This window comes from Manis javanica, chromosome 6 (assembly GCF_040802235.1).
Source record: "Manis javanica isolate MJ-LG chromosome 6, MJ_LKY, whole genome shotgun sequence".
NCBI lineage: Eukaryota > Metazoa > Chordata > Mammalia > Pholidota > Manidae > Manis > Manis javanica.
Window position 1 is genome coordinate 132,021,410 of NC_133161.1, and position 115,674 is coordinate 132,137,083.

General features: G+C 48.3%; 1 protein-coding gene and 1 long non-coding RNA gene across 5 annotated transcripts; one reads left to right on the forward strand and one right to left on the reverse strand.

Annotated features, from left to right (window-relative positions):
* Positions 1 to 18,642: 18,642 nt before the first annotated feature.
* On the forward strand, positions 18,643 to 75,353 carry IGSF9B (immunoglobulin superfamily member 9B). 4 transcript variants are annotated; one of them, XR_005056655.2, is made up of 22 exons: positions 18,643 to 19,129; positions 29,446 to 29,643; positions 31,475 to 31,621; positions 36,673 to 36,824; positions 37,047 to 37,164; positions 38,484 to 38,625; positions 38,935 to 39,080; positions 41,553 to 41,695; positions 42,032 to 42,172; positions 42,255 to 42,371; positions 42,652 to 42,802; positions 43,803 to 43,926; positions 45,718 to 45,893; positions 46,968 to 47,194; positions 48,038 to 48,122; positions 50,180 to 50,341; positions 50,680 to 50,725; positions 51,326 to 52,975; positions 53,381 to 53,453; positions 53,575 to 53,667; positions 54,376 to 54,421; positions 60,123 to 60,244. XR_005056655.2 is itself a non-coding variant. In XM_017666775.3 (20 exons), the coding sequence occupies exons 1-20, from the start codon at positions 19,066 to 19,068 to the stop codon at positions 63,303 to 63,305; spliced, it is 4,320 nt and encodes a 1,439-aa protein (XP_017522264.3). In that variant the 5' UTR covers positions 18,643 to 19,065; the 3' UTR covers positions 63,306 to 75,353. The 4 variants fall into 4 exon arrangements, 2 of the variants coding, with proteins under 2 accessions (XP_017522264.3, XP_017522265.3); XR_001854064.3 differs by lacking the exon at positions 53,381 to 53,453; XM_017666775.3 differs by lacking the exons at positions 53,381 to 53,453; positions 53,575 to 53,667; positions 54,376 to 54,421 and adding an exon at positions 63,097 to 75,353.
* Positions 20,489 to 24,694, reverse strand: LOC118968805 (uncharacterized). The gene is made up of 3 exons (XR_005056656.2): positions 24,507 to 24,694; positions 23,737 to 23,846; positions 20,489 to 20,726 (listed from the first exon to the last, which is right to left on the reverse strand). It is a non-coding gene; the product is annotated as an uncharacterized lncRNA (long non-coding RNA).
* Positions 75,354 to 115,674: the final 40,321 nt, after the last annotated feature.

Consider the following 115,674-nt stretch of genomic DNA (forward strand, 5'->3'; position numbering starts at 1 on the left):
AGTCCTGGAAAAAGGTACAGGCAAGGGCAAAATATAAATCACAGGCATGAGGGGTGACCCTGAAACAGGGCAGGACTCTCAGTAACTTCTTCCCTGGCAGCCCCTGCAGGCCCATCTCAGTGGCACCTTCCCTTGGCTCTTTGGTGCGTCCGCAGTTTTGCAGTGTGTTCATTTGTACCCCTTTCCTGACAGACTCTATCTTCCTTGAAATCAAGGAGTGTGTCTTTTCACTCTGGGCTGTCTTCCTCCCTTTTCTCGGGCAGTACACCAGAGGGACCCGGCCATACCCTGAAATGTCTGGTTAGACTGTCCTCAGGAGGTAGTCATGGACTAAGAGCTGTTGCTGTTGTCTCCCTGAGGCCTGACATGGAACCTCCTTCAGGAATGAAATTCTGTGAGGGTAAGAACTTTATCTGTCTTGTTCACTTTGCCTACGAGTGCACTTGCCAAGTAAAGGATTAGCAGATTCTTATTAAGTTAATGAATGAATGCTGGCACAGAGTAGTGCTACACCAGAATTTGGATGAGTTAAGTCCCAAATCACCATAGCTCTAGCCTCTTCCTCCATATTCTGGATCCCAGCAAACCATCAAAACTATCTTTCATCTCTTCTGACCTTATTTTGCCTCTTAGATCTTTTCCTACCTGAGGTAGGAAAGAGGGGCTAACAGGTAACAAAAACTGGTGGGCCCCACACTTAGACTCTGGACAGTGTTTACTTGGGACATGGACACAAGAATATCATTCTCTCTGCTGCTCCCTGTGAGAGCCCCAAGACCAACCCCTGGAGGGGTGGGGGTGCAGATCCAGGTAGAGCAGGTGGTGCATTGGGTTTAGGTGAGATCTTGCCACAGGCAGGGAGAGAAGTGGGGTGAGTGTGCATCATTATCCTATGATTAATATAGAATAATACAGTAATCACCAGGCAGAGCTATGTTAATATAACATTAAACTGGAAATAATACCCACAAGAAACACCATTGGAAACCTCCCACAGCATCAGTAATTTGGCTTCTCATCCTGTCAGCTCAGGTGAGCATAAAAGGACCCCAAAGATGCTGAAAATACAGTTGTATCACACACACACACACACACACACACACACACACACACACACACACACACACACACACACACACGGCAGAGTGCTTGCTGTGTGACCTGGGGACCTGGTTTGCCCAAGACGCGGGCTCCAGGGGAAGCCTCGGGGTTTCTCTGCTCCCCTCGCCCTCCCTCATTTCACACATGAGTGGAAAGAAGATGGTTTTCATGAGCGAAGGGGTAAGGTGGTTTGGGGCCAAGATACTATGGGCAGGGTCTCTCTCTCCCCCAGGATCTGGGGCGCAGAACATCCTTTCCTCTCTCACCAGTGAACCATCCTGACCTGGAGATTCCTGGCAGGCCCTGAAGAACAAACCCTCTGTTTTCATGATGTGCTTTGCTCTGGGCTCCTCTCCTCTCCATTCATGGGGTGTAGACTTATCAAGAGGGAGTAAGAACACCTGCCTCTTGTCCTGGCCAAGGAGACATCTGTGTAGGTAGCCTGTGTCCTAGAGGCTGTTCGGGGTTTGCAGCACAAATCTCTGGAACATTCCCTGGTGTGGCTATGTCCTCCACACATGCATCTGTCTCTCGGCAGGGCTGGGAGGGAGCTGATAGTGGCTGTGGCAGGCCAGGATTTAGGCTCTGGGTCCCTGGCCAAGCATTATCCTCACCTTAATATGACTTATGCAGAGTAACAAGTGAACACCTCACCTTCTAGGAGGTTTAAGTTTCTAGAGGATGGATGGATTGACTTTTGCATCCCCAAAATTTAACAACTCTTTTGCATTTCCAGTTTTCAGCATTTACTTAATAAGATAACTCAAGTGAGAAGGAATGGAGCCAGTGCTGTGTTTGCCAGGCAGAAGTGGTGTCCCAGAGGTTGAGATGAGTGGGCAATGCTTGCTGGAGGACATGGGAATGTGGAAGGTCATAAGGGCATGTTTCAGCCTGAGAGATTGACCAGGGCCAACCAGGTGATCCACGCAGATGGCATGCTCTGTCCCTCATCATCCACATCTCCCTTAATTCCCTGGAGTTTGTGTCTTATCTTCTTGGCTAAATCTTCATTTCCAGCACTTTCTCATCATATGAAAAATGATCCTAACTATTGCAAAATGTGACCCCTCCTTCCATTCTCTGGCTCAGCACTCACCCTGTAAATGAGAGCTGACTGGATTGTGATTCATACAATGCCAGCATAATGAGCAGGGAGCCACCATTTGTCTTGTCTCCTTAGGAACAGGAGTGGGGGCACCCTGCCAGGGACTCGAGGCTGGCAGGGCCCAATGCAGGCTTCACTGCTTTGGCATCCAACATCTCCAGACGAACAGAACCTCTCGGACTTGTTGCTGTCACTTGATCTCACTTGGCCAGAGGAGACATTCCCATGGGCCAGAGCCATTCTGAGAGGAAGCACCCACAGGCTCTGTTAGGATAGGAAAAGGCAGAGGGGCGGGGAGGAGGGAGGGAAGTGAAACTGAAGGCAGAGGCAACAGACCAGGTTGGAACAGCCTTCCGCAGAGTCCCCCAGAGCGCTTCTTTCTGGCTTGCTGACTCTGGCCTCCCATACGTCTGTTGTAAGGGTGTAGGATGTGGGATTCCTGGCTTAGAAGTGAACAATCAAACAAGATTGGAGATTTATGTTTTGGCAGGTAGCACATGGCACTGACATCAGTCCCTGGGAAGGGAATTAGGTCACTGTGGCATGGTCTCTCTTTGCCATCATGCAAGGATCCAGGGCATCCTGCAGGCTCTTGGTCTGCATCTCTTCTTTGCAGGGCCAAGGGAATACTAAGGACTTTCTCAGGCAATACATTTGCTGCGTGGTGTGTCTTGACAGGGCCCCCTGCACTCCTGACACAACCTGTTCTTGTCCATCCCTGGCTTCTGGATGGAACAGCACTGCCTTGAAGCTAGGGAGGAAGGAGACCTTCCTGCAGGCTGGTCAAAAAGAGGGTGGCCAGACACTCTGTTGTTTCCTGGGAAGATGCTAAGATGATGTGGCTTCGAAAAGCATTTCAGGCAGAGTGGCATGCCCCCGCCCAGAGCACAGTTCCAGCTGTCTTCCACCTGCTACACCCTTTGGTGGCTCACTGGTCAGAATTCACCACAGCTCTGCTTGTGGCATATAATAAAAAACACACTCTGTGGCTTCATGTTGCTTAATTAATAAGCTTGTTATTAATCCCCAAACACCTGCAAGCATAACCACTTCGTTATGACCATGCTGCTCTCTTGTTGGGTATCTGCTTAGCCGAGCTCTGGCTCAGCTGATGTGGGAGAAAGGCAACTTGATTAGGAAACTGCTGTCTTTCCTTTGGCCCCATCTGCCTGATTCTTATCTTCTGGGAATCTTGTAGTGCATTTGTGATTTTTAAACCTTTTTGTAAGTGGTGCTTTTCCAGACCCCTTTGCTGGGCTGCTGTGCCCACCCCCAGCTGCTCTGTGAGTGTTGGCCACTATTGGCTCATAGCTGCACCTTCCCTGGCACGTTATGCCTCCCACCTGGGGTCCCTGAGAGCAAAGCCTGACTGGAACAGGTGCAGAGTACAAAAGGCCCACCCCTTTCCTGAAGGGAGACAGCTACATGGTGCCCATGGAGTGCCCACTTCAGAACTCCAGGGGGAGAGCAAGCAGAAACCAGACTCCAGTGAAACGCAACCTTCCTAAGCTTCTCTGCCAACCCGGCTTCCCTCTCTTCCCCTACATTCCTCCTGAAGTACCCACCCCCTCAAGAAGTCCCTTGCACAAGAACCCCCATTTCTATTCCTGCATCTAGGAAATCTGACCTAAGACAGTTTACTCCAGTGTGTGTGTGTGTGTGTGTGTGTGTGTGTGTGTGTGTGTGTGTGTGTGTGTGAAAGAAGTGTTGTAATGGGAACCAGGTTAATTCAGTCTACTGGATCCTTTCTATGAAAAGGGTTATGGGAAAGGCTAGCACAGAACAGAGGCATGAGGGAGGATGTGTGGGAAGACCTCAGGAGAGGACATTTGCCCTGCGTCTTGCAGGATGAATGATGAAAGCATAAAGGAAGGGAGGAGCAGCAGCAGGAAAGCACAGGAACTGAGCCTGGGTGAGCATAGGCAACTTGCCCGAGCTCATTCAGTGGTGAGAACTGGAGCCAGGGTCCAGCCCTGTCCATCTGCCTCCAAGAGCCCCCTGTCTTCTGCACACCTCTCTCCTTTAGCTTGGCTGGCTGGCTGGCTGTACGCTGATCTTCTGCTGTCCCTGGCCCTTCCTATCCCCACCAGGTCAGGACCTTGCTTATATGTTTACGTGTTGAGGGACCTCAGTTGTCTCCACAGGCACAGTGCCAAGGTCAGTGGTTTGTGCTCATGAAACATGGCAAAGTTGATGAAGGAAGAAGTCTCCACTTTAGAGATGTCCAACAGGAAGGGACTTCATACAGAAGCTTAGAGGCTTACACAGCTGTTGGAAGGGCAGAAGACGCAGATTCAGAGTGCAGACTATTAGAACACCTCCCACAACAAGCAGAATTAGGGGTGCTGTAGTTCTGAGGCTGCTGAGGAGGCTGAGCCCATTGAGGTTGGAGGGGCCACTAGCCCCAGAGAAACCTCTGGAGACCAGGGGATGGGAAGAGGGTGGGTACAATCTAGGGATTGGACAGTCAGATGAAAAGGCTGTTTCCAACTTATAAAATGAAGCATGAACACTGGAAACTCCTGCAGTACTGTTACTATTACAATTACAATCTTGATGGCCATCAGCAGCCAGGCCAAGGACGAATCCCCATCTCCTATTTGTCTTCCACATCGTGTGCAAGTACACATAGTGGGTGGGGCCTAATGCACACCCAGACCTATAGCTGCAAAGTGGCCTGGGGCACACTTCTCAGCCTTTCCCCATAGACGGTGGGATGGCAGGGAATGACATGGTGGTGACAGAGCCAGCACAGGGCTCTCCCAAGGCTGAGCTTTTCATCATGTGACCCTTTATTGTTTTGGCCTGTAAGTGACTGATGATTGGCAGGAAATCCCCCCCAGTCCAAGCAGTTATAGCTGGTGGGGTGGGACATCCCAAGAGGGCATAACTGATGGCCTTTGAGCTCTTAAGGTAGGAAAAGTGTAAGTGAGGACTGGCTATACACTCCACAGAGGAAATCCAAGCTGTGCACAAGGAAAACATGAATTCAGAGACTTGCACTTCCTATGCTAAGGTTCAGGTTCTAGAGCTGTAGCCAAGGCTTGGGTGTTGGTGTACAGGCATGCGCAGCGCTGACAATGCTCTCAGACCTCAGACATAGCATCACCAGTTGTAATCCTATTAGCTCATTTTATTCTGGGGCAGGCTGAACCCGGAGGAGCACAGGAAAGAATTGCTCTACTGTCACAAAGGAAAATTAATGGACAAAATTAGAGACAAAAGTCAAGTTGGGCTTCCTCCTTAGGTTGAAAACTATCTTAGAATTTTTCAAGATACTCTTCTTGCACAAGGGAGGTCAAAATCGCCTGCACATCTTTGCAATGGTCAGATTACTGCCAGGGTTTCAGTCATCAGCCTTTGCACAGGGTCGTACTGAGTACTTGGAGGAGAAAGGTAAAATAGTGTTCCTTCCTGCAAGCAGCTTCCATAGAACTCCAACCATTTGTAACTAAAATGGCTTTCCTTCTTTTTCCTGCCAGGTGGCGAACATGGTGGGGAGGAAGATTTTTGACTCTGTCTTGAGGGAATTTTAGAACTGCTCAGCCAGAGAACTGCCTGCTTGGTAAGAGCTCTCCATTCCCCAAGGTGTCACACTGGACGTGTTCAGGGTGACGGACAGCCATTTGTTGAGAGTCATTGAGGAAATGTGGACAATGAGAGAATGGGAGGAAGTGACCTAACAATCTCTAAGGGCTTTTCTTTTTCTCACGTTCTGTGTTTCTGTGATTTGACCCTGATGGGCCTGTCATGAAGCCAGTGGCCTGGGTGTGTGTTTGGGGTGGAGGGGTAGACAGACTTGACTACAAGAGTAGTAGCAGTGCTGTCCGAGTCCATGGGCATCTGCATGGGCTGCAGTGGTGGCATTCTGCCTTCTCTGTCCTCTACATTGAACATACTCTTTGTGTCCCCAAATCTGCCTCTGATGGGGCTGGGCTGGTGGCTGTCACTCTGAATTGACTTCTGTAAGGCTTGGCACTTCATTTCCTATTGTTTGCAGCCTCAGGTGCAGATGTGCTCCAAGCTCCTCTGAGGATGGAGGTGTAGAGAGAGCCCAGCTGAGCTATAATGGCGATCTAGTAGAGAAGTGAATGGCATTTCTCCAACACCCCTGAAGAGATTAGTAGGCAGGGCACACCCCAGAGGAGTGGGAGCCAGAAAGCTTCTGCTTGAGGTGTGGGTCATGAGCGTGCTGGGCTCACCACACCATGGCTCCCAGGCAGTGCATGCTCCTGAATGTGCAGCTTGGAGGGCAGCTGGAAGGGACTGGTGTGGTGCTAGAATTCTGTGCATCACTTAGCCAAAGCATGCCTTCCATTGTTTCCAAAGGGCCCCGTTCTTTCAGTCAGTGGTTGTATATGTGCCCCTGTGTGTGCGTGTGTATTTGTGTACCCAGGGGCAGACATACATGGGAGTATCTAGGTATATATAAAAAACAATTTATGTGTCTGTGTGTTAATAGCTATAGTGCATTTTGTGCACAGGCTCATCCATACATATACCTTCTTGGGCACATGAGTGTGTGTGCGTGCATGTGTGCATGGGTGTGCATGCATGCACAAGCAAAGTTTGGGTGGGCAAGTCTCTGCTGGGCTTTGCCTTGGGCTGTTGGTCTTCTAGGGGGTGAGTTTGGATTCATCCTCGCTGTTCCAGGTCGATGGCATTGATCTAGAAGGAGTGAAGAATCAATTGTAATTTGGTTGGAGGGCCTGGCGCCAGAGTGTGTGAAGAGTAATTAGAGGGAGAGGAGCTGGTGCAGGGGGCTGGGCCCACTGCCCTTGACGGGGCTGGTGGCCTGGGGGCAATCTGGGATGCGATGGAGAGGATTCTCATTCAAGGGGATCCAGGGAATCCCTTGAACACAGGATGCCAACTCAGCCTTCCTTCCTCTACGAGGCCTGGCATGAGCTCTGAGCAGGCAGCCTGTGGAGTGGTGGGGACACAGGACGAGCTCCTTGTCTTTTTGCCCTTGCTGACCTGCCGCGTGGGAACAGAGTCTCTTGACAGATACTGTATCTTTCACTCCCATGCATCTCTTACATAATAATAAAATCATACGTCATTTATTCAAGGCTTCTAGCTTTTCAAAAAGCTTTCACTTTTCTTTTCTCATTTGAACTTACCACAAAATTCTGAGGTGAAAATACAGGAACCATGCTCCATTTCACAGACAACATGACAAGGGAATGCGGCTAAGGTGACCTCCATAGAGAGTGATGACAGAGCTGGGCTCACCGTCCAGACCCAGTTCTGGGCTGCAGCAGGGTTCTCCTACACCAGAGATTCTCGCATAAGGCACAGACACGCGTGTGTACGGCTTCTATTCACCTGGGGAAGGTTGATGGTTCTGGAGGATGGCTCTTGCTACCCAGGGCAGTAGTTCCTCAAACTGTATGTAGCATGCCTGCGCCACTAGGAGGCGCTGTGGAGTGCAGGTTCCCAGCCCCGCCCCCGGAGGTTCTGATGCAGGAGGTCTGGGGTGGGTCTGAGCGGAGGCGCAGAATCTGAGGCTTTTATCACGTGCTCCAGGCAGTCCTTATGCAGGCGGTCCAGGAGCCCTGTCTGGAGAAGCTCAGCTTCACGGAGTGGAAGGAACAGAGCGGGGGAGGTCAGGAAGCAGCATATGTCAATACGAATAAATGACATACTCATATCCGAGGGAGGGGGGCGCCCTGTCTGCCTATGGCAGGTAGAGAAGGAAAGCTGCTGGAGGGAGTGGGGACGTCCACGCCATGAATGAAGAAGGACGGGTGGAGGGACAATTCTTTAAAACCCAGGCTGTTTCACGGCCCACCCGCACTCCTGCACAGAGCTCCCATGATCCCCAAATATATCAGGGCTCCTTAAGAATCTTGTTCTTTGGGACTTAAGGGTGAAGATATTGCATCTTTCATAGCAGTAGTTGTGGGGGGAAGTGTCTAGATTAAAAGTTGTAGGAGAACATGATAGGAAATGGAAAAGGACTAAGTATAAACAGAGAGCTTGGAGTGCTTGCATGCCTTCACTGCAGGGCTCATGCTGTCAGGCTCCCAGCCACCCCTATTAAAAGCCTGGGTTCATTTTACCAGCCAGAGGGGCACAAGAACAGAACTCTGAGCCGTAATGGATTCATCAGCCAAGAGAGGAGAGGAGAAACTAAACTGTTGAAGTTTCTGGAAATAATAGGAGGATTGGGAAAAAGGAGGAGGTGGGGGTGATGTGAGAGTTTGAAGGGCCCTTCCTCCCTGGCCAGTGACTGCTCTGTCTTATATGGTTAGGGGCAAGGACATGAGGCCAGGGATGAGGGGCAAGGTGCTTCCAAAAAGATGGGGTTTTTCCTAATGTATGTGGAATGATTCTTTCCTGAGAGTCAGAGGATCTTCTCTAGGAAGCAGTGGCTTATATTAGGATGAATCAGGCTGTGGACCAAGAAGAGTATCCAGAGGGCTCCGTTTCCTCAAGTAAGTTGTACAGTTCCTGGTGTCCACTGCTACTCTTCAGGGTAGCAGAGGGACCTGCTCTGATCCATGGGGGCCTCTTGACTTGACTGCACTTCTGAGACCTTCCCTAGGACGCTCTGGGCTAAAACAGCAGTTCTCCCAAAACAGTAATTCTCAAATATGTCGTGTAGCAGGTGACACGTTCTACACTAGGGACCGTGCTTGAGGAGTGGTGATGGAGGGTAGGAAGCAGAAACGGAGCTGGTGAGACAATGGTTAAGATTAAGGGAGCATTTTAGAGTGACTCAAAAATGTTATTCTTAAGATTCTACGAAGTAGTTTGACCTCCGCACTAGTAATGGACTCAAAGTAAAAAGCCATGCAATGAAGCTCATGGCTGCTTGTGCCTTTTGGTCCACCCTCTACCCATTTGCCTTTTCTTGGTGTGGTGTGCCAGCCCCAGATGGCACCCATCCCCGTCCTGTTTCCTATATTCATCTCGGTTCTCACTCCTTGTGCAATTACTCATAGCACGAGCCAGGCTGGGATGGATAACAATATACCCTCACATTTGTATAATGCTTTGCAGCACACTTTTATACCCATGATGTCATTCAACGCACATGACTCACTGTGAAGGAGGCAGCACATTGTCATGGTTTAGAACACAGATTCGGGGGGGAAGCTGCTTAGATTCTAGTTCTGCCCTTGCCCCTACTATTGGTGTGATCATAGGCAAGTGCCTTCATTTTTTCTGTGAAATAGGGATAATCACAGATTGTTCCACTTACTGTCATGAGGATTCAATGGCTTAATCTTTGTAAAGTGCTTAATACAAGGCCTGGCCTGTGGAGAGCACAAATAGTGTTACCCTTTCGGGTCAATAAAAGGAGAAACTGAGACTCAGATGGGGAAAGTGATTTGCGTAGTTTTCAGAGCTAAAACTTGGCAAGGTTGGGGCTCGCACCCAGATTGCCTGGCTTGCTTCATAGCAATGTCTTATTACCAAACAAAGTAATATTCTTTGCACAGACTGTTCTCCTCCTGGTCTGGAAGTTCACAGGAAAGAAGACTAGAGCAGTTTTTACCTCTACGGAAAGTTTCCTCTGGTTTCTGCCAGGCAAGTGCTGGGAGCTTTATGGTCTTTAAGTCATTTGATCCTCACAACAGCCCTGCGAGGCATTTTTATCCCTTGATTTTAAGACTCCAAAGTGGAAGGACTTGAATGTATCAGACTTCAGTTGCTCTTCTGGATGCAGATAGGAAAGCCCTAGAGTCCTGAATCTCTGAGAACTGCTCTGGGGCTTCAGGTTCCTGCTAGTAAAGGCGCTGTCCACAGTGCTGAGGGATCTCAGCAGGACGCACGGGGTAGGAAGGCGCTGCTGCGGCTCACGATTCCGGTAGAGGGCGTGTAGAGTGGTTGCCTTCACTCCCACAGTCCTCAGACAAGGGGGCTCTCAGATTTCACACTTTGCTCTCTTTGATCCCTAGAGGATCAGAAATTAGGATGCTCTACAAGCTAGGAAAGTAATCTATCTATTAACCTCCCTGCCCCTTGCCTGGAATTGGGGTGCACTGAGAATTTACAGATATGGTGCAGAATGTGCAAGTGTACACACACGTGCATGTGCATGTAGAGCTGAGGTGTGCCTGGGTGTCAGTGTGCGTCTTGGTTGCATCTATATGTATCCCTGTGGTTCTGTACAGGGCCCGCATATATGTGTGAAAGTGTGTGGGTGGGCAGGTCTGTACGTGGTGGCATAGCACCTGTCTGTGTGGGTGGTGCGAGAGTGTGCATGTCCCTGGAGTGTGTGGCATGGAGCTGTGGCATGTGTGTGGGAGGGGCTAACAACTGGTGTTTGTGTTGCTGGTACTGCGGTGGTGAGGAGTCTGGTTTGCTCAGCTTCATCTCTGCCCCTCCTTGAACAGCACCACACACAGCGGCACACAGACCTGGCAGTCTCAAGCCTATTCACACCTGCTTCTTCCACATCCACTAACACACAGGAGCCCAGCGGCATAACACTCAAGTGTACATGCAGGCACTAACACGTGCGCCCTCAGAACATGAGCACACACATGCCCAGACCCCTGCAGGCAGCACAGAGCTAGTTCTGCCCCCTTCCTCCTTTCTATCCCTACTCTTTAGCTTCCCATCTTCTCTGGCACTCCCAATGTTTTGTCCTCTCCCTTCTCTCAAGGAGGGGCTTTCCTTGGCCTGGTGCTCTTAGTAGATCCATCTACTGGGCTCCGCCCCCAGACACTGTGAGGAGGGTTACGCACCTGCATGCCTGCTTTTCCTCCCAGCAGTGTTGATTTGTTCTCATTCACATCCATCCTGGTTACGTGAGGCTCTGATAGCGCCACCTGCTGGTGGTTGTTATCTAGTGCCTGTCACAGGTTGGGGTGGGAGCTGGGTACCCAGGAGACAAGAATTAGGGTGAAGCTTAGGGCAACTGGGTGAGTCTGAAGAAGGTGGACTTCATGTGGACAAGCCTTCTTGGAACCTGACCTAGGCAAGAAGAGAACTTTCTTGGGACGTCCCTGCAGAGAATTCTGTGTGGGAAAGCGGTGGCCTCTGTACATACGAGTGGCAGGTGTGTTAACCTTGTGTCACGTGATGGTAAGGCATGTGTTTGTCCATATGAGCAGCTTCAGAGGATGTAGACTTTGTAGATATGTACAGCTGTAAATATGGCACATGTGTGGTTAACTGAAGAGATTCTGCTCCCATAAGAGTGTCCCGCATTTATGTGTAATTTTGCATATGTGTGTGTCTGTCCCTGCTGTGGGCGTGTGTGCAGTATGCTGCTTTGTGTATGTGCTTGTGGAGGGATGTGGGTTTGTTGTCAGTTGTAGTAACGTACTCTATGATAAAAGCCTTGGCATTCCTATTATGCCAAACCCTTCAACCTAGATCCAGCACCCTGAGCTTGGAAGAGTCAACATTTTCTAGTACACTGTAAACTCCTGGGCTCCCTCCCTCTAATTTCTTCTCTTCTTTCCTTTTGTGTCATTCTCTAAATACCCATAATTTATGGGACATGGTCAGACTCTGGATTTCATGCATTGAGGTTTCCCACTACTAGCATCTTAGGGGTCCAAAGGCAGCTGAACCAGCCACGGGCCCCCTTCTTGTCTGCCAAGGGTAAACCAATTTGCCATCATGATGAATGGCAAATCATTTACTCAGCACCCCCACCCCATGCTTTTTTTGTAGGGCTCATGCCTCAAAGAACCTCCACAAAGGCACAGCAGCCTCGGGCGAAGAAAGGCCCCTTCTCTTCGCAGCAAAAGCTCTTTTCAGACCAACCTCCCTCTTGCTGGGATGTCTCACAGGATCCTTGGTGCCCCTCGATTAACCTTGGGGAGTTGCCAGGACAGCAGCCATCATGGCAGCCTGCCCCTCTGTCCCCTTCTCTTCACATTCCTCCTTCTATAAGCTCATTGTCCTGGATTCCCTATGAGGCTGTCTTTTCAGTGGACTCCTCCCACAAACTCCCCTGCCCTGGGCTTCCCTGGCAGCTGTGACCACCCCCAGTCCACAAGCTTTTCCAAGTTGGTTTCCTAGAAAGGGAGTGGGGAGGGAGCTCAGCTTCTAAGCCTTCCGAAGCCAGGGTCTGAGGGAATTTTTCTCCTTTCCCAAATCATTATTTATATTTTTTTCTGCACACCCTTCTCAAGCATACACACCAGAATATCCCATACAGCTGGGCTTTCCCAGGTTGGGTCAGCCCGTTCTTGTCTTCACTATCTCATGCTGTTCCCTAGTTTCTAACAACCTAGGAACAGACATGGGGCTGAATGCAAGGTTGGAGGTTTAACACCATCTTCTAATTTTAACCAGCACTGTAGCAGCTGCATCCCATGGGGGATATAGAGACCAGACTGTTCTCCTCACTGGGTTTCTGGTATATCTCCTGTGCACAGTGCCTCTTGAACACCTACCAATGACTGGTCACTGTGCTAACCCCTTAGCTCACTCTTCTGAACAACCCTCTTGACTATTAACTGTAAGTTCTATGAAGGCAGAAATATGTCTGCATTGCTCATCCTAGTGGAGTGCTTGGCTTACGGTAGGGACTCAACAGGTATTTGTGAACCAGCTATGGATTAAATGGTTGGACCTTTATGGAATTCCCAGTGAGGTTTATGCAAGATGCACAACTTGTGTAAGGATGTGCTGTAAGGGAGGTAAGGCGAGGCTGACTCAGGTTCTGGGTCCAGTAATCTCTCCTGTGTGCCGTATTTACCTTGTGTCCAAGCACCATGGAAACTTGTTGCTGTGGTATCCTCTGTCATGGATGTTTTTTCCAAGAATAAACCCAGTTCTGTCTCTAGGCTCTCCATACCATTCTGCAACCCAACAAGGGGAGGGGCAGAAAAGAAAAAGAGCAGAGAAATTGAGAAGTGAGGTCTTGTGATAAAGGGGCCAGTGAAAGAAAGATGGGAACAGGGACAAAGGGGCAGGGGAGTGGCTTGGGGGAGAACTGAGGGGAGGCAGCAGGGAGTACCAAGCCTGGAGACGGGGAGGGCAGGCTGATGTCCATGTGAGCTCGCTCCTGCCTGGGGCCCAGCCCCTCTTCCTGTTTCCTGCACCTGGTGGAGGGATGCTCATGCCAAGGCTCTGGAGGGGTGTGTAGGGGGGGTCATGGAATAAAGATGCACTTGGCAGCTCCTAGCACTCCCACACAGGGCCCTTTTGTGTGGAGGTTGAGAATGAAGTGTGGAGGGGTCTAGTATGAGAGGTCTGGGTCGAATGTGTGCCAGAAATGGACCCCTGAAGCCCTCCAGCTGTGGCTTCCAGGCCCAACTCCTCCCCCATCCCCGGCCAATCCATCTGTGGGTCCAAAGCAGAAGCATAGGCCCTTCCCACACCGACGCCAGGCCCTGTCACTCCCCACCCCCACTCTCTGCCCCTTGATTTTGTCTAAGCCAACAGAGGGGCCTTCTCCTCCTCTCAGACCCGGGCTTGATTCTTGCCTCCTCCTGCCCTACCTCTCCAATGAGCCTGCACCCTCTCGTGTTACTCCTCTGTGCCTACTCCTCCTTCTCACCTTTCCTGGCTGACCTATTTCTCATTTCCCTTAACACAGTCCCTGCTGTAAACATGGAGGCCTCTTCCTTGTGCTACAGACATGCCAGCCATGCCACTTTATTGCTACTTCTGCACATTTGTTCCCCTTGAATTTCTGTTGAACACCCACTGCACAGTAGGCATCAGGGTTACTGGCTACCAAACTAGATCAACCGGCTCTTTGCCCTTGGGGGTTACAGACTGGCAGTTCCCCTGAGCCAGTACTTAGTTTTATCCCTCCTGTCTCCTCCTCTTCTTTATTCACAGTGTAGCTCATACCTCACTCCTGTCATCAGCTCTCACGTACCTTTCCCATTTCTGCATTCTTCAGGCTCTATGGAAACTCAAGCCTGGACCACCATTTGCCTAGTTTTCATGTTGGCAGACTGCTGCTCAAGTAGTCAGCCTTATCTTTCCAACCAAGTGCTAAGCTCCTGAGTGGTTGTGATGGTAGCTTGTCACTCTTGTGTTCTCCTCAATGCCTATCATGGTGCTGAAAGCAAATTGGTGCTCAGTGGCTACTTACTAATTGAAGAATTCCTTCTTCTAGTGTTTCTTAAGCATAGGGCCTTGATCTCTCCATTTCTTGCATTCTGGCATGACCTGTCCCTTGGCTGATTCTCCATATCTTCCTGGTCCTCTGCTCACATCAACCCTTGGACAGTCTCAGTGATGCTAGCTGTTCCAATCCATGACTCCATGTGCCTCAGCAGAAGCTTTTATACTATACTAGAATCTCTGGTCATTTGTCTTTGGGAAAATTCAGGTCCAATTTTCCTCCTATACAATGTAATAGGGGCATGGAATTGAGCTATAACTTGACACTGTTGGAAGGTCTGAGATGAAGAAACAGCATATAAGGACTTTCAGATCCCTATCTCCTGAAGACCTCATTCCTACTACCTTCTACTGTCTCTTCTGTAGATGGAGAAACTATACCACAGACAAAATAATGAGCTGGACTCCTACCTTGCCAGGGCCAGAGCTGTGACAGTTTAGTGGAGCTCTGACTCCTAGGTGTCTTTTAGACTCCTGAATGCTGGAGTGTGAAAGTGAGGGCTGCTGCTACCCATGTGTCCCAGCACCTGGCTGCTGGGGCTGTTAGCCCTGGTTAGGAAAGGGCATACTCAGGTGGGCCAGAGCTGCCCACGAGTCCTGCGAATCCCAGTTTCTATGATGCAGCCCTTGGCAGGGTGGGGCATCTCTAAAGACTGATTTCAGCATATTCCTGGGGTCACTTCACAAGGAGGGTTGTCATTTGGGCCCCTAATTTCTGTGGGGGCAAATTCAAGGCAAAGCAGAGAACCTCCTTTCTGCATTATTACATTAAGCCACAAAAACACACAAAGCATGCTTTCTTTGAGATTGTTCAGAGCTGGCTTAGAAAGCCAAGAAGACAGAGGAGAGAAGTTGGTATGGCTGAGAGGGCTGTCTATCTGGTTTTCATATAAACATCCTAAATTGTGGATCTACTCTCTTTCTTGGGCAAGAACTTGTTATCTTTTCAGCCAGACAAGAAATGAATATAGTTTGGCTAAAATTCCTGGAACTGGTACCTGTGTATCCATAAGTGACCAGGGCTGGTTGTAGGTGAGTATCACGTCCCACCCACTTGCTGGTGTGCTGTGTCCACCACATGCACATGGTGGTTTGTGGACAGTTAAGCAATGTCATGCTGCCCATCTGTAAGAGTGTGGTTCCTATAGCCCCTATTCCTGTGTTTGGGGACTCATCTTGGTCAGATATCATACAGTGATCCTTTGTGGTTGGGAGAGGTATCTTAAGCCAAAGAGGACTGGATCTATCCCTGAGCCAGTCACCACCAGCTAACCAAGATGTCCTCCGAGGGAAATTGCAGTAGAGTAGGGGACACTGGATATTCTGGGAAATGTGAATTATAATGAAGTTTGAGTTTCAATAAGAAAAAGTCAGCAAGAATTTATTTTTGGAGAGGGCAAAGTGGACTCTTAGAATAGCTAGTTGGGTTCAGACAAACAATTTATACCCAGAGACCACCTCCCAAGAGACAGCAGGGATCTGGGAGAGAAGGAAGACAAGCAAGGTGCCTCCAGAGTTCTGTGAGCATTTTGAGTCTAGATGGAAAAGCCACCTTGAAAGCATGACTTCCATTCCCCAGCTGGTAAGTTACCCTATGAAGCAGAGAAGAGCTATACCCACCAAACCCTGTCCAAATTGCAGATATATTAGCAAATAAATGACTCTTGTTTTAAATCTCTTCATTTTGGGGTGGTGTCTTAATATGGCCAGATAATTGATACAGTTCCTTAATTATACAAACATATAACATACTCTTTGGTGCTCATTTTGGGTAAATTGCTTTTATTTAGAGCTGCCACTCTTCCTTATAAGCAGCTGTCCCAACAACTGTCCTCACCTAGGACCTTCTATGAAGAGGTCTGGAACCCCTGAGGAAGGTAAGAAGTGACAGGTGAGTGAACTACTGTCTTTGAGTCCTACTTGCTCAGAGGATATGAGGAGGGAGTCAAGATGTAGACTTGTAGACTTGGAGCTTCTGTCAGCTACCTTTCTTACTTGTCTTCCCAGGGCTGATTAGGATGTGTGGGTAGGTGGCTAGGTGTGGTTTTATCATGGAGTAACTGATAAGACTAGCACTTTGTATTTCCACAAGGTAGAAGGAATGACATATTCTCCCCCATACCTGATCCATTTAGTAGTGGTATTGATGATTAATCAGTACACCTAGGATTTATAGGTATACCTGCCCGTGAGAGTGACTCACATTTTCCCCTCATGTCCTTCCTGATGTCGGGGCCCATGCTCACCTTGAATACAGATGTGTCCACAACAGAGAGGGGCTGCCATCCTCTGCTAATCCAGAGATCAGCCATATGCCAAGAGGGAAAGACTTAACTGGTCTCTTTCTTCACTGTGACCTGATACAGTGTATCTCTCTTGATCTGATGTGAAACCAAACTGAGATGTATCTGCTGCTGCTGCTGCTTTTTCCTTTGTATCTCAAGTTCTTCCCTTTCCTTTCTGCCTTCACTCCCTTGTTCCACTCCATTTCCAATAGACATATCCGGAAGGAATTCAGTTTCCTTTTTAGATAGTTGGCTTTGAACCCCTTCCCAACCCAACTCATGCTCTTATGCTCTGTATGTCTTTTTTACCCCTTCCAATCTGAGTTTTAATTCCTTAGCAGAAACGAAACCACCACACCGAGAGGACAAACTAGATGGCCAAATACAGCCAAGATGGATGGTGAGAGCAGCTCCATCTTTTTCCTTACCCTGCAGGCCACTAGAAGAACGCTTTCCTAAGCACAGATGCTTCCCACTCCTCTGCCTTGTTTATGGAGCTAGGTTAGCCCTTGGGAATCTAGCATTTCTCTCTGGACCAGTTATATGCTTAGAGGTTTTGGAAGGAGAAGAACCCTGGTATCAGCAGTTCTGCAAGAGGATCCCAGCAAGGCTTTACAGCCATTGGACCCTGGGACAGTATGTGTACATGTGTAAGTATATGTTGAGGGTGGTATGCTAGCTGAGAACTAGTCCGTCATTGGGAGCCTAGAGCTTCCAACTAGTTCATTTCCCTGAGAAAGACATCTTGGCAGAGAAAGAATCTAAAGCAATGCTTAGGGAAAGATTTCCCCAGACTTGTGTATCTTGATTGTGTTTGCTTGACTGGAGTGGCTGGGTCATTACCAGTGTGTTTGCTTTGCTGGGGTCCTCCCTCTCCATCTCCGGGCTGGCACTGAGCTAAGAGGGCTCAGGTTTCAGGGAAGGCCATTCCTCCAGTGCTCAAGGCCACTTCCCATGTGCACTGTGTGTGTGTGTGTTTTCCCAGAAGTAAGACTCCTTGTTCTTTTAGGAGCTTCATGTCCTAAAGTCAGTACTTTGTGGCCAATGAGTGCTTTGAGAGGGTGACATTTCTGAACTCTCCTTCCTTGCCCCTCTTTCTTCCTTCTTTGACAAACCCATCCTAGGGAACAGTGCCATGCTCACCACTGCTCTCAGTACTTGAGAGAACAAACATCTTCACTGCAGCTTCAGAACGCTGGTGTGAGGTGATTGTTTATAGTGGATGTTTCCATGACACTCATTTATTTCTTCTGCAACTACAACTGTATTGGGGGAGGGGATGAAGGGAAGGTTAGAGTACAGAGATTGGGAAATATGCAAACATGCCATTGCTCATCTATCTTCCGCTATAGGAAGAAGCAGCCCACCTTCCTCTTTTCCTGGCTCCGTCCATCCCAAACCCCTAACCTGCTCTCCAAATTTATCTTGACTTCCTGCAGCTGAGAAGGGGCTAGGTTTAGTTAGGTGGGGAGGAATGTTGGGCATGAGGAAGCAGCCTCTTTTAGGAGTAGGTAAGAAAAAACTTTTATTGCTCAAAGCTGAGATTTAGTAATAATGAACAACGGCGACCGGCACTGGGGGAGGCAGTGTGCGCGTGCGTGTGTTCCAGAGGGGGCCTGACGCTCCCGCAGCTGAGTCAGTGACTCATTTTAAGTCTTAACGACTTTGAGAGGTCATTGTAGTCATCCCCCTGCCTTCAGGCTGGATGGTGCTTAACATCACGTTCGGGTAGGAGGGGCGTGTTGCTGAGGGAAGAGCTACAGTATGCGGACAGCAGTGGGGGTGGGGGAGGTAGCTTGTGACCTCTCTGAAAAGCTCTTCAGCGGAGGACGTCCCCTAGTTTTCCCAGGCCGCACATCCCTGGGTTTTCCCATCATTGAATCAGCACCGTCCTCCCGGGAACTGCTTCTTGCTGGATGGGAACCGGATGTTGGGTTCCCTGTGTGGGCGGGGGCGACATCCCTAAGACCTGTCAGGGATAATTGAGACTCCGCGGGTCCAGTTAGCAAGCCCGAGAAGCTACCATTGCCTTTGCCAGAAACTTGCCATGCAGTGTAAGCAGAGAACAGAACAGAGCGAAGACGCTACACCTCCTTTTCTCTGGCAATGCGCATGATTCTGCGGCTCTGTGCTCGCCACACTTCAACGCACCTTGAAATGGGCTCGCCTCCTTCGCGCCGCGACGGACATATAGCCGAGCCAATCATCCCCCAGGATGGTGCGCAGTGTCCAATGAGCGGGCGGCGGGGGCGGTGCCGGAGGCCCGGCCCAGCTAGGTTTCACCGTGGCTCTCGCTGCGCTCTGCCTGGGCTAGTAGTGCAGGTGCCGCTGCGCCGGGGCTGAGGAGGCTGCGCGCCCAGTCCAGCAGAGCCGGGGAGGGATGGAGAGCCGGCAGCACGGGCTGCAGGAGCACCGGCGCGGGGCGTAGGCGGGCGCGAGCCGGCGCTCGGGCGCTAGAAGTGTGCGGGCGCAGAGCACTTTGCGATAGGATGAGGCTCCTGGCTGGCGCGCGGTAGTACTATGATTTGGTATGTGGCCACTTTGATAGCAAGTGTGATCAGCACCCGCGGTCTTGCGGCTCAAGGTGAGTTGAAGTGCAGCGTCCCTCTTGTCCCTTCCCGGCGCTCTCAGCCCCTGCCTCCCGGCTGCGGGTTCCCCGCCCCGCCGAGCGCCGCGCCTATTCTCGGGCGAGCTCGGGCTCAGGCCAGGCGCGCTCTGGGGCACTGCCGCCGCGGCTGGGGTCGCCGTCGAGGGGGCCGTAGCTCATGGGCGGCCGGGCACTCGTGAAAGGAAGCCTGGGGTCGGCTTCGCCCTCCTTGGACCTCAGGGTTTCACACGTGCGTGCGGAGCCTGGTGCCCTTTGCCGGAACAGCCGCCTTCTCAAACGGTGGAGAGTCGGCGGCTTTCCTGACTTGGCTGCCAGGGAGTTTGCGGGTCTCCCGGCAGGCTGCAGCACGGTGGGGCCCCGCGCAGCGCCTCCGCTCCCAAGACCGGCCCTTGCGGAGAGGCGCGACCCCGAGCCTTGGGGCGCTCGGCACCCACAGCTAGGGGACAGGTTGTCTGTCCTGCGGGCGCCCAGCGCTCCAGCTTATGCCCCTCCTGACCACTCATTTAGGAAGCTGGAGGTCAGATCGCACTCGAAGGGCAGAGCGTGCACGGAGCCCCGAGAGACAAGAAGAGCTGGCTAAGCGCGGGGTCCCCCGGCGGGCTCCGAGGAGTGCCCGCTTTTGGCTAGCCCTGCAAGACGCTCGCTCCCGTCTTAGCCGCACCTGGGCCTGGGCCATGAAAAAGTTCCCTAGGAGCGCACGGCAGCCGGCCCGACTCTACGCCGCCCTTCCGGGCGGTGAGGCACAACTGGCGGGGGACGAGGGCGGCGGGGGAGGGGGTTTCCACTACTGCGTCTGGTAGCGTAGCGAGGTTTTCTTCTTTCGTTTTTCCCCTCTTGAGCTGGGAAGAGGCTAGAGGAAGCCAGTGAGTTGGGTGATGCGTGCGTGAGCGCGCGGGCTTTTGCTCAGGAGACGGGCAAAGCGACCTGCAAGCCTCTGGGTGGCACCCCAGGCTCTTGGCCCTTGTATGGAAGTAGGAGCCGAGCCTTGCGGGGTGCAGGACTCTGAGCTCAGCGTTGTGAACGCGAAGACACGGCCCAGCTGTGGGCAAGTTCACAAAGCCGGGAGAGATGGCTGCGGGAGAGAACCAGTCGGTGGTGGGAGGCAGCAGGGGGACCCGGCAAAAAGAGAGCCCACTCCTCGCGGCGCTGAGGCGGAAGGGGTCGGCAGGAGGCGCCATTTACAGATTTAACCCCCTTCCCAGCGCCATCACCTTGTCTGGGGGTGTGTGGTGGGGAGGGAGAAGTGATCTGAGAAAGTTTCTGGAATGTAACGTCTCCCATGCCGTTCGGGGAGGCAGTCTGAACAGAACCAGAGGAGGGCGAAGGGAAGGGCGATTTTATTAAATGGTATGTGGACTTAGGTGGTTTTAAAACTCACCACTTGTCAGGTGGAAATACTGAGTCCGGGAACTGCAGATGCTGATGGAGCTGGGTGGACGTGAGGTGGGTCGAGTTGTGCTGGAGAGCCTTCTCAAGCCCCAGCCGCCTGCTCTCCCCCATTTTCTTGTCGTCTTCCAATGCCCTCCTCTGCCTCCCCTCCAGTTTTTGGTATGTTCCTGCTATGGGACTGTTGCTGTAAGCAGAAAAGGATGTGCTGGGTTCTTTGAATAAAAAAGAGTCACTGAAGGGAGGCTCTGAAATAGCCTCCAAACTCAGGAAGTCAGGTGAAGCCGTTGAAGTTTTTGCCGATTTAAGCAAAAAATACAGTAAAATGGGATTGTATTGCAGCAACACCAGAATAGCCAGACAGAAGGAAGGACTTCCTAACATTGAAGGTTGTTGGGCATGAAGGTTATGCCTTCTTTCTGGATGTCCAAAGGTCCTTCTGTCTGGGATGGTTTGACAAACACCCCTGCCTGTCACCCCTTATTGGCCTTGGAATCTTTTTAGTCTAAAGCAGCTCTGAGGACCTAGGTCCCGAGTCGAATGACTTGGGTTTAAATCCTGGCTCTGCTGCTTGCTGGCCCTGTGACCTTGGATGATTTGCTCAACCTTTCTGAATGTCACTTGCTTCAATGGAAAATGGGGTTAACAGTGTGAGCTTGAATGTCTTTTGTAGACATTAGTGCTATAAAGATATGAGAGATTTACTATGTGGTAAGTGCTCAGTAAATGTTGACATTATTATTGTAATTTCAGGGTCTGTGGGGTTCCATGCCCCTTCTCAGCTTCTTTCCCTTGGGCCATTCAGGGCCCCGGGAGCTGGGAGTGTCCTGGGGGGAAGTTCTGAAGGCTGCCTCTGTCAGGACGAAGTGTTCTTTCAGGGGCGGACCTGGTTTGGGAGAGCCTCCTCTCCCTCTGCATCCCCGGGAGGGTGGGGAGGGCGTGCAGATCTCAGTGCTGCTGGGAACTCCTTTGAAAGATTTGCAAAACTGGGGTTTTGTCCGTGGCCTAAGGCTTGTTGGAAGGACACAGGATGCCAGGAGGCAAGCAGGTGAGGGCATCACAGCCTCTGGAGGAGGGGGGAGGGGTACCTGTGTGGCAGGCTCCCGCTGTCAGGAGAAGCAGTGGCCAGTGTTCCAGGGCCGGCTCTGTGTGACAGCTTGCTGTTCTCTGACTGGCAGAGGCGACTTCTGGGGAGATCCCTGAGGGGGAGGGACTTTGAGATGCCACTGTAGGGTTTGAATGAAGTAGGGGCTGCTCTATCAGAGGGGTGAAAAGGAAGGACTGTTGGTTTGGGACAGAGATAGGGAGGACCTCCCCCTTTTGACTTGAATCCTGTGTGTCTGGTGGTGGTCCGTGGAGAGGTTGGTGAGGACATGGAGAAGAGAAGCATCCGGAGCTGGGAAAATGGTGAGTGGGGTCTCCGCATCCCAGGTGTTTGCTGAGCAAGCCATGGGGATGACCCTGGGCCATGCTTGGCTGACTCTGGGCCTTGATTGCCAAGGCTGCCTCCTCCTGTCTACCACAGTCTGTGGGTGGACTATCCATGACTATAGTGTCCCCTAATAAAGTGGGGTTCTGACTGAGGTCCTGCTGGTAGCTGGACCAGTGCACTGTACCTTCTGTCTGGCCTTGACCTTCCCTTCCTCCCTGTGCCAATGAAGTGGGGAGGGTGGAGGTGTGGACCTGGAGGTTACTAGCAAAACCCCACGGGTAGCCTATTACCTGAGAGGGACTCAGGTTAGGAAGTGGCCAAATGAGGTGTGCGTGCACGCTAGAGGCAGGGCTGTGTCTGGCAGCATGTCCCCTGGGAGAAGCTGAGGAGGGGAAGTGTCAGAAAGGGTACGTACGGCAGAGGGGCAGTGAGAAGAATCAGTTTTTAGCTGCTGGCCTGAGGCCCAATGTGTGCTAGACTTGGAGTTGTCAGGTTTTAGAGCTTGGTGGTTTCATGTTTATGAGACAGAAGGCTGGGATCTGGTTGCCTAAGGAGCAGAGGCTGCCTGAAACCCAGCATCTCTGTTTCTCCCTCTTTCCTGGCTCCTGCCACTGCTGTCTCCTGGGGCCTGTATTTTCTCTCTCCCCTCTGCTCCTCACCCCCAGCCAGGGCACGGCTCTCTGAGCCTGGCCTGCTCTCTCCTGCCTTTCTCAGGCCTGCTGGGTCCTTGCTCATCTCTCACAGCCTTCCTGTGTGCTGTGCCGAGGGAGATACTCCCCAGAGGGCCTAGGGCTCGGTATAACAGCACTCTGCTCTGCATGACAACCCATTCCATCTGATAGGCCGACTTGGGTGGGTCCCAGGGTCAGGGGAGCAGATCTCTGCTCTCTGGGGTGGGTTAAACAGCTGGTGTGCACCGTGGACTCGAACTGTAGCAAGAGCTGTCTGGAAGTGCATGCACACGTCTGTATATAGGTGCACATGTGTGTATACATCCTGGGCCTGTGTGTATGTGCACATATGTGCACATACCTGTGTGTGTGGCCATCTGTATTTGCATGTGCATGTGTGGATGGGGACAGTTAGTGTCCAGGCTTGAGGTGGTTAGTGTTCAACCACTGCCTCCAAGTGGGAGGTGGCAGTGAGACAGCAATCAGAGCAGATGCCTCCCTTTCCTCATCTTCCTGCTCTGCACCTGTGCCCAGGCAGCCCAGAAGTTCCCAAAGTTGGAAGCTCAGCCCAGGGACTGGGTTGAAGTTTGCCTGAGGTCCCTCAAGGAAAGCTTAAGTGGGGGGACACACCAGAAAGAGATCCCAGGGACTCAGAAGATGGGTGTGTCTCGTTGTGGTGGGCGCCAGCCTCCACTGCTCATGGGCTCAGTGCACTGCAGGGTAGAGAAGGGGCTGGTGGTTGGGGAGAGGAGAAAGGGTGCTGGGGCCTTCAGAGCAGCTTGTAGCCTGGCCTCTCAGGGGCACTGCCCACGGGTGAAAGCCCAGTCTGCCTGAGGCAGTTGACCTATTTTTCTTAGGAATCTTTCTGCTTTTCTGTTCTCTGTTGCGTGGATAAGCAGGAGCCTGGTGAGCGAAGAAGCCCTTTCGTAAGGGTTTTGGAGAACAATCCCAGGTGGGCGGGGCTTTGAGGGCGGTCCCAGCCAACCCAACTGTACTGAGAAGACAGGGTCTGGGATCTTCCCCCCAGCCTGCTCTTCTGTCCCCGCTGCCCCCCACCCCCACCTCTCACACCCCTCCTGGTCACAGGCACTCACCCACACGGTCTGTGGTGTGCAGCCAGCTCACAGGCTCATCTTCACAAATAGTATGAGGTGAGCCATTGGCCTCATTTCCTGGCTTCGGAGTAGGGAATGCTCACACTCCACTGCGAGTAAATGAGGGGATCCGATTTCCCACTTAGTTATCTTGTCTACCTGGCACCTTACCCGCGGAGCGTGGCCTGGCAGCAGGGCCAGCCCTCACCTACCTGCTGGGCCTGCTGCCTGCCTGCACTGTGGCCCCCTGTGCCCTGGGCCAGTGGGGGTGTGCAGGGTGCAGGCCCCGCCCAGGCGGTGGGCTGGGTTGGGCTGGGGCTTTGCTTGTTGCCGAGGACCCACTGCTGGAGCAGAGCAGAGGCTGGATTACTGACTGCTTCCTGTCAGTGACTCAAGGGGAAAGGGCTCTTGGAAATACAATCTAGCTGAGAGCAAATTAAGGTTGCTAATAGCATCCCTTCCTTGTGGGCTGCTGGAGGCAGCCCAGCAGAGAGGGCTAGAGGGGAGAGACGTCCACAGGAGGAGGGAGGCCTGCCATGCCTGCCCTTCCCTTCCCCATGCCATGCTGTCAGGGATGGCAGAAATCCTGGAGAGGACAGGCTGGACTCGCCTGACCTCTAACCTCCGACCTCTCAGGTTTGCTAGGGAGCGGGGGCTGGAAGGGCTGTGGACAGCAATAGGGAGACCATAGAAGGTGGAGACCTCTCAGCTGGGGATGGAGATCCTTGCTGGAGGCAGAAGGGTGTCCAGGTGACCTCTAGCTCACCTACCTTCTGGAAAGGAGGGCCAGGACATGGTCTGAAGTTTTGGACACAGGCCTCTTCTCCATCACACACTTTGAGAAGGCGGGATATGGAGCCTGTCCTCTGCCTTCCTCATGCCATCCCTCTGCGTGTGCACCTTCGTGGGAGGCTCTGTGCGAGCCTGAGCTGCCGGCTTCCTGGAATCTCCTGGAGCCTCCTGGCTTGTCAGGGAGGAGTGACTGGGGGACTATCGGGGGCTGTGCCTTTTTTGGACTCAGTAGGGATTATTTTTAGGCTGGCAGATGGAGGTGGCGGTGGCTGTTGCTGGTATTATTAGACAACAAGCCTGTGGTTTGGGAGTCTGGTGCCCAGAGGAGGAGGGGGAGGGGCAGGGAAGGAGGAGGAAGAGGAGGAGGAGGAGGACTGGGTGGGGTTTCCAGTAAGTACTTGTTCCTGAGCAGTGCAGGCTGGTGCTCACCCCTCCGGTCCTGCCCTACCGCAGCTGCTGCCAGACCCAGCCAGGGTGCGTGGGCCTCAGGCAGAGTGACGCTCAGCCCAGAGCCCGCCAGAGCTGGCCGGGTGCCTTCTGAAGTGGGCCCTTCCTGTCGTTGTTCTCTGGCCCTGGGCTGCAGGGGTCTGGCTGTCAGAGCCTCTCCCGAGGGTCCAGCGGGGAGGGGCTAACCTCTGGCTCAGGGAAGAAGAGGGGCTGCTCCTGGGCACAGGCCTCCCTGTGGCTGTGGCCAGGCAGGACCTGAAGGAGGGCCGACCAAGCAGAGACCCCGCAGCCGGAGCCTGACTCCCTGCTACCTACCTCAGTGACAGCTGAACCAGGTAGCCTCTCAATTTGCTCATTTGTGAAATGGTGATGGTAGGACTTCTGTCAGGTGGGCATTAAAAGAAATTTGTGTCACACTCCCAGCACAGAGCCGAGGATGTAGTAAATATTTAGAGGGAGTGAGGCTGGCCTGGCAGCTGAAGCGCTGCCCACCCTGGCTTCTAGACCTCTGGTTCTCGGGGGCCCTTCCTCCCCCAGCCCTGCCCTGGTAGAGGAGCCCCAGCCTGTGAGTGTTGGGCATGGTGCTGCGCCGTGGATGCCTTACGGTTTTACACCCACAGGAGATCCAATGGCAGTTCCTTGGCTGCCCACTGGGTGCCACCTGGCCTAGAGAGCAGGTGATTGTACCCCATGGTCTTCCCAAAAGGTCAGCCAGACTGCAGGGCCACCTCAGCCTCCTCTGCCCTCCTGCTTTCTCCTCCCTACTTGGCAGAACAGCTCTGAGGCGGGCTGGGCAGAGCCCCAAGTGCAGATTCGCTCAGCTCAGGTACTGCTGCTTCCTGCCTCCTCTGAACGGGGTGTGTGAAATCCCGGCCCGCACGGCCTTCTGCTGCCCTCACCCTTGAAGACACCAGTTTCCTCTTGGGTCTGCTTTGGACTCTGTGATGGGGAAGGGCTCGGGGGACCTCCCTGCTTTTGTAGCCCCTCCTCACCTTAGGTCCCTGGCCAGCCTTCCCCTCCCATCACCCCTGCTCCCATCCTCCCCGCTCCCTTCAGAGCCAGTAGTCAGCTGCTCCAGCTCTGTCCCCCTGCAGGCTCTGGGTCTGTGGAAGGCCCGGGTCCATTCGCAGTGGTGGAGCCCTCTGTGCCCCAGAGGCCCTCTCTCTCTCTCTCTCTCTCTCTCTCTCTCTCTCTGGGCTGGGTTCTGCCCGTGTCTGCTTTGTACTGCGCCCATCTCTGTGTCTGTCTTTTCTTGCTTCTTGAATCTTTTGTTCTTCAGTTCGGGTTAGTGTCCTCCTTGGTTGGAGTTTATCTCTCTCTCCTCCCTCAAGCCCCTCTTCCCTCTCTACTGCCAGCCTGCTTTGCTTTTTTTTTTTTCGCTTTGAGCTTTTCTGGAGAAAGTGTTTTATTAGACATGCTTTGGCTCAGAAAGGATCAGGCTTAGAAAGAAGTGCATGTGGGTGACGGAGTGAGAGAACACGCTATGTGTGAGTGAGTGTGTGGTGAGGAGATGAGGGAAGCTGATAAATATTTTAGGATTCAGAAAATCAGTTGGGTTGGACTGAATGCGGAGGCTGGGGCTCCCACCCCTCTCCTTGGGAAACACCGTCTCTTTTTTGCCTTGCTTATAATACTTGGGATGCTCATCTTCCTGTGTCCTTTTTCATCTGTGGCCCCTGGTTGAAAGGGCCCCTGCCAGGAGATGAGGGTGGGGTTGCCTGGTTCGGGGGCAGGCTGTGGGTTGGGTGCTCTGCCCCAGGCCCAGGGCTGGCTGGAGGGGAGGGTGGAGACCTAGTGCCAGCACCAGCATTGGGGGTGTGTGAAAGAGGCTGCCTCATTCCTATGCAGTGAGAATGAGGCTGTGCTAGGTGCAAATGAGCAGTAGGCACTGTGGGAACCATGGCAGAGGTGCCCCACCTCCTGGCATGGACCCCCAGAGCCCTCAACCCTGGCAGCCCAAGCCGCCAGAGCCAGTATCACTGTTGAAGGTGGACAGTTACTCGCCCACAATGCTGGCCTTTTTCCAGCACCTCTTCCTCCTGCCTTAAGGCTCTAGGGCCAGATGCATGGGAGGGAGCCCCTTCTATGGACAGCCTCTACCCCCCCACACCAGGTAACCTGGCCTCTGAGAACAGTTCCCTCCTCTTCTCCCAGGAAATCCCTTTTCATCTCCTTCAAGGTTAGTGCTGCACGCACTCACATGTGCATGCACACATTCACACTCACCCCCCCCCATGTCCTTTTGTTAAGAGGTACACACGTTCATATATGCACACACATCTTTTTGTCAAGAGCTCCCCTTGTGCACACATACGTATACACACAGTCATGCACTCACAAGCTGCTTCCCCTGTTCACTCATGGTGGCCACTGTTTGCCATTCCTTCTGGGTCCAGAAGTAGCCTTTGTGCTCCTGGGTGCTGGGAGGCAGGCTTGTCCCTCTCTGGGTGCCTCTGGGGTTGTGGGGGAGGTGCCTGCTGCAGCTGGGCCCTCTCTGTGCTCTCCCTGAGGGGCTTGAATTCAAACTTAGCCTGAAGCAAGGCTGGGGGTGGGGGGAAATGAGGAAACCTGCTGGGGCCTCAGGCAGGTGAGTGCAGCACTGTTCTGCTCCAAAAATACTCTGTGATCTTAGCTCTTTCCTCTAGAAAACAGTGATGTCACCAGTAGCCAATCAGCTTCTGGAAGGGTTTGCTGCCTCCTCCTTCTGCAACTTGGGGAGGAGAGAGAGGGGAAGGGGGAGGAAGAGAAGGAGAGACACAGAGACAGACAGACAACAGATAGACTGACGTTGAGATACGCACACCCAAACACAGAAGCACACAGGGGTCTCTCTACCCAGAATAGCAGGCAAAAGCCCTTCCCCTTGCACAGAGGAATCCAAGCCCATGTGTTCCTCCCCATCCAACACACACAGACACACACACACAGATACACACACACACACACACACACACACACACAGACACACACACACGCTGATGGAGGCATAGAAGAGGGGGAAGACAGGCAAGCAGACAGAATCATCCACATAAAGTGGGAGCTAGAGAGAAAGAGACAGAGACACAGACATGGAGAAGGAGCAGGAGAGAGCGAGCCAGAGACATCCAGAAAGACAGAAAAACACATAGAAGGAGCCAGAGAGCCAGAGACAAGGGAGGGGGCCACAGAGCCCAGAGGGTCAGGAATGCAGTAAGAGTCAGGCCCAGAGGTATCAGCCAGGCAGACACTGTTCCCCGGGCATCCTGTCCCTGGTGCTGCCTGCAGGGTCCCAGCAGCCCAGCAGGGGAGGCGGTGCAGGTGGGGAAAGCTGTGGTCTGGTCACGGATATGCTGTGGGGGACAGCAGGAGGGGAGGCTTCTCCAGGCTGTCCCCTTCACTGGGAAGTAAGCTAGACAAGGTGACTTTGTGGGCACAGAGGCCCGGTGTGGGAGGGAGGAGTGTCAGGCTGGAGGTGGGGGCTACATGCCTAGTTCAGGGGCTCAGGAGGGGGCTGCCAGGCCTGCGAAGCAGTGCCTGGGTGAATGAATCTTTCCTCTGGTCCTGCAGCTTGGGGATGGAGTGGGTGTCTCCCGCTTTGGTCCCCCACCCCCAACCCCCAGCCTGGAGGATGGTTGCACCCTGTCCGGCTGTGTGTTTTGCTCTTTTCCAAAGGTGGGGGTGGTTTCCTCCTAGTTGGCTGAGGTCAGCAGCCCCAGACCCCCTCCTTCCCCAGCGCGCTGTTTTCCTAATGGCCATATCTGGGCTGCTCGGGAGGATAGGTTGGGGGCGTGGAATCAGAGGGCTGGAGGCCACTCCCGCTCCCCTCTCGGAGGCAGGTGCCGCAAGCTGGAGGAGGGGCCTGGGGAGCCAGTGCAGGCCTGGGGGCTTTCCTTCTGGCGTTGCCAGGAGCAGCCTCTGCTCAGCTGGTTAGGGATTCCCCGCTCCTGTACGGAGTACTCTGTTTCTGTGCTGTGAGCACCCGGCTGAGCTGGGGGTGGGGCGGAGGAGGATGGCTGGCTCCGCGCAGTTCCTACCCGGCTCTCTGGGAAGAATCACGCTGGAGGATGTGCCGTGTTATCATGGGCAGCAGCGGGCCTGGCTGCTTCTCCAGAGAGACCCGGGCCCCTATGTCTGCTCAGCCGCCAGACTCCTTGGATTTCTTGGGGGCTAGGCATGTCACTGGTCCGCCCATCTGGATCAGAGGGAAGGTCTGGCTTGGAGGACCGAGGAACTGCATCCCTCCAGTCCTTTGCCCCCTTGGGATCATGGATACCCTTTATCCCCCAGGGCCGCAGGAGGTGGAGGTGGGGAGGTGGGTGTACCCGGTGCCCCTCTGGGAGTGAGTGCCTCTCTTCAGGAGGAGGTCTGGCCTTGGGGAGGAGGTGGGGCGTGGAGGTCTTTGCTCCAGAACACAGGGCTGCCCCTGGAGCTCCCAGGGCAGGATCTCCTTGTCACCTTCCTTTCTGCATTTCAACTTTGCTGTCCCATCAGGTGCCCACGGCCTGCGAGAGGAGCCCGAGTTTGTGACCGCAAGGGCCGGCGAGAGTGTGGTCCTGCGATGCGATGTGATCCACCCAGTGACAGGACAGCCCCCGCCCTATGTTGTGGAGTGGTTCAAGTTTGGGGTGCCCATCCCTATCTTTATCAAGTTTGGCTACTATCCCCCTCACGTGGACCCTGAGTATGCAGGTAAGGCCTGGGCCAAGGGGGGCTGCCCGCCCTGGTTTCCTCTGTGGCTGTGGCATGGCTGCCTCTCCATCCCCAGCCTTCCAGCTCCAATGGCTGTCTGGTTGTGGCCAGGGTCACCCTTCTTGCTGCCTTTATCTCTATAGCCTCTCAACTTTTTCTGACTGGTCTCTTATCTGTTCTTCAACAGTCTCTGCCTCTTTCCTCCCATCCTTTGGACTCTGGTATGTTGTATAAGTGGAGGAAGTGAAGCCCCAGGCCATGCATGGCCAGATGCTGGGGTGAGGGTGGGAGCCAAGAGAGCCCCTCCCCGAGAGGGCTCCCGGGGGGCAAGGCTGGGAAGGTAGCTGTGTGTCAAGGAGCTGGTCAGAGCCATGCAGGCCTCTCCAGGCTGGCCAGAAGAGGTCAGGGGGTTTGCTCTGTCCACCCTTATCCACTCCCTCCCTTTGGCTCTGTGGTTGGGGCCTCATCCCATCCCTGAGTGTTAGGTAAGTGGCTTGACCCACCTGTGCATGGTGCGCCTGCTCTCTGCCCACCCTGCCACGCCAGCCTCCCTTCCACCCCATTGGTGTCTAGCCCTGCAGCCCTCCTGTCTGCAGTAGCCTGCTAGCCAGCCTGCAGGGGAGTGGGCACGGGGCATGTGAGATGTGCAAATGTGTGTGTGAGTGTACATATGCATGAGCACGTGTGAGGTGTGCAAATGGGCATGTGTGTGAGCGCAGGTGTGAGTGTACACAGGTGTAAGTGTGGGCGTGGGGCTGTGAGTGCACTTGTGTGAGTGTGCACCTGTGAGTGTAGGCTTGGGTGTGTGTGAGTGCAGGTGTGTGAGGTGTGTGACCGTGAGCATGGGTGTGGGGGGTGTGTGGGGTTGGGGTGCGAGGGAGAGCGGAAGCTGTGGTAACTGCTTTTAACTACTTCTGGCCTCTGAGGTCTGAGCTTCATTTCTCTCAGAAAGCTTCCAGTTGTCTCTCCGGAGCCTGGTCTTTCTGGCTGTGGTTGATTTTGATAGTCGTGTTTTTAGGCAGATTGCCAGCATGGAGACAAAGAGGAAGGCAGAGGAGGTGGGGATGTGGGTATGAGGAGTGGGCTGAGGTGGTGCAGGGCCGCAGGGTGGGGCGTCCCTGAGGCTGCTGTGCATCCCCGTCCTGGGGGCAGGGGAGGCGGGTCCCATTCTGCCTGGCTCCTGCTGCGCGTCCTACCTTCTCATCACCCTGGGAGCCAAGGCTGGAGGAGGGTGGAGGCAGGTTGGCAGCCGGGGGTCTTTGCTTTGCTGCCAGCCCCTTCGTCATCTCAGGCCCACAGGCCCTGGGGTCTCAGCTGCTGGGGGCATGGGGCTCTGGCTGGATAAGTGGTCTCTTGGGTACTGACAGCAGGACCAAGAGGGGCGATATGGAGAGGTGCTAGTATGGGGACCCATCCGGGATGGGGTGTCCCGTCCTGAGTGGAGGTCCGGAGATGTGCCCTGGACTGCCCTGTGTCACCCCCCTTGCTGGATCCCCCCAACCCCCCCAGCCCCCTGTCTGTGTCCCTCACTCCTTCCCTTTATCCTTAGAGATGTCCAAGAGGATGGGTGCATCCTGGGGGCCTGAGGCTCTTGCAGTCACCCTGGGCCAGGGCCAGCTGAGGCAGGAGGGCTGGGGAGGGAGTGTGGCCCACTGGCAAGGTTTCATGCCTTTTCCTTTGCCGCCGGCTGTGGGGTTTGGTCCAGCTGTTGTTAGGGGCCCTGCCATGGGAAGTGGTCTGAAACCTACGATGGGTCCTCTGCTTCTGGCTGGGCTAGAGGCTGCTGAGCTGCTGATGGCCTCCGGGGCTTTCACCCACTTTGTCCCCACAGGCCGGGCGAGTCTTCACGACAAAGCATCCCTGCGGCTGGAGCAGGTTCGCTCCGAGGACCAGGGCTGGTATGAGTGCAAGGTGCTCATGCTGGACCAGCAGTATGACACCTTTCACAACGGCAGCTGGGTCCACCTCACCATCAACGGTGCGTACGGCCTCCTTCCGGGGATGGAGGGCCAACCTGGGAAGACCACTTCTCAGAGGACCCCCCTTAGGGGAAGCTTCTGTCCTCAACTGCACCCTGTCCCTGCTGCAAAGAGGAACCTCAGCCAGCTGGGCCCCACTAGATCTCAGTCCCCTGTCCCCTGCTTTTCCCTCTCTTGTTTCTGTAGAGCCTCTGGGGTTGGGGGAGGGGGCACATGAGGAGCAGCTCCCTGGGCACTAGGTGGGGCCTGCTGTGGGTGGTGGTGGCAGAGTTCCTCAGAGGGAGGTAGGAATCTGGGTGTTGGAACCGGAAGGGTTAAGGCTTTGTGGAGGGCACATCAGTAGTCTCTGGCACCGTTTCCCAGCTTCTGGAAGATGGATTGACTGGGGAAGTGCCTTCCCACTCCCTAGTGGGCTCCGGAAGTCCCTCCATTATAGTCTTCCTTTCTCGGTTAATGTTTTGGTTGCTTGTTAAGTATACTCATCTGATTAATTTGTATTGAGGGTCTACTGTGCTAAGCCCTGCTCTGACGATGGGAAAACTGGTGCAAACCAGGCGTGGTCCCCACTTGTGCTGGTTTACTGTCTGATAAAAAACATAAGAATCCTGGGAAGAATAACAGCACTAATGGGGGTCAGTTATTTATCACTCAGGTCAAGTGACCTGTGCTGTGCCTTGATGCTTTGGAAATAGCTAGGCAAAAGGGCAGTAAAGCTCTCTGCAGAGGCCCCAGGTAAGTTTGCCCACTTACGGGTGCTAGACTGGGCCAGAGGCCTAGATCCTTGGGGTGATGGGCACCAGGGGCTGGACCCTCTGGATCTCCCCAGATGGAGAGCCCCCCTTGTGGCCCTGGAAGTCCTTACTCGGAAGGAGATTCTCTGGAGGAGCCAGGAGAAGCTAGAATTGTCGAGAAAATTTGCAGGAGACATGCTGTGTATGCTTTGGAGTGCCACTCCCAGCTTTGATCCTAATGGTTTTGATGTCTGTGACTATCAGTGCTGAGTTTGGGAGACAGAAGTCTATGTTCGTGGTTTGGAAGCTTTGCACAATTTTGATCTGCTCTGAAGGATGGCTCTGCTTTCCCTCCTGTGGGGTTGGGTCATTCCTCCCAGGGCTTGGGTTAGGCCACGTTCCTGCTGGTGTGAGAACCTGTCAAGGGTCCTGGAAGCCTCCACTAGAGGCAGCCAACAGCTCCTGTCAGTTCCAAGAGACTGATTGAAGGCTTATTTTAAATCTTGAGTGGGCTGTCCCCACCACCCAGCAAGCTTTTGAGTCACCTTTTGATGCCAGCTGTTGTGTGTGCCAGGAATGAAAACTCATCTTAATATTAGCCCAAGCAAAACATAATTAGGAAGGTAAATCCGCTGCTCAAAGCTTCACTGACTGAACACCGAGCCAAGAGGCTCTGTGAGGTTTTCTTTCTCCCTCACGCCCTTTTTTAACCAGGGCCAACATCTCCTGCAGGCACACTCGCCTTTCACTTGTGAATCATCTCACTGGTGTTCACTCCGTGGTCTGAGATGTCAGGTGCTCAGTAGACACTCACGTGGTGGCAGAGTAGGATTTCGTTAGGAAGTGTGTGTTGTATTACCTCTTTGTCTGAGTTTGCATGAGTGGAAGTTGATTCTTTATAATGCCTAATTGCTTGAAGTAGAATGAGCATGGAATAAGAAAGACCCTGAAAAGATGTGGTTTGTTTCATGAATCCATTGCATTTTAACTGTATGATCCTGGACATCTTAAGTCTCCTCTCTGAGCTTCTGTTTTCTCAGTTACCAAAAACAATGCCTACTTACAGAACTGTTGTGAGGATCGAATGAAATGGTGTGTGAGAATGTCTCTTACACAGTGTCTGGAACATTAATTACGTGTGGTAATTCTGTGTAAGATGCTGGCCATCCTCCTTCTCAAGAGAAAAGAAGATGTAATCAGATGGGAGTGTATCAGCAGGGAGGTAGTAACCCAGGAAGAACTTCAGGCTGGAAGATACAGGGGGCTGTGGTGTTGGAAAGTACTTGTGAGTCCACCAGTGATTATCCATGCAAAACACATTCTTGAATGCCTACTCTGTGGCAGGCTCTGGGGATACAGCTGTGGGCATAAGCTAGACCCTGACGGAGACTTAAAGAGGCAGTGAAGTCCAGAGGCAATTGCAATATAGGCTTTGGGAGCACAAAGCACTTCCCTGAGGAAATGACCCCTGTGCAGAGACCTCGCAGAGGGGAGGAATTAGCTGTCTACGGAGGTACAGAGGTGGGAGGTGGGGAAGTATATTCTAGGCAGAGGGAACAGCATGCCTGGAAGCCCAGAGGAAGGAGGGCTGGGTCATTCAGGGAACATGGTGCATGGAGGGCATTTTGTTCATATGGAAGTGTTGGGCAGAAAAGCTAAGAATGTGCACCGTCTGTTCCAGGCTTTATAATCAGTGCTTCTTATAGAATACTGTGCCCTTACCAAGTCTGAAATGGGTAGGAAAGAACAGACACCTTTCCTGGTGAGATACCTCTCTCCTTTCTCTCCCCATCTCTCCTTCCCAAGTTCTGAGGTACCTTCCAGCATAAATATTTCCACTCTTGAAGGAAAGGGTCCAGAGTGCCACATTCCACTGCTTCCAAACCAGAGTGTTTAAGGTCAGGCATTTTCTCACAGGGTTCCCATTTGGAAAATGAAAGGCCAGTGGAAAATTAGAATTACAAATTGTCTCATTCTCCTTGAATGTTTTCTTGAAGACCAGTTGGGTGGAAACAAACCCAATTATTTCTTTATCACATATAAAATGCCCAAAAAGCCTGAGCCAAGGCTTGCTTTAGGTTGTGAATTAGTTGGAGGAGAGGCCAGCCTATTTCTAACCTGCACTATTAATTATAGGGCACTTGTAAAAAAGAATTAAGCCTGGAAATACAGCTGGCAAGCTAACACCTAATTCAGTAAATAACTGAGAGTCAAACCATTGTTTTCCTGAAACGCAAAATTGTTCAAAGTACTTTCCTGATTAGTGCCTAAATAATAAAGTAATTATGTAATTAGTAATTAATTTGTCACTTCAGGACATAATTTAATTTATTATCTCTTCTTTTAAGCTTGACACCAGAGGTAATAGAGGCTGTGGCTGTACTAACTATATTTCAAGAGGAGCTTTGTTGGATAAGCACATTGCAGGGCAGGAAGAGAGACCTGGATGTTAAGATTCCAGGATCCCTTTATCTGGATTCAGAATGGATTTTACAGTAGTTTTACATTATTTTTATTGTATTAAACATTGGATGAGAATTGCTAGCTTGAGGATGGCTATTGTGTGTGATGAAGTGTGGCTCTTCCATTTGTGGTCTCTCTCTAAGTGCCTCCAGTGTGCCCACTGAGCTAGGGGCTTCAGAGGTCGTCGAAGGAAGTGGGCTTGCCATGGTCTTGCTTGTAAGGAGTTTCACGTGTTCGACTTTGTGTTAGTCTGTGTGTGTGGGTGCCTTTGTTCATTTACTTCATTCGTCCACTCAACAGATGTTTGTGCAGAACTGTGTTACATGCCAGGACCTGTGCTGAAAGCTGGGCATACAGTGGGATTCACGGGAAAGATCTCTGTTCTCAAAGAGAGTTGTGATAAGTGCTTTAAAGAAGATAAAACAGTCTAAGAAGATAGAGAATGCAGGAAGTGCCATCTTAGATGGGCTGACAGGGGGAGGCAGAGATGGCCTTGTAGCAAAGGCTTGCAAAAGCCAAAGAAGTACCATCTGGTGTACAGTTCTAGCAAATGCAAAGGCCCTGAGGTTCCATGTACATGGCACATGGAGGACGACAACGACGGCCCTGTGGTTAGAGCCCAATGAAGGGGAAACACAGAGACAAAAAGACTACAGACAGACAAACATTAAGAGAGACATGTATACTCAAACACACAAGCCCACAGGGACCCCTCCACACGGAAAAGCAGCCAAAAGCCCTTTCCCTTGAACAAGGGAACAGAAGCCCATGTGTTCCCCCTACCCAACACACACACATGCACATGCACATACATGCATGTGCATGTGCATGCAGATGGACAGCACATTGGTGGAGGGGGGCAGGGCTTTCTGGAGAAGAGAGACTTTTTAGCTTTTTCCTGATGCCTCAGGCTCCTGGAGATATAGTGATGATAATAGTGATGGCAAAATAGCCAACATTTTACATGTGTTCCTATTTTTCAAGATCCTCTTCACACGCTTTATCTCATTCATTCCTCACATCAATTCTGGAGGGTGGGGGACTTAGTAGAGCCCAGAGAGGCTGAGTAACTTGCCCAGGGTTACACAGCAAGCAGCCAGTTAGCACTTGAACTTGGTCCTGAGCTTTGGATTTTCTTGAGATGGGCTCAAAATGACCTGCCCAGCCTGGCATTGTGATTCTTAAGCCTGGTGTTCAGAAGTGAGGCCCCTCCTTATTATCTCAGAAGACTGCAGAACTGATAGACCAAGGGGTGAAGATTGACCAGACTGCCTCTCCAAGCAGCTCAGAGATGCAAGATGGAAGCTCTTCAAAGCTGATTAACCAAACAGGATGGCATTTTAGCAAAAACTCCAGTGCAGGTGGGGTGGAGGGGTAACCTGGCATAATCAGGAGAATTAAGATCTGTGTTAGGCCTAGATGAAGCTCAGATGGCCACCGTCCCAGCAACGTGAGCACCTGGGTGGGCTGGGTTGAGGGAGTAGGGCTGTCATGAATGGTCCTGACGGAGCCATCCATGGAGCTGGCAGATGCGCACGTATGAGGACCCCAAGAGTGCTTGTTTATCACTTTGCCCGTGGTGCTGAACTCAGTAACTTCCCTACAGATGCTCAACAAACATTCATTTATTGGAATTAGCCAAGTACAATGAGAAAAATTTAGAATTTGGATGTGGCCAGATTGACTTTGAAGTACAGGTCTCTGTTCCCTCTATAAGATTTGTGGGCAGATATTTCACATGTCTCCCTAACATCTTTACACCTCAGAGGGGTACGCATGAACACAGGAGGCAGCCTGGTGTGGGTGGCATTGCATATGGGACAGTCCAACTAATCCACTGCATTCTCTTGTTGCAGCTCCCCCCACCTTTACAGAAACACCCCCCCAGTACATTGAGGCCAAGGAGGGTGGCAGTGTGACCATGACTTGCACAGCTTTTGGGAACCCCAAGCCCATTGTCACCTGGCTCAAGGAGGGGACACTCCTAGGTGCTAGCAGGAAATACCAGGTAAGTGTGGTTCTATAATGGGGCTACTGCTCTCGCTCCTCCTTGCCCACCCTTCCTTTGCCTGTCTCCCCTTCTCCAAAGTGGCCTCCTGTGCAGAGGCAGGCAGATTGGCTGTGTTTGAGTTATTGGAGGGAGATAGAACATGAGGCACCGTCTTTGCCTGAGGATGGCATTGGTGGGGGCTGAGGGTAGGCGCTGAGCTCCATCTCTCCTTTGCCCCAGGTGAGTGATGGCAGTCTCACAGTGACATCGGTCAGCCGGGAGGACAGAGGTGCCTACACCTGTCGCGCCTACAGCATCCAGGGGGAGGCTGTCCATACCACCCACCTGCTTGTCCAAGGTTAGAGCAATTTCTATGGCCCTTTTATACCCTGGGCTTTTGCCCGGACTTCCAGCCCAGCTGAGCTGCAGAGGGATTTTCCTAAGGTACCACTGATACAGCGGGGGGTGGGTGGAGAGAGGGCAGCCCGTGAGGAGCTGGGTGGGGGCTCCTCCTGAGCATTGTGCTCTCACAGCCAGAGCTCTCATGGTGGCATGCTGTGGCCATCATGGCGTGGTGGGAGGCTCCATGATGAGTAGGGTTCTGGGTCATCTATCTGCCCCCATAGTGTTCTGCCATGCCTCTACCTTCCCCAGGGGAGACCTCCCTCAAGTCTCCATCCATTAGTGATTGCATCAATAAATAAAGATAGGAATTCAATTCCAACCTCAGATATTTAAATAACACCGAGGTCATTTGGCAGAGCTGGGGTCTGCCTGGTCAGCACAGGGAGATGCCACTCTGGCCTGCTTGGGACCTCAGAGTGCCGTAGAGGGGTGGTGTCTCGGTGGCAGGGTCTCTTCTCTGAGCTGAGCCCATCCACCTGCTCTGCTTTCCATCTGCCGCCTGCTGGAGGGTCAGGTGAGGGCTGTTGGTGGCTGTCTGGGCTGCCAAGCCTGGGAGGCGCCTGCTCTGTCTGCCTCCTGACTTGGGGTGCTGAGTGGCAGCAGGGGCCAAAAGTCCCTTTGCAGCTCGGAGGAGAGCTGACCTCTCTCGTGAGAGAGCAGGTGGCAGCTGCAGCCTGTCTGGAAAGCCAGCACCAGGGACTGGTAGAATTTCACCCTCTGGTTATTCTGCTTTCCCCTGCCCCTCTCCCTAAAGCTGCCTTCTTACCCTCTGTCTGGGAAGCAGCACAAACCTCTTAATCCTCCAGTGGCAAGATTATTCCTACTCTGGATTGAAAATAGTGGCCTTTCTCCCATCTGCGTGTGTGTGTGTGTGTGTGTGTGTGTGTGTGTGTGTGTGCGCGCGCGCGCGCGCGCGCGCACAGCAGGGGTTACAGCCAAAATTTATAGAAGGCTTGTGCATGGGGGGGTGGGTATAGTGCACCAAGAAGGGTGTCTGCAGCTGGCTAAAGGGGGTGGGGCACATGTGGCCATGCCCCAGGGCCTTTGTATCTCTGGGGACCTGTAAGGAGAGTAAGACCCTGAGCAATGGCAGCTGCTAGAAGTGTTTCCATGACAACTGCCCAGGTTGTGCTCCTAGATCTTGGGCCTGTGCTGTCCCCTGCTCCCACAGGGTTCAGAGCACCTTCCTGAGGCATTAGAGCCGCCTGGAGGCCCGGGGGCTGCTCTCCCCTCCTCACCACACGAGGTCATGTTTGTGTCCTGTTTCCCCAGGGCCTCCCTTCATAGTTTCTCCTCCTGAGAACATCACTGTCAACATCTCCCAGGATGCTCTGCTCACCTGCCGGGCGGAGGCGTATCCTGGCAACCTCACCTACACCTGGTATTGGCAGGATGAGAACGTCTACTTCCAGAAGTGAGTACCCTGCCCTGACCCCTCAGGGGTTCCCAGCCAGGCCCTCCAGGGGTAAGGCCTCTGAGCAGGCTCTGCCACGGGCTGCCTCCAGGCTCTGGGAACTTGGAGGGTGGTCCGTGAGTCCTGCATGCCGAGGACTGTCTGTGCAGAGGGGCCTTGAGAAGCCCTGGGGATGCCAGGAAGTGCCTGTGTCCTGGCCTCTTCCGTGGGGTTGGGGGGCTTGTTGTTCCCTTGCTCTGGTGTGTCCTTGAGGACCCTCTTCTCCCACTTGCTAAGCCTGTCTGCTCCAGAGTGCTTTTGCCTTTGCAGTGACCTGAAGCTGAGGGTGCGGATCCTGATCGATGGGACCCTAATCATCTTCCGGGTGAAGCCTGAGGATGCGGGGAAGTACACCTGCGTCCCTAGCAACAGTCTGGGACGCTCCCCCTCGGCCTCGGCCTACCTGACTGTGCAGTGTGAGTCGGGGAGGGAGATCCCTGGGGGATGGTGCATCCAGAGGCTTCAGGCACTTGACCCAGACTGGAGACTGGAAGGCAGCAGAGACCGGGTGTGGGCACAGGGAGCGTGGGCGGAGTGGCTGGAAGGAAGGAGGAACATCCCCAGAGGAGGAGGCCTGAGCTGGCCCATCAGGTGAGAGGCACGCTTGCCCGGCACCTTCCGTGGGCCAGGTGCCACTCCCCATGTTGGCCAGTTCACCCCACCAGCCGAGCTTAGCTTGGCTTCAAGGATTGCAGGCCTTCTGAGCAGTGTCCTTGGGCTGAGTGCCACCCACACCTCTGTCGGGACCTTGAACCAGATACTCTCTGGTGTTTTTTCCTCAGGTATCTGAGGGCATGTAGCTGAAGGTGGGATAGGCTAGTTTCCTGCCCCTACTGTAGGTGGCTGTGTGGGTGAGCACAGAGGCTGCTTTTTGGGTGACTGGGTGGCTCTGCCAACACCTGGCTCCCTCTCGGCCTCCTCGCTGCTCTGCTCTAGGGCTGCCAGAGACCGAAATGAGTGAGCTGCTCCTCATGCCAGAGCAATCAAAGGCTTTTGTGCAGTACAATGATTCAGTTTGCTGATCTTGAATACTTTCCCCAACTGGCAAGCCGAGCACTGTAAGAGAGAGATGGATGGATGAGTAATGAGATTAATTTTTCCTTTTGATTTGCGGATGGCCCTGTCACTCAGGCAACACAGGCCCAGCTTTGTTGCTGTAAGTGACAGGCTCTCCATCATTGGAGGGCTGGTGTGGAAAAACCGCTCTCCCCCAGGGGTGTGGAGTGGCAGTGTGAGAAGCAACACAATCTGTAGACACGGCCCAGAGTCAGCATTTATGCTGAAGACCAGTAGACCCCTCAGTGCTCCCGCCAGGTGGGGCGTGGCTCCATCCACCGTGCAGAGCTGGGTGCTTGCCCTGGTCTGCTGTTGAGTGGGCAAGGCAGTGGAGCCAGCTGGACCCGCAACCTCATCGGCATCCTAACCGCACATTCTCATCCTGTCCTTCTTTATGCAATGATTTTGCTGGCGGGGGCAGAGGCACCATTTCTCCGCTGATGCTGTCAGCAGCTTAAGAGGACTTGCAGCATGCTGTCTTAATGGATCCCAAGTTTTTTGAGCTGTGAGGCACAGGGAAAGCTGTGTGACCCCAGTTGTCGGGTCTCCCCCACCCAGACCTGTAGTAGGAAAGAGCAAGAAGGTATTTGTACATGACTTGTGTCTGTGCAGAGGGACCTTGAGAGGCTTGGAGAATGCCAGGAAGTGCCTTGCCTTATCCATGGGGAGGGGGGACTCACTGTGTCCCAAGCTGTGTGAAAGAGCAAGCAGGGGGGACTCCACTAGGAGCATCATCTGTCCTGTGTGACATGTGTCACCTGGGCAAGAAGGTGTGCTGGTGGACGGAGAAAGGCAGCAGGGAATGGTGTTCAGTAGGTGTGCTCTGACCAGCGGTAAGGCACTACGGCCATTTCTCTGCTGAAGGGAGGTGCTCTCCCTAGCACCATCCCCAGGGCCATCAGCCACTCCACTTGTCCTTTTTTCCCTCCTTCCTGCCTTGAAAGAAGCTGGAGGGTGAGGTTTCCAGGTGGGTGAGACAAGGATCTTTATTTCTGCTAAAAAGCAGTGTTTGGAGTATTTCCCATTCATAAACCCTTTGAAAACCTTGGAGGGGGAAAAAAACTCTACCATACAAAAGTAGGAAGCTATGTCTAAATATATAACTGGGCTTGGTATTTATGTAATGCTGTTCTCCGAAGAACTCCAGATGCTTGAAAGATACCAGCTCATTCATCCTCACTGCCTCCCTGGAAGTTCTGGATCTTTCTTCATAGTCTCAGGGAAAACTGGGGAGAGGGGAGAGGTGGGTGATTCACCCATGTCACAGGGTGAGCTTTTGGTTTGGGATGTGGAGAGAAGAGGACCTGCCTGGTGTCCAAGAGAGACTTGGAATAAGGAGCCTTGGGTGGGCGTGTGTGGCCAAATGTTGGCTTTGCTGTTTGGAATCTAGGGACTGGGAAATTGATGTCGAGAGTCCTCACCTGGCAGTGAGGTCCATGAGCAGAAGCATTCGAAGAGTTCTACAGATGGGAGTGGGCAGACACATGCCTTTGGTGCTGCCAAGCATTTGGGACAAGTTCTTGAGAATATAGTAGGCTGGATGGACTGGAAGTCAGCTGCCTGCACTGGGGTGGCTTATGTGACCTCGGGGGTTTGTCCATCTGGTTAGCCATGGTGGACCTAGTATCTGTCACTACTGGGAACACCGAGGACACACACAGTTTTTACTGGGTGGTGGGTGGATGGGTGGGAAAGGCTGTGCTTTGGAGTCAGCCTATCTGGGTGAGACACGGGGGTTTGCATAGTGAGTCAGCCCCCTGTCCAATTTCTCACTTTCTGGATGACCTCCCTTGTGCCTTCCTTCTTTCCCATGCCACACTACTCCTCTGCAGACCCAGCCCGTGTCCTCAACATGCCCCCTGTCATCTATGTGCCCGTGGGAATTCACGGCTATATCCGCTGCCCTGTGGACGCAGAGCCACCAGCCACCATGGTCAAGTGGAACAAGGATGGCCGCCCCCTGCAGGTCGAGAAGGTGCTAGAGGGATGCATGCGGAGTCTGTGCGACACCCTCCTGACACTGAGATGCTGCCTATGGGGGCCTGGTTCCCTGCCAGGACTTCTTACTCCCCCACCAAAGTTCTGGAGAGCAAAGAGATGCTTCCCACGGGGGTCTGCAGTCTGGCATGGCCTTTGCTCTTCTCCTGGGGGACTTAGAAAACCCCACCCCTAAGCTCTGCCTCGGCCTGCTGCCAGGTTGGCTAGGCGAGCTGGCCCCCCTCAGGCCCTAGCTGGCCTACTAGCCTGGGTGGGCTGGGGCTGAGCGCCTGCTCCCTGAGCGTCACTCCCGCTCTGCTGTCTGCTCCGGCAGAATCTGGGTTGGACCTTGATGGAAGATGGCTCCATTCGCATTGAAGAGGCCACAGAGGAGGCTCTTGGCACTTACACCTGTGTGCCTTACAACACCCTGGGGACCATGGGCCAGTCTGCTCCTGCGCGGCTTGTCCTGAAGGTGAGGCCCAGGGCTGGGAGCAGTCTCCGTGTGGGTGGGCTCCCGAAACGCCACCTTCATGGCTTTGCTGTGCTCGCCCTAGGACCCCCCGTATTTTACGGTGCTACCAGGCTGGGAGTACAGGCAGGAGGCTGGCCGGGAGCTGCTCATCCCCTGCGCTGCTGCAGGGGACCCCTTCCCTGTCATCACGTGGAGAAAGGTACCTCTTGGCTCTGGAGCTCCCGGGAGATGTGGAGGGCCGTGGACCCAGCAGCAGCTGCTCTGATGGGGGGTGGGGCCAGGGAGCGAGCGAGGGTGATGCGCGGAGTGCTGTGCCCTGCACGCCATGGAGATGCAAGGGGTGCTGAGGGCGTGGTACAGCCCTCTCTGCCCTCCTGTCAGACCTCTGAGGTGTTGGTGGCTTCTCTTTCCCTTACCTGACCTGGTTCGTCCCCTGCCACCTGCTCCCGCCCTCCTCCCCGCCTCCTTGTTTGGCCAAGGTAGGGAAGCCCAGCAGAAGCAAGCACAACGCCCTGCCCAGCGGGAGCCTCCAGTTTCGAGCCCTGAGTAAGGAGGACCACGGGGAGTGGGAGTGCATTGCCACCAACGTGGTCACCAGCATCACTGCCAGTACCCACCTGACCGTCATCGGTATGGGCTGTGGGCCGGTGGGCTGGGGGCTGGATGCTGGGGACTGTCCGCTCTGCAGGCATCTTTCCCCAGTCAGCCCACCCTGAGCTGAGCTGCCACATGGGCCCTTCCCCTCCGTGGACTCTGCATAAGGGACGGGGGGCCTGTCCTGAGGAGATCTTTTTTTGGAACACATGCCCTCAGCGAGCCCCCAACACAGAAAAGAGGCACCTGTGTGGCTATTAGGAGCTGCTCTGAGGTCTGAGTGTAGGGCCTTGTCAGGGAGCGGGAGGACCGGATGAGGGCATCTGGGAGGGCCCAGCACTGAGGTTCCCATTTCCTGGGCTCTGGGCTCCCACATCCTCTTCCTGGGGGGCCGTTCCCGTCCCTTGGCGTATACCATTGTAGCCTGTTCTCGGGACTGGCAGCGTATCAGCCAGTACTTTGGGAGCATTTACCACCAGGTATCGGCTCTGTGCCACGTGGTGCCCTGTCATTTATACCTGGGAGGTGTGTACCTTCATTGAGGCTGAGGCACGTGTGGGTGGAGCATCTTGCCCAGCCTCACATCACCATTCACGGTGGACCCGGGCTGAAGCTTTTAGCTGCTGTGCAGCTTCTACACTGGTGTGGGGTGGGATGTGGCTGTCTCATGAGGCTAGGGGAGTCCACAGGAGAGGGGCGTTTTGGCTTGCTTGGGACCTTAAGGGAGAGTGTTTCTGGGCTTGCCAGATGAGCACAGGACCTTGACCTGGGATGAGGCGGGTTCTGGCTCCCCTGGCCCTTGTTCTTAACGGTCATGTCATCTGCTGGAGGAGGCAGGCTGTAGGGGGTGGGTGCTGGCTGGCTTCCTTCTCCAGCACTAACACCAGAAGGGCCAGGGTGCCAGCTCCTCTGATCATCCCTCCTCCCCAGCTACTCCACGTCAGGGCTGCCCTTGCTACTGCGCAGTGAGGCTGTGGGTGCCTGGCTCAGTGGACTCAGTTCTTTTCAGTCTCAGAGATGTCCGCTTGGTCTTCAGGCACCAGCCCCCATGCCCCGGGCAGCGTCCGGGTCCAGGTCTCCATGACCACTGCCAACGTGTCCTGGGAGCCAGGCTATGATGGAGGATTTGAGCAGACATTCTCAGTTTGGTACGGACCTCTGTGAGTCACCCCCGCATGCTTTGCTCTCTGCTTCTCCCCGCCCCACTCCCACTTCAGGCAGTCCCTGGCGGGGTGGGAGAGTTGTGAGGAGGATGTGGTTGTCTGTCTGCCAGGTCTCCACATGGTGCGGTGTGTTGACACAGTGATTAGGTTCTTGCAGGGCATGAGGGTCTCTGGGCATTCCTGTGTCCCAGCCTGGGGGGTTAGAATGCTGATCTGGGCCGTTGCCTGAACTGCCCCCCTGGCCCCCGCAGCCCTGCTCTTCTTGCCCAGCTTGAATCTCACTGTCCCCTTCATGTGTCCTTGGCTCATTCTTCTTTTAGATTCCTCCAGAGTCTGGAAGAGACTCATGCTTGTGAGTGGCCCAGCTGGAAGCGTAGAGTCTGATTTTCATTCTGTCCCTTCCCCAGTGCTTCCAGAAACCGGTGTGAAGTGGTGCTCACCTTGTGTTCAGCATCTGCATTTTCTCTCTAGGACCATGCATCTCTATTGCAATTATATCTCTGTTCTTAATTTAGCCTGATGCTGTGATTTGAGATCTTTGTCCAAACCTGGGGTAGGGAGAGATCTCAAAATGCAGAAATCAGGCTGAGGACAGGGAGTGCAGAAAAGGTGGAAAGCCCCAGCTGACCTCCCCTTCACCCAAGGATTTCTCTGTTCCCACATTCCTATGCTGAGCCCAGAACTGGCCACCTGCCTCATGGGCAGCATCCTTGAGTGGGAGGTCTGGGCGTTGGATGGGTTTTCCTCACTGCCTGTGGCTCTGCTCCATGCTGCCATTCATCTGCATTGCTTTATCCCACTTTGCTCACTTGCTTTGGTGCGGGGGAGAAGGGTGGTTGTCCAAGTTTGGGGAGGTCTCCTTCCTGTCTTTCTGACTGCCTCTAACTCTCCATGTGCTGACTCAGACATTTGGTGCTAGCTTCTTTTTTTTGCTGTGCTTTCTGCTGCCTCAGCTCAGAGTCCTGGGCATACACCGTGGTGAGACTTTAAACCTAGAGGGGGAGCCTGGTGGGTTGCAGTAAGTGTAGCTGAGGGCTGCCTGTGCGTCAGTCCCATGGGATGATATCGCCTCCCTGTGGTGACACTGGGCACTGCACCTATAGGCACCCATTTTATTGCCCATGGAGAGTTAGGTGGGCCTTGGCACAAGGGATAATCCTCACCCCAGTTCCAGGAGTCTCCATGCACCGTGGCACCATCCTCTTGATTGTGATTTCCAACCCTTCAGGCCTTATGGGCCCTGGTCCCCACTGTGGTCATTGGTGTCACATACCCTGGTCCTCCTCCGGCGACTTCAGCCTTGTTGGACTGAGTGAGCCCTCTGGGTTACTCTAGGTCCCACTCCCAGCCATCCCTGGGAGGGGAGTGACCAAGGTCGCCTGGGTCCCTCTCCTTGTCTGGCCACTGCGAGTTGCTTGTCCTCACTTTTCCTTGTGGTACCTGCCTTGTTCCCAGGATCTTCACTCTCCCAAGGCAGAGCTCTTGAGGTTGTGACCAGGCTGATTCTCCCAAAATGCAATTGGTAATTTAACCAGAGCCTTGAGCATCACTTATACTAAGGGTCCCTGTTAGTGAGGAGGCACCAGTGGCTGGTGGCCTGGTGTCCTGAGGGCTGGTGCGGCCGACCTGGGGGTGGGGCCTCCCTCCTTGGTCTTTACCTCTTTCTCCTGGAACCCGGGAAGGCCAGGTCCGCCCACCGCCACCTCCTGGAGGACCTTGTATGCCCTCTGTCTCCAGTGTAACCCACCTACCCCCTTGTCCCCGATCCCTTCTCTTTCTTTTGGCCAGGATGAAGCGGGCACAGTTTGGGCCCCACGACTGGCTGTCTTTGCCAGTACCGCCGGGACCCAGCTGGTTGCTAGTGGACGCCCTGGAGCCTGAGACAGCATACCAGTTCAGTGTCCTGGCCCAGAACAAGCTGGGAACGAGCGCCTTCAGTGAGGTGGTCACTGTGAACACTTTAGGTGAGGGCCCCCAGCTGGGCATTCTTGAGGCTACTTCCCAGGGGAGCTGGGATAAAGATGGTGATGGTAGTGGTGGTCCTTGCAGCTGACATTCGCTGCTTCCTATATGCCAGGCCCCTTGCGTGCTTTATAAAGCCATGTCACTTGTTCTCCAAATAAGGATCTGTCATACCATTCTGTGGGAGTTGTCTGGACCAAGCTGCCTCGTCCTACATGGGAGCACTTTTGGGCAGATTCCTGTTAAGGAAGAGGCTTGGAATGTCCTTCCATGATAGGCCAGATGTGCATCTTCCTAGGCTTCTTGGGAGACTGGGAATCTCCCTCTTTCCGTACACCTGCTGGTTCTTGCCTCTGGCCCCCTGGTGGTGAGCATGTGGCCGTTCTCCCTATTGGATCTTCTCCCTGTTGGATCGGCTGGGCTGGCTCTTTCTTCCTGGCCCAGCAGCATGTTCTGCCCCACCTGGCTGAGTGGGTTTGTCCCTGTCTGCTGCCAGAGAGACCGCTGTGAGCAGGTGGCCCCCCTCCAGCCTTGTGCCAGATCCTTTATTGCCTTGAGGGCTGGCAGTGACAGAATGCTGGCGCCTGCTCGGGGGGCCCCTTGATGTGCCTTGTTTTCCCATCTGGGCCAAGTAGGGGATTGCAAGTGTGCTAGATATCCCTACTTCCTTGGAAGAGAACAAAAGATGCATTTTGTAGTATCCTTTTACAGATACTATCTAATTAAAAAGAAAATTACATTGAATTCTTCCTTTTTCCCTGTAGTTCTATTTTTTTTCCTTTTGAGGCACTCAATCCATTCATACATTTTTTTTGGAAGCTCTGTGAAGATAGGACTGTGAAGCTCTGGGCCCACTAGCCCTGCCTCCCTCCCTTGGGTCATGAGTACTCTTTTATGTGATGCTCTTGCCCCTGAAATGATGCATGCATGGGAGCATGGAAATGGGGCCATCCCCTTGGGGCTGTGGTGCCCCCAGGGACACCCGCTGAGCCAGATGGTAGCATGCAGGTGGCTGAGGGTGCAGGTCCCTCTGGGACACCTGTGCCACCACCCCCTTCCTCCTCTCCCCGCTGCAGCATTCCCTGTCACAACTCCAGAACCCCTGGTGCTGGTTACCCCACCGAGGTGCCTCACAGCCAATCGGACCCAGCAGGGTGTGCTCCTGTCGTGGCTCCCACCTGCCAACCACAGCTTTCCCATTGACCGCTACATCATGGAGTTTCGGGTCGGAGAACACTGGGAGATGCTAGATGATGCCATCCCAGGAACCGATGGAGAATTCTTTGCCAAGGATCTGTCACAGGTGAGGTACCTAGCTTTTCCGTGTCTATTCCTCTAAATTCTGGAAGTGACATGACCCTTTATAGAGTCACTGGAAGCTTGGAGTAGTGACCCAATCAGGTGTGTGAGGTCCGGCTGTGTGCTGTTGCACATTACCATTCCTGTTCCTTCCCAGATCTGTCACAAAGGCTCAGGATCCTCAGAGCATGGTGACTGAGGACCACAGATGAGCCTCTGTGGCAGTGGACACAAGCTGGTGCCTGGCAGGGAGGGGTAGGAGCCCAGTACGGGTAACCAGATTCTAACCTCAGCTTCTTGCTAGGAGTCTAAGTTGGGTTGGGCAAAGGATTTCCCACAAAGATCACCTTCCAGCCTGGCCTAGGGAAGGACCCCTCCTTTGACAATGAAGAGTCCTTGGAGGAGAATGCACAATATTTTCTTTTTTTTCCCCCAGTTGACCCTCTTTAAACTCTGATGTCTCCATCACTGGAGAGGGAAGTAGCTTATATCGTGGAAACAGACAGTCTCATCTCTCTTTCTGTCTCCCCTCCTTGACACTCACTTAGAGCTGGAACTGGCTGAGGAACAGCACCTCCTCAGAGCCCATGTGTGCAGCTCTTCCCAGCACTTCCAGTGACCTCATGTTTGTAGCTTGAAAACAGCCATGGTGGGAGTGTTTATGACATGGAAATTAGCAAATGCTATAAATCAGGACCTTTTTGTACCTGAGAGCCGGTTGTTAGACACTTTCAGGACACCACTGCTTTGGGGGCCCTCTTCCGTGAGATATCAGTGCGGGGTCCGTGGGGCACCAGTGGCTGTTTCAGGTCTCTTGGCTGACAGGGTGTAATCCCCGGGGTTGCAGGACACCTGGTATGAGTTCCGGGTTCTGGCCGTCATGCAGGATCTGATCAGCGAGCCCAGCAACATCGCCGGTGTCTCCAGCACAGGTACTTTGGAAGTGCGGGTCTCTTACGACTCTTGTAAGGAATGTACGCCAGAGCCATGTGGGAGTCCCTCTGTGAAATAACTAATAAGGGAAGGGGCTGAACTGGAGACAGAGGCGAGCTCTAGGTGGAAGAGCCCATACTGTGGCATCACCACATGGATGCTTCTGCTTCTGTGGTGGGCAGGATTTCTCCAGCTAAAGGGCAGTGTTCATTATAGGTTCTACGAGAGCCGCAGAAAGAGATTCAGTTAATATTCTGATTAGTCAAAAAGAACTTGGTTTAAGTTCTTCCACTACAAAATTTCTGTTGTTCTGTGGAATGAGGTGGGGCATCGAAATGGAGCAGAGACAACAGGTCAACAAGTAGTTATTGAATGCCTATTACAAGGCTGTTTTGTAATTATGGTGGTTTTATTTGGAAAATTGCTGTTTGGTGGTGTTTCCCTACGCTCATTCCTCTCCTAGATTCTTTCAAGCTAAATAAAGCCAACTCCCTAGCATTTTCTCCATTTATCTTTCTCTCTCTTGGCCCTGGTCCCATTTCTGCATGTTGTTATCCAGCTATAGTTCCTGAAACACAGCAGGTCCTTCCCTCCACAGTGAAGTGGCTCCCGTGGTATGGGAAGAGGCTCTTGCTTGGTGGTCAGGCAATGGCACCATTTCCCCAGGCACTGCTTGCACAGAGACCCCTGGGACCAGTCGGCAAGCGACTCAGCCAAGAAGCTCAGGCAGTAGGACTAGTAGAATTGCAAAAGGGTGGAGTAGGCAGACGGGGGTGGCAGGTGGCGGGGGTGCTGAGCTGGCACGAGACGGTTGGGGGAGTGGTGTGTGACTTATGTCTCTCATCTTAGGCACTGTGGGGCTTTTTAATGTTTTTTTGAAACACAGAGTCCTCTCCTATTGGCAGCAGACCCCAGCATACTTTTTTCTTGGCTTCCTCCAGGGAAGAGACTCAGATGAGCAACAGGGCCTAGAACTTGCAGCCAAGGCCAGAATGGAAGACTTGAGGGCTTTGTGGGCTCATCCCAGTGAACTGTTCTGTATTTAGTGGCTTTTATGTCTGGCTCCTGAAAGGAGGCATCGTAGGTGGACGGTTCCTGCTGGGTGAATGAGGACGCAGTGACCTCAGCATTCTGTCTTAAGCCCTCATTTCCAAAGGCTGTAGCATTCACTTTTCCACTCAGCCAGTCAGCATGATTTGGATTGTTTTTATCGATGGTCACTAATGACATAGCAGTGGGTTCTGGCCAAATGTGTCAGAATATATAGACTGACCTTTCAGTGAACCTGAAGAAGGGCACTTGTAACTGTCCTGGGAAGGAGAATTCAGTAAATTGTGGACTGGTCCTGGCTTGGTCTCTTATGAACTGTGTGACTTTGGGTACAAAGTGGGACTCACTTCCTTACTTGTAAAATGAGGAAACTAGAGCCCCAGCATTCTGTGCCTGTGATGACGAGCCTAGATTGTTCTTCCCCGGAGCAGATACTCACCTGTGCTGTGATGAGGTAGAAATGGATAGACCTGAATTTGGCAGCAATAGCCCATTTTCCCTGCCTATACAGCCCTGACCCTCAGGGCACCCTCACTTTGCAGAGAGGACATGGTGGAAGGCAGAAAACAGCACCTGGAAGTAGGAATCACTGTGTTGTAACTTAGGCAACATAGGCGGTATCTATGCGAGCAAGTCACTCACACTCAGCCAATCACAGATTTTTCATTTAGAGAATGAGAACCTTAACATGCCTCATGAGGCTCATGCGAGAATATTTGACAATAGGCTTGAAAGAGCTTTGCAAAAATCATGAGACCAGGGCAGGTTATTATTGGAGTTATTATATATTAGGGGTAAGATATAGATGCTTCCTCTTGACAAGCTCTGTGCCGCTTACTTGACTTTTGTAAATAAACCTTTTCAGTGTGAGAGTTGAGTACTGATTCTGAGCCATTTACATTGTTCTACAGGGGTGGGGAAAGTCCCTGTGGGCTGCAGGTCAGAGGAGGTGAGGTCCCTGTGGGGGGTGGAGGGAGTCATGTGTGTTCCCCACTGCTCCCTGCAGACATCTTCCCGCAGCCGGACCTGACCGACGACGGGCTCGCCAGGCCTGTGTTGGCTGGAATTGTAGCTACCATCTGCTTCTTGGCAGCTGCCATCCTATTCAGCACCCTGGCTGCCTGCTTTGTCAACAAGCAGCGCAGGCGTAAGCTCAAGCGCAAGAAAGGTGGGTGTCTGCCCCCACCAGCCAGCTCTACCTGGCCCTGTTTCAAATGCTCCCCATCAGGAGAGACAGCCCATTTTTAGCATGGTCCCCTGAAAATAGGGAAACGGGGATCGTGTGGGTGGAACTGTTGGTGGGCCTGGATTTGAAAGAGGGAGTAAGGAAGCAGGAATGTGGGCAGAGTCTGATGGGGCCAGAAGGCAGGGCATGGTGGTGGGCACAAGGCTTGGGATGGGACCCTGAGATGCCAAGCACCTTTGCTTTGGACCCTCCTGGTGCCCGAGGTGCATTCTGTTGTCTCCAGCCTCAGCAGGCTTGCTCTCTCCTTCTTTTCCTTCCAGATCCTCCGCTCTCGATCACTCACTGCAGGAAGAGCCTAGAGTCTCCGTAAGTGAACCTGGCCCTGGGAGAACCTGACATGGCTGTTTGTGGTGTGTGGGTGGAAGGTGGAGGGTGGGCAGTTTGCCTTGCTCGGCCCTGTGACGTGTTTCTCAGCTGTATGCTGTTGATTGATCTGCATAATAATTTTAAGTTGTTCACATTAATAGAGGGAGCAGTAGTGTGGACTCCAAGTTAGGAGATAATCTGTTTCTCTGTAGCTTTGGAATGTGTTTCTGGGATTTTTTTTCATCCCAACAGATTTGCCTTCTTAACATGTTTTGCTTAAGTTAGTATCAAGATGGGCTTGCATTTCTTGAGCCAGGTGGGAATGAAGGTGGAGGTGTGACTAGACAGAGCATGGCAAATAAGAAGGCCAGGGCAGAGTAGAAGTAGCAGTGTGGGTGTTGATGCCAGAAGTGGACACACTCTTAGACAGTTGAGAGCTGGCCAAAGTATATCCCACCGAAACATGCAGCCCATCTACATCCTTTTCCTTAGTATTGTCTTCTTAGGTGTTTGTGGTGGCTGTTTACTAAGACAACAAAAGGAGATAAAGATGCAGGTATCTGTCACTTCATCCCTCCTGCCCTCTCCCTTGTCCTGCAGCCTGTCCTCTGGCAAGGGGAGCCCCGAGAGCATCCGGACGCTCCGGGCCCCATCCGAGTCCTCTGACGACCAAGGCCAGCCGGCCGCCAAAAGGATGTTGAGCCCCACCCGGGAGAAGGAGTTGTCCTTGTACAAGAAGACCAAGAGGGCCATCAGCAGCAAGAAGTACAGTGTGGCCAAGGCCGAGGCCGAGGCCGAGGCCACCACGCCCATCGAGCTTATCAGCAGAGGCCCTGACGGCCGCTTTGTGATGGATCCCGCTGAGATGGAGCCCTCGATGAAGAGCAGGCGCATTGAGGGCTTTCCCTTTGCCGAGGAGACGGACATGTACCCTGAGTTCCGCCAGTCAGACGAGGAGAACGAGGACCCACTGGTGCCCACGTCCGTGGCCGCCCTGAAGTCCCAGCTGACCCCACTGTCATCCAGCCAGGAGTCCTACCTGCCGCCACCAGCATACAGCCCTCGGTTCCCGCCCCGTGGGCTGGAGGGCCCAGGTGGCCTGGAAGGGCGTCTCCAGGCCACGGGCCAGGCCAGGCCCCCTGCCCCGCGGCCCTTCCACCACAGCCAGTATTATGGGTACCTGAGCAGCAGCAGCCCTGGGGAGGTGGAGCCACCACCCTTCTACATGCCGGAGGTGGGCAGCCCCCTGAGCTCTGTCATGTCCTCCCCGCCCCTGCACACTGAGGGGCCTTTTGGCCACCCCACCATTCCGGAGGAGAACGGAGAGAACGCTTCCAACAGCACGCTGCCCTTGACTCAGACACCCACAGGAGGGCGCTCCCCTGAGCCCTGGGGCCGGCCAGAATTCCCCTTTGGGGGACTGGAAACCCCAGCCATGATGTTTCCCCACCAGCTACACCCCTGTGATATAGCCGAGAGTCTGCAGCCCAAGCCCTGCCTCCCCCGAGGACTGCCCCCCACCTCCCTGCAGGTGCCTGCAGCCTACCCGGGTATCCTGTCCCTGGAGGCGCCAAAGGGTTGGGCAGGCAAGTCACTGGGCAGAGGCCCTGTCCCAGTGCCCACCTCCGCTAAGTGGCAGGACAGACCTATGCAACCTCTGGTGAGCCAAGGGCAGCTAAGACATACCAGCCAAGGTATGGGCATACCCGTGTTGCCTTACCCCGAGCCGGCCGAGCCGGGGGGGCACAGCAGCCCCAGCACATTTGGCCTGGACACCCGGTGGTACGAGCCCCAGCCCCGGCCCCGGCCGAGCCCCCGGCAGGCCAGGCGCGCCGAGCCCAGTTTACATCAAGTGGTGCTACAGCCTTCCCGGCTCTCGCCTCTGACCCAAAGCCCCCTCAGCTCCCGCACCGGCTCCCCTGAGCTTGCCGCCCGGGCCCGGCCTCGCCCGGGCCTCCTGCAGCAGGCGGAGATGTCAGAGATCACCCTCCAGCCGCCGGCCGCTGTCAGCTTCTCGCGCAAGTCCACGCCCTCCACCGGCTCCCCTTCCCAGAGCAGCCGCAGCGGGAGCCCCAGCTACCGGCCCACCATGGGCTTCACTACGCTGGCGACGGGCTACCCCTCCCCGCCGCCAGGCCCCGTGGGGCCTGCGGAAAGCCTGGATGTGTTTGGACAGACGCCTTCCCCTCGGAGGATGGGGGAGGAGCTCCTCAGACCCGAGGCCCCCCCTCCACCAGTCCCTCCTTCAGGGTGAGTGTGAGCTGCTTCCTCCTGCCCGCCTCCGCCTGGCCATCTTCCTCCCCCTTGCCATGCCCTCCACTCCTGCCATCAACCCGAACGAGAGGGCTTATCTGGGTTGTTGCAGCATCCTTCCTGGAGAGTTCTGGTCTTGGCATGAGCAGTGTGGTCATTGGGGTGAGGTGGGGCTTACCTGTCCAGGTGCCCAGCCTACAGCCCTTGGGAGGACCTCAGGGTGATGACGAGCAGACACACTTGGCGAGATGGGGTGACATGTCCGAGTGCGTGGTCCCCCAGTTCCCTATGGACTGGAGAGCTGTGTCCCTGATACCAGCTTTGAAGGTGGTTCCAAGGTTTGCCGAGGGATCTTGTATCCAGCGCCCTTTTCTTTCCCGTCCCCTCCTCCTCGCTGAGCAGGACCCTGAAGCTTGACTTCTTGGACCACCAGGCCAGGGGCTCCTGTTCCCAACCTCCTGCCCTTCGCAGCCTAGTAAGTGGGGGGCCCAGCTGCAGTCTCTCCCAGGGTGTGTCCTGAAGTCTGGGAGCAAAATCTGTCCTGTGAATCTTGTGCCCAGAGCCACATACCCAACCCCCACCTGTGTGCCTCGCAGGAAGCTGCAGACAGACAGACAGACAGACAGACAAGCCCCTGCGATCAGCCTGCCTGAGAGAGCACACTCTAAACTGTAGCAGCTGGTATTCAGGTACCAGCGTCGGCCTGGACGCCTGTCTGTGCCTCTTTTTCTCTTGTCTTTCTTCTCCCACCCTTCTCTGCCTTCTCCTCCTCCCCCTTCCTTCCTCAAGTCCGTCTTTCTGTCTGTCTTTCCTCCTTCTGGGTCTTCTTTGGGTTGCCCGACTTGCTCAGGAGAGCGTGCCCCGTCTCTGTAGGGCCCCCTGCCCGCCCACCCCCTTTCTCTCTGGTTCGAGCTTTGGTCTCTTCTTGATGTGGCTGCCTGTGCAGGGAGGGGGGAGAGAGTTCCAGGGGAGGCTGGCCTGGTGGAAGGCAGGATGGGAGGCAGTGCCCTGCTCCCGCCCCGTACATGCCCGCCCTCGCTTGTACCTGGAAGTGTAAGGCTCCCTCCCCCTGGACCCTGCTCCTGGTGGGGGAGAAGGGAGCGGGCCTTGGGAGGTGGAGGAGGGCTCTGCCAGCCACCAGGCACGGCCCGGGGCTCAGGTGCCCTGCCCTGTCTGTGCTGGAGACACTGCGGCCGCTGTCTGTGCTTTCGTGCAGCGCCCCATCTGCTTCGTCCCATCGTGCAGTCTGGCTCTCTGTCTCTCTCTGGCCCTCACCCATTCTCTGGCCTCTCCTGTCGGTTCTCTGGTCCCTGTGCTCCTCCCTCCTCCCCTCTGGGTGTGCGTGGGCGGTTCCCCCAGCCCCTGTTGATAACTGCTTTGTTTCTGATTGATCTCAGCTATCTGGGCAGTGTTGTCGAGACAAGCCTCTCCTCAGCTCAATAGGTAAGGGAGCTCCGCGCTGGGGCGGGCAGGGGGGTGGACAGGCGGACGGGGCTTTGGCAGGGCCATCGCTTCCTTTACAGGGGAATCCAAATCATATCCCCTCACCTCTGTGTGGGCGGCAGCCTCCGCTGCTCGGCTCCCCACGGCTTCTGGGTTCCCCACATCATGCTGCTCCAACAGACCCACCAGGCAATGCTCAGGCACCAGCTACCTGCAGCTTCTGGCCCCCCCACTCCACAGGTCAGGCCCTTGCTGAGAGCCTCCTGGCAGCTGTCTCTGCTCTGGCCCTTTGCCACCTTGCTGCAACATAGCCAGAGCTTCCCCCAGAGGCCCCGAGGGACCCTGCATGTACCCCGAGGGACCTAGGATGCCTAAGTCGTGCTTTGCATTTGGAAACCAGTCTGGGCCCCATGTATCCAGGAGCACCTGCCCTATGCCCTGTCTTCCCAGTAGCCGCAGGCACAGCACTCCCCTTCAAACCGAGGCCCGCTGAAGTCTCCTATCTTCTGGGTGGAGGGCCCCCACTGTTTCCTTGGGACCCACCTTCTGTTTAGTCCTCTCAGGGAGCATTGGGGTAGGGGGGTGGCCCAGCCCCTTCCCTCGGCAGCTGGGCCTTCCTGAGGGCCGGGTCACCTAGACCTTGTGAGGGCAGGGGCACGTTCCTGGCCTTCTGCAGACCCTTCTTGGCTCTTACAGGGCTGGAAGGAGGACCTCGCCCTCAGGTTCAGATTGCTTTCAAGGTCCCTACAGTAGTCACTCCTGACCTCCCTGGGTCACAGTTCTAGGGAAAGGGCCTTGGGAGTTGCTCAGGGGGAGAGGACAGGTTCCTGGGGGTAGAGGACAGGCTCCCCAAGGCGGAAGGCAGTTACACTGTCCAGAGGCAGTTAAAAAGCCCTTGGTGATGAAGCGCTGCATGTCTTCCTTCCTCTGCCCTCTACTCATTCTTCCAGGTGGAGGTTTCAGGAACGTGGGCATTTTAGAGGGCTATCATGTCTGTTAAAGAGGTTTAGGGTCACCCAAGACTCACTGTCTCTCATGGTGACTAAGAAGTGCTTCTGGGAACAAGCAAATGCAGGTGCCAGGTGCTCGGATGGGAGCAAGAGATCCTCCTCTGGGGTGCTTCTGGCTTCCCTAGGCGATGCACCTCCCTCCGCCCCTGCCTGGAGATGTCAAGGGAGGCTGATAGTTCCAACACAGGACAACAGATATCCTCATAAGGGCATCCCATGAAGAGCACTGGGCTGCCTTGCCATTTCCTTATGGAATGAGGCTCTAAACTTCTTAGCAGCCATGAGGCCCTGGGCTTTTGTTTGAGGCTGCCTGGGTGCTGGTGTCCCTAGAGAGAGCATGGAGGGCATCAAGAGGCAGTTCTCAGCTCCCCCACACTGGGGCCGCCTGCTGGGAGGCTGCTGCAGTGTGACAGTGACCAGGTCGTCCTCCTCCTTCCCTGCTGTCCTGCCTTGTCCCCTAGTTGTGACCCCTCTGTCGCCCCTGGTGGTATGGTAGCTCCAGGACTAGCTCGTCCCACCTCTGGGCTCCCTCTCGCCGGGGACTGCCACCGCCCTTCCCCTGACTGTTGGCCCATCCCTGCAGAGTCCCCATGCGTAGGATCGGAGAGAGCTGAGCTGCCCTACCCACTGCTGGGGCAAATCCAGAAACCAGGGGCAGCCACGAGGGAGCCTCCTCTGTCTGGGCCTGGCTGGCATCCCCAGCCTCGCAGCCTTAGAGTTAAACAGGTGGTGCTGGGCAGCGGGAGCCACTGCTCGCCCTCCTGCTTGCTGAGCCTCCCCGGGCGCGGGAGCTGCTGGGGCCATTGAGGGGGCAGGCTCCTCTTTAGACGCTGCCTTCACGCTGCGCCTTGCATGTGTCTCCACTGGTCTTGCTTGGAGAAGGTGTGGCTGGTCTTGTCTATGTTCGTTCTCGCTCTGTTCCTGTTCCTTCAGTCTCTGTCCTGTTCCTTCTCCCTCTCCTACCCGCAGTTGTTTCCCCACCTCTCCTCCTTTCTCTCTCCCTGTTTTCTCCTCTTCCCAACTCCCGTATCAGCACTGGGAGTTGTACTGCATGGACCTGCCTCTGTGATGGGCGGCGGGGGGCCGAGCACTTTTCCGGGCTCCCTGATTCCATAGCAGCCCTATTCCCACATGTCCCTTGAATCCCCCTTCCCCTTCATTCCAACTTGGGCCTCCATGATGCAGGGGCTCTGGGGGTGGTGCTGATCCTAGCGAACATACGTAGGAAGGAGTTTCTGTTGTGGAACAAGCCTCTCCTGAGTTTGGAGGCCAAACCCTGGGCTTGTCCCCCACAACCCCACTAGAAAGGTGCCTCTGAGATCAGAGCTGCACAGGAGCTGACCCCCGGACTCCTGGAGAGTGGCTTTAACTTCTGCCTGGCTGCTCCTTGAACACGAGTGTATTTCCTTGGCCTCCCGTCTGCAGTGTAGAGTTGGACAAGCAGAGGCTGCTCTCAGGCCGTGAAGGAGAGGAGGTCACTGCTCTGCTCCTGGGGAGAGCTGCACACTGGGTGTGAGGGGGTTCTTAGGGTGGCAGGCGCAGGAAATGTCCAGTGGATTCTCACTTTCCTGTCCTGAGGTTTGCCTGCGTTTTGGCCCTGGCTATGTCTTCCTCCACTGCTCTGGGTAAGCACAGAATTAAGCGGCTAAGGCCTCTTAGGTTACATGATTTGGGTTTTGTGTGAATTTTACAGAAAGAGAGAAAAAGAGAGTGTTAAACAAGGCATTTTTGGTAGTTGTTAACGGCAGAGGAACACCAGTGGGAGAGAGCATGGTTTGTCTGTGGGTGGCAGGATGTGGGAGATGCAAGGGCACCCCTAGACCTCAGGCCCTGCTTTTCAATGATGCTCCTACTTCCTGGAAGAGCAAGCCCAGGGTGCGCGGCTTCCCGTGTGTCCCGGAAGAATTGAAGCTGACTGGGATGAAGACTGACTTCGAGGTCCTGGGGAACTGAGACTGGGTTCTGTTTTGTCAGGGTGACCTTCTGTCACCTCAGGTCACTTGCCAGCTTCACTCCAGGGTTAGAATGGAGTCATTTAACTCCAGCTTCCTACTGTCTGACAGACATCAGCACCATATTTTCATTATCTGAAAGTCCCTGGTAGGCTTGACAATGACAGGGGACATGGTGACTCTTCCAAGGAAAGATAGGCAATTGCTTCCAAAGGGTAAAGTCTGTGAAACCACATCTTGGGGGGTCTTTTCTGTGTAATTTGCTTACAGTAAAGACCCATTTTGCAGTCCCCACCCATCCTTCCAGATACTTGCTTTATTTTTCCTCCTGCAGTGAGGGCATCTTGGTGCCTCCAGGAGCTTTCTTTTGTCACAGGTTTGCATTTGAGCACTGGGCCAGAAGCAAAGAGAGGTGGGCAGCAGCTGTCCTGAAAGGGATGGGCTGGGTGGTTTCACGAGAGAAGCTTGGTTTGTCTGCCTCAATGAACTGTCACTGGGAATTTTTGCCTGAAGACATCACTTCAGCTAGTGTTTCTCTGTCTCTGGCCTTTCCTAGCAGAGTGGCCCTGCCACACAAGCAGTGTCTGTGCCTCTAGCTGCTGGTGCCTTCCACCCAGGGCAGATGAGAGCACTGTTTTCTCCTGAGTAGCTTCTATACTTGTTTTCATTATGAAGAAGTTGGAACAGCAGTGTGGCCTAATGTTGAGAGTCCTGGCTCTGTCCCATAATACGCCACTTAACCTCTCTAAATTCAGTTTCTCTGAGCAGTGGAGTCAGTGTAGTATTTACCTCTTAGGACTGTTGTAAGGATAAAAAAAAAAAACTATCGTAGAGGACATAGATCAGTGCCTGGCAAGGTAAGTGGTAGATAAATGCTCAGCGATTAAAATGACAGTAGTAATAACATGTTGACTGTAACAATATCATCCCTGGACACTCACCTGACTTGGAGCATCCCTGGGGATTGTACCGGCTTCTCTCCCTGGATTATGCTATTGAAGCTCTGTTCCTGGGTCCATTCCTTACCATGCGTCCTCAGCCCATACATCCCTCTCCTCGTACGGTCTTTCTGAAGAGGCTGGCCAGGGCCTGGAGACAGGTTAACTGCACAGTGGGTTCCTCTCTTTGGTCTCTGTTTAGGCTGCGTGAAGGAGCCTTAGTGCGGGATGAGGAGGGGATGAGGGGGGATGAGGAAGGGATGAGGACGTCCGCCGGCAGCAGAGAGCCACACTTCCTCACATCCCAGCCACCTCCACCCTTGGTCAGCCCTCCTAATCCCTTTCAGCTGCACTGCTGCCGCTGTGTAGAGCCTCTGCGTGTAACTCTGGAGTGTGTGAAAGAGGAAGGGATGGGAACTGGCAGATGGGGGCTTTTGGGGTGGAAGACCTGACTTCCAATGGTGAGTTGGACTCCTTCCCTCCCAGACTGTGGTCCGAGTGTGCATGCAGGTGGGCCTTCCGAGCTCCACGCTTCCAGGGGGCATTGGAAAATCAAGAAATTGTCTCTGACCTGAACTTTGGAGGAGCTTCCCGATACTCTGTTTACTGAAGGGTTACAGAATGATGACATGCACTTCACTGCAAGTTGATGTGGGCTACCCAGAGACCAGAGGCTTATCTACATTTGGTCTGGAAGGTTTTTCATCCCTCATCCCTGCAAAGATTTCAGATGCTGGGGAGACACAGCTGCAGCCTTCCCATCCCTCTGCCGTTTGTTTTTCTACCCCAGGCTGGGTGCTCACCCCTGAGGACCCCTTTCCTCCTCCCAGGGCTGGCTGTTCTATGTCTTGTGGTCTGGACTTACCACAGCCAACTGGGATGGACATGGAAGAGGGAGGTGTGGGAACTGAGGTAGAGTGTGATTTGCCTCCGGTCACTGTGGCCCCAGTGTCCCTACTTTCCTGATCATGTGGGGAAAAAAGTGACCTGTTTTTGTTTTTCTCCCTTTATTCCTCAGGCTCCAAGTTTGGCTTCCTTTGAGAAGAAATGGCATTGATAACATGTCTTCTAGATTTTCTTCTTTTATGTCATTTGAAGATCTTTTGTGATGTGCACAGATTGTCACAGACAGCCCATCCTCTCAGCTCTCTTTGATCCCTTTTGTCACCTGAGGTTGCACAGGTTCCAGATTGACTTTGTTCTAATCATGCAGTTGATCCACCAGGCAAATGGCAACATCCACTCCACAGCTGGGGGAGAAAGAGACTGATGTGGTCTCTCTCAGTAGCTTCAGTTTTATGGGCCCTCTCTCATTGGGTCCTGGTGTTCTCATGTGGCCCTGCCTGGCCTTTTTTTTTTCTGGAGGAGGACAGTTAATTGGAGCATGGGGTGCTCGCCTGCTTTAACCTGCCGTTTGACTTTTCACTTAAAGGTCTTGACTGTGATGACTTCTGAGAATTTCCGATGTTGGAGCTGCTCCCTTCCTTGACTTTAGTCCCCCCAGTTTGAGTCATATGCTGTGGGGCTCACTATGAAGGTCTCGCTGTCCCTCTCCTAGGTCTTGCGATTGCTCCTCAGATTGGCTTCCATCTGAGATAGGCCTCCCGATGCTGGAACTTTCTCCTGGGTTTTCTCCTTTCCAGGATAGTTGTTAGGTGTCAAGGAGCCATGGTGGACACCTGGGACTCTGTGGTGCTTTGTGCTGCCCTCCAGTGGTCAGCTTGTTGGCCTCCTTCCAGCCCCTTGTCCAGTGCTCCCTCTCCTGGGAGCTGACCTGTGCCTCTCCAATTTTCCCTTCCAGAACACATCCACCTGCACCCGGGAATGCTGCTGCTCCTGAGAGGCTGGAGGCTCTGAAATACCAACGGATAAAGAAGCCCAAAAAGTCATCCAAGGGCTCTTCGAAGTCAAAGAAGCGATCCGGTAAATGGTGGAGGCGCCCCGCCCTTTCCCTCCCTTCTTCTCCCTGTCATCTCTGTGTTATTATGGAATTGTTTGGCCCAGATCTCAACCTTATTTCCCCTGGGTGTCCTCTAGAATTGAATCCACCTGTGCATTTTGTTCTTAGTTTCTTGACATGAATATAATTTTCATGTAAAAAATGAGAAAGACAAGGTTAAAATCTCTGATTGTCCTTCCAGTTATTCCCTCCCTCCTGGGAACCATCCCTTTTGGTGGTATGTGTGTTTTTAGAACCTCTGTGTGCATACAGTTTTAGAAAATATATGATACTGTTTTAATGTGCTTTTTAACAACAGAAATAGCCTCTTGTTTTTTTTTCCATTGTTTCAGCCCTTCTGGCTGGACATGGGGATTATAGGGGTCTACTCAGTGCTTAGAGAACTTCGTGGCATGGACCCAGCCTTTGTGGGTTGACCAAAAACTTTTCTTAGTGAGATAGAGTGAAATCTCCTTATGCTGTGGAAAGGACACTTCTATTGAAATATGTCTGATATTTATCCAGCAGTGATAGGTAGTGCAGAAATAGTTCAGCCCTCTTTTAGACTTAGGAAACTCCTTAATATTTATCATGTACTCTCTTTTTACCAGTGGTTTTAGGAATGTTGCAACAGGATGTAAAAAGAAACTGCCGAGCAGTTTGCTTACGGGCCCACGGTGATGACCACAGTGACCTGCTGCACAGCCTGGATTATGCCAGAGTGTTGTGCAGAGCCCCCCAGACCTTGGGGAGACAGTGGGCACTTACTATTCACATAGCCTTTGCATGGTGCTGTATTTTTCTATTTATACAATTTCTCGCAGACATACAGCATATTGATTCAATGATCATATATGTTACAAAATGCTCGCCATGATCATTATAGTTACCATCTGTCATTATACAAAGTTATTACAAGATCATTGACTATATATTCTCTATGCTGCATTTTTTATCCCTGTGACTTATTTTATAATTAAAAGTTTATTTGTCTTTATCCCCTTCACCTCTTTTGCCCATCTGCAACCCCTACCTGGGTGGTGCTATTATCCTATTAGTTTATAGATGGGAATGCTGAGGCAGAAAAAAAGGAAATGAAGTTTTTAGCATGTGGATGAGAAATTGGAGCCTAAAGCTGAATTTTCAACCTATTTAAGTCCACTGTAGTTTTAAGACTCATCTATGTACCTCCCTACCTACTTACCTATCTAGCTTTTTTTTTTTGGAAAAAGAGTCACGTTTGATGCCTGCATTTGCTCGTGTTCTGTGAGGGTGCTCCTGTTCCTGTTATATGGTAACAACTCTCAAATGTCTGTCTCTAGCCCATGTCTCTAACCACGAGCTCAAGTCTCATAATTCCACTTGCCTGCTGAACATGCATTTGGATGTTTTATAAGCCTTTAAGATGTCCAGAATTGAGTTATTGATTATCCTCTCCAAATCTGCTTCCCCTTCGCTCTTCCCACATTCATAAATAGCACTACCGCTTCCCAGTTGTGCAGGCCGCCTCAGCCTTCATTCTTGCTCTCACATTCAGTCCATTTGGTAAGGTTTGTTGGCTTAACTTTTTAAAACATACCCTGATTCTGACCGCTTTTTTCCATCTCAGCCACTAAAACTAGACTGAGTCACTCTCATCTGCCTTGACTGTTGCAATAGACAATAGACTCCTAACTAGTCATCTTGCCTTCTCTGCTGTTGCTCCTTCTATAGTATGTTCTACACATAGCAACCAGAGTGATCTTTAGAAAATGTGATAACATCCTCTTTCAGTCATGGACATGCACGCATGCACACACACACACACACACACACACACACACGCATGCATGCACACATACTTCTGATTAAAACTTTCCAGAAGCTTCCCACTGCAACCAGAACAGATTTCAAACTCTTTGCCCTACCCTTATGTCTTCCTGCCTCACTGTCCTCTGCTTACTCTGCTTCAGCTGCAATAGCCTTTCCTCTTTCTCTGGAACATGTCAGGTTTGCTCTTAACTCAAGGCTTACACATTTGCCATTCCTTCTGTTGGGGACACATTTCCCCCAGCTATTTGGAAAGCTCAAAATTCAAGACTCAGCTCAAGTGTTTCTCTTTAGAGAGTAGAAGCAGTGCTTCAGTCATTGGCTCCCACATGACCCTGTAAATCTTTGTGCTAATTTCAGCAACTTTTCGGCAACTGTGTTTTTCTAAGTTTTTATAGTTTGTCTCTTCCTCTTTATCCCTGCACTGAAGTATAATCTTGTAGAAACCAGGCTTTACTGCGGTATCTCCGGAGGGCCATGAGGTGGAGGAGTGACCCAGGTGAGCCAGGAAGGGCCGTTGTGTATGATTAAAGTCACGTGTAGAATCCATCACTGCCTGGCGACTGGGGAGAGGGTGACAAAAAGAGTGTATTGAGTCCCAACCCATTCCTAGACACCCTGATCCCCAATACCTAGAATGGTGCCTGATACCCAGAACTAAAAAAGAAATAGCGATATTTCTTTAATAAGAAAAAACAGAAATATTAGTTAAGAGATATAAAGTAAATATATTATATATCAAATAAAAGATAAAAAATAAATCTTGATTGGCTAGATGCATCCCCCTCCCTTGACCCTCATTAGATCCAGGGGAGCAGACGTGGACTATTGGCTGCCTCTGTGGAGAGATGGTGGCTTTTCTGTGGCGGCATGCTCTCGTCCCCCGTACACTGGGGTGATTCCTTTGTTTTATTACCAGAAATGCAGAATATGTGCCCTGGCAGATGGAAAGGTGAGTGTGTGAGGTTGCTTTATTCCTTTTCAACCACTTTCTCTCTGTCTTGTGCACCTGTTCGCTTCTCTCTAGATGGTTCTGCCTCCCAGGCTCAGCAGCTTCCAAACTCTCAGGTTCTGTGGCCCGACGAAGCTGTCTGCCTCCGAAAGAAGAAGAGACATTCTCGGCCTGACCCCTTTGCCCGCCTCTCAGACTTGTGCCACCGCCAGCTTCCAGAAGACCAGACGGCAATTCTCAACAGCGTGGATCAGGATGACCCCGGCCACGCCACTCTGCTGTGACACCAGCACGACTCTAAGTGCTTGCAGAGCAAGAGTGCTGGGGTGAGGGGCAGGGAGGGGTGCATGTAAGGTGTGTGCAAGCCTCGGCCTCCCTGTCAGTGGAGGGTGGCCCTGGCTGGTAGATCGAGGGCTGCTCAGGCCTCTGTTCTGTCTGTCTCCGGCTAGAGTGGGGGTCTCCTTCACATCCTGGCCCTCTGGTCTCGGTTTGGGACAGACGGCTTGGGGCAGACCTTTCGGCTGTGGGTAGAGATAGGAAGTGAACTGGGGTCAGGGAGAGATCCCTGCCCTCTTCGCCAGGTGGTTCCTCATCTCAGATGCCTGTATAGTAAATAAGGGGAGCGCCGCTTTACTGCTTTATGCTCTTGTTTCAGTTTTTCAAGTCCTGGAAGAGGGTTGGACTTCCATTCTGCTTCCGAACGCTACATATATATAGATATAGATACAAATGCATATTATGTAGTTTGTGGGTTTCTCTATGTGTATATATATGTACATTGAAGCAAAGTGCTGTTTACTTATGTAGTCGATCAGATGAGGAGGAAGAGGGCAGCAGACACCTGGGGTTTGTGAGTAGCACTGGCAGACAGCTGGCTGGCACCCCAGTGTCTGTCTCGGGGATTACTCCTCCTGAAACAGGATTCATGCCTTTTCAGCTTAATTCACTACTTCTCTCTCTATCTTCTCCCATCCGTAGCAGAAATGGGGGCTTGCCATGCTTTCCAGCGCCCTGCTGTGGGGTGTTCAACAATGAGTTATCATAGAACTAAACACAAGTCTTTCTTTCTTGGTTCCTGGGTGGAGAAAGGGTGGCCAGCAAAGGACCAGACTGGCATCCTTCTTCCTTCCACAGTTTGGCTCCCGGTACAGAATTAGAAGCTGCTTAGCAGTAGGTCCGAGAGGCAGTCCCTGATGGACAAACTTGAGCATGAGCTCTCATCCCTTTTGGTCCAGCCAGGGCTGGAGCCCTGTGGCCAGAGGACTTCCCATTCTGGAGCCATCTGCACTGAGCGCCAAGCTGCGGTGGCTCTATTTATATCCCGCCTCTAGCTCAGCACCCTCTGGAGCACTGTTCCAAAGCTGCTGATTGGATTCCTCCTTTCCTTTTGTGGGAGCTAATTCCCCAGATTGATTAATTGCCACTTGTGGGGAGCCTGCCTGCTGCTCCTTCGCAGGCTCTCCACATGCTGCCTGCAGACTCTTCTAGGCCCCGGGGCCCTCCTCCTCCCGGTGGACCCAAGCTCCAAGAGGATGGCCTCAGATTTCTGGGGCCTAGGATGCTCTGGGTCCCCTCCTTTCCCTCAGTTCTATTGATGTGGAACTGGCTGGGGCACAGGGATGAAGGTTGAAAGGGAGGTGCGGAGAGGCTTGGGCTCTGATCCTTTCTCTGCCCAAGTCTAGGCCTAGTTCTGACTCTTAGCACCCAGAGGCCATTTTATTGTGACTAAAGAGGTACCCACCTCTTCCATAAGATAACAGTGCTGCCCAGGAGCAGGGCAGAGGCCCTGAGGGTGGCTGGGTGCATCTGGCTTCTCCCCTCTTTGTGTAGGAGGCCACCCTTCTAGCTGCCCAGGGATCAAGGTGGTGCCCAGCTTCCCTGAAGTATTTCCTCATGGTGCTGCCTTGGTGAGGTGGGGGCGGCATCCATCTCTCCTGGTCGCCTGCTCGGGTGTTGGCCAAGTCAAAGTGCTGGAGGCCTCTGAGGGCCTTGGGGCGGCTGCCAGTGGCTCGGCGCAGTGACCTAGGTGAGCTGGGGCCTCTGAGAGCAGGGAAGCTGCCCCTTTCTGGGAGCTTCCATCACAGGGATGTGTCCTTGTTTGCCAGGCAGGCCCTGGTGCTTCCTTCCTCTTGCCTAGTGAGTGGGGACCAACTCCACCCTTGGGGTTCTGCCACGAAAGGCACAAAACCACAGATTGTTCCAGGTGATGAGTCGTGGTGAAAGAGGTGGGGAGGGGCAGTGTCTGGCTCTCATCTTGTCCGCTGCTCAGTCGCTCTGGGGCTGGGCCTTGCACCCTTGGGGCGGAACCCTAACCTCCGGCTGCTGCCCGTTCTGGGCATCCAAACCCAGCCACTTACCCCTGGGCAGCAGCTCCAGCACCTGCAGGAGCAGAGGCTTGGTGACTCTGTCTGCTTGTCCGAGGTGGCACTACCTCTGCCCCTCTGCCTCCCAGGTGACTTGGAGTACCTCTCCTGGGGCATGGGGATGAATGTGGGGTCTCATGCGGGTCGGGGTAGCCCTGCCTGTACTTCCGTGGCATGCTGTTCCCTGATGGGCAATGCTGGCTGGAATGTGAGCATGGGACTTCAGCGTGGGTGAGGCCGGCCTTTCTGAGCCCCGTGCTGGGAGCCCTAAGGTTACAGTGAAGAACACGAGGAGAGGCTTTGCTTCTTGAGGATGGCAGTTGGGGCCAAGAGCTGAGCTCTGGGCTGAGGTCCCCAGGCTCTGCCTGTGCTTTCCAGGGACCCACAGCGAGCCATCTCCAGGCTCACAAAGGTGCTGACTCCTTCCTTCTTTTCTCCCCTGGCAGTGCTCCTTACCTCAGCACATCAGACCAAATGGCTGGAGCTGTGCTTTCCATTGGCCACTGGGTGGCAGCTGCACTGGGGTGGCCCCGAGGCCAGGGAAAGGACACAGGCCAGCCTATCTTTCAGTGGCCTCGGACTCATTTCTTCTTCCAAGAGGGGTTCCTTCTTGTGACAGTGTCCTTGAAGGCCAGCAGCCTTCCTGTACCCCTGGGAGTGATTTCAGTCCTTCCTTGAAGGGCTGCAGTGGAAACCAGCAGAGTACTGTCTCCTTTGTCCATGTGATAGAGGGGAAAGGTGTCCCAGGCACAGGCTTGGGTTCCAGGTGTGTGCATGCGAGGGTGTGGCTGTGAATGTGTGCATGATGCGGTGTGGGCATATCTAGGGGCCAGATGTCCTCTGTACTCTGCCTTTGACCAATTGCAGTGAGTACTTTCAAGCTGCCTAGGATTCCCACACTCCGCTCTGTGGGAGATCCGGTAGATGTCTTCCAAACTTCCCCTTGTAGCTTTGCAGTACAAGTAACTGAGATAAAACCTACTACTGTGTGGGCCCCTTCCTTCTGCATCTGGACTGGAGACCATGGGTGTTTCAGGGTTAGGCGACTCACAGACAAGGAAAAGGGTAAAGTGATTCTAGAAGGGGCCGGAAGCTGAAAGCACTTTGGGGGATCTGAAACTGAAGTTTGGCGGGGGAAAAGCAATAAGGAGAAGGCGGAGCCTGTTTCTTCCTTGCTGGCTGACCACATGGGAGGGGCTTTCATGGTCCTAGTGGGGCCAGGTCCGTGGACTGTCATTCGTGGCCCAGTGGCCCAGCTCAGCACATGGTGACTGGTGAGCTCTGCCACCATCTCTCCCAGCCTGTCTCTTTAGCTACTTTCCTTGAGAGACAGGGGTAGGAGACGACTTTGGAGATTCCATTTTCTCAACAGGAAGGATGCTTCATCCTACAGGGCTGGCAGGGTCTGTCGCCCTCTGAGGAGGGGCCTGTGTCCTATGGTCATCCTCTTGGGGGCGTCTCAAGCAGAAGTGGATTGCAGTGAGTAATTATTAATATTTTTCAGTGCTCCCCATATTTATGTTTGATTTGTGATCTAAACTCTTTGGGGTTGAACTGATTCCCATTGTTCTCCTCTGCCCTTTCCATGCAGGGGAAACTGGGTTGGGTTCAGATGTGGAGTTTCAAGACTTGTTTGTTTGTTTGCAAGATTGACAAAACAGTAGCTTCAAGGGAGAAACAGACTTTATGGAGCATTGGGGCAATTTCGCCACTCCCCAGGATTCAAATCCAGGGCTGAGGTGTGCGAGGCTGCAGCTGTTTCTTCCAATTTTGTTTAAAAAAAGCCTACTTGGGTGGGGGGTTGGGGTGGGCTGGGGGAGAATTGTACATAAAGTACATTTTATTACTATTTAGAGAAACTTAAGAAAAGCTAATGGTTAATCTTGGGCTTGCTTTGCTTGCATGTAAAGGAGCCTTGGGGGGCATGGCAGGGATTGCTGGGAAGCAGGAGGAGGGAGTCAGAGGGTAGGGATGGCAGGAGCATCGGGGGGCTGCCCTGAGCACATCCACACTGCTCCCCCGGGGAAAAATGCACATTTTCAGTGGGCCTTCGTGGCCCAACCCTTCCTTTCTGTGTTTTACAAAGTAAAGGGAGGCAGGCTCTGGCAGGCAGGAGGCTTGCAGCCCCGTGGGGCTGCCCTTTTGCTTTGGGGAGAGGATCGAAGAGGTGCGTTAATGTCCAGGTCTAGCCAGAAAAAGGTGGTTGCTGGGGTGGGGGTTTCAGGAAGGGGAGTCAGAGAGTTGGAGCGTGGAAAGATCTGCAAGGCCGGAAGGGGAATAAAGAGCTAAACCGGTCATGGAGTAGAAGGCAGGGATCCTGAGATATGACAGTAAGACCAAAGCCAGGGGCCATGAAGCCTTATTTTTCTCTTTGGGGTGCACAATAACTTAGTTACCCCTGAGGGTGCCATATACAGGTTGGGGGTCATATCAAGAAAAGAACAAGGAGTGATTGCCCTGGGGTGGTGGCTGGCTGCAGAGTGGCAGCAGTGAAGATTGTTGTGGGGGGCAGGTGTGGGAGGGGGATATTGTCATTGAGAAAAGACTGGGCTAGGGTCTTGGCACCTGGGCCCAGACTGGATCTTAGAAGAGATCTTGCCTCTTAGCTAGACTTCCTTGCTTCTTCTAGAATTAACTTATAACACTAAGTGCCCAAACCAAACATGGACATAGTCTTTTTGGTGTCTTTCAACTTCATCTGTTTGTTTCTGGGGGCTTCTAAGGCCCAAAGCTAGGAGACTTGTCTTGAGATCCCCATCCTGTCACTAGCTCTGTGTCAGTGGAGAAGAAAGAAACGTTCTCATGAGCTTTGTGTGTGTGTTCTCATTAGCAGAAGTGGCAGGTGACCTTCTCCTTCTCTCCCATGATCCAGAACTGTTCACAGGACATTGTTCCTGGTGATGGAGGGGAGACTGGGGCCTGGCCTTTGCATTTATCACCCTTTGTTCTTGAGGTATGGAGACTGCCTTCAGACCAGGAAGCTGCATAGTGGCTTTTGTCCTACTTTTTTGTCCTTATTAGGTGAAGGACACCAGTCTGGTTGACAGTATAGAGGTGGGGGGCAGGCAGAGGGTGGTGAAAAACCTTTACCCTGAAATCAGACCAACCATTCTTCTGTCCTCTGACATCAAGTCTCCAACTCTGCCACCTTGTGGATCAAGAGGCAAAATTAAAAATCTCTTCTTTAGAAGTTAGTAAGCCAAGGATCAAAGCCCAGACTGGACTTAAGCATTTTCAGCAGCTTGATGTTCAGTGAGGGGTGTCCTTTGCCACCCCACTCTCTGGCTGAGTGTGAATCCACACTGGCCCAGTACTTCATTTCTGGGAGCTGATCTGTACTTTCAGATAAGTAAATACACACACATACATACACACACCCTTGTCCCCCAACAAGATGGTCTGCGTGTTGGGTTGCAGAGAGGGTGGAAGTGTTTTCATGACCTTATTTCAAGCTGATAGAGTAATTCCTAATAGACTGAATCTGATCCAAGGGCACCCCATGCCCTATGGGTTTCTCTGTAGGATAAGGAAAACTAAGCATTTGTGCAAATATCATCAATGGCTGCCCATACATTATAGAAAGAAGAGTCAGAATATCTTGATTGCAGATGCTTTGGTAGGACAGCAACCAGCAACTGAAATCCCTTGGCTGTTCTCTTCTGTGCTGGGTCTGCAGTAGTAGTTGGGGTTTCTGAGGAGGGATGATGAAAGGGTTGTCAGAACTGGGCTGGGGTGTTGGAGTGACACAGATTCTTCTGTCCCTGCCCTTGGCCATCTGCCTTCCCATTCCTGTAGATGAAGGAATGCGTGTCTAGGCCTGTTGTTTTGGGTCTTGAAGAAATGTGCTTCACCAGTCCCACCTCTCCCTGGCACTGGGTTTGTTTTAGTAATAAAGGCAAGCTCTCTCCCTCCACTCTATATATGCACCAGTTAGGTTCCCTTTCCTTCCTTAGCCCACTCCTTTATGGCTCCAGGGATTTTGAACTTGTGCATGGCATATGATGGGGAGTTGGTCAGGTAGAGAAGGGAATCCGGGAGGGGAGATGGGTTGGGCTGGGAGGGGGGATTTGTATTTTCAGCCCCAGAAATACTGTGAGCATGCTTTTGGGTGATGTGTGGGGTTTTCACCTAAGTAGGTGGAAGGGGCAAATTCTGACTCTGCTCATTAGTGATGAGAGCTTTGGGGATTTTTGCTTCCTTCTGGCTTAGGGAATCTATGAAACCTTATTTCTGGTGGAGGGGAATAAACCTCCTCATAGTCATCTTGCAATCCTTGGAAGGGAAATCAGTCTACCAGTGAATATTTATATTACCCATTGTGAACAGTGAGAGGTCTGTCGTGAGCAGACAGTGTCCTGGCTGGGTCTGAGGTATGGGACTCTCTCACCTGTCCCCCTGCAGGTACCAGGTCATCTCCCTGGTCTCCACCCCCCTAGCCAGCTGTCTAGTCCATGTTCCTTTCCTGGGCTCAGGAAGTAAGAGTGAGTGTGGTGTGTGTGTGGTGTATGTGTGTGTGTGTGAGATTTGTAGGGGCATACTAATTCGCTTGGGTAGCATCAGGCCTAAGAGATCCTCTTTATGGTTGACTCTTTGCTAGGCAACTTCTGTTTTGGTTGGAGGGTAAAATTATAATATACCATCGTTAGTGTATTTTTTATGGAGATTGTATAAAAAATTATATAAGTATATATAATTTGTTCTATTTTAAGGAGCGAGGGAAACTTACATAAGGTGGGGTGGGTGGGTACAAGGATCAGATGCAATAGTCCTGAGTGGGAGGCTTCAGGCAGGCGGGCCATCTGGGGACTGGGAACTGGGAGGGCAGGAGATTAAAGCCAGGCAGGGGGCTCATGCCCTTGGCACATATATAAATATACAGAAACCTATATAAAGTCTAGCTAGCTAGCTGATCTATATATCTATATATCTATTTGAAGTCATAGTTTGCTTTATTTTTGTACCTGTGCTTAGAGATGTTTTGAGCAGGACCACCTTCCCTGAGGTGGTCTGGGACATTAGCTCATACCTTGATGTCCCTTATTTCCCCATCCTCTTCAATGCCTCTTCCTTTGAGACACTCTCTGTTCAGAGTTGCTTGGGTCGTTCTGATGGAAATGTGTATATATGAAAATTTAAATAACAAAACAAATAATCCACCTGAAGAAAGGGCAAAGGGTTGTGGGGGAACTACTGGGTCTGATAGCCCCAAGGAACCAGCATCCACAGTGTCCCTTGTCGTTGGGAGGGGACACTGTGGCTTGAACGCTTTGGCATAGGGGCTTAATATAGTGAGGACTGAGTTGAAGATTCTGTGATGTATTTCCATCTTGATGTGGGTTGGTACCCAGTTCCTCTGAAGGAATCTGGATCAGCAGCATTGGAAAGAAGGGCAAGATTACCTAGGGGCTTACAGCCAATACCTGTCCTGGTTTGTAGCACCTTGACTCAAGCACTCCTGGAGGGTGTGGCAGAGAGAGGAGGCATCTCGAGAGCTTTGTGAGGCTCACAGCATGGATTCAGTCTTGGAGAAGAATGCCCTGGTCGTTCTTGATATAGATTCTTGGAACCAGTGTGAATGTGATAATCTAGTATCAATATATCATATATGTTTCTTTCAGTTATTATTTTAATTGGAAAAAATAAGGCACCATTGGAAATAGGATGGTCCAATCTTGGGATACCGAGTGGAGATTGAGGAGTAAGAGGACTTTGGATGTGATGGGGGTGGTGGTGGGGGAGCTGGTGGAACCTCCTTCTGGCACTGACCTAGGACTTACAGAACTGAACAGTACACTGGAAGAATCTGACCCAGAACTGGAGATTGGGGAGCAGGAACTCATTTGCGTTTGAGCAGGAAACTCTATACCCTGAAGAATACCTCTCAGAATTCAAGACCTCACATGCGCTGCAAAGGGCCACACACCCTGCAGCCTCCACAGTCATCTCCTGGGTGCTAACCTTTTCTTCTGACTTGCCAAGAGCTCAGAGTGATGTGTTTGAAGCTAGTGCTGGGCCAGGTGGTGCAGGCAGCCAGGGGAGACTCATGGCTGCAATCTCTCTGCTCTCATCCTGCTCATCAACTGAAAAAAGGCAATACTAACCCCTCCTCCCCAACCGAAGTATTATGCTATCCAAAAACTTTAGTCTTACAGAGTTTGGGCACTAGAGGGAACTCAGATGTGTCGGCCACAGAAGGGGCTTTTAAAATATTTTGGGGTATGATGGGAAGAGTAGGGGGGAATGGAGCTTGGGGCTGACTCCTGACCCTTCTGCTCCCATAATGTAGATGTCATGGGGCCCTGCCCTTCACTCGGGCTCTGTCTGTGACTACCTGCTCAGAGCACTTCTCATTGCTCAAGGACACTAGAGAAAATGGGCTTTGTCCATGCAATACAGGAAGGGCCCCAATACTGGGAACAACTGGCTGTGTGTCCATTCTTGGCAGGTGACTAATTGTTGCTGCAGCCTTTTTGGGAGGCCAAAGGAGGGATACAGCCAGATGTTTCTTGTAAGATTTTTTTCCGGGAGGTTGAGCAAGAGAAAAAGCAGCACATTCTGTGCCCCTTCCCAGCTTGCGATCCCTTCCAGCCTGCTAAAGTATCCACAAAAGGGGGCTTTCCATTACTGCTCTTTTGGCTCGTAGAGCAATCCCCTCTTTCTCCGTAGACCCTGTCTCACTTCCACTAACGGGTGATCTGGAGAAGAAATTATTTCAGCATTACAGGCCCTCTTATACCTAAACCACTAGGTCTAGCGCCACTCTAGGACTCAACTTCTTTTGCCTTATACCCAAGGCTTTCTCCTTAGAAACCTCAGCAGCATCCAGGTATGTGAGATCAAAAGTTACTGACCTGTGCATTGCTATCCCACTCCTCAACCTCCAACTGGCCTCTTCATTTACGGGAAGAATAGTGAAGATGAAGGATGTAGTCCCTACCTGGACATTTTGGATCTTGGAGGGGATGTAATGCTACCTCTTCCCTTTCCATATTCTGGCCATGAGCCCTCAGGAATGTGTTGACAGGGTAGACAGAGGGGAAAGGATCTAGCCTAGCACAGATCTCCAATTTCTCTGAAGAGCTGACCTTTCACGACAGCACATAGGGTAGAATGGATTGTGATTGGTGTATACATGGACTAAGCAAAATTTCCTGTTTTTGAACGTCTTGGTTAATGTTACAGGTTGATGGGATTAGGCCTTTGAGGTCCACGGCCACTACTAGGAACATGAGCTATTCCATGTACTTGTGCCATACTCATTGGTCCTTAGGTAATGAAGGGGGTATTGAATTCTAGTGCTTTTCACTTTTTCGGCAGGTGGTGGAGGCATCTGCGGAGTTGTTCTGTTTTGCTACCTCTGCTGTATGGAGCAAGAGTTTGGCGCAGACAGATTCACTGGGAATTGCTCAGCCCAGGGTCAGTGTGGGAGTATCCTTTTCCCCTTTATCACCAACCAGAAGCTTGGGGAGGAGGAGTTTGTCCATTGTTCCTTGGCTTTTTGCTCGGCTCATCTACTCCTCTTCCCTGTAGATGATCATGCCGAGCCACTTTGGGCAATAAAGTAGGAGATGGGGAAACAGGAGAACCTGCCCTGCACACTTCCTGCCCGTGTGTAAAGGGATTGGCCACAGTGTCAGAGTAAACAGGTGTCTCCTGTTGTTTAGTAAACCATGGTAAGTACCCGTGGACTGGAGGGGAAGCTTTATGTAATGATCTTGATCTCTGGAACTTTAGACTGAACTCAGAAGGGGGATGACTGGCTTAGGGAAGAATAGCAAGTTTAAAGCTGTATTTATCAAGTCAGATACACCAACCTCAACAGGTCTTAACTTCTCATTCAGATTTAGTTTCTGAACTACCATTTGCGGAGCCAGAGGCTGCGGGCATGGACGGGGTGTGCTCTCACAGGCTGCTCCTTTTCCGCAGCCCTTGATGTGCAGGGACCACATCCTGCCTCGTGTCAGTGACGCCTGAGTCCTTTCATCTTCCACTTGGCCTCTTCCACCAGGAGGGCTTTGACCATCCTGGAACGAATTCTCCCATCCCTCACCTGGAGGCAGTTGTGTGGGTGGAGAGGGGCTCCTGGTGCCAGGTCCCCAAGCGCTCCAGAACCCCATGCCTCCGGAAGCCTGGTAGTCCAGATGTTCGTTCTTTTCTAACGAGTCTGGATGTGACTATTAGTTTTATCGTGGGAGAGTTTGCTCTCATTTCAAACCCCTTTTTCCTTCTTCAGCTTTCTTTGGGGGTTACTTCCATCCATGCCAGGCCTTCTCGTGAAGACCATTCAAACCTCATTTCCATCTCTTGAATGTCAAATATTATAACATCACTGCGCTAGGGTGCTTTACGGTGCTGTTCCTGAAGAGGCCAGGGACCGAACTTCTTCGTCCCACTGGTTCCTTAAACCTTGCTGTATTTTGTCTTCTTTTCGATTTTTTTTCCCTAGGGGTTTGGGGTGGGAGATGTAGGGGTGGCTTCTGTGTTTCTTCTCTCTCTCTCTCTCTCTCTGTTTTCTGTATGTATGGACTGGTTAAAGTCAGTTGTCACGGGCAGCTGACTTCATGTTATCGCTTGGCTGGCTTTGGTTAACTATTAAAGATAAACCAACAATTTGTACAGCTGCACACAGAACATCTTGAAGTGTGAATTTGAATGGCAACTAGAGGCTTACTTTTTGAACTTCAGGTATGTAACTCAAAAGTAAATAAAAACACTATTTTTTCAGTAAGCTTTTTTTTTTTCTTCTAAGAGACAACTTAGAACTCAAGCTATAAGAACATTAACTCGGTGCTGTACCAAAGCCTTATATGAGCACGTCCCACACTCTGTATAGCCTGTCTCTGGTGAGTTCCCTGCTCTTTCACCTCTTCTCAAAAGCTTGGGAATGCCAGCGTGTGCCGAGCCTGGGGCTGGGTCTTGGGTACCTGTGGGTTGAGGGGACCCCTTGGAGCAGAGGGTGAGGGTGAAGGTAGGACATCATTCTGCTTCCTGAGTAGACTGAAACAAAACCAGGCTTTTGTGCATGTGTGTGTGCACGTGTGTGGGTGTGCATGTGTGTGTGTGGGTGTGCTTGCCGGTGCACAAGGCCCAAGTGAATGCTGACAGTGGGCCTGGACGGGAGCCTGGTTGGCTCTGGGAATGGGCCAGTTGTAATGAGAGGGGAGCATATACTCTCCCCATTTCCTGTCTCCTTCCCTCTCTTCCATGCTAGGGGACGGAGGTGTATGGAAACAGTGTCACTCTTAACTAGGTGCTTTTTCCCCAAGATCTCCAAAGTCTAACCATTTATAAAGGGCCCATCCCAGAGGCAGATGCCGCCAACCAAATTACAGACCGCCAAGATGGGAAGGGGCCGTCCTCCTCCCCAGCTCGTTTGCTTGCTTGAGGAGGGGGTTCCTCCTGCAGGCTCCCTGATGGTCCTGTTCCTGGGCCTGGGCCTGTTCTCACTGCCACCCCTCCAGATGGGCTTCAATTGGCTAACCTGCCCCTTCTCCCCATCCACAAAGAAGACTGGACTGCAGACGTCCTGAGCTGCGCTGGCTCTGCAGCCCTAAGCAATAACGCCTGCCCTGGCGCCAAGGACAGCGATTCCTTTGGCCTTAGACACTTGCCTGTTGAAAGACTGAGTGATACCCCAAAGTCAGTTAGGGAGAGAATCTGCTGCCTGCCTTGGCTCAGGCTGCTGCTGTGCCTGGCTCCACACGCTGGTACTTTCAGGCTTGCTGGATACTAACCCACTCATGCCAGTAACATTGCACGTCCATATAGTGAGGTAGAAATCAAAACAAGCAAACACATACATAAGCAACCAAGAAGAGAAGAAAGGGCACACTAAATGGCGAGATGGGTAGCCAGTGAAGGTATCCTGGGAGTGTTGCAAGTTAAACTGAGTAAAAGAAGTTTAGTATTTAATTGCTTCTCATGTAACATTACTCTGCTTCAGAAATGTTTTGTATTTTGATATAAATAAACATTTGCTAAAAAAGTTTACTTTCTTATTTTTATTTATACTTAGAAAGTATTACCTGATATTATCTAATCTCACCTCTGGCTTAGGTCTCCTTAACCCTAAAATTTTAAACTCATGCCTCAACATGATTTTGAAAGGATTTGAAGCATGGGAATTAAGAAACTAGTCTCCATTCATTGAGCTGAGGGGCTATATGTACTGAGGGATGTGTACTGAGGGGGTATATCATGCGTGAGTCTCGGTTCCATTCACTTGGGATCCATCAGAGAACAACGTAGATAAGGTTCCTACTCTTCTAGGGCTTATAGTCTAGTGGTAGGGAGACAGACTAGGCAATTACTGCAACAAAATTACATAGAACATAACCGGGTGATGAGTGCTTTGGGGAAAAGAAGAGCAAGACAAGGGGCACTGGAGTGCAAGAGTGTCGGTTGCAGTTTAAAAAGTGCTCAGAGCTGGCTTCCCTGAGTGGATAGCCCTTGAGCAAAAGCAGAAAGGTGGCTCATCTCAGTATCTAGTAATGCACGTAAAATTCTCTAACTTTGTTGCTGTTTGTCTTTTACAATATCTGGAAGCTTTAACTAGAAGATATGCTGACTCTTCAATTATGTGATGAAGACAATGTTTGGTTAGACCATCTTTGCCTGCATGAGTCCCCAGCTCTAACAGAGCCTGGCCTGGGGCCACATTTCACATACAAGAGTCCACGGTGCTGTGACTCTCCTCGGACTGAATTAAGCCTTTGCTTTCCCTGGGAGGGTTAGCAGGCTTCCACCTCTGGCTGTCATCTCCAGCGCTGACTTGGGTTTCCCTGCCCAAACTGGCACACTTCCCTTCCTTTCCCACAATGCCTTTCTCATTTATTGATAACCTTTCTTCCTGGTGTTCTCAGCAGTAATCTTCTGGTTAACCTGCTATGCTTATTTTCTATTTCATTTGGTCTTTAGATGGAGGGCAAATACCAAAATATGATATTCCAGTTTATGTGCATAGTTCCAAGAGAAGTAAATGACCAACCCACCAGCCAAACAGCACAAATAGGTCCATCCACAAATTTGAGAACACCTGTCATGGTGCAAAATGTCTCCATGTAAACGTCCCTAAAAGCCCAGGCACAGGGCTCTTGTGCCATGAGAGCCTTCCCATGTCCATCAGTTTTCAATTATTGGCCACAATTCTCATCCCTACTAGTTTCCATTTCCTGTTCCTCTGCACTCCCTTTTTCTTACCATAATGACAGGCTATAAGGCCATAAAGACAATTTCTTTGTTATTTCTTTATATGCTCTGGTCATAATTTTTATAAGCAGGTACCATGGAGTGTTCTGTAGTCTATTTACACATAAATGAGGGTGGACAGCATTGCCAACCCCCGCACCCCTTCAAATTCCTCCAGGTCAGGCTGGGAACCCACCAGAATATTCCCCTCCATGCTTGTGGCTGTGGGAATTTGACAGGATGGGCCTGTGGACTGAAACCTTTTTGTTAGATTTGTCAGCTCTGTGGCAAAGCTTAGTTAAAATTTTTTTTAAGTAGCGAGGAAAAAATAAATAGTTCGGGTCTTGAGGCCCTTTTCTGTGTTAAAACGGCTTTTTAAGGGACTTTGATCTATTTTTAAAATTGGCCCTAACTTCGTATGGACGCAGTTCTCCATACTTTCAGCAGTTCTTCATATTTATTTGGTGCGCACAGTAAGTATGGGTTAAATGAAATATGCGTTTCTCTTTTTTAGAGAGGAATGAGGGTGAGAACCAACCAGTGCGCCAGCCAACCAATGTCCCTTCTCTTCCCTCCCCTCCCTCCCTCCCCACTCCTCCCTGGTCCCTTCTTTCCTTCCTTCCATACTCTTCATTCCACAAAAGCTTTCAGGCAGCAAGAAGTTGCCTAGAAAAGATGAAGCCTCCTACTTTGGTCCTGGTCCAGCACTCTCCCTTAGGCTTCCTTTCAGACAGACACAACCCAGGCCCAGGACACCTGTGTCCCCAGTGAGGTCATATAGCCCCTGGAGTCTGGAAAATGGCACTTTGGAAGCCTGGTGAACAATGCTGGTTTGTATGTGTATTTGTGGATATTCAAGGATATTACAGTGACAAAAGTTGGGAGAGACTAGACGACAAGCAAACTTCATAGGCTTCATAAACCTCAATCCAGTATTGATTTTAGGAGTCAAGGCCCTTTGCCTTTAGGTTTTGGGGAGAAACTGCTCTTTCCCTGGAGCAGTGAGGGACCCTTTGTCCCATGTAGACAGTACGGCGCAGGGTGAGCCTGAGTCAGATCCGTAAACTACCAGATTCCTTTGCATCCCAGGTTCCCTTTCCAGACCTTCCCCCATTTCCAATGACCCCTTTTCCTCTGTGGTCAAGGGCCCCATTCCTTTCTGTCTACAAACATGGTGTCAAAGACAGAGTTCAAGATGCTTTAGATTCTTCCTCAGTCAAAGGAGTGGGCAGGACCCTCCGCCAGGAGCCCGAAATCCCAGAGTGGGGACCCTCTGCTCTTGACAAGCCGCCTTCCTCCTTTTACATCGCAGCCCATGGACAAACCATCTGCATTTCTCATGCTTTGTTCCCTCGTCCCTCCCCGGGGAAGAAATCCTTGTCTTGGTTCTTCCATTCATAACTGATGACGTTGGGCAGATCCACAGCCTGTCTGAGGTTGCTGCTCTTGCCAGCTGCCCACTCCAGAAACTCGGTGAGGGCGTGCTCTCCATGTTGGCGCATGCTCACCAACGCTGGGGCCGGTGCTGGCCAGCCTCTCAGGAGCTCCTTAGCAGCACTGGGTGAGCCACAAGGCTCTGGAGCTCTGCGAGTGGCCTTTTCAAGGAGAGAGGTGACGTTCACTCCCTCTTGCTGGCAGCCCCAATCTCTATGACAGATTATTTTGGAGACCTTATTTTATTTGGCTTTGAGGGGCGAAGCACAATCTTTCTGCCCGCACAGGTAGGAGGAGGCCAGGCCTTTTCACATTTGCAGATACTCCTTATAAGGCGCACTCTGGGCTTGAGATTTCCCTTTTCTCTTCCCTCCCCAGGTCTCCGTCTGGCCAGCTGCAGAGGCGTGGTGGGGTGGTGCTGGGCCCAGCTATGCTGCCTCCTGGTAGTCTGTGCTGGAGGAACCGGCCCTTTGGAGAACTGCAGATATTTTGAGTATGAGAACTTAGCTCCCATTTGTCCTCAGTTTGGGGCCTTGGTTGCCAATCTGAAGGCAGCAGGGTGCTGCCTGGTGAGTGCCTTCTACTGATCTTCTCCTTGCTCATCATGTGTCAGCCCCTCGGGAGCTGGGCCCCATCTGTCCTGTTCACTGTGTGACCCAAGTGCCTATCACAGCAGAGATATTTATTAAATGCTTATTGGAAGAATGAATGATTGGTCAGAAAATGCTTACTCTACTTGGCATCATTTAATTGGCATCATTGGTAACTGGTAAGAGTAGCTTCAGTAGAATGATGGCAGCAGAAACAGAGTGGAGTTAAGCTGAGGTATGAGAAATGAGCAGTTAGGGACCATGTCTATAGATACCACTTTAGAGAAGCCTAGAGTTTTAAAATATAGAAAAGTTGAGGAATAGTAAGGCTAACAGGCCAGGAGAAAAGTATCATTGCAAAGGTAGGTTGTTACAGTTCCCAAGGGGAGGGACATACCATGCCTTAAGGGGCCACATGGAGAAGTACCAGGGTTGGTCAGGTGGCAGTAGGAGACGCGACACTGTGGGCATGAGCCTTTACTGTGGTTTCTACAGGAAGGAATGGGTGAGGCAGGTGAGCAGGCTTAGGATCGGCCAGGTTGAATAATTTCAGCAGACTCCAGGGCCCCTGTGCTGGAACTTGGCCCTGGGTGATAGGGCCAAGGAGCAATGGCCTGCGGTGGGAGAACCTGACAAGGAACACGCCAGAGGTGCAGACACTGGATTGGTTCTTTTGTATTTGAAAAATGTATTTGTGGGCAAGTTACCTCCTATCCCTAGGAATTGTCTAGCTCTGAGAGGGGCAGTCCCTCCAGAGTCAGCCAGACCCCTGATGTCAAAGCATCGGAGTACAGAAAATTAAAGACAGAGTTGATACACCTTGTAGCAAAGGGCAGGGGGCAGAGAAATGGGGCGCTGGCCAGTGAGGGCTTGCTGTCACAAAGGTGGGCTTTGTTTATTTCTAAGTCAGGAGATACTAAAGTATGTGTTTATGCTGCAGAATGAACCAACATGATACCACAGAAAATGGTGCTAAGAAAAGCAACAAGGTCCTTGATGAACTAACAGGAAAGGGGATCCCAACCACTCATGGATGGACTAGCCTGTGGGAAAAAGGGAGAGATGTTTTCATTTGGGATAGGAGGAAAAAGATACTAGGATGTCATGGGAATGGAAGGCAGTTCTCATTTGGTGACTTGGAAGAATTAGTATGTATTTATTACTTAACATTTTCTGTTCTCCATCATCCTCTAAAAGTTTTTGACTTGAAAGAGTTTTTGAAAGTAAAATCTTTCCTCAGTTCTTTTCTTAGATGAGTCCATAGGTGATACAGTCTCTGGACCATGCATATCTGCAAATATTTTTTAATGTCTTGTGATAACAACACAGCAGTGGGGAGTTTTCAGCCCTTATTCAAGCACCAAGATGAAACCTCTCAGGTCTCTGATCATCTATTACTCTTCTAGGCTGTGGCGAAAGAAGAGTCCGCTCAATGTTCAGCTATTCCTCTGCTCCCTGAAGGGCAGTGAGAACAAGCACAACCTCATAGGCTACGATTATTCTCCTCCTGAGGCTCAGGTGTCTCTGTGCACCAAGCTTTCTCCACAATCCATCAGCTTCCTCTCCTGACCCTGGAGTGTTTCCACCATGTACCCCTAAGTCAGTGTGCTGCAGAGAAGAACACGTGGAGCCTCATGCTAAACCATGCAAGTGGTTGAGATTGCTTGTGAGCATGTGGCAGGAGGGAGGAGTGGGGAGCCAAGAACCCAATCCTGGGAAACACCAATGTTTAAGGGGCCATCAGAGAAAAGTGGGGTTCAAGAAGCAGACCCAGAAGGACAGGCCAGAAAGGGAGGAGAACCAGGGAGTGCAGAGTCTCAAGAAGGAGGGAGTGCTCAGAAGAGTCAAAGGGAAGAGAAAGGTTACGTAAATACCACCTGTATGTCTTCAGAAGCTGGGGGTGAAAATCGGGTTAGATTTCCATTAAAACCATACATTTCAATGCCTCCATGTCTCTTTTTCCAAATGAGCAGAAAGGATGCAAATATTGGAGCTGTGCTCCACAGCCTCAGGAGAGAGCCACATATTGCATAGACAAAGCACCAGCTCCTTCAGTTTTATGGCTTGTGGTCAGGGACTGCCACCATTTTCTCTCTCTCCGCCTCAGTATGAATTACTGGGTGCGATTAGATGATTAGGAGGAGCAGGACCCAAATCCTACATGTAAACGGATATACTGCCACACCGTATCTGTTAGAGTTTCAACAGGACGTGGTAACTGGAGGCAGGCTTATTTATAAAGGGACTGTTTTCATGGGTGTGAGGGAGTATAGGAAGACACCGTGCAGGTAGTACAGGGAACGAGGGCACTTGGTGGCTGGCTGTCACCGTCCTAGGCCTGAAGGCGAGCAGGGAGGGAGGAGTCATGGAGAGCAGACCACTTGAGAGGAGCAGTGACAGGGTATGGCCAGCCTCGGATGATCTCACAGGTGTGGACCCCATTCTCCTTTCTCCCTCCCGTCTCCTGACAAGGTTTCCAAAGGCTGAAGCCAACTAGGAGCCGGAGAGTACCGGAGTCCACGGGTGTAACCCAGACATTGGAGAAGAGCAGGGAGGAGGGGTGGAGAATGGATTTTGAGGGCCAATCAGAAGATATCTGGTGAACAAGACTTGCCTGCAGAATGTAGGACTTAGATTTAGGCTCAACTAACATGTCCCATCCAAAACGTGCCTGTTGGGCCTGGCAATTTAGAGCCCATTGGCAACCTTGTTGGAAACAGGTCTAATAGAAAGATCAGGAGAGGAATTCAAATTGCAATGGCCTGGATTAAAGGGGAGATGATGAAATGGAGAAAGTAAGTGGTAAAGACTGTCAAGAAGCCTGAGATGATAAGGCGAGGTCTAGGATGGAGTTGGTCCAGAAGACTACTGGATGGAGTAAGTGTCCTCAATTCTTTACATCTTCTTGCATTCAAATCCTTTGCCAGGTACCTTTCTAGTACCTTCCGTCTGTGACTCTGGACCTGATCAGGTATCCTACTTTGTCCAATGGGGAGTCAGCAGATGCTACCAAACATAAGCTTAAACGAGCCTGTGTTTTAGGTCTTGTCTGTTATGTTTCTGTTGTTGCTATGAGAACATGCCTGTGGTGGCCTGCTGGCAGATCACGACACAAAGCACAGCCATATTGGTCTAATTGCTCCAGTTGGAACCTCCATTATATTAGAAGCCAGGGTAGATCAGCTGATCCCCTATTACTTGGGGAAGCCTAGCCAAGGTCGGGAGAGAGGCCTAGATGACACTTAACTGATTCCAGGCAGATAAGGAAAAGACACTTACTGTTACATACCATGGACATTTTATAGTTGATTTTTAATGTAGTGTTATTGGGGTAATCAATAGAAGATACCCAGGGTAAACTGATATTCTTAATAAACTTCTAAAAAATTGGAGACCTAGATATAAAAATTTATCCTCACAAGTACTAGATGAAAGCATGGATAAATTCCTATATAATTTGGGGGGTAGGAAAAAAATTTTTTTTTTACTATGACTCAAAATCCAGATGCCATTAAAATTTAATAAATTTGACTACATAAAATAAGGAAAAAAATTAATTTTCAAAAGGCCATGTGAAGCATGGCCAAAAGTGAAGTAAGAGGGGAAGAAGCAAAGCAATAGTCAAAAATGATAAACTGGAAGGAAATATTTGCAGTGTAAATCATGGATAGAGAGCTAATTAGCTAACATAAAAAGAATTCCCTAATCAAAGAAAAAGAATGAAACATTCCATAAATAAACGGGTAAAGCATTGAAGAGTTCACAAAAAATATAAATGACTCTTGAACAAATGATATAGTTGCTCAATTTCCTCATAATTATGGGAAGACAACAAGTTAAACAATACAGAGATAGCATTTCTCATCTCTCAGATTGGCAAAAGTTCAAAAACTTGATAAAAAGCTGTTGGTGAGGCCCTGGGAAATAGGTATGTTCATATATTACCAGTGGTAGTAAAAATGGAACAGACCACGGAGTGAAATGTAGCAATATCTAACAAAACTACAAATACATTACTCACTGGAGCAGCAATCCTACTTCTAAGGATTTACCTCAAAGTTACACCTCCAAAACGAACAAGATGCAGTTATTAACTGTGGTATTCTTTCTAATCACAAAATATTGGAATTGCACCTTCAGGGTCTGGCTCAGCAACTACACACTGTAGTGCTACAAGCTGTAAAAAGAGTGAGGAACTTCTTTATGAAATCACATGGAATAATTTCTAAGATATATTGTTAAATAAAAAATGTACAAAGATTGTGTATACATACATTTAGTGTTATCTATTCCTTCTTTATTAATTACTCCTAAATGTAGTGGGTTTAGGCAACAACAAATATTTATTACCTCAGTTATTTTTTAAACAGCCTTATTGAGGTATACTGATATATAAAAAATGGCATGTAAATAATTTGATGAATTTCATGTATATAATATGGTGCATTTGGGTATGTGCATACACCCATGAATCTATCACCTCCAACAGTTTCTTGTGTCCCTTTGGTTTTTTGTTTGTTTGTTCTTGTGGTATGAACACCTAACATGAGATTTACCCTCTTAACTGGTTTTTTTTATTTTTATTTTTATTCTGTTTTATGTTGGCGATTATTACAAAGCACAATTCTATTGGTTTAAAGAATAATTTAAATTTTATATGGAAGTCATTTCTAGCATGCCTTCTCCCAACTCCATCAGCATGTATAGGTTTAATTACTCTTCCCTGATAATAAACAGGCTCAGTTTTAATTCCCTATACCATCTGGGGATTGGAGAAAGATGAGATGGTTTTGCTTAATTTTTTTTTTTGAGAGGGCATCTCTCATATTTATTGATCAAATGGTTGTTAACAACAATAAAATTTTGTATAGGGGACTCAATGCTCATTAATCCACCCCAAGCCTAATTCTCATCAGTCTCCAATCTTCTGAAGCATAGCAAACAAGTTCTTACATGGTGAATAAGTTCTTACATGGTGAACAGTACAAGGGCAGTCATCACAGAAACTTTCGGTTTTGATCACACATTATGAACTATAAACAATCAGGTCAAATATGAATATTTGTTTGATTTTTATACTTGATTTATATGTGAATCCCACATTTCTCCCTTATTATTATTATTATTTTTAATAAAATGCTGAAGTGGTAAGTAGATGCAAGATAAAGGTAGAAAACATAGTTTAGTGTTGTAAGAGAGCAAATGTAGATGATCAGGTGTGTGCCTGTAGACTATGTGTTAATCCAAGCTAGACAAGGGCAATAAAACATCCACGGATGTAGAAGATTTCTCTCAAAACAGGGGGGATGAGGTTCTAAGCCTCACCTCTGTTAATCCCCAATTTCTCACCTGATGGCCCCCCCTGCAACTGTGCCTGTCTTAGGTTGTTCCTCCCTTGAGGAATCTTACCCGTCTCTGGCTAACCAGTCATCTTCCTGGGCCATACAGGAAAATGTAAAGTTGGTAAGTGAGAGAGAAGCAATATTGTTTGAAAAGGTTAGCTTTTTACTTCTTTGCAGATTTATGCCCTGTGGCTTCTATGCTCAGCATTTGTCTTGAGGTATCTTTACCACTTGGAAGAATTATGATACTCGGTAAATTCGATATGAGGCACGAATTCTATTTAAGGGTTGTAATTAGGAAGGAAGAGGAAAAGCTATAGAAGTAGCAGACGGAAGAAAACATGGGAAAATTGATTATTTCTTTGACATATCTTCTTGTAGAGTAATTTAAGCATGTATAGGTTTTAAACTACTAATTAAATTGCACACACACATTAACATAATAGGAATACAGTTACATAACCAAAGCAGACCTATAATTGCCAGCCATCTCCAGTGAAACCAAGAAAACCAGTTAGGCACCCTAGGCATTTGTGAAAATTTATCTATGATATGATGGATATTGTCCAACTGAACTTGAACAGTCTGAGAGAAATTAGACAAATTAAAACAACCCACTCCTGGGAACTGTTCACATCCCATATGTTCTTTTAACAGTAGAAAGTCTGTAGTTGTAAGATTTTGGAGCGCTACAACTTGCACTTATTCTTGGTTGAGTTCCAACAGTATAGATCCAGTCAAATTTGTTGTTTTACTGTATGCACAGGCCAGCTTAGATATCTCCTTCCTCATTCCCATGGCAAGTCCAGGAACCGGTGGGATAAGTGCATCTACACCTGTAGCAGCACATGGATCTTTGTTGAGGTTTTTTGATGATCATCTTCTGGTATGACTCTTCCAGAGAGTGCTGATGTTGGAAGTTCCTCTTCATATCATATCTTAGTTCATTTTCTGGGTAGCCAAATTAGGCTTTGATCCTCTGTATAAACACAAACAGACCCTTTGCCCACACTTTGATATGCCCTTTATACCATTGTGTAGAACTCATTGGAGGTCACCACACAGGAACTGCTTTTTTGTTTGTTTGTTTGTTATCATTAATCTACACTTACAGGAAGAACACTATGTCTACTAGGCTCTCCCCTATACCAGGTCCCCCCACAAACCGCTCTACAGTCACTGTCCATCAGCATAGCAAAATGCCGCAGAATCACCACTTGTCCTCTCTGTGCTGTACAGCCCTCCCCTTTCTCCCACCCCCCCATTATGCATGCTAATCTTAATACCGCCCTTCTTCTCCCTACCCTTATCCCTCCCTACCCACCCATCCTCCCCAGTCCCTTTCCCTTTGGTACCTGTTAGTCCATTCTTGGGTTCTGTGATTCCGCTGCTGTTTTGTTCCTTCAGATTTTCCTTTGTTCTTATACTCCACAGATGAGTGAAATCATTTGGTATTTCTCTTTCTCCGCTTGGCTTATTTCACTGAGCATAATACCCTCCAGCTCCATCCATGTTGCTGCAAATGGTAGGATTTGCCCTCTTCTTATGGCTGAGTAATATTCCATTGTGTATATGTACCACATCTTCTTTATCCATTCATCTACTGATGGACACTTAGGTTGCTTCCAATTCTTGGCTATTGTAAATAGTGCTGTGATAAACATAGGGGTGCATCTGTCTTTTTCAAACTTAATTGCTGCGTTCTTAGGGTAAATTCCTAGGAGTGGAATTCCTGGGTCAAATGGTAAGTCTGTTTTGAGCATTTTGAGGAACCTCCATACTGCTTTCCACAATGGTTGAACTAATTTACATTCCCACCAGCAGTGTAGGAGGGTTCCCCTTTCTCCACAGCCTCGCCAACATTTGTTGTTGTTTGTTTTTTGGATGGCAGCCATTCTTACTGGTGTGAGGTGATACCTCATTGTAGTTTTAATTTGCATTTCTCTGATAATTAGCGATGTGGAGCATCTTTTCATGTGTCTGTTGGCCATCTGTATTTCTTTTTTGGAGAACTGTCTGTTCAGTTCCTCTGCCCATTTTTTAATTGGATTATTTGTTTTTTGTTTGTTGAGGCATGTGAGCTCTTTATATATTTTGGACGTCAAGCCTTTATCGGATCTGTCATTTACAAATATATTCTCCCATACTGTAGGGTTCCTTTTTGTTCTATTGATGGTGTCTTTTGCTGTACAGAAGCTTTTCAGCTTAATATAGTCCCACTTGTTCATTTTTGCTGTTGTTTTCCTTGCCCGGGGAGATATGTTCAAGAAGAGGTCACTCATGTTTATGTCTAAGAGGTTTTTGCCTATGTTTTTTCCAAGAGTTTAATGGTTTCATGACTTACATTCAGGTCTTTGATCCATTTTGAGTTTACGTTTGTATATGGGGTTAGACAATGGTCCAGTTTCATTCTCCTAGATGTAGCTGTCCAGTTTTGCCAGCACCATCTGTTGAAGAGACTGTCATTTCGCCATTGTGTGTTCATGGATCCTTTATCAAATATTAATTGACCATATATGTTTGGGTTAATGTCTGGAGTCTCTAGTCTGTTCCACTGGTCTGTGGCTCTGTTCTTGTGCCAGTACCAAATTGTCTTGATTACTATGGTTTTATAGTAGAGTTGAAGTTGGGGAGTGAGATCCCCCCTACTTTATTCTTCTTTCTCAGGATTGCTTTGGCTATTCGGGATCTTTGGTGTTTCCATATGAATTTTTGAATTATTTGTTCCAGTTCATTGAAGAATGTTGCTGGTAATTTGATAGGGATTGCATCAAATATGTATATTGCTTTGGGCAGGATGGCCATTTTGATGATATTAATTCTTCCTAGCCATGAGCATGGGATGAGTTTCCATTTGTTAGTGTTCCCTTTAATTTCTCTTAAGAGTGACTTGTAGTTTTCAGAGTATAGGTCTTTCACTTCTTTGGTTGGGTTTATTCCTAGGTATTTTATTCTTTTTGATGCAATTGTGAATGGAATTGTTTTCCTGATTTCTCTTTCTATTGGTTCATTGTTAGTGTATAGGAAAGCTACAGATTTCTTTGTGTTAATTTTGTATCCTGCAACTTTGCTGTATTCCGATATCAGTTCTAGTAGTTTAGGTTTTTTTATGTACAATATCCTGTCATCTGCAAATAGTGACAGTTTAACTTCTTCTTTACCAATCTGGATTCCTTGTATTTCTTTTCTTTGTCTGATTGCCATGGCTAGGACCTCCAGTACTATGTTAAATAACAGTGGGGAGAGTGGGCATCCCTGTCTAGTTCCCAATCTCAGAGGAAAAGCTTTCAGCTTCTCAGTGTTCAGTATAATGTTGGCTGTGGGTTTATGATATATGACTTTTATTATGTTGAGGTACTTGCCCTCTATTCCCATTTTGCTGAGAGTTTTTATCATGAATGGATGTTGAATTTTGTCAAATGCTTCTTCAGCATCTGTGGAGATGATCATGTGGTTTTTGTCCTTCTTTTTGTTGATGTGGTGGATGATGTTGATGGATTTTCGAATGTTGTACCATCCTTGCATCCCTGGGATGAATCCCACTTGGTCATGGTGTACAATCCTTTTGATGTATTTTTGAATTCGGTTTGGTAATATTTTGTTGAGTATTTTTGCATCTACGTTCATCAAGGATATTGGTCTGTAGTTTTCTTTTTTGGTGGGGTCTTTGCCTGGTTTTGGTATTAGAGTGATGTTGGCTTCATAGAATGAGTTTGGGAGTATTCCCTCCTCTTCTATTTTTTGGAAAACTTTAAGGAGAAAGGGTATTATGTCTTCCCTGTATGTCTGATAAAATTCCGAGGTAAATCCATCTGGCCCGGGGGTTTTGTTCTTTGGTAGTTTTTTGATTACCACTTCAATTTTGTCGCTGGTAATTGGTCTGTTTAGATTTTCTGTTTCTTTCTGGGTCAGTCTTGGAAGGTTGTATTTTTCTAGGAAGTTGTCCATTTCTCCTAGGTTTCCCAGCTTGTTAGCATATAGGTTTTCATAGTACTCTCTAATAATTCTTTGTATTTCTGTGGGGTCCGTCATGATTTCTCCTTTCTCGTTTCTGATTATGTTGATTTGTGTTGACTCTCTTTTCCTCTTAGTAAGTATGGCTAGAGGCTTATCTTTTTGGTTTATTTTCTCAAAGATCCAGCTCTTGGTTTCATTGATTTTTGCTATTGTTTTATTTTTCTCAATTTTATTTATTTCTTATCTGATCTTTATTATGTCCCTCCTTCTGTTGACCTTAGGCCTCATTTGTTCTTCTTTTTCCAATTTCGATAATTGTGACATTAGACCATTCATTTGGGATTTTTCTTCCTTCTTTAAATATGCCTGGATTGCTATATACTTTCCTCTTAAGACTGCTTTTGCTGTATTCCACAGTAGTTGGGGCTTTGTGTTGTTGTCATTTGTTTCCATAAATTGCTGGATCTCCATTTTGATTTGGTCATTGATCCATTGATTATTTAGGAGTGTGTTGTTAAGCCTCCATGTGTTTGTGAGCCTTTTTGCTTTCTTTGTACAATTTATTTCTAGTTTTATGCCTTTGTGGTCTGAAAAGTTGGTTGGTAGGATTTCAATCTTTTGGAATTTACTGAGGCTCTTTTTGTGTCCTGTTATGTGGTCTATTCTGGAGAATGTTCCATGTGCACTTGAGAAGAATGTGTATCCTGTTGCTTTTGGATGTAGAGTTCTGTAGATGTCTATTAGGTCCATCTGTTCTAGTGTGTTGTTCAGTGCCTCTGTGTCCTTACTTATTTTCTGTCTGGTGGATCTGTCCTTTGGAGTGAGTGGTGTGTTGAAGTCTCCCAGAATGAATGCATTGCATTCTATTTCCTCCTTTAGTTCTGTTAGTATTTGTTTCAGGTATGTTGGTGCTTCTGTATTGGGTGCGTATATATTTATAATGGTTATATCCTCTTGTTGGACTGAGCTCTTTATCATTATGTAATGTCCTTCTTTATCTTTTGTTACTTTCTTTATTTTGAAGTCTGTTTTGTCTGATACCAGAATTGCAACACCTGCTTTTTTCTCTCTGTTGTTTGCATGAAATATCTTTTTCCATCCCTTGACTTTAAGTCTGTGCATGTCTTTGGGTTACAAGAGGTGAGTCTCTTGTAAGCAGCATATGGATGGATCTTGCTTTTTTATCCATTCTATTACTCTGTGTCTTTTGATTGGTTCATTCAGTCCATTTACATTTAGGGTGATTATTGAAAGGTATGTACTTATTGCCATTGTAGGCTTTAAGTTTGTGGTTACCAAAGGTCCAGGGTTGGCTTCTTTACTATTTTACTGTCTAACTTACCTCGCTTGTTGAGCTATTATAAACACGGTCTGATGATTCTTTATTTCTCTCCCTTCTTATTCCTCCTCCTCCCTTCTTCATATGTTGGGTGTTTTGTTCTGTGCTCTTTTTAAGAGTGCTCCCATCTAGAGCAGTCTCTGTAAGATGCCCTGTAGAGGTGGTTTGTGGGAGGCAAATTCCCTCAACTTTTGCTTGTCTGGGAATTGTTTAATCCTTCCTTCATATTTAAATGATAGTTGTGCTGGTTACAGTAGTCTTGGTTTGAGGCCCTTCTGTTTCATTGCATTAAGTATATCATGCCATTTTCTTCTGGCCTGTAGGGTTTCTGTTGCGAAGTCTGATGATAGCCTGATGGGTTTTCCTTTGTAGGTGACCTTTTTTCCCTCTCTGGCTGCCTTTAATACTTTGTCCTTGTCTTTGATCTTTGCCATTTTAATTATTATGTGTCTTGGTGTTGCCCTCCTTGGATCCCTTGTCATGGGAGTTCTGTGTACCTCTGTGGTCTGAGAGGCCATTTTGTCCCCTAGTTTGGGCAAGTTTTCAGCAATTATTTCTTCAAAGACACTTTCTATCCCTTTTTCTCCCTCTTCTTCTTCTGGTACCCCTATAATGTGGATATTGTTCCGTTTCAATTGGTCACTCGGCTCTCTTAGCATTCTTTCATTCCTGGAGATCCTTTTATCTCTCTCTGCATCAGCTTCTCTGCGTTCCTGGTCTCTGTTTTCTAGTTCATTAATGGTCTCTTGCATCTCGTCCATTCTGTTTTGAAGTCCTTCCAGAGCTTGTTTTATTTCTGTATTCTCCCTCCTTAGTTCTTGCATATTTCTCTGCAAGTCCATCAGCATGGTTATGACTTTTGTTTTGAATTCTTTTTCAGGAAGACTGGTTAAATCTATCTCCCCAGGTTCCTTCTCAGGGGAAGATGTAGCAGATGCCGAAGCTGTCTGGGTTAGTCTTGTCTGGATCAAATTTTTTTTGCCTTTTCATGTTGATATGTGCTATTGACTGTCAGCTGGGAGGGCCAAACTTTCCACTTGCTACTGGCCTTTCTTTACTGGGACAACTGCGACCCCTATTGGCTTGTGTCGGGCAATTGTCTGTAGACTGGGTCTTTGTGTCTTACCCGGCCGGTATGGAGGAAGCTCCCTTGCTGAGGGTGTGGCCAGCCTTAGGCTGCTTCTCTGCTATGGCCGCGCCCCAGAGGGGTAATGGACGGGGGGCTATTTGGCTGTTTACCTCCATGAGGGGTCTCAGAGCTGTTGCCCAGGGGGTTAGTGCACCCGGGTTTTCTTGGAATTTCCAGCTGCTGGACTGTGACCTGGGTTGTTTCTGTCAAGCTGTTGCGTCCCTGTCCCTTTAAAACTTTCAAAAAGCACTCGCTTTTCTTTGTCCCAGGGGCATCAGCTTCGGGATCTGCTCAGAGGTCTTGCTGCCCTGTTTCCCTAGTTTCCAGCCCTCTACGCATGCACTGTGTCTGTGCTCTGGTGCGGATGGTTAGGGCTGGGTGGTCAGCAGTCCTGGGCTCCCTCTCCCTCCCTGCTCCAACTCCTCTCCTCCTGCCGGGAGCTGGGGTGAGGGGCGCTCGGGTCCTGCCGGGCTGTGGCTTGTATCTTACCCCTTTCACCAGGTGCTGGGCTCTTGCACGTGTGGATGTAGTCTGGCTGTTGTCCTGTGTCTTCTGGTCTCTCTTTTAGGATTAGTTGTATTTGTTGTATTTTCAAAAATATATATGTTTTTGGGAGGAGATTTCCACTGTCCTACTCACGCCGCCATCTTGGCTCCCCCTCTTAACTGGTTTTTGAATGCACAGTTCAGTTTTGTTGACCATAGGCCTGATGCTGTATAGCAGATCTCATCTTGCATAACTGAAACTCTATACCAATGGAAGAATAGCTCCCCATTTTCCCCTTCCCCCAGCCCCTGGTCACCACTGTTCTAACCTCTGCTTCTATGAGGGTCAGGCCTTTGGGAGCAGCTCTCCCTGGGTGGTTCTGGCTGAGGTCTGCATGGAGTTGCCAGCAAGATGTCAGCTGGGGTTGCAGTCAGGAGGCTTTCGTGGGGCTGGAAGAGCTGATGTCACTCACCACGGCTGGGAAACGGAAGCTGGCTGTTGGTGAAGGCCTGTTACTCTCTATGTGGATGTTTTCTCATGACTGCTTGTCTGGTCTCTGCTTCCAGAAGCAGTTGGAAAGACCAGAGCAGAGGCTGTAACGTCTTTTACAAACTAACCTTCTGTTCACACAGTCCAGCCGTATTCAAGGTGGCAGGGGACTGAATGAATACCAGGGGGCAAGGAACCTGGGCAGGAGGCATTTGCAAGGTTGGCTAGTGTGTGTGTGTGTGTGTGTGTGTGTGTGTTTGTGCACGTGCGCGCGTATACATGCGTGAACACTTTTTGAGTAAGAAAGAAAGGTAGATAAGATTTTAGAATTTCTGCTTCTGAGTTGTATGACAGAAACCAAACTCTAAAAAGCCATATAAAATATATAAAGTACTTATAAAAGTGTATTTTAAAAGACTTTGTAGATCATGTAAGCAACAAGGAAGAAAATAATTGGAATTCCAGAGAGAGTGGAGTCCTTCTGAGGGAAGCTGAGCATGCCCAGTGATTTTCTTCTCCCGAAGCATATACTGATTCCAGGCCAGCGTTATGTGTAGTCATGGCCCCTCAGAGTGTCTGCTGGGGGAACAAAAATCAGGGTGCTTAAGGACCACACAGAACTGGGGTGACAGATCAGAAACTCAAGGAACTCCAAACGGATGGTAAGTTCTTCCCCTAGGATATTTTTCTGAGACTGGGGCTGTACAGAGAAGGTTAGGGAGATAGGCAAGGACTTCAAGAAGGCAAAGTATTCTGTAATGCCATGGCACCAAGGAGACTAAGTCCTGCTCCACAGGGTCTACCTCCTCATCTACACAGTCTGCCTTTTTCTTAGGATGTTTGCCAGGTTTTGAAATTGCGTGGGAGAGTGAACCTAAAGAGCTAAAGTTAAAATCTTCAAAGAGCACAACTAAATTTCTAGCAGAAAAATATATTCGAGAGCAGACAGGACAGGGCCAGGGAACTGGATGTGAGGATAATAATATCCAAACTGATGTGCAGGGGCCAAAAAAAGAAAGAAAGAAGGAAGGAAGGAAAGAATGAAAGAGAGAGAGAGAGAGAAAGGGAGGGAGGGAAGGAGGGAAGAGACAGGGTAAAGCACAAACAAAAAGGTCTAGTATTCATATAACAGGAGTCCCAGACAGAGAAGAGGAAATGAATGGGCAGAAACAACATTGGAAGAGATAATGTCTAAGAAATTTTCTAAACTGGTGAAAGATACATCCCATGGATTCAAGATGATTAGTGAGTGAATCACAAGGAAGATAAATACAAAGGAAAACTCACAATTTTTATCTTTGAGAACCAAAGATAAAAAGAAAAATCTTAAAAAGTTTCAGAAAAAAATTATGATTAATGATAACCTTTCCAACATAAACGTGAAAGACAGAAGACAAGATAATGGAAGTATCTTTAAAGTGTTGATGCATGCTTGAACAGCTAACCTGTAACTCAGTAAACAATGGAATAATTAAAAATATTTGAAATGAAATAAGGAAAGCATAATAAAGAACAGGTATACAAATAGAAAAACTAAGATAATCTTAAAATTGTTTAAAATATATTAGTAATTGTATTACCTTTATATGTATTAAACAATCCAATTAGTAGATGAAAATTGCCAGACTAGATAAGCACAAAACAAAATAAAGCTATATGCTATTTATAAAAGCATATTACATAAGTAAACAGAAATGTGGGAAATAATGAAATTTATAACTGTATGCAAAAAGAGAGTTGCCAAAGCCATATTAAATCAGACAGAGTCAATTTTAAGATAAGAAATGTTATTTCTGATCAATAGGACTATTTTAATGATGAAGGGGACAATTTAATAGGAAGATTTATCAATGTTAAATTTGTATGTACTTAATAGTGTATTTTAAAGTATATTAAGTCAAAATTGACCAAACTAAAAGAAAAAATAGACAAATGCACAATTATAGTTGGAGATTTCAAAGTATTTTTTTCTCAGTAATACAACAAATAAGGAAAAATTAGTAAAAATATAGAAGAATAGAACAACATGATCAACTAATTTGAACTGACACATGTAGACATCTATCCTCAACAATTGCAATATGCATATTCTTTTTAAGTGCTCATGGATTATTTACTGAAATAGATGATATACTGGGCCAGAACACAAGTCTCCATTTAATTGCAAAAGACTGAAATCAGAGTAGTTCTCTGACTACTCTAAGCATTAAATTATAATTAATAACTAGAATATTCCCAAAGGTTTTTCAGTTAAGGAATGCAACTCTAAGTAACCTAAAAATCAAAGAAGAAATCACAATATAACTCATAAAATATTTTGGGTTGGATGATAATAAAAATGCTTGTGAAATACAGTTAATGAAATGTTCTGAGAGCAATTGTTAGTTCTAAAGGCACATATTAGAAAAAAATAGAAAATCAATGATCTAAAACACCATCTAAACAAGCAAAAACAAGAACAATAACCCAAAGATTATAAAAGAAAGGAAGTAATAAGGGCAGATGTTATTGAAATTGAATGCACACACAAGAAAATTAACAAAATATTTGAAAGATTAATAAAATTGACAAACCTCTAGCAAAACTAGTGAAGATAATAGACAAACTTCATGAATTATCATTATCAGGAATAAAATAAGTAGAATCATGAAATTTTACAGATAGTACAAAGATGAGAAAAGGACTTGCAAACATCTTTATGCCAATGTATTTGACAACTTAGATAAAATGGATACATTCCTGGAAAAACACAGTATTAAAACTTACACAAGTAGAAAAACAAATCTGAAAAATCCTGTATGTATGATATAAGTTAATTCTGTAGTTAAAAGCTATCCAATAAAGAAAAGTCTAGAACCAGATAAATGGATTCACAGATAAATTCCTCCAAACCTAATGAAGAAGTAATATAAATCTTATATGAATTTTTCCAGAGAACAAAAATAGTGAATACTCTTAAATTCATTTTATGAGTTCAGAATAACACTGATACCAATATCTGACAAAGAAATACAAGAAAGAAAAACAACAGGCTAATTTGTCTTATTATCATAGATGGAAAACATCTAATAAGAACACATATATAATGTGTATGTGTATATATGAGTCTATATATACCCTGAACAAGTGTGGTTTAACATTTGAAAATGTAGTTCAATAATAGGATAAAAGAAAGTCACATGATCATCTCAACAGATGCAGAAAGAAATTAGTAAAATTCACCACCCTTTCATGACAAAAACTCTTGGCAAACTAGGAATAGAAGCAACCACCTTTAATTTGATGAAGATAAATCTAAAGACCTGGCACCATATTTAACGGCCAAATAGTGAGTACTTTTCTTCTAAATTAGGAACAAGACAAAGATTGTTTTTACTATTTCTATTCAATGTTTTGCTAAAGATACTAGGTAGGGAAAACCAGTGAGAAAAAGAAACATTACAATAATTTGAAAGGGAAAAAAATGATCATTACTTGCATATGACATGGTTCCATATATAGAAAATCCAAAGCAATCAATAAATAATCACTATGAATACATACATTTCACAGGATTACTGGATATGGGGATGATACAAAAAAATTCTGTTAACTACCAAAAAACAATTGAAATATAATTAAATAAAAATACCACTGAAAGTAGCAGTAAAATATAAAATATTTCTAGACATAAATCTACTGAGAGATATGCAGATCCTCTACACTGACAAGTATAAAGCATTGTTGATAAAATTAAAGACAAAGAAATGGAAAGATACAACATTTTCAAGAATGGAAATTTCACTTAAAATACCATTTTTCTCCAATCTGAGCAATAGAGTCAACAAAATACTAATCAAAATTTCAGAAGCTTTTTGTGAAATTGGCAACTTGATTTTAAATATATGTTGAAATGCAAAATACCTACAATAGCCAAGATAATCACAAAGAAGAATTAAAAAAGCAGGAGGACTCACATTACCAGGTATCAAGGCCAATAATAAAATAAAAATTAAGGAAGAGTGCTCTTAATGCACACACACACAAAGATCAATAGACTAGAAAAGAGAATTCCTAAATAGCTCTACACATACGCAGCCATCTGTTTATGATAAAAGCACCAGTCCAGTTCAGTGGGATAGGGATTATCTGGAAAAGATAAATGAATCTTGATCCATAACTCATGACACAATACACAAAATTATTTTGACATGGATCACAGATCTAAGTATAAAAGCTTCTAAAACAATAAAGTTTCTAAAAAATAATTAGAGAAGGACACCATAACTTTGGGATAGGGGTTATTTCCTTAAACATGAAATAAAAGCATATATAAAAGGAAAAACTGATGAATTGATAAAAGTGTCTGGGCTATTGTAGTTTTCCGTTGATTTTAATTATAGGCATGGCAATACTAAGAGATACTCTAGTCAATCTCCTACATTTCTTACATACTTTTTATTACCTCCTTTGGGGAGGAGTTCAATTTCCTCTTCATAAATAGGATCAATCGCCCCAGCCAGTATGGTCCATGCTCTTCTTTGCCTGTTGATTCATAGGCATGTGAAGCCCAAAGTGGCTGGGTGGGATTATTAACTACTGGTTCAATGGAATCATTCTGTCCCCTGGTAGAAGTGTTCCTCCCTTTAGACTTAAGGTCTGTGAATATAAGCATGAGTAATTTTTTCTGGACAAGTCTTCCTGGGCAAAGGAAACAAAAGCAAAAATGAACAAGTGGGACTAAAAATAAAAAGCTTTTGTGCAGCAAAGGACACCATCAACAGAACAAAAAGGAAACCTACAGTGTGGGAGAATATATTTGTAAGTGATTTATCTGATAAAGGCTAACATCCAAAATATATAAAGAACTTGTATGCCTCAACACCAGAAAACCAAATAACCAATTAAAAAATGGGCAGAGGACCTGAACAGACATTTTTTCAAAGAAGAAATACAGATGGCCAAGAGGCATGTGAAAAGATGTGCCATATCACTAATCATCAGGGAAATGCAAATCAAAACCACAATGAGATATCAACTCACACCAGTCAGAATGGCTACTATCCAAAACATAAGAAATAACAAGTGTTTGTGAGGATGTGGAGAAAAGAGAACCCTCTGTACAGTTGGTGGGAATGTAAATTGGTGCAGCCACTATGGAAAGCAGTATAGAGTTTCCTCAAAAAACTGAAAACAGAAATACCACATGACCTGGTAATTCCACTTTTAGGAATTTACCCAAAGTGAACAAAATCTCTGATTTGGGAAGATATATGCACCCCTATGTTTATTGTCACATTATTTACAATAGCCAAAATATAGAAGAAACCAAAGTGTCATCAGTAGATGAATGGATAAAAAAGGCATGATACATATACACAATGGAATATTATTCAACCACAAAAAAGAAAGGAATCCTGCCATTTGTGACAACATGGATGAACTTAGAGGGTATTAAGCTAAGTGAAATAAGCCAGGCAGAGAAACATAAATATCTTATGATTTCATTTATATGTGAAATCTAAAAACAAAACAAAACAAAACAAAAAGAAAAAAACAGCAATGGGGTCATAGACACTGAGAAGTGAGAGGGGTCACCATGGGGTGGAGTTGAGGGTGGGCGAGTGAAGTAGGTGAAGGGAATAAAGAGGCATAAAATCTCAATCAGAATAAAAATTAGTCACAGGTATGGAAGTACAGCATAGAGAATATGATTAATATATCCGTAACATCTATGTTCACAGATAGGAACTATGCTAGGTGGGGGTGAGGATTTAACAATGGATATAATTGTTGAATCAGTATGTTTTGTACTTGAAACCAATTAAATGTTGTATATCCACTATAATTCAATAAAAATATATCAATAATAGCAAGGAAGAACTAAGGTCTCCAGGCCAGCCGAGCATTAGGTTATGGGAAAAAGAAGCAAGACCTTTGCTAGTGGATGACTAGGGGTGATGAGTGGTGCCACTGCCACTTCCTTTGGTTCCTGCTAATGGGACACTGCTAATACACTGGACACTGATTTAGAACATACCTCCTGGAGAACATTGGCCCAGCCTGCAAGGTATTGCTTCCTGACTGGCAGTGTAATTGAGTCTTCAGAAGACCATTCCACTGTTCTGTCAGGCCAGTGGCTACAGGATGGTCAGGAACATGGTAAGGTGGGTGAATACCATGAGAATAGGCCCGCGGGTGCACTTCAGTTTCTGTCAGGTCCCATGATGAGAAGCAATGCTGTGTATAAAACCATAATAAAAGATAAGATATTCTACAAGTCTACTGATGGTAGTTTTGGCAGAAGCATTGTGTGCAAAGAAGGTAAACCCATACCCAGAGTAAGAATTTATTCCAGTAAGAACAAAACATTGTCCCTTATAAAATGGAAGTAGGCCAGTATAATCAACCTGCTGACTATAGTTTGCTGGCTGATTATCCCATGGAATGGCACCGTAATGGGGGCTCTGTGCTGGTCTCTGCTGCTGCAACACTGGGCACTCAGTGGTAGCTGTTGCCAGGTTGGCCTTGGTGAGTGGAATTCCATGTTGCTGAGCCCATGCTTAGGCTCTTTTCCTGTCACCATGGTGACTTTGCTCATCAGCCTATTGAGTGATTTTAGGAGTAGCTAAGGAAAGAGACTGACTTTTGTCCACAGATTGTGTTATCGTAAGTCACTTTGACTAATAAAGTCTTCTGCTGAGGTCACCTTTGGTGGACATTCATATGGAACACAAATATCTTCACTGTTTTTGCACATTCAGAGAAGTCTATCCACATCTCTTCCCAAGATCTCTTTGTCACCAGTTTCTAACCGTGTTCCTTCCAAGTCCCTGACCATCCAGCCAAGTCATGGGCCACAGCCTACACATTAGTACATAATCACAGCTCTGGCCACTTCTCCTTCCAAGCAAGATGAACAACCAGGTGCACTGCTTGAAGCTCCTGAATCCACTGGGAGCATTTCCCTTCACTACTGTCCTTCAGGATGTCTCAGCAAGGGGCTGGAGAGCTGTAGGGGTCTTCTTCCAGGCTCTGTTGACATATTAAACAGGACCATCTGTAAATCAGGCCTGACTCTTCTCTTCATCTATCAACTGATTTTAGGGAACTCCCCACGAGGCCAGAGGTGTGTACTGGGAGAAAGAAAGTAGTGTAGCTGTAATGGGGAACACGGGCATTTGGGCCATTTCCTCATGTAACTCTTATGTACCTTCAGGGTATGCTTGTGCCTGATCTTAACTATACCACATCCGTTTGATGATGGAGAGCTGCTGTGCAAACCCAACTTCATGGGTTGGTGGATCAGACAGCACCCAGTTGATGAAGGGCAGCTCAGGTTGCATGGTAACTTGGTGGCCCATGGTTAAGTATTCAGCCTTTACTAGGGTCCAGTAGCAATCCAAAAGCTGTGTATCAGAAGAATAGTAGGTGTTGTTTGCAGAGCATGGCAAAGCTTTGCTCCAAAATGTTAATGGTTTCCACTGTGATTCACCTGTAGGGACCTCCCAAAGGTTCCAAAAACATCCCTATCAACTACTGAAACTACAAAGACCTTTGAATCTGCTGGATCATATGGCCGAAGTGGCAGAACTACTTCTGGTGTTTTTTTTTTTTAAAGGTATTGAGAAGAAAGCATTTTCCAGATAAATTTCTACATACCAGGCACAAGGATATGATTTAATTTACTCAAGCAATAAAACCACATCTGTAACAGCAACTGCTGTTGGAATTATCACCTGGTTGAGTTTACAACAATACACTGCTTTCACCCAAGATGCATTGGTCCTTTGCACAGACCAAATAGACAGGTTGAATGGGGATGTGGTGGGAATCACCATCCCTGAATCTTTCAGGTCCTTACTGGTGGCATTAATCTGTGCAATGCCTCCAGGAATGTTATATTACTTTTGTTTTACTCTTTTCCTGGCTAGGGGCAATTCTAATGGCTTCCCCTTGACCATTCCTACAATAAACCTTCACTCTACAGGTTAGGGAAGCACTGTGAAGTTTCTACCAGTTGCTGAGTATGTCTATTACGATTATGCATTCTGGAACAAGAGAAATAACCATAAACTGGTTCAAGAACCCACTGTGAGATGGGCATAAGCTAAAACTCTGTTGAACACCTGATGTTGATAAGCACCTAGTCTGAATCACGGACCACAGTGACTTTTTGGGTCTCCTAGAAAAAGTGTTAGTTCTGAGCCAGTGTCTACAATTCCTGAAAAGTCTATTTTCTTTCTCTCAATGCACAATCACCTGGCAAAAGGCTGTAAGTTCCTTTGAGGAAGGCTGAGAGAAAGATAAACAGCATGGCTCAAGTCAGAATTGGTCAAAGGGCCGTGACTACTTTTATGATTTAAGTTAGACTTCTGTTCACTTAACCTAGAATTTTTCCACTTCATCAAGGAAGAATTTAATAGACTGCCCATCTACTTCACTTCTAAAGACAATGTGAGCACCTAGCCAACACCATATGTCTCTGTAAGTCAGACTCTATCTATTACTGCTTTGACCCCACTGTCCATTACAGTAGCCATGTCCACCTTACCTTCGGTGACAGTGTTGCCATTTGGCCCCTTTTATGTGGGATCCAAATATCCTCATTGCATTTAGATTCCCCAATTCACTGCCAGCAGTTCCCACTGTAAATTCTGGCCTACAGAGAAGAGTGATCCCAGAGCTTTTAAAGGATGTTGGGGCTCCTTTCACAAATTTATTTCTCACAGTCACAGTGAAAGGTGTGTCCTCTGGACCCTCTAGGAGTGGGTGTGAGCATGTCATGTTATAAGTGTACTCTAGCATTCCAATCTCCCTAAACCTTTGGATACCTTCCTCTATAGTTTCTCAAGACAGTTCTGGCATTTCAAATTCATTTAGTGAAGGTCACCTTTTGACCCACATTTCAGCCAAATAACCATCTCTAACCCTCTGAGCTGCAATATTATATGCAGAATATTTGCATAGTGGGCCCATATCAATAAACTTGGCGCAATTCAACTCTACGTTCCTTCCACCATTATCTTATTTCCTTAATATTCATCCACACATGCTCCCCAAATTTATAAATTGAAAAAATCATGTTGTTCTTTTGGAATGTATTGCCTCACCTGTTGGGAACCCCTGGGACTTGAGTGTAGTTACAAATTGAGAAGCCAAGAGGGGTCATGAGGATGGGTCCCAAGGACAATCCGCAGTGTCTTTCAAGGCAAGTGTCCTGTGGTAAGCCATTAGAGTTTCCTCCCGCAAAGCAGGATAATGTCTTCAGATGGACTAGAAGGACTGCTTCTACTGGCAAAGACACTAAGAAGTAGGAATTCAATAACCCCAGTTTCATCAGGATATTTCCAAATGTCCTCATACCAATTTTCAGGATCTCATTACTTCTCAATTACCTTCACTTTAACAGCAGACACCTTGTGAGTTTGGAAATTCAATTTGTGTTGTAATTCAGCCACTTGCAGGATGAAAGTCTGAGTTTGGTTTAAAGCATCTCCGCGCTGTGGCTGCAGGAGATAAAGATTTCTTTCAGAGCAGATACAGAAACTTTCAAGCCATTTATGCAGTGCTTCACCTGGGAATCTGAATCCCAAAGCTCATTCTTTTCTTTTCCCATTTTGTCTAGTGTAATTAGGGTCAGACAGTCAAACTCATTATACTTGTTAGTTTGACAAGAGTGTTCTCAAGAGTCAAATACAAGGTCACCGAGAACTATGCCTCTTATGAGTGCTTGATTAGGAGTATCATTGGTTGTACTTTGTTTATTTCCATTGTCACATCATGTCATGGACTATCAATGGTCTCTTTACTACTGGATAACCAATTCCAGAATCCCCAGAGCCAATTCAGAAAGCTCATCCTTAAGGTTCTGTTCTTCTAGAACTATTCTTGGTACCAAAGTCTGTATTATTCAGGCTTTTCTAGATAAACAGAATCAATAGGGTATCTATATTATCTTTATCTATACCTGTGTCATTTATCTATCATCTCTTTCTCTCTCTCTCTCTCTCTCTCTCTCTCTCTCTCTCTCTCTCTGTGTGTGTGTGTGTGTGTGTGTAGGGAGGGAGATATTTATTTTAAGAAATTGACTCATGTAGTTGTGGGGCCTGGCAAGTCCAAAATCTGCAGGGCAGGCCAACAGATTGGAAACCCATGCAGAATTTCTACTTTGCAGTTTTTAAAGTTATGTTGCATTCCTAAAGAAGAGTTTATTCCTCTTTGGGAACCTTAGTCTCTGCTCTTATAGTGTTTAAGTGATTGGATGACACCTATCCATACTATAGAGATAATCTGTTTTATATTAATATTTATTATTATTATATTATTTATTATAAATTTTACTCATATCTAAAAAAATACCTTCACAGCAATGTCTACACTAATGTTTGACCAAAATAACTGGCAACCATAACTTAGCCACAGTTGACACTTAAAATTAACCATCACAAGGGGCAAAAGAAAAATGACTTACCATAAAGGCAACAATAATACAAGTAATGGCTGTCTTCCAATCAGAAACGATAAGAGCCATAAGGCAATAAACTGACATATTGAAAGTGATGAAAGAAAAGTACAGTCATCCAAGAATTTTATATTCAGTAAAGCTATCCTTATACAAAGGTGAAATAAAGATACTGCCAACAAAAAAAAGGACTGAGAAAATTTGTTGCTATCATGTTTGTCTTACAAGAAATATAAAAGGAATTCCTTCAGACTAAAAGGAAATGATAATTCATGGTAACTCAAATATACATGAAGAAATGAAAAGCACTAGAAATAGTAAATATGTGGGTAAGTATGAAAGTCTATGTAACCATCCAGATAGATTACAAGGAAACAGAGGACTTGAAGAACATTATAGACTAATTGGACTTAACAGACATATACAGAACTTTCCATCCAACAGTAGCAGAATACATATGTTTCTCAAGTTCATATGGAACATTCTCCTGGATAGACTAAATGTTAGGTCACAGACAAGTATTAATAAATTTGAGGAAATTTAAATCATTCAAAGTATTTCTTCTGATTAATGAAACAAAACTAAGAAATCAATAGCAGAAGGAAAACTGGAAAATCCACAAGTATGTGGAAATAAAAAAATACATTCTTAAACAAACAATGGGTCAATGAAGAAATCACAAGTGAAATTGTAAAATAATTGACATGTATAAAAATGAAAATAAGACATACCAAAACTTAGGCATGCAGCAAAAAGTAGTGTTAAGATGAAAATTTATAGTTACCATAAAATCAATAAACTAAATTTACACACTTGTAGGAACTAGAAAAAGAAGAACAAAGTAAACACAAAGCTAGCAGAAAAAAGGAAATAATAAAGATTAGACAAAGAAAATAGAGATGCAGACATAATAGAAAATCATGAAACCAAAAGTTGTTTCTTTGAGAAGATCAACAAAATTTACAAACTTTCAGCTACACTAATTAAGAAAAAAGAAAGAAAACCCAAATAACTAAAATCAGAAATAAAAGAGGTGACATTGCAATTTTACAAAAATGAAAAGGATGAAAAAGTACTGTGAACAATTGTATGCCAACAATTTAGATAAGTTAGATGAAATGAGCAAATTTCTAGAAACTCACAACTTGCCAAGACTGAGTCATGAAGAGCTAGAAAATATGAACAGACCTATAACTAGAAAAGTAATTGAATCAATAATAAAAAACCTCCTTACAAAGGAAAGCCAGTGACCAGATGGCTTGACTGGTTAATTCTACCAAACATTTAAAGAACAATTAACAACAATCTTTGTCAAATTCTTTCAAAAAACTGAAGAGTAGGGAACACTTCCAAATTCATTCTGTGAGACCACCATAGAGTGAGACGAAGACATTACAAGAAAACTAGAAGCCAATATTGTTTATGAATATTGATGTAAAAATCCTCAGCAAAATAAAGCAAACTGAATTCAACAGTGTACCAAAAGAGATTATACACTATGGCCAAGTGGGATTTATTCCTTGGATGCAAAGATGGTTTAACATACGAAAATCAATCAATGTCATATACTACATTATCAAAATGAAGTTACAAAAAAATATAATTTCAACTGATGCAGAAAAAGGGTTTCACAAAATTCAACACTCTTTCATGATAAAACAATACAACAAACTCAGAAAAGAAGGAAATTGCCTTGAAATAATAAAGGAAATTTATAGAAAGCCAACAGCAAACATCAGACTGGATGGTGAAAGATTGAAAGCTTTTCCTCTAAGATCAGGAATAAGACAAGGAATTCTTCTTTCACTCTTTCCATTCAGCATAGTACTGGCAATCCTAACCACTGCAAATAGGCAAGAACAAGAAAGAAAAGGCATCAAAATTGGAATAGAAAATGTAAAATTATCTCTGTTTGCAGACATCATGATTTTATGTATAGAAAACTCTGACTAGTCCACAAAAAGACCTGCTAGAATTAATGAATAAATTTGGCAAAGTCGGAGGAAACAAAGTTGACAGGCAAAATCAGTTATGTTTTTAAACACAAACAATGATCAGTAAAAGAAATAAAAAATAATTCCATTTACAATATCATCAAAAAGAATAAATACTCAAGAATAAACTTAACCAAGTAAACAAGTTGTTCACTGAGAACTACAAATATTGTGAAAGAAGTTGAAATAAACACAAATAAAGACATCCCATATTCATGGATTGAAAGACTTAGTATTGTTAAGATGTTGATATTACCCAAAGCAATATACAGCATTGATGCAATCCTTATGAAAATCCTAATGATATTTCTTGCAGAAATAAAAAGAAATGTCCTGAAATTCATATGGAACATCAGGGGATATTGAATAGACAAAACAATCTTTAAAAAAGATGAATTTGGAGGTCTCACATTTTCTAGTTTCAAAATATATTACAAAGCTACAGTAATCAAAACAGTATGATAGTGGTATAAAGATAGACATATAGATGAATGGCATAGACTAGAGAGCCCAGAAATAATCCCTCACAGATATGGTCAAATAATTTTTGACAAGGGTGCTAAGACTATTTAATGGGTGAAAAGCAGTTTTTTCAACAAATGGTGTTGGAAAACTGGCCATCCTCATGCAAAAGAATGATGTTGACCCTCACATTATGACCTAAATAAAAATTAACTCAAAATGGATTACAGATTTAGATGTAAGAGGTAGCTAAAGCTTTAAAACTTTAGATGAAAACAAAGGAGAAAATCTTCATGACATTTGTTGGCAATGATTTCTTGGATATGACACAAAAAGCACAGGCAAAAAATGACAAAAGAGATGAATTGAGCTATATCAGAATTCAAAATTTCTGTGTTTCATAGGACACTATCAATTCAGTGAAAAGGCAACCCATGGAGTGGGAGAAGGCATTTACAAATCACCTATCTGATAAGAGGTTAGCATCAAGAATATATGAAGAACTCCTACAACTCAACCACAAAAGCCCAAATAACCCAATTAAAAAACAGGCAAAAGATTTGGATAAACATTTCCCCAAAGAATATATACAAATGGCTAATGTGTACGTGAAAAGATGCTCAACATCCATAAACATTTGGGGAATGCAAATCAAAACCACAAGGAGATATTATCTCACACTTATTAGGATGGCTACTATAAAAAAAAACAGAAAATAAATGTTGGTGAGGATGTGGAGAAACTGGAACTCCTATACACTGTGGGAGTGTAAAATGGTGTAGCTGCTATGGAAAAGAGTATATCAGTTCCTTAAAATATTAAAAATGTAATTACCTTATGACCCAGCAATTCCACTTCTGGGTATATACCCAAAATAATTGAAAGCAGAGTCTCAAGGAGGTATTTTGGCCACACCCATGTTAATAGCACAGGTGTGTTGGAACACCCATGTTCATAACAGCATTATTCAAAAAAGTCCAAAGGTGGAAGCAACCCAGTAGACCATCAAGGAATGAATGGATAAACAAAATGTGGTCTATACACACAATGAAATATTATTCAGCCTTAAAAAGAAGGAACTTCCACAATATGCTACAACATGGATGTACATTGAGGATACTATGCTAAGTAAAATAAGCCACAAAATGATGACTACTGTAAAACTGCATTTACATAAAGGTACCTGGAGTAGTCAAACTCATAGAGATAGAAAGTAAAATAGTGGATGTCATGGGCTGGGGGTAGTGAGGAATGGAGAGTTTTTGTTTAATGGGTACAGAATTTTAGTTTTGCAAAATGAAAATGGAGGTGGATGGTGGAGATGTAAAAAGATGTACAACATGAATGTACTTAATACCACTGCATTATATATTTAAAAATGGGTAAGATGGTAAATCTTATTTTATGAGTATTTTAGCACAATATAAAATAATAAAAATCTATGTAAATATATTTTTCCACTCCTCTTCCTAAATGACATAAAATTGTATAAAGTAATGATTATATCACTGTATTTATTGAGTTTACAACATGTATAGATGCAATATATGTAAAAGTTGTATGAAGAAAGAGGGAGGAGATGGAGGTATACTGGTACAAGTTTCTATAGTTTACTATAGTTAATTAGTCTTAATTTGAAGTAGTGTGTGATTAAGATGAATATTGAAATGATGCCACCACTAAAAAAATGACACAAAGATATGGTAAAAAAATCAACAGCAGTTAAATGTACACTAAAAATTACCTACTTAACACAACAGAAGACAGCAAATGAAGAGCATAAGAGAAAAATATGCGCTATATAGAAAACAAATACCAAAATGGCAGATCTTAACTCAACCATATCAATAATAGCATTTTATTATGAATGGACTAAACAAGCTAATCATAAGGCATAGATTGTTAGACTGGATTAAAAAAGAAGATCCTACTATATGTTGTGTAAAAGACAGAGTTTAGATTCAAAGACACAAGAGTTTAAAAGTAAAAGGGTGGAAAATATATGCCATGAGAACAGTAGCCATACCAGAGCTGGAGTGGCTATTAATATCAGACAGTGTAGACTTTAAGAACTATTACTAGACATAAGGAGAGTCATTTCATAATGATAAATGAGTTAATTCATGAGGTAGGCATAATAATTATACATATCTGTACATGAAATAAGAGTCCTTAATTACATGAAGCAATAACAGAATTAGGAGAAATAAACAATTGAACAAGTTGGAGATTTATGTAACTGACTCAGTATTTGATAGAAAAAATAGAAAGTCAGTAAGAGTATAGAAAACTTGAACTGTTATGGAAAACCGGAAACCCTGGACTGGATCACTGACAGAAGAGCCAAGTGGCACTCGGAGCTCTTGGAGGGTGGAGGTTTACTTCACACTGGCAGGCTCAGAGGAGAGTGATCTCCAAGGTCTGAGCCCCAAGAACAGCAGGGCCATGCCTTTTATTCATTTAGTACAAAGCTAAAGGGGGAGTCAGCACCCAGGAACCATTGCAGTGGAAGCTATTAGGTCACTTTCGGTGTATTCAGGTTGCTAGTTATATTTTAATCCATTTCTGTAAAGGTCACCTGGATACCGTATTATAAACTAATGGGCTTCTATGACTATGATCAACAAGCTGTTCCATAGCACTAAGTCCTGGTGGGAGGGTGGGGGGAATACATTGTTACATTGTTTCAATCCCAAGCACCCAAGCACCCAAGCACTTTGTAATTCCTCATTCCTGAGGCCTTAACAGAAACCCTGTTTCCTTGGCTTTCTTGGCTTCCCACCATACCTGCCAAGAGGGGGAGTGATTTGAGAACTTTCTGAGTATTTCCCCCCTCTGATGCCCCTTTAAATAATTTGTTTTAGAGGGTACCATCTTGGTTCATGATAAAATTATGGTCTTTATTGGGGAGAAACCTGGTTTGGAGATGTGGGGAAGTTAGACAGGCTGAGGCCCGAGATTGAAGTTAAGAGAGGCAAGCAAGAGCAGCAGCACAATTTACGATTACCCAATAAACAATGAAAATGGCAACTCTGTGGGGTACAGTCCAATCGGAAGGGGCAGCAGGGAGAGTCCAATCCCCTGGATGAGAGATCCCACACCAGTGAGGGCCAGGACCCATGGAGTGCAGGTGTTCATTAGTCAGAGGGTAATTGTTGGATGAGGAGGCAGGGGGCATTCCTGAGGTCTGGCTGGGCTCTCCACTGATGTATTTCTTCATCAGAATGATGGCCCTTTTTTATTCTGGAATGCTGGACTCACGGAGTGATGCCTGAAACCTTGAGGGCAGTAGGAATGGTTAGGACAATAATGTGGGGCCCAGTCCACTGAAGCTTGAAGGGGTCTTTTATCCAATCTTTGACTCAGACTGAGTCCCCTACCTGGAAGGAATGTACTGGGGTCCCCAAGGAGATTGGAACTTTTCCTATGGTGTGTTGTTATAGCTTATTTAGGGTGGCTCCTAAGGCTTGAGCTGTTCTCTTATTCCCTTATCTCCTATTTGGTGTAGGTTCCCTGGAAGGCTTCTGGACACAGTGGGGGAGGGGGGCATCCATACAATAATTCAAAAGGGAAGAAGCCTTGTGCTCTGAGTGTGCAACGGGCATGCAGGAGGGCCAGGGGTAGTGGGACCAGCCACGGGAGGCCAGTTTCTTGACAGAACTTGGCTTGGGTTCCCTTGAGGGTGCAATTCAATCGCTCCATGTTCCCTGAACTCTGGGGCCTGTAAGCAGTGTGGAGTTTCCAGGTGATGTTGAGAGATTTGGTTAAAATTCGTACTGCGAATGCTACAAATGCAGGTTCATTATCACTGTGAATTGTAGATGGTAGGCTAAACTGGGGCACTGTCTCCCTCAGGAGAACTTTGGCTACCTCCTGGCTTCGTTCTGTCCTTGTTGGGAAGGCTTTGACCCACCCAGAGTATGTACACACTATTATTAGGAGGTATCTGAGTCATCTGCTCGGCTGGACATCTGTGAAGTCTATTTCTAGGTCTTCAAAGGGGGCAACTTCTGCCCTTTGGACACCCGGCGGGGGTCACCGTGCAGATCGAGCATTATTCCTGACCCAAGTCATGTACCGCCCACTTGTTGCCCTACACAATGCTGGCAACTGGCTGATGTAGTATTGCTTCTTGAGGGGGGCTTCCAGTGCGGTTTTTCCTAGGTGGGTGAGCTGATGGTACTCTCTGATTAGATGCCTTCCAGTTGCAGTTGGGACAAAGATGTGTTCATTAGGCAGCACCTACCACCCTTTCTCAGTTAGAGTGGCTCCTTTAGCCAAGGCCCAGTCTTTTTTTTTTTTTTTTTTTTTAGTATACTTGGGTGGAAGGGCCTCCACTGGGGTGTTAGGGCCATGGTGAGGGAAGGAGCTTCACCTGTCTCCCTACTGGCTGCTGCTTTAGCTGCTTCTTCTGCCAGGTGATTTCCCTGTGTTATAGGGTTGTTTCCTTTTGGCGTCCTTTGCAATGTAGAATTGAATTCTTGTCTCAAGGTAAGTTTGTCTGCCTTCTTAATGAGTAGAACTGTGGATGCTAGTGTCCTGAGGCAGGGTGGCCATCCTGCTGCAACTGGGTCTAATTTCTTTGTGATTGGCCATTGCCAGGGCCCAACAGTCTGTGTGAGCATCTGCTGCCCTGTATCTGGTTCAGTCCATTTGAAGGCAAATAAGGGCTGGCTCGGAGGGTGGCCAGCAGAAGGCAGAAAAAGGCGTCCTTTAAGTCTAGGCAAGTGAACCATTTGGCAGACCCTGGAGTCTGGCTGAGAAGGGTATACAGCTGAGAAGACTCCTGGGTGCAGAAAAACAGTCACCTTGTTGATGGCTTGCAGGTCTTAGACTAGTCGGTACCCTCCTCCTGGCTTTTTTGACTGGTAGGAGTGGGGTGTTCCAGGGTGGCTGGATCCCCGGAGTCAACTCTGCAATGACAGGGGCTCGGTTATGGGCCAGTCCAGGTGGGTTGTCTCCAGCCCATACTGAGGGGGAGGCAGCTCTGAATTTAGGTGGGCTACTTGAGGGGGTCTGGGCACAGAATAGCCTCCATTCCTCTTCCCTGGATGTGATTATTGCCAGTAGGAGGGGCCCTGGCTTTTTTTACCCTGGATTTAGTTTGAGGCTGGTGTAGAGAAATTTATGTCAGACCTTGTGGCCCCAAGTTCACATTGAGAGGCTTGGCAGAAGTGCTGCTGAACTGCTTTTGTCCTGTGGCTCCGAGAATAGTTGTAGTACTTCTGCTGAAGGAGGCTACAGGTAGGGTGACCACAGCATGTTCTGCCTGTGTCAACCATAAAAGTCATGTTTTGGCCCCACTTTCATTTTGACCATGGGCTCAAGGGGGGCCGAGAGTGAGAAAGCCCAGTCCTTATCAATCTGAGTCTGTTTCTGCCAAGCCAATGAGCCCTTCTCCGTGAGGTTTTTCCCAGTAGAGGCTGTGCTTCGGGGCCTTCCCTCAGGGCACTCGTATTTCCAATGCCCCTTCTCTTTATAGTAAGTGCACTGGTCCCTGGTGAGGGGGGTTCTAGGCTTCCCCACTCTTGGCAGCTGGCTTCTTTCTGCCTTTCGGTCATCCTTTTCCTTTGGGTGGCTGCCAGGAGGCTGACCTTTCTCTTCATTTGCTTTTCAGCCTCCCTGTTGGCCTGACCTTCTCTGTTCATATGTACTTTGTTGGCAATTTCAATCAGCTGGGTGATGTTCATTCTGGTGAAGCCTTCAAGTTTCTGGAGCTTCTGTCTGATATCCGGGAGGCTCGGGCTTTTGTTGGTCTTTTGTAGGCTGCTTTGTTGAGGCGATTAAGATCTTACTTTGTCCCTGCCTGTTGTGAGCGAATCGCACCCAAGGGGGAAGGGTCTGGGCAACTCCTAACCAGGAGTTAATATGTGGAAACTGATCTGGATGATCTCCAGTGATGACCCGCTATCCTTGGCAAACTGTTGAGACATCTAGGGTTCCTTCTGGAGGCTGTCCTGCATCAAAGGTGGGCCCTTTGGATTCACACAGGGTTTTTAACTTGCTGGGGGTCAAGTTTACTCCACAGTTTCCTGGAAATCCCTTCCTGAAATTTTTGATCATGGGTTTGAGAACTGTGGATTTGCTGTGTCTTGACTCCATGACGTGTCCATGTAATGGTGCCGTGACAACAGACAAGGGAGGGGGTACCCCCTTCAGAGAGGAGACCAGTCAGATGCCCGTCCATTCTCTCTCCTCTTGAAGAATTTGGTCAGCCTTGACCAAAGTGCACCCATATAAGTCCCAGGCCAGGTCAGCTGAAGCTGAGTCACTGTTATGTCGTGGCGGCCGACCGTGAAAACAGCAAAGGGCCCACTCAGATTCTGTAGTGCAGGCCATGGACTCACAGATTCAGGGCAAACTGAATAGTTTCAGTTGCTCTGCATACTCACTCACATTCAGACCAGATTTTAAACATTCCCTCCCTGGGAATTCTTACCTGTGAGATTTCTAAGAAGTCTCCAGGAGGTGATCAGGCTCCCCTTTCACCCCAACAGGTGGGAACTGGCTGGGTCAGGGGCCCTGGGACCTTACTGGATTCAATGTCAGAATGAGGTCCTCACCTGCCAAGACTCCTTGAGTTGAGTGGGAACAGTGGAGCGGGGCTGGCCTGACATGACCAGGCAGGAGACTGCCGAAGAGTTAGGCAGGGTGTCCCGTCTCTGTTGTGATTGACCGTTCCAGCACCGCCCTGCCGTTGCCCCAAACTGGTGGCAACAATGTGCCAGTGAGATTGGGTTTCCTGGTCAGGGAACCAAATGTTGTGGAAAAACCTGGAAACCTGGACTGGATCACTGATGGAAGAACTAAGCAGCACTTGGAGGTCTTGGAGGGTGGAGGTTTATTTCACACTGGCGGGCTCAGAAGAGTGCTCTCCCAAAGGTCTGAGCCCCAAGTACAGCAGGGCCATGCCTTTTATACATTTATTACAAAGCTAGGGAGGAGTCAGCACCCAGGAACCATTGCAGTGGAAGCTATTACGTCACTTTCGGTGTATTCAGGATGCTAGTTATATTTTAATCCATTTCTGTAAAGGTCACCTGGATACTGTATTATAAACTAATGGGCTTCTATGACTATAATCAACAAGCTGTTCCATAGCACTGAGTCCCCGTGGGAGGGTGGGGGGATACACTGTTACATTGTTTCAGTCCCAAGCACCCAAGTACCTTGTGATTCTTCTACGTTCCTGAAGCCTTAACAGAAACCCTGTTTCCTTGGCTTTCTTGGCTTCCCACCACACCTGCCAAGAAGGGGAGGGATTTGAGAGCTTCCTAAGTATTTCCTCATTAGAACAACACTACTTACAAAATTGACTTGATAAAGAAAGAACACTCCCATCAATGACAGCAGAATACACACCATCATAAATACAATAGGAATCTTCACCTAGATCAAATGCTATGCCATAAAAAAGTCTCAATAAATTTTAAAATAATTGAATTCATACAAAGTATATTCTCTGACCACAAGATAATTAAATTAGAAATCAACAATGGGGAGAAATTTGAGAATCCCCAAGTGTTTGAAAATTAATAAGACTTCTAAATAATCCATGGGTAAAACAATTAATCATGAAGGAAATTAGAACATATGTTGAATTAAATGCATATGAATCCACAGTTTATGGAATGCAGCTAAAGCTATGTTTAGCAGAAAATTTATATCTTTAAACACTGATACTAGAAAAGAAGATCACAAATTAATTATCTAAGTCTCCACTTTAATAATCTAGAGAAAAAGGATACTAGAAAAGATCTCAAATAAATAATTTAAGTCTCTACCTTAATAATGTAGAAAAAAAAGCAAGAAAAAGGAAGGAAAAAAATGAAGATTGGATTAGAAATTGCTAAGAGAAAATTCTAAAATGGCCTAAGTAACATAAAATGACATAAGGGCCAGAAGATGAAGGATAGAGACAAAGGAAGGTAATCAGTCAATAGCTGCAAGGCTGTTGTTAACCAGAAACTCCATGTTCCTGGATGAAGTCATTTCAACAATCATCTAGAAGTTCCCCAGAACCACTGCACCCCCCTTGCACATGAACAGGGTCTAATCACCAACAACCACCTATCTCCAGACTTTCCCTGTTTTGTGTTAGCCCAACTTCCTTATGTGTAACCAACATTAATTTGAAGAACTTTCTTTTCTTGAGACCCCTTATAAATGTCCCCTGTTTCTTGAGTCTGGCAGACAATTGGAATCTTCTGTGAAGCAGAAACTTCCTGTCCCAGGATTCAGTCCTTTCTCTGGCTAGGATCTGTAAATGTTCAATAAATCCTTTTATTTCAAAGATCCCATAGTCTCTAGAGTTTTTGATTTGCCAAATTAAGGAAATAGAACTGAATCCAGTAACATATAAAAAAAGATAGTATATTATGACCAGGTGGGATTATCCTTAAGAGTTCAAGATTGGTTTAATATATGCAATCAAAAACTAATGTAATGCATGATATTAATAGAATTAAATATAAAAGCTACATGATCATTTCAATAAATGCAGAAAAAGCATTTGTCAATATTCAATACTTTTCAGTGAGGAAAATACTCAAAATCTAGGAATAAAAAGGAAACTTCCTTAGTCTGATAAAAGGCATCTACAAAAAAACCCACATCTAATCCCATACTTAATGACAAAAGACAATGCTTTTCTCTTAAAATCAGGAGCAAAAAAAGGATGTTCACTCTTTCTATCTCTATTTAACAATGTGTAGTCAGGGCAATTAGGCAAAAAAAAGAAGCAGAAAGATACAAATAGGAAAGGCAGAAAATTATCTTTATTTGCAGAAGACATGATCTTACATATATAGAAAATTCTAAGGAAATCACCAAAAATCTATTACAATAAATGAGTTCAGCAAAATTGCAGGATAGAAGATTAATATTAAAAAATCTAATATATATTTATTCATTAGAAATGACAAATCCAAATATGAGATTAAGAATTCCATTTACAATAGCACAAAAAATTTTTAGGAATAAACTTAACAAATGAACTGCAAGATTTGTATATTGAAAATGACAAAACAATGTTAAAAGAAATTAAGGAAGATGTAAATAAATGGGAAAACACTCCATGTTAACAGAATCAAAGATACAATGTTGTAAAGGTGACAACAGATCAATGTAATCCCTACCAAAATGCCAGCAGGCTTTTTTTTTTTTCTTTTTCTGTTTGCAGAAATTTACAAGCTGATCCTAAAATTCATATGTAAATACAAGGAACCCCCAATAGCCAAAACAATCTTAAAAAAGAAGAACAAAGTTGTACACCCACCCTCCTTAATGTCAAAACATACTACAAAGCTGCTGATCCAGACAGTGTGGTATTGGCCTAAGGAGAGTACATGTGTCAATGGAAAGGACTTGGCAGTCCAGAAATAAATCCTTACATTTATGGTTAATTGATTTTGACAGGGATGCCAAGACAATTCAATGGAAAAAGAAATTCAACAAATGAGGTTGGGACAACTGAATTTCACATACAAAAGTATGAATTTGGGCCCCCTACCTCACATCATATACAAAAATTAACTAAAAATGGATCTAGACATAAATGCAAAAGCTACAACTATTAAACTCTTAGAAGAAACATGGGAGTAAATCTTCATGATTGTGGGATAGGCAGTGGCTCCTTAGATATGGTACCCAAAACACAAGCAACAGAAGTAAAAACGGATAAATTGTACTTCATCAAAACTCAAATTCATCATTTTGTGTGATGAGTAATGACTTTATTTATCATTTTGTTTTTCGAATGATGCCATCAAGAAAGTGAAAAGACAGCCCACGGAATGGGAGAAAATATTTGCTAATCACATCTGAACGACACTTACACACAGAATAAAGAATAGTTACTTACAACTGAACAATAAAAAGACAAATAATCCAATTATAAAAGGCAAAGGATTTGAATAGATGTTTCTCTGGAGAAGGTATACAAATGGCCAATAAGCATGTGAAAAAATGCTCAGCATTACTAATCATTAGGGAGATACAAATCAAAACCACAATGAGATACCACTTTATACTCACTACAGTGGCTAAAATCAGAGTGACAGATAACAGTGTTGGCAAAGCTGTGTAGAAATTGGAACTCTCACACATTTATGGAGGGAGCATAAAATGGTGCTGCCATTTAGAATGTTTTGACAGTTCTTCAAAAAACAGAGTTACTATATAACTTAGATTCCTAACACCATTACAATTAAATGTAAATTAAAGTGTTTTTGTTACCACTGTCTCTCTACTCCTTTGGCTAAACTTTAAAAGAGTGACAATACCAAATGTTGACAATACTAATAACACTAGCATGTATATACTCATGCTTATGTCAACCAAAAGATAGGTGTAAGGGTGTTCATAGCAACATTATTTTAAAAGTAATATAGTAGATGTAACATAAATGCCCATCAATAGCAAATTTGATAAAATAATTTATGTTAGAGCAATATGATGGCATACCAGACAAAACTTATCTATGGCGATAGAGATCAAAATGCTAGTCACCTTGTGGGAGAAATTGCTTGGGGGCCCTGCTGGGGCACAGGAAATGTTCTCTATCTCAATCTGGGTGGTAGTAAAATATATATATATAAAGTGTATGTGTGGTGTGCATGTGCACTTAAAAATTTTTCTGAGTTGTACTTGTACTTTTAATTTTATTGAATTTATAACATAGTAATAAAGTAAGAATAGATTTATGTATCTTTCATTTTGGAAACATAAACGCAGGATGTATAGCCAAGAAATTTATGAAAATCTTGCTTCTGAAATAAGAACAAGGTTTAAAAGATAGGGGAGGAGATGGAACTTACTTGAATATATCTTTTCATGTAGTTTTAATTTTTGAATCACATTAATTTTTTAAATATTCAAAAATAAAATCATATCAGTAAGGATGGAAAAATGAATTTTAGGAGATAGTGGCAGAAACAGAGGTGTTGACAAGTAATTTCATCTTCCATTTTCCAATTTCCAGTCTCTGTTGAAGTTAGGTTGGGGTCATATGACTAATACTGGCCAAAAAGCTTTAAGAAGTCTTGGGGATGAAATGCAAGAACTGATTTTTTTCCCTCTTTCCTGACTTAGGCAATCATGGAGGTCACATTCTGAGATGGTGGAGCCACATAATGGGATTCTTCCTGGATCTCCAAGCCACCACATGGTACACAACTACCCTGAAGAGTTACTCAACTCGTATTGGAGTTACGGAGAATCAGAAATAAGTCTTTATGATCCGCGGACTTGTTTGTTGCCTCAGCAAAGCCTAGATATTCTGACCCATAGAGAAGACGTAAAACTGCGGTGATTTGTTGAGAGTGAGGAGACACAGTTGACTATATTAAGGGGATTGGGGAGGGTGAGATAAAGGTTTTCTATACTCTTCAGAAGAATAAGAATGAGAACATTTATAGAATATGAAAACTAAAAGAAA

What these genes read in the sequence shown, in the direction of transcription:
- IGSF9B (XM_017666775.3), top strand. Translation starts at nt 19,066, where the DNA reads ATGATTTGGTATGTGGCCACTTTGATAGCAAGTGTGATCAGCACCCGC. An exon ending in TACCCACCTGACCGTCATCG is followed by an intron (nt 42,803 to 43,802) that starts GTATGGGCTGTG and finishes CTTGGTCTTCAG; the next exon opens with GCACCAGCCCCCATGCCCCG. An exon ending in TTGCCAAGGATCTGTCACAG is followed by an intron (nt 47,195 to 48,037) that starts GTGAGGTACCTA and finishes CCGGGGTTGCAG; the next exon opens with GACACCTGGTATGAGTTCCG.